Raw genomic sequence first — 111,406 nt, forward strand, 5'->3', positions numbered from 1 at the left:
GAGACTTCTATAGAAAGACAGCTATACAGGTAAAGGCCTTTAGTCGGACACTACTTCTGGATAGTGTGACAGGAAGTCAGGTAAATCTGGGGGTGTTGTCCCAGACGGGAGATACATTTCTGCCTTGTTTAGAAAATTCACCAATTACTATCAGGTGTCGGCTGCAGAGGTAGCCAGAAAGGTTTAAGGACGTTGGATAGCTTCAGCTGTTCAGAATGAGAAAATTAAGGCCTCTATAATTTGTCCAGAGGATTACTACTGAATGCTGCATCCTGAGGCTTGTTGAGTTAAGGAGAGCAGTGAGCTGAGGAAGACTTCTGAAGGTGAAGTGGTTGTTGATATTTTTGCTGTGTGATAAGAAAATCAAAAAGACTATTGTTTTCTGCTGGAAAACCAGCAGTGTCTGCCCAGCAGTAGGCTGTGCCAGACTCCATAGGTAGGTTCCTGTGCTGTGAAGGTAGACGGCCCAAGTGGCCAGGGTTTATTTTATGTTTTGTTTTGTTTATGCTGTTTGGATGCTTGCACTTGTTTCCAGCAATATGGAAGAATAAACTATAACCCTTGTTTTTTCAACCACCCACGGCTGCCTCTCTGTATAAATCAGTGTGTAGTGAACCCACTCAGGAGGTCACACACCCCGCTATCGAGCTAACCCCTTACACGAGGTAGGACCGCTATCTCCTATGGCAAAAATCTTGTAGTAGTTACTAATGGCAATTATATTCAACTATCTGAAACACGAACAGTTCTCCACTTACTCCACAATCACTCACGGTGGGTCTACACTCAAAGAACTTCCAGGCCCAGATTCACGAAGCAGATACGACGGTGTATCTCGAGATACGCGGCGTAAGTGTAGATGTGCGCCGTCGTATCGATGCGCGGTACCCACAGAAGCACATACACGTGAACTTAGGCTTCACCCGTCCAACGCAACTGTCCTCCGCCGGCGAAACTTAGGCGCATATTTAGGCTAGGCGTATTCTTCGTTCCCATTGATTAGCTATTCAATTATGCAGATGAGGGCGAAATGCCGATTCACATGCGTACGATTGTCCGTCGTAGGCTACGCGCGGTGCGCGTAAGCTGCTAGCCCGATCTAAAGTTACCCTTCATAAAAGCAGGGGTAACTTTGCAACGGACTTGCACAGGTCAGCTGGAGAGCAGCAACAACAGCAGCAGCGTGACAGAGGAGCTGAGCAACAACACTTGCAGGACAACACATCTGTGTGCCAACATGTCAGGGGCAGCCGTGGTCATAGTACTACGGCGTCTACGAGCACGCAGGAGGAGGAGGAGGGCACAGGAGAGGGTACCCCGAGATCGCATGGACCTCTTTGGCATGGTGGAATCGGAGGTGTTTCGCTTGTTGAGATTTGACACTGAAGCCATCATGGAAATAGTACGATCCCTGCAGGATGACCTCACCAACCCAACACATCGATCACAAGCAGTGCCGCCACTGCTCAAGGTCATGGCAACCCTGCATTTTTTTGCCAGTGGATCATTTCAAAGAACCAGTGGAAATTTGGCTGGGATGTCCCAATCCACAATGAGTAGGTGCGTGCACCAAGTTGTACCCGCCATCCTGAGACGGATGTCCCACCACATTGTGAGACCCACCCAGGAGGTCCAGCAGATGAAGGCAAGAACCGATTTCTATAAAATAGCCAGATTTCCACGCACTGTGGGGGCCATTGATTGTTCTCACGTGGCACTCCAGGCCCCCCGTGACGCTGAGCATATGTACCGTAACAGGAAGAATTGGCATTCCATTAATGTACAAGTAATAACCGATGCTCAAGGCCTCATATGGCACGTATGTGCTAAACACCCTGGAGCCACCCATGACAGCTTTATCTACCGGCAAAGCGACATCCCAAGACAATTTGAAGAGAACGTGTATGGGGACAGCTGGCTGGTTGGTGAGTGACATGGGTGTCAGGCATTACTGTCCCCCCCCCATGATGCTGACATCACGAGGGGCACATGCATGACTAACATCCTCCTGTCTTTTCCCTTACAGGTGACTCTGGATATGCCCTGGGACCCCATCTCATGACTCCATTCCGGAACCCACAAACACCAGGAGAAAGAAGCTACAATGAGGCTCATATACGTACCCGGGGAGTGGTGGAGCGCACGTTTGGCCTCCTGAAGTCACGGTTCCGATGCCTAGATAGGTCTGGGGGTACACTGTTGTATGCCCCAGACTTTGTGTGCCAGATAATCGGGGCATGTTGCATTTTGCACAATTTCGCAATGAGAAGGGGCCTGCAGATTGAAGTCCGTCATGACCTGACCCCCGAACCAGACATTCCCCCCCCACCCGAGGGTCCCCCGTCTGCAGAGGGAAGAGCAGTCAGGAGATGCCTCGTGGAAGGCTTATTTTCACGTGCAACACGCACATGAAACATGTCACAATGCTAATGCACGCATGCACCCCACTGTGGTCCCTAACACACCCCCCCCAAACACCAATAAATTGGATTAGACCGAAGTACACCGTGCGGTACTTGGGAGCAGCAACGCCACGTCAAGGCTCCAATTATGTTGCTGTATGTTTTTCAGAAAATATTTGTCAATATATATATCCCAAATAAAAATAAAATAAATACAACTCCAATCGAGTATCATAATAAAAAAATATCACTCATATCATGAGTATCAATTAATAACCAAAAATCAAATAGAATATAAAAATAAAATAATATAAATGGCACTCATCTGGCCCGACGTGTACTACGCCTAGTGCCAAGGCTCCGTGCCCTCTGTTGCCTGGGGGCAGCCGCGGGTGGGGGGGGTGGGTCATTGGGAGGAGGAACATCCCCCGGTCTCTCCCTGGCTGCCTGGATACCCTCTAAAGCCAGGGCTATGCGGGTGAGGACCGCAGTGGTCTGATTCCCCACCGCCTCAATGGCTGCTGTATTGGCCTGTATGGCCACTCCCAGGCTCCTCACCTCTGCCACAAGGCCTGAATTAGTGTCATCCAGGTCCCTAACGCAGGTCACCAACGCAGTGCTGTTGGCACTGACCTCCTGCACATTTTCACTAATGGTGGCAGTGAAAGCAGCCTGGGTCTGCTGCATGGAGGCCAGGCTGGCTGCCACCCGGCGCATATCACATGCAACAGAACCCACATGTTGGGTCTGCCTGGCCAGGTCCATAGCCAAAGTGGCTTCTAAGGCATCAGGATCACCCCTCGTCTTCCTAATTGCCTTCCTGGGTGCAGGTGAGGCTTGGGGACGAATGTATGGGGAGGACCCTGAGGGAACTTCCCTTAGGGAGGATGGGCTTCCCAAAAGGTCGGAGGCCCTTAGGGGGCTTCCCAAAAGGGTGGAGGCCCTTGGGGGGGTTACAATAAAGTTGGAGTCCCTTGGGGGGGTATCCCCTATGGAGGTATGGGAGGGTCCAGCGACGGTGGTCTCATCCCCCAGATATATGCCATCATCCAGGTGCCCGTGCTCCTCCTCCACTTCCTCTAATGGAGAGGTGTGGACACTGGTATCCTGGGATGGGCTTGGTTGGCCAGCAGCCGAGGATGGGCCCGCTTCATCCTGCACATCTGTGGATGACACAAAACAGTAACATGTTGGTGGACCCACACACTTGTCACATATTCACTCCCCCCCCCCCCCCCACATGCTATACACCAGATAAAAGAAAAAACACACTCACCTGTCCTCAAGGGCTGATCAACTGACTCGAAGCCCTCCAGGCCCTCCACCTGCTCCTTCTCCAGGCACCTGGCAATGACCTCCTCATCAGGTGTCAGTCTTAGTTTCAGGGCTGGTCCACCTCCGGTGCCCCTACTGTGTTTTTTGATCTTGGCCACCTTCTCCTTCACAAGACGCCGCAGGTCGTTGATCTTCTTGGCGATCTTGTCTGGGGTCCGGTTGGCATAGCCAAGGGCACTCACCTCCGCAGCAATCTGTGCCAAGATTTGATCCTTACGGACCTTGCTGGTCGAGCCACTTTCCTTGCCGTGGAGGAACTTGTTATACTTCCTCATGGCATCTATAATCACCGCCTTCTCCTCAATAAGAAAGTTTTTTTCCCTCCTATCTTTCGTGCCAGCCTCAGACATCTTTTTAGATCTGAACAAAGCAAAAGTAGCCACACCAAACGACCAAAACCAGCAGGTGTACTTTTGCACTTGACTGGCGCATGTCCGGGCGGATTTATGCCCTGGGCGGAAACGGTGGGCTGGGTTATCGTGGGGGGGAATACGATCGGCGAATTGGGGCGCATGCGCAGTGGGACGCGGGGGATGCGATCACGTGACGGCGCATGCGCCGTTCGTTCGGACCTTAATTTGCATGGGGTCACGATTCATTTAAATGGATCACGCCCACCTCCTTCCCAATTTGAATTACGTCGGGTTACGCCATCAAAATTACATTACGATGGCGCATCGCAGCGCGCATTTGCTTGCTGAATAGGCTGCTTGCCTCTCTAAGTTTCGACGGTCTAGTGTATCTGCATTGCGATACGCCCGCCTATTGATGCGCTGAGCTTCGTGAATCTGGGCCCCAGTCTTTCACTAGACTTCGGATCCGATAGCCACGGGATCCCCTGAGCTCTTTCACTGTTAGCACTCAGTATCTTCCTCAATCATCACTCCTGCTTCCCTGCTGGGTCCCTGGCTTGGCATTTACAGATATTCTTCAAGCGTCACCCATGCTGACACGCTAGGTACCTGGATTGGCACTCTCTGAAACTTCACAAGCGTCACCTTGAAACTTCACAAGGCACTTGCTGAGGTTTTCCCACTTCTTCACAGTCCCTGGCTGATGAGAAGTCTGCTCTGGTACTGTCCTCAGCTTACTCACAGTGGCCTCCGGTAACAAGGTAGATGGTCCCTTAGTGACGACAGCTTCCCCTTTCACCTCTGACCACAGTTGGTTCCCCCGGCCAGTGGAACCGCTACTTCTGGTTGGACTGCAGGCCAGCAGTCCCAACCCTACGCTGCTTTTCTGCTTCTGGATAGGCCTCAGACGGATAGGCCTCAGACAGCCTAGCAGCCAGATGCCCTGGGATAGCCCGGGGCAGTACAAAACACGTCCACCCAGACAGCCGCCCTGGTGGCACAGAACCCTGATCACCTGACCCAAATAAATAGGCTCTCCCAGCAGGCCAAGGGGCTTAAAGAAACACCTGTCAATTGGCTGGGAAACCCCATTCAGTCATAATCTGTCCTTGCTATGTCCCTCTTTTATCCAATGTCACCAGCTATAATGCCACCTAGTGACAGAGGAGAGAAGTGCAGCAATTACAGAATTAGGGTTAAATCAATTGATCTCCTAACAATTGGCCAAGGCAACTAACCCTGCCTAAACTTCAGGGTGCTACATCCTCCCCCTGCCTAGGAAAACTATGTCTCAGAGTTTGCAGAAAAATAATTTGAACTCTCAAGCCTGAGAGTGAATGTCCTGGCAAAAACTGGGATGGGTGGGGAAACAGGAAAGGAATAATAATATCAATAACAATACATGTGGCGTACCACATGACGTAAATATACATAACAAACATTTATACCTGAGCAAGTGGCATTTCAAACAAGGGTAGAAAAATAACAGACAGTGTATACAATTTATGTGTGGCTTCACTTCCGGGTTTCTCTTACTAGAAATGGCGGCGGCTGCACCCGACAGCAGATCCGAAGATTGACTAGGGTGCCGTCTCTCGGAAGTTTAGCCCTCCTCCTCCTTCTTTTGCCGCTTGGCCAGTTAGAAAGCGCAGGACGTTTCGCTCATGTGCAGTAGGAAACCAGCTGTGAAGCCGAAAGGCTTCACTTCTGGTTTCCCATTTGACGACTGGTGGAGGCAGCATCCGACAGCCAATCCGAAAATCAGCTCAGGTGCTGACATTGTGATTTCCAGCTGCACTTACATCAACAAAACTCTCCACCGCATCAGTTCGCTGTCACAGCATTCAGTTCCCTTCTTCTGCTAACGGCGGCAGTAATGGCTTTCAGGTGGGTGTTCCCCGTGTCATGCACAGTGGGTGTACTCCCTCCCGAGATACTAGATAGTGTCCCTGCTGCCATGGCTACACTGAGCACAGCGATCAGTGGTGGCAGACAGCATCCACTCTCCACCAACCACCACCATTAATTGCCAGTCAGTACTAGTGGTTGGTTGCTTGGACCACAGTCATCCAAGCAACCAATCACGTGCTTACCCTACCCCCAGGCTCTGACATTTAACCATTTGCTTACTGAGCACATATACTCCCTTCCTGCCCAGGCGAAATTTCAGCTTTCCGCACTGTCACGCTTTGAATGACAATTGCGCGGTCGTGCGACGTGGCTTCCAAACAAAATGATGTCCTTTTTTTACCACAAATAGAGCTTTCTTTTGGTGGTATTTGATCACCTGTGCGGTTTTTATTTTTTGCGCTATAAACAAAAATAGAGCGACAATTTTGAAAAAAACACAATATTTTTTTTGCTCCGCTCTCCCCTATGGGGAATCGGATGAACACGGACCGTATGTCCGTGTTCATCCGATCCGATCCGGCAGATGGAAGAAAAATAGGGTTTTCTTCCGTCCGAAAATGCAGATCTTTGCGGAGGCGGACAAATTACAGGTGTCAGCGGATGGTCATCCGCTGACACCCGTAATCCCGTTTTCATCCGCAACAGATGGATGAAAATGCGGACATACGGGGCCAGATTCAGATCCACGTAACCTATCTGATTTACATTACGCCGCCGTAACCGCCGTAACTCAGAGATACGACGGCGTATCTCTATCTGAATCTGCCCCACGGTCCGTACGTGTGAAAGGGCCCTTAGGCTGCATTTTCTGGCTGGCCGCTAGGTGGTGCTTCCGTTTGTTTACGCGAGGAATATGCATATGACTATTTACGTCGATTCAGAAACAAATGACCGCCCGACGCTTTTTTTTACGTCGTTTGCGTTTGGCTTTTTCCGGCGTAAAGTTACCCCTGCTATATGAGGGGTATGTGCGGCGTATGCTATGTTAAGTATGGCCTTCGTTCCCGCACCGAGTTTTCAAATTTTGACGTTGTTTGCGTAAGTCATTCGCGAATACGGCTGGACGTAATTTACGTTCACGTCGAAAGCAATGACGTTTTGCGGCGGATTTTCGAGCATGCGCACTGGGATGTTTTCACGAACGGCGCATGCGCCGTTAAAAAAAACGTAAAATACTCGGGGTCAAGCAAAATTTTAATAAAACACGCCCCCCCACATCCCCATTTGAATTAGGCCGGCTTACGCCGGCCCACATACGTTACGCCGTCGTAACTTAGGGCGCAAGTTCTTTCTGAATCCGGAACTTGCGCCCAAAGTTACAGCGGTGTAACGTATCTAGGATACGTTACGCCGGCCGGAGAGATACACTCAGGTATCTGAATCCGGCCCTCTGTGTTTACACACAAAGATCCACGTCCCTGGCTCTGTGACTGCCGATCGCGGGTGCCAGGCGGACATCGCGGCCGCCAGGCATGCACATCGGCACCTGAGTGACGCTGCGGCACGTGCCCCCCAGCGGCAGGAGGCCAGAGGCCGTGTATTGACGGTCTCCCGGCATTTTAGAGCCACCTTGTGGCCATAAATAGTCGGCGGCTGGATGGCAAGTGGGAAGGGCAAAGGAGGAGTTCCCATTGCCCTGGTTTCCATCTGTCTGTCTGGGGACCATGATATAAAGGGAGGGGGACTTTTGGGACTCTGATGTGATTGGGGAATCTGGGAACCCTGGTGAAAGGAGTGGGACACTGAGAACCCTGACATCTGAGATGTAAGGAAGCACTCCGCTGGCTGGGGACAGTGACATCAGAGCTCCCACTGATTCTGATTCTGCATTATGGTGAGTTGAACTATTTAATTTTATATTTCAATGTTATGTAGCGCCTGTGTATATTCGTACAGGTGCTATAATTAAATTTAGTGGGGGAGTGAGAGAGTTATGTTGCTCTCATTCTTCGATTTGTCAAATTTGGCTGTCGCCAAATCTGGATTGTCCTGTGGGTCAGTCTGTGCCCCAGAGATGCAGTCTCATCTCTGGGTGGCAGGTGGCGCCAGAGGGGGTCCAGGCGGAGCCGCTTCTTCCCAGCAGCCAATTAGAGGGGTTTTTCCCTCGCGGGGCATGCTGGGGAGGGGTATTTCTGTGGCGGAGGCCGTTGTTCGGGGTTCTTCGCGGGTTCCTGGTGCGGCACCCACCTTTAGGGTGTGCGCACATCACGGGCCCCACCACTATGGCCTACCAGGCCGGGGTCGCGTGCTACGCGGAGTTCCTGACTCTGGGCTCTCATAGCCCGGAGCAACCGATGCTACAAAGGGGCCCCAGTGGCTTACTGGGTCCCCACTTCTATTGAGAAGATCCCAAGCTGGGTGCTGTTCGGTGGGGGATCGGTCTGAGGAGAACCTGAAGGCAGGTGATCCAACAGGGCTTGAACGAACCATCGGGGATCTGGGTGACCGGACACTGACAGGGTACATTTAGACTCTCAGTCAGTAACCCCAAAAAGGACATACTGGGAGGATTCGCCCAATTGTTTCACAATTTCAGCACTCGGCCTGTGGCAGAGGCCTCATCTAACATCTCAATTTAATTAGAGCCAAGTCGGTGGCAGAGATTTGTTCCTCCCAGAAGCTTTAAGTGGCGCTCTGGCTGCCAGGCCTGTGAGAGAGGACTGTCCAGGGGCACTTTACCCACTCTGGCTGGAGTGGCGACGTAGACGAATACAATTACAAAGGGCAGGACTGCCTTGACTATCCATAGCCTGATTCTGTGAAGTTGCTCTTCCTTCACCAACCTATCCTGTCCACCTCAAGTTTGTATGTTGGTCGTGTTTGACCAGAGAATAAAGCATTGAAAACGTCAACTAACAATCCTGGACATTCTATTATTACTCTCAGCACTGCCATCACCCCTAGACACAGTAAAGAGGTAACATAAATACGCCGATCCCAAATCTAATCAGCGGCTCTTCCGGGGGTAGCGCTACAGTGATAATAGAAATAATGCGCTTCAATCACCCTGACACCATAACAATCATGGTGCCGGGATGATTGAGGCGCTAACACCAGATGTTTGAAGTATCTTTATCTGCCGATTGTTAAACCTTCTGGAATACACATATTTCTATTGTGATGTAGGATCTGGGCCTGCTGTCCCTCCATCCCTCTTTTTTTCCTTCCTCTCTCTCTTTGTTTCCCCCTCCATCCCTCGTTCATCTCAGACTCTAACCACACCCCTTTGAGTCATGCCCCTTTAAGCCACGCCCAACATTACACTTACACCACGCCCATTATTTGCCGCGGCACACGTTTTTCTTTCCTCACTTGACTTTACTTACACCATAATGTACTGAATGTAATCTGTAGATTTTGTTAAAGGGGTGTTCCAGCCTTTTTTTAAGTTTATTAAAAGTCAGCAGCTACAAAAAGTGTAGCTGCTGGCTTTTAATAAACAGACACTTACCTGCTCCACGGTTCCAGCGACGCGCCGGCTGGGGCTCCGCTCCTCGCCCCCCCCTCGCCGGCCGCCGTCTTTATTCCTAGTGTGGGCACCCGGCAGTGACAGCTTTCGGCTTCACGGCCGGGCACCCACCGCGAATGCGGGAGTGGCGCGGCGCCGTCCGATTGGACAGGCGCTCGCCTACAGGGAGGGGCTGCAATAAGGCGATTAAGCAATTCGCCTTACCAGCCCCTCGGCGGAAGGAGGAAGTGGGACAGGAAGTCCCACTTCTCCTGAAGCCCACACTCCCCCCCCCCCAAAAAAAATTACATGCATGGCATGTAAGGGGGCAAGGAGTGGGTTAAGCGGAAGTTCTATTTTTAGGTGGAACTCCGCTTTAAGCTGTTGCCTGGGTACTGTGCCACATGAGTGTGGTAATTAGTTGTTCAATGCCATTAGTTCTTTTTTTGTGGAGGGGGGGCTGTTTGGGGGGCGGGCCCCATACAACATTTTGCTATGGGGCCCTGTGATTTCTAGTTACGCCAGTGGCTGCGTGCATCGTTATTGACCACCCCTCCTGCTGCTCCACCTAGGGCGGGTGACTGTTTGGCATCTTAGCCCTGGGCATTGGATGACCTTGTCCTAGCACTGAGCTACAGTATTTGTTTTCATTATTTAAGGTAGGCTCGGATCAGATATAATATTAGTAGTATTGGGGGACAGTTGTCACCTTATGACAGGAAGTAGCTGAACAACACAAGATCACCATGCATTTTTAATGAAAACTAAAACTTTATACAGATTGAAAGTAACTTTTGAAGTAACATTGATTTGTTACAGAGGAGATTTCAGTGATTGGCTTTAGATGTCGTTTATTGGTGGTCTGGGGTGACATTTCTCCTATGTTATGTATCCCATCCACTGTGCAGAGCTTTCTCGCAGAACGTCACGTATGACAAGTGATGTCATTATATGGAACCTACAGCTGAGCAGTGGGCGGCCCCCCTGTGCTGGCTCACTCCTTGGGGCGTGGCTTCCATCTGTGTGACGTTCATCCCGACGGCTTCCCCGTAGTGGGCGGGACTTACTGTCACTCACGGCTCCGTGTTGTACTCCTGGCGCTCCGCCCACCGGGGATGGCCGTGTTGTGAGTCTCCGCAGGAAATTCCGGGCTGACGCTCCGCTGCTGCAGCCGGTTTGCCGGGAGGGGGAGATTCGTGACATGGAGCTGAGATTCTGGGGCGGAGACTGGGGCCTGCCCTCCGTGCACCCGGAGAGCCTGGTGGTCCTGGTAAGAGATGTGCACGGATGTGTGATCGGTGTCCCGGTGTGTGCACTGCCAGCCCTGTGCCCCATTATAGGGGATCACATCAACCGGGATATCCCGAGAGCACAAAGTGATCCAATCAAGGTCATAGATAGTGAGAGCTGTGCACACCATTGTCCCTGGACAAATCTGTATAATACATTCTCCCTTTACCTATATAGTATTCTTGTATACATAATATCCCATCCATTGCTGCCAGTGTGCCCATCAAATGCAGCCAGTGTGCCCATCAAATGCAGCCAGTGTGCCCATCAAATGCAGCCAGTGTGCCCATCAAATGCAGCCAGTGTGCCCATCAAATGCAGCCAGTGTGCCCATCAATTGCTGCCAGTGTGCCCATCAAATGCAGCTACTGTACCCATCAAACGCAGCTATTGTACCCATCAATTACCGCCAGTGTGCCCATCAATTGCAGACACTGTGCCCATCAATTGCAGACACTGTGCCCATCAATTGCTGACACTGTGCCCATCAAATGCTGCCAGTGCGCATCCCCCGCCCGTCCGGCACTTACCTGTCTCGGTGGGGCAGCGGGTCACTGCAGCGGTGTCCACGCTCCTCAATGTCTTTTCGATGGCTCCTCTGCTCTGATTGGACGCCTGATAGGCGTCCAATAACAGCGCCTGTCGTTTCAGCCAATCAGGTGACAGGTAAAAGATCTGAGCACTGATTGGCTGAGAGGCAGTTCAGTGTTAGGCCCCTTTCAGACGTACCGTATGTCCGCTTTTTTATTCATCCGTTTGCGGATGAAAAAGGGACAAACATTGGTCCCTATTGGATTGCGGGTGTCAGCGGATAAACATCCGCTGACACCAGTAATCACCCGCCTTCGCAAACATCCGATTTTGCAGACAGAAGAATGTCCTATTTTTCTTCCGTCTGCGGATCGGGTGAACACGGACACACGGTCCGTGTTCATCCGATCCCCCATAGGGGAGAGCGGAGAAAAGACAGGGCAGTCCCTGCACAGTGTGCCGGGACCGCCCTGTCAGCCGACGGCTCAGCGAGGATTTACGGAGCGATCCCTGCTGAGCTGACGGACACACGGAGGCGGATCATTACTGATCCGCCCCGTGTGAAAGAGCCCTTAGGAAAGCGAATATTCATTTGCTTTCCTAACACAACGCTGAGTGAACTGCGACCGTCCAGCATGGCACCCGCTGTTCACCTTTTGGCAGGGTTGGTGTCACCTGGTGCGGTAAAATATGGTGTCACCCCCCCCCCCCCCCCCAATAACATTTTTCAAATATTTTTTACCCTACTGTTTGCTCTCTGTTCTCCTTTCTTCCCCTTTTCTCTCTCTCCCTATCCATCTTTCTTGTTCGTTCTATCCCTTCTTCTTTCTCTCCATTTTTCTTTGTCCCCTCCCCCCCACCTCTCTTTCTCCAGGACCGGAATTCACATCTCAGGAGCCTATAGGCCAGGGGCGTACCTAGAGCATTTGGCACCCGGGGCAAATCCAATATCTGGCACCCCCCCACTTAAAATGTAAAAACACCCCACTGTGCCCCCTGCATCCTTCAATATGTTTTTGTTACTACTGTGTACCCCCTCTCCACAACTGCACCTCTGGACCACTTTACATTACACAGCCCCCTGCATCACTGCACCCCTTTACATTACACAGCACCCTGCACCTCTGGACCACTTTACATTGCCCAGCACCCTGCACCTCTGGACCCTTTTACATTGCACAGCCCCCTGCACCACTGGACCCCCTTTACATTGCACAGCCCCCTGCATCACTGGACCCCTTTACATTACACAGCCCCCTGCATCACTGGACCCCTTTACATTACACAGCCCCCTGCATCACTGGACCCCTTTACATTACACAGCCCCCTGCATCACTGGACCCCTTTACATTACACAGCACCCTGCATCACTGGACCCCTTTACATTACACAGCCCCCTGCATCACTGGACCCCTTTAAAATTACACAGCCCCCTGCATCACTGGACCCCTTTAAAATTACACAGTACCCTGCATCACTGGACTCCTTTAAAATTACACAGCACCCTGTATCACTGGACCCCTTTACATCTCACAGCCCCCTTCACCTCTGGATCCTTTTACATTACACAGCACCCTGCACCTCTGGGCCCCTTTACATTACACAGCACTCTGGACCTCTTTACATCACACAGCCCCCTGCACCACTGGACCTCTTTACATCACATAGCCCCCTGCACCTCCTGGACCCCTTTACATTACACATCACCCTGCACCTCTGGACCTCTTTACATTACACAGCACCCTGCATCACTGGACCCCTTTAAAATTACACAGTACCCTGCATCACTGGACCCCTTTAAAATTACACAGCACCCTGCACCTCTGGGCCCCTTTACATTACATAGCACCCTGCACCTCTTTACATTACACAGCCCCTGCACCACTGGACCCCTTTACATCACATAGCCCCCTGCACCTCTGGACCCCTTTACACAGCACCCTGCACCTCTGGACCCCTTTACATTACACAGCACCCTGCATCACTGGACCCCTTTACATCTCATAGCAGCCTGCATCTCTGGACCCTTTTACATTACACAGCACCCTGCATCACTGCACCCCTTTTACATTACACAGCCGCCTGCACCCCTTTACATCACATAGCCCCCTGCACCTCTGGACCCCTTTACATTACACAGCACTCTGCACCTCTGGACCTCTTTACATTACACAGCCCCCTGCATCACTGGACCCCTTTACATTACACAGCACCCTGCATCACTGGACCCCTTTACATCTAATAGCACCCTGCATCTCTGGACCCTTTTACATTACACAGCCGCCTGCACCTCTGCACCCCTTTACATCACATAGCCCCCTGCACCTCTGGACCCCTTTACACTACACAGCACTCTGGACCTCTTTACATTACACAGCCCCCTGCATCACTGGACCCCTTTACATCTCATAGCACCCTGCATCTCTGGACCCTTTTACATTACACAGCACCCTGCATCACTGCGCCCCTTTTACATTACACAGCCGCCTGCACCTCTGCACCCCTTTACATCACATAGCCCCCTGCACCTCTGGACCCTTTTACATTACACAGCACCCTGCATCACTGCACCCCTTTTACATTACACAGCCACCTGCACCTCTGGACCCCTGCATGTTACACACCCCCCCTCAGTGCAGACACCCCCCCTCAGTGCAGACACCCCCCCTCAGTGCAGACACCCCCCCTCAGTGCAGACACCCCCCCTTAGTGCAACCCCCCCCCTTAGTGCAAATCCCCCCCTCAGTGCAAACCCCCTCGGTGCAACCCCCTAGTGCAAACACCCCCAGTGCAAACACCCCTCCTTAGTACAAACCCCCCCTCAGTGCAACTGCAAACCCCCCTTAGTGAAAACCCCCTCAGTGCAAACACCCCCTTAGTACAACACCCCCCCTCCCCATTCAGTACCTCAGATCATCGCAGGCAGCGCCAGGCACATGGACAGAAGGTCCCCTCAGCCCCTCCCCCTCTGTACACACAAACAGAGAGGAGGGGGCTGTGCCTGTGTGCCGTCTGCCGAGCACCGCGCTAACAGCCCGTGGCTGTGAGAGGAGGGGATGGATGGTGCTGCGGTGTCACCCCGCAACCCCCCCTTCTCTTGTACCACGGCGCTCCGATTCCGCGGCGCTCATCGCTGCAGTCGCAGGGGGGGGGGGGAGAGCCGGCCCCCCACATGTCAGCTAAAAAAATAATTTTTTTTTTTTTTTTTTAAATCGGGATGGTGTCACCCCTCTAGCACGTGTCACCCGGGTGCGGACCACACCCCCCACACCCCCCTAGCAACGCCTCTGCCTTTTGGATACCTATTAGAGCCTATGGGCTAGATTCAGGTAGCTGCGCGCATTATTACGGCGGCGCAGCATATCGTATTTACGCTGCGCCGCCGTAAGTTAAAGGGGCAAGTGCTGTATTCACAAACTACTTGCCTCCTAACTTACGGCGGCGTAGCGTAAATGGGAGAAAGGAATCACCGCTCCAGGTGGGTCGACTATGCAATCACAGGCTGACTCAGGATACCATGGGTGCTGGCAGTGCACTAAACATGCATAAGAATTGAAGAGAAAATGCGTCGGCAGACCCGTGATGGATCTTTGGACCACAAATAAAGCCAAGATTTGCATAAAACCTACTGTCTATTTCTGGACCTACTTTGTCATTTTGATACATGTTTATAGCCTTTGCTTCTACCATTTTTTTCATCCCATGCTCAGTGTGAATGGGTCAGTGCTGCTTAACCACTCAAGGACCCCTTCACGCCGATATACGTCGGCAGAAGGGCACAGCTGGGCACAAGCGCGTACTTGTAAGTCCTCTTTAAGAGCCCAGCCGTGGGGTCGCGATTGCGCCGCCGGTGGCGCTTTTGCGACACGGTCCGAAGCTCCGCGCCCGCGGACCCGATCACTGCCAGTGTACCGCGATCGATCACAGGAGCCGGATTACGGGGAGAGGTGTGTGTAAACGCACCTTCTTCGTTCTTCATTGTGGCAATGTCAGTGATCGTTTTGTTCCCTGATATAGTGAAAGACGATCACTGATGTCACACGTCCAGTCCCGCCCCCCTACAGTTAGAAACACATATGAGGTCACACTTAACCCATACAGCGCCCCCTAGTGGTTAACTCCTAAACTGCAATTGTAATTTTCACAGTAATCAGTGCATTTTTATAGCACTTTTCCCCAGTGAAAATTACAATGGTCCCAAAAATTGGTCAAAATTGTCCGATGTGTCCACCATAATGTCGCAGTCACGAAAAAAAATGCTGATCGCCGCCATTAGTAGTAAAAAAAAAAAATATTAATAAAATGCCATAAAACTATCCCCTATTTAGTAAACGCTATAAATTTTGCGCAAACCAATCGATAAACGTTTATTGCGATTTTTATTTTTTACCAAAAATAGGTAGAAGAATACGTATCGGCCTAAACTGAGGGAAAAAACATTATTTTTTTATATCTTTTTGGGGATATTTATTATAGCAAAAAGTAAAAAATATTGATTTTTTTTCAAAATTGTCGCTCTATTTTTGTTTATAGCGCAAAAAAAAAGAAAACGCAGAGGTGATCAAATACCACTAAAAGAAAGCTCTATTTGTGGGAAAAAAAGGACGCCAATTTTGTTTGGGAGCCACGTCACACGACCAATTGTCAGTTGAAGCGACGCAGTGCCGAATCACAAAAAGGGGCAAAGTCCTTAACCTGCATAATGGTCCGGGTCTTAAGTGGTTAAATATAAGACAGAACCAGTCTTCAGTGCCAGGTAGCCAGTTCAAATTTTTTAGTGAGGGGGTCAATGGATTTGTATGTGTTCAAAATCATAATTTACAGCTTTGATTAAAATGTCTTCATAGTTTTGCTGTAAATATTTTTGTGATTTTTATATATTTTTTTATTCGATTTTATGAACTAGACTAAAGAAAGATGGTCAATGTAAAGCTCATGTGGGCAAAGTAAAATCAGTTGCATATTTAGTATTCTGAAATAAAAAAATCCCATTACCACATAGGTAAAATAGCAATGTAATTACATTGGACCATATCCATGTAACGTTGTATAGACCTGTTCTGTAATGTCTTGCATAGGATACATACAATTTTATATATGCAGAAGTAATTGGTAGTATGGTTTGAGGAAAGGACCTGGCAAACATGTTTACCTTTTGCTGTGGTTACTAGCATTTGCCTATGTAAGTGAAGGGTGACGCAAGGATTTTTTTTATACTACCTATACGTAGAGAGCTGAGTGGACAGTGAACAGTGCCTTCTCATAAAAGCTTACATCCTTTATAAAGTGCACTTTTCACCATGCAAAGTAGAAGCAGCAACTCTTTGCATCAAATTAATAGCTATGAACGACTGCTATGCATACTAGCTCATTATGCCTTTTGTCTTGCAGGGTGTTTTTTTTTTTTTTTATTAGAGAGGGTTTACTTCCTCTTGAAATGAACCACAGTAATGCACCTGCACATTTTTCCCAATTTAGAGTATGACCTCCTAATAGAGCCCTCTGATTCCTCCTGTATTGAGTTGTATTGAACTGCGCTCGGGAGCTTGATCACTTAGTGAACAAGTCTTCAGTGGGAATAGGGAATGACCAGGGATCTTGCTGCCCTCCTCAGAATATTTGGTATTCTTGAGACTAAAATGTAAAATGAAAAGAAGGGCGCACTGACCTAGTGCATTACCAATGGCTAGGTTTAATTAAAATTGTTTAAAAGATCATAAATACTCACAAAACAAGTACAAAATAAGCATAAAACATCACTCCGTCAAAGGGATAGATGCCTCCGGAAGGTCTCCTACTGGAACCAAACAGCCGGAGAGTCCAGACAACATATATTACAGCTACGGCTTACACGTTGCGAGGGCGGACCCTCTTCCTCAGAGCCAGTGGGGGGAGATGGGGATGAGACCAGTGGTGGGGGAGATGGGGATGAGACCAGTGGTGGGGGAGATGGGGATGAGACCAGTGGTGGGGGAGATGGGGATGAGACCAGTGGTGGGGGAGATGGGGATGAGACCAGTGGTGGGGGAGATGGGGATGAGACCAGTGGTGGGGGAGATGGGGATGAGACCAGTGGTGGGGGAGATGGGGATGAGACCAGTGGTGGTGGGGGGGGGAAATGGGGATGAGACCAGTGGTGGTGGGGGGGGGGGAGATGGGGATGAGACCAGTGGTGGTGGGGGGGTAGGGATGAGACCGTTGGTGGTGGTGGGAGGGTAGGGATGAGACCGGTGGTGGGGGGGGGTAGGGATGATATCAGTGGCAGAGCCTGTGCCACTGATCTCATCCCTATTCCCTCCCCCAATCACCATTGCTCTCATCCCTATCAGTAAGCGGTGGTGGTTGGGAGGATGGGATCAGTGGCACTAGTAATTGCTCGCTCGCTCGCTCACTGTATTAGTTGATTCCTTCCTTTACGTGCCCCCGGGATGCTTCTGCTAACTTGGGGTCTCCTCGAAGAGCGGAAAGCTCCTCCCCCTGCACTCTATTGGCTGTTAGCTGGTCAGCTGACTTTCTGCTTTTAGTTTCCTCCTCCCCACATAGCTTCTCTCTCTGAAGATATGGGCAGAGAGGATAGGCGGGGCGGTCCCAAGTGACAGTGCTCAGCTGAAGCCTCTCCTTAGCCGCAGTAAGTGTACTTCCATCTCTTTCTGGCTCTTAAGTAGAATAGGCGGCGAGCAGGCTTCATCCCACAGTGGCGGAACTCCAGGGCCCTGTCGCAAGTGCAACTGCTGCGACCCTGGTTCCGCTACTGCTGAGATAAATATGTTGGCCTAGTACTCCATAATCCCATCGCACACGTTCCTGGACATAACTCTAGAGTTTTGGGTGCTGCAGCAACCACTAGCTGGAGATTGGATCAGAAAGCCGCAAAGAGGGTATATTTGCCAGCGTAAACCGCGGATCATTAGGATAGAGGCCAAACGTTTTTTTATTGAAGCATGATCACATCACAAAAAGTTAGTGCAACGTGATGATGACATGCCTGACGAAGGGGTCTTGTGTGACTCCGAAACGTTCATGCTTCAATAAAATATGTAGGCCAGCCTCTCCTGAAAATAGTAGTTGCCCGGCTTTTATGTTGTACAAATGGCTTGTATTAGGGCTGAAACAACTCGGCATAAACTTTTTTTTTTTTTTTTAGGTTTTTATCCAATTAATTGAAACAATGATCGGCCAATTAATTGATTATGAAAATAGTCGTTCGTTGCAGCCCTAGCTTCATTGCTCTCTGAAACCGTTTGAGAGCACATAAGCCATAGACAACAAGGTAACTTGCATTCTCAGAGGTCTGTAACAGAAATGGAAAGAAACCTTTTTGTTGCATCTGCCTTCACTGTCTAGCTAGGTAATTACAAATATGCATCCCTCAATCCATGGAAAAGTTATTTTGGTGCTTTCCCAGATTTTCTTTCTTCTTTTTGTGCCTTTCCATGATGGCATACGAACCTGCTCTCTGTCTGAATTTGTTTACCTAAATAGGAGGTTAAAGGTTTCTAGAAGATATCAGTGGTTCCTTGGGGGTGGAGTTTCATGATGGGTGTGCTGCCATTGGAAGGAAAGAAAACTAAAGATGGGGAGCAAGAGCAAAGCAGAGGGTTTGTTTTGGGCAGAGGTAGCTGTTGGCAGTCACAGCTGGTCATTAGAGGGTTTAAAGCGGAGGTCCACACAAAAATGGAACCTCCGCTTTTCAGAACCCCCCCTCCCCTTTCCGGTGTCACATTTGGCACCTTTCGGGGGGGGGGGGAGGGGTGCAGATACCTCTCTAAGACAGGTATTTGCACCCACTTCCGGGAATAGACTCCCGTGGGGGTCACGTCACTTCCCCCTGCCCCCCGCTGTCTTCTGGGAAACACACAGGTCCCAGAAGACAGCTGGGACCAGTGAGCACACGCAGCGTGACTCATGCATGCGCAATACAGAACCGGGAAGTGAGCCCGCAACGCTTCACTTCCTGATTCCCTCACCGAATATGGCGGCGGGAGCAGCCGAGAGCCGAGTGATTGATCGGCTTTGGCTGCCGACATCGCGGGCACCCTGGACAAGTAAGTGTCCATTTATTAAAAGTCAACAGCTGCAGTATTTGTAGATGCTGGCTTTTAATATTATTATTATTTTTTTTTTTTTTTAAGCGGACCTCCGCTTTAAGGCAAAAGCTCCCTCCCCCCATGCTAATTGATTACTAAGTTTAAGATAACCAATGGAAAAAACCTCTGTAAGGTGGTTAATCACAGATATCCTTGTTCTGTATATCCAAAAGGTGTGAAGCAGCTCCCAATGGCCCGGGGTATGTTGTTTAGCTGAGAAAAGCAATAATCACATTTTCAGATCTGTATTTTAGTTCTGTGTGACCGTGTTCTTTGTCTCTTTACCTGATTAAACAGTGTGGTTCCAGCCTACAGTAATAGTAATAACATGTGTATTGCTGCCCCCACTTCTCCGTGGTTTGTTGTTGGCTTGTGAGCACAACATTCGTTTTTGTACTCTTAGATCTCTATTACATTTTTATTTCTCTGTACTTTGCAGGCTTATGCGAGATTTGTTGGTGCCCCCCTGAAGCTAAACCCCGTGGATTACACCTGGGCAAGTCTTCAAGGTAATCTGTTTACTTGTAATGTTTGTACATATCGTTCAGTTGAAGTCACACTGATTGTGTGTTGTGTTGTGTTGGCACCCCTTTGTGGTCCTGTTTTGACAAGTGCTAGATCCAATTCAAACAACTATTACAATAATCAGGCATTGTTAAAAAAGAATGCTAGGCACACACACATAGATTTCATGGAGAAATCTCCTCTGCTGGCTATTGTATTCCGAGAACCACAGTGCCCATCACTGTCTTAGTACCCAAGCAGTGACTGTATGTAGTCACTGTTCATCTAAAGCCTCGTACACACGATCGGATTATCCAATGGGAATTGTGTGATGACAGGCTGTTGTCAGAAAATCCAACCGTTTGTATGCTCCATTGGGCAAATGTTGTCGGATTTTCCGCAGGCAAATGTGGGATAGCATGCTTTAACCACTTAAGGACCCCTTCACACGTCGGCAGAATGGCACAGCTGGGCACATCCACGTACCTGGACGTGGCCCTTTAAGCCCAGCCGTGGGGTTGCGCGCGTGCACGCGACCCGGTCCGAAGCTTCGTGACCGCGGGACCCGCGGACCCGATCGCCGCCGGTGTCCCGCGATTGGTCCTCAGGAGCTGAAGAACGGGGAGAGGTGTGTGTAAACACCTTCCCTGTTCTTCGTTGTGGCAGTGTCATTGATCGTGTGTTCCCTGTTATAGGGAACACACGATCAATGACGTCACACGTCCAGCCCCGCCCCCCTACAGTTAGAAACACATATGAGGTCACACTTAACCCCTTCAGCGCCCCCTAGTGGTTAACTCCCAAACTGCAATTGTCATTTTCACAGTAAACAATGCATTTTTTGCTGTGAAAATGACAATGATCCCAAAAATTGTGCGGTGTGTCCGCCATAATGTCGCGGTCACGGAAAAAAATCGCTGATCGCCGCCATTGGTAGTAAAAAAAAAATATTAATAAAAATGCAATAAAACTATCTCCTATTTTGTAAACGCTATAAATTTTGCGCAAACCAATCGGTAAACGCTTATTGCTAATTTTTTTTTACCAAAAATAGGTAGAATACGTATCGGCCTAAACTGAGAAAAAAATATGTTATATCTTTTTTGGGGATATTTATTATAGTAAAAATTTTTTTTTTTTTTTCAAAATTGTCGCTCTATTTTTGTTTATAGCGCAAAAAAATAAAAAACACAGAGGTGATCAAATACCACCAAAAGAAAGCTTTATTTGTGGGTAAAAAAAAGGACGCCAAATTTATTTGGAAAACAAAGCACGACCGCGCAACTGTCAGTTAAAGCGACGCAGTGCCGAATCGCAAAAACTGGCCAGGTCCTTTACCTGCATAAAGGGCCGGGTCTTAAGTGGTTAAAATTGTGTGTTGTCGGATTATCTGATCGTGTGTACACAAGTCCGTCGGACAAAACTCTAAAGTACAAACACGCATGCTCCGAAGCAATGCTCACCATAACACAACATTAGCAGAAGTTGCACAAAGGGTGGCGCTAAAGCGCTGAAAAAACACGTAGTTTTGTGTTTGTTGGCCGGCAATTCTTTGCCGTTTGTATGTAATACAATTTCCTGGCCAACGCCCTTCGGACAAAAGTCCTATGCTTTGTCCGCAGAAAATCTGATTGTGTGTATGAGGCCTAGCAGTTTTCCACCCGGCTTCTTTGATTTTTTTTTTTTTATTATTATAATTTTGGCTCAACATGGATGAGCCAAAATGCAGCTTAAGCAGGTGTGCAGGAGTTCCTAAAAAATAAAAAGTGCCCACTGAGTGCCAATTTGAATCACAAAGCCAGAAATTCAAACTACCGTATGTATGGCCCCATAAAAAAGGAAAAACATTGCATTTGTGTATGATACATAATGCTTTACCAAACTACTTGTCATCCAGTTTGGGTTTAACATTCATTTAAGATATATAGGAAGCGGTGACGTCTTATGCCGCGTACACGCGATCGATCAAACCGATGAGAACGGTCTGATGTACCGTTTTTATCGGACCAAACCGATCGTGTGTGGGCCCCATTGGTTATTTATCCATAGGTTAAAAAAAGCAATCTTGTTTTAAATTTAACCGATGGATTCCTAACCGATAGAACAAAAACGATCATTAGTAGGCAAAACCGTCGGTTAAAAATCCACGCATGCTCAGAATCAAGTCGACGCATGCTCGGAAGCATTGAACTTCATTTTTTTCAGCACGTCATTGTGTTTTACGTCACAGCGTTCTGACACGATCGTTTTTTTAACTGATGGTGTGTAGACGTGACGGACCATCAGTCGGCTTCATCGGTTAACCGATGAAAACGGTCCATCAGACCGTTCTCATCGGATGGACCGATCGTGTGTACAGGGCTTTAGCCTTCGTTTTGGATGGACTGTCATTCTAAACCAGGGGTCTCCAAATTTTCGAAACAACGGGCCAAATTACTGTCCTTCAGGGGGGCAGACTGTGGCGATTGGGAGTAGAGAATGCTCTGGTTTACAGGCTTGGTTGTCAATGAGAATATGAATATTACATAGTACCCTGTGGTCAGTGGGAGGAGGAATAATACCCCATCATTGGTGGGTGGAATATTTTTTTCACTAATTCTTTATCAAGAAGGTGGCATCCAAAATTTAGATATAACAATATAAAAATAGAAATTCACTATTGGACAGAGGGAAACCATAGACAATCAATAGGTAGGCATTCAGTACAACATAGCAGTATGAAATCCAAAACATATCTAGGTTTGGCAGACCGTCTGCAATAGTATGGATCCAAATGAAAACCGGAGACTGCTTCCATTCAATAAAGGCAATATAAAGCATTGTGACGCTATGCGAGGTGCGATACATGATCATAGGTACATTTCACCTCGCATACGTTCCATTATGAGAGACTGAACCGGAATCCATTCCGGGTTTTACAGCCTCTGGGCCTGGCTAGGATTCCGGTCCGGATGTTTGGGTCCACTGGAGTCCACAATCAGCTGGACTTTAAATGTCCAGGAAGAGAGCACAACAGGGCTCTGGCTTGAAACTCAGGAAGGGACCTGAGTGAGGGGAGCGCTGAGTGCTGGACTAAAAGGTTTGCTTTACTACATGTTTTGTGGGTGTCAGGGACTAGCCCCACACTGTATAGAGAGGAGATCCTGTTTGTTTAGTTTAGCGCCGGACGGCAAGGATTTAATTTACTGTTTTGTTTATTTTAATCTGCAAACCGTTTATAAATAAAATCTGGCATCCGCCAGACTTAAAAGAAAGTGCCTGCTTACAGACTGTGATTTCAGAAAAGGTGATCCCCACGAGCTAATCCCTCACAGCATATACAGTAAAACCTTGGTTTGCGAGCATAATTTATTCCAGAAACATGCTTGTAATCCAAAGCACTTGTATATCAAAGCAAATTTCCCCATAAGAAATGATAGAAACTCAGATGATTCGTTCCGCAACCATTTATTAATAAGTCTTTCAGTTTATAGTCCATATAAAAAGATTATAGCAATGTGATAAGTTGTGTAACCATAAAATGTCCATCCACAAGGGGATTATAAGCAAAATCCAGCAGGAGCTACAGAGTATAAAAGAGAAGAGAGGCGCCTCTAAGTGTAGCAATATGTTGCTAAATGTTGTACCTTTTGTTAAATGTAACGATATTGCTACACTTGAAGGCGCCTCTCTTCTCTTTTATACTCAGTTGTGACGTGACGCTATATAAAACAAAAGATTTGAGCATGTGCCCACCCACTACCTCTAATGATATCCCATATGTTCACAGTTAGTCACTTCCACAGTTTAAGGAGTCACTGCCGTAGCCAATACAATGCATATAAAACAAAAGGGTGTTATCCCACAGAGGGATCAAGAACGGTACCTCTGGGGACAACAAAAGGGGCTACTATGGCAAAGACGGACAATGTTATTAGTATAAAAATTGTTTAATTGATAAATAGAAACAGTGTACAAAATATAAATAGGCTGGGATATCAAAAGGACATAAATACCAACAGAGCTAATAAGCTCTGTTTACTAACCTACCAGAAAGGCCAGTCAGTGCTACACCAAAGAACCTAGTTTGTAGAGGTGTGACACAGATACCACATATACGCACAAACAATAGACAAACATAAAAACAACAATGAAGGCGATCCGGACGCCTAGTGGAGCATTTCTGCTGAGGATTCTGGCCTATATCGACCATATGTGTTACCAAAGGATTTAAATGTTGGGAATGATCAGCAGAAATGGCCCTGCAAGGAGGAACTGAATAAACCAGGTAATGGCTGCACCGTGTAATAAGGGGGCTAGCAAAGAAATATGATAATATGTTACAAAAGGTCCTGTCATTAAAAAAAGACCAAAAATTGGTCAAAAAAGGGACCAAATTCATTTATCCAGCAGCGGGTAAGATCGTTCCTCTTCGCTTACATTGCACTCTTAATAGGAACTCGGGGGGCCCTACATGTCCTGCTTCTGAAAAATCACCTTGATGCTATTTAGCATATAATTACAGGAATGATTTAAAGTACCTCACTCAAAGTTTTCTCCTCCTTTTTCCCCTTGTTGGAAACCACAGGAAATAATAAAGGGATTGCATTGGCTCTCTTTTTTTCTTTTTTTCTGTTTTTCCTTTTTGCTTCCAGGTTGTCATACTTACAAGGAACTGTCACCTTCAGTGGATGTCCCTTTTTTGACCAATTTTTGGTCTTTTTTTAATGACAGGACCTTTTGTAACATATTATCATATTTCTTTGCTAGCCCCCTTATTACACGGTGCAGCCATTACCTGGTTTATTCAGTTCCTCCTTGCAGGGCCATTTCTGCTGATCATTCCCAACATTTAAATCCTTTGGTAACACATATGGTCGATATAGGCCAGAATCCTCAGCAGAAATGCTCCACTAGGCGTCCGGATCGCCTTCATTGTTGTTTTTATGTTTGTCTATTGTTTGTGCGTATATGTGGTATCTGTGTCACACCTCTACAAACTAGGTTCTTTGGTGTAGCACTGACTGGCCTTTCTGGTAGGTTAGTAAACAGAGCTTATTAGCTCTGTTGGTATTTATGTCCTTTTGATATCCCAGCCTATTTATATTTTGTACACTGTTTCTATTTATCAATTAAACAATTTTTATACTAATAACATCGTCCGTCTTTGCCATAGATGCCCCTTTTGTTGTCCCCAGAGGTACCGTTCTTGATCCCTCTGTGGGATAACACCCTTTTGTTTTATGTGACGTGACGCTACTTGTATATCAAGACATCGCTTGTATATTAAGTCAAATTGTATTAACATTTTTTGCTTGTCTTGCAAAACACTCTCAAACCAAGGTTTTACTGTAATAGCAAAACAGGTGAGAGGATCACTACCTGAGTTTAAAGGGGTTGTAAACAACATGTTTTTTATTTTTTAAAAATAACAAACATGTTATACTTGCCTCCACTGTGCAGTTCGTTTTGCACAGAGTGGCCCCGATCCACGTCTTTTGGGTTCCCTCGGCGACTGTCTCTGGTCCTCCCCGCAAGAACTACACACATTCATGCGAGAGAGCTTGCATTGTGTGTAGTCCTTGCAGGCGCACTCCCGTGACACAGCGAGCGGCCATAGCCGCTCACTGTATTACTCGGCCCCGCCCCTCGGTGCGCCGCATCACTGAATGTGATTGACAGCAGGGACAGCCAATGGCTGTGCTGCTTTCAATCCATCCGCTCTAGCCAATCAGCGGCCAGGCTGAGCGGCAAAGAGGATATCGGGACCGAGCGTGGGACTTTCAAGGGGTCAGGTAAGTATAACGGGGGGGGGGGGGGGGGGCGGTATACTCTGAAGTTTTTTCACCTTAATGCATAGAATGCATTAAGGTGAAAAAACGTTTTCCTTTACAACTTTAAGAGTGTGAATAGTAAAACGATGGGGAAAATGAGAAAGGGTGGATATAGAAAAGGAACAAGTGGCTGGAGAACAAAAAAATAAAAAGAGTATTTTCACAGTGGGTGTCAGTGGCAGGAATAGTGCCCCAGGGGCTGGTTAAGGGCAAACAAGGGGCTGCATCTGGCCCACTGGCTGCAATTTGGAGGCCAATGTTTTAAATCAACTGGCTGCTTTTTCTGCCATGCATGAGAGCTTGGGTTGCTTTAGCAGATTTTTGACCACATTAGCTAATTGGCCTTCATGTTTCCAGGGACAGATGTTGAAGATTTATACCTCCCATCAGTACTGAACAATCTCTAAGCAGCGTTTCCCGATTGGCTACTTCTGATAATGTGACAAAGAAATAGTTTATATACAATAATGAAAAACACATGGATCAGTGTGAACCCTGGAATCTTGTTCTGAGGAAGTGACTTATTGGAGAAACATGTCCCATGCTTATTGATGTTCTGGTTAACATTAGAGTGATTATACAGTGAGATAATACCAAATCCCTATGCATAGTCCCATAGACATTACTTGTTCAGGCAAGAACGCTCAGCAGTGGTTTTCTTAGGTGATAGGGGCTTTGGGAGGATTTTGTAAACTCTTTGAGATACAAGGGGGGGTCTGGTGCTCAAACAAAGAACATCCAGTTTTGGATTTTGAAGCAAATGCCATTTGCATTATCTAGACTGTGTACCATATGCCCTGATTAAACACTTGAGTATTCTAGTGCAGTTTCACTTAATTATCTTTCCTCTGTTTGCATTTCTCTGATATTTCTTGCATAAAGAGTTCTTTTATTCGGCCAGTTGTATGAGTATATGCCAGTAAAGTGGTTTTCTGATCTCACATGAGGCCTACAAGGTTGGGCTACTCTAGGGAGTCAAGTAGAAATGACCAAAACAAATTCCAGCTGGCTCCTAGTTTGTTGAGGCCTACTTTAGTTCAAATGCTTACCCTGCTGCCATGGGTGTTCGCTGATTTTTTTTTTTAGGGGGGGGGGGGGCGCTTCCGCAGCGGTGATACACATTTAACCCTTTCTTAAAACACTAGCAGGGGTTAAAAGCGCTCTGCTAGCGGCCTAATAGTGCAGCTAAGATGTTGGTAAAGTGGCACTTTTTAGCAGCGTTTTACCGATAACGCGGCCAGTTAGTTGGCAGTGTGAAATAGCTCTTGAGATAATTCGGCTTCACTCCATGCCCATATAAATATAGCCTAGAGAATGTACAGACCCCCCCTTCAGCACAGACCCCTCCATTCAGAACAGATGGACCCCCATTCAGCACAAACCCCCCCCTTCAGCGCAGACAGACCTCCCCTCCCCCATCCCATTCACTACCTCAGATCAGCCATCAGCACGGCCGAGTCACAGCAGGTTCCCTCCCCCTGTGTACACATAAACACTGGAGGGGGAGGCGGCTTCACTCTGCTCCCTGTGTCTGTGTGACATCGGGACCGCTCAGACAGCCCGCGGCCGCGAGACTCTTCAACACCTTCTCGATTTTCCAGGGGGGGTCAATTGCCCCCCCTTGCCCTATGGAGCGGACGCCCATGCCTGCTGCTAATAGAAAAGACAGACTGGTCCTAACGGCAACAATTGGGATTCAGATTTGTGTGGGATAAAGTCAGAGAATAAAAGCTTTGAGTCTGATTAGTTTCTGAAATATTCGCTAAATGAAGGCCCAGTGTTATTTATAAAGTGTCTAGGCTTTTAAACGTAGGTAACTTAAAATCTATCATTGGAGAAATGTGTAGGCTGCTGTTGCGGATCTTTTTGACAATGCTACTGGCTGTTTAGTTGATGCTCATGCTACAATATTTGTTAAAGTGTATGTCATTTATGCCATTTATCTCTGCAGTACATCCCCTCAGAGACCATGCAAGTTCAGAGAGATGCCCATTGATTTTTTCAGAATTGAAATCCGCTCTGAATTTCCTCCTGTGAAATGACACTGCATAATTTGCAAGACTTTGTGTCTTCGTCAATTTTTTTCCATCACTCAGCTAATGTGACCCCAACGCTGATGGAGAGGGTCAAACGAGGATGCTATGCAGGGGACTGACCTTATCAACTGATGATGCCGTTGGTCATTATGACGCTGACAGATAGAAGGTTGTAATGGTTCACAATGAAATCCTGCGCCTAAATATCGCCTGAAAATCTCCTGCCCAGCCTTCTCAATGTGAAAGCCCGAGGGCTTTCACACTGAGGCGATGCGCTGGCAGGAGAGAAAAAAATCTCCTGCAAGCAGCATCTTTGGAGCGGTGAGAGGAGCGGTATGTATACCGCTCCTTCACCGCTCCTTCCCATTTAAAACAATGGTAAACCGCGGTAATACCTCCCGCAATGCGCCTCTGCAGAGGCACATTGCGGGCGGTATTAACCCTTTATCGGCCGCTAGCTGGGGGTTAATACCGCACCGCTAGCGGCCGAATCCTGCGGCAATTCCGACGGTATAGCACCACTATTTTTAGCGCTGCTATACCGCCACCGCGCCTCCCGCCCCAGTGTGAAAGGGGCCTTGGTGTAACTAAAAAGGCAACCTTCATCCACATGCTGGCTTATATACAATTTATGGGCAATTATTAGGCATTTTTCCAAGGCACCCCTTGTAAAAACCTCAAGGCACCCTGGTTTAAAAAGGATGCCCTCCATTGAAAACATTCTATCAGTGGAATGTTAAGTCTAAACATTGTATCAATTTGACTTTTACATCAAAGGAATAGACTTCTGTATGTAAATTAAGAATGTTTAACCACTTAAAGGGGTTGTAAAGGTAAAAAAAAATAAAAATCTTCCTTTACCTTAGTGTAGTCCTCTTTCACTTACCTCATCCTTCGATTTTGCTTTTAAATGTCCTTATTCTTCTGAGAAATCCTCACTTCCTGTTCTTGTGTCTGTAACTACACACAGTAATGTGAGGCTTTCTCCCTGGTGTGGAGAAAGCCCCTTGAGGGGGGAGGGGGCGAGCAGGCAAGTCAGGACACTCTCTATTTTGCAGATAGAGAAAGGATCTGTGTGTTAGTGGGTGTCCTGACTCTCCTGCTCGCCCCCTCAAGAGACTTTCTCCACACCAGGGAGAAAGCCTCGTATTACTGTGTGTAGTTACAGACACAAGAACAGGAAGTGAGCATTTCTCAGAAGAAATAAGGACATTTAAAAGCAAAATGGAAGGATGAGATAAGTGAAGGAGGACTGCACTAAGGTAAAGGAAGCTATTTAGGGATTTTTTTTTTACCTTTTACAGCCCCTTTAAACACCAAACCTTTTTCTGACAGCTCTTATCAAGTTATAATATTTTTTTTTTTTTTTTGCTAGAAAATTACTTAGAACCCCTCAACATTATATATATATATTGGCCCGGATTCAGGTAGATTTGCCCCTTAGTTACGGAGGCGCAGGGCAGCGTTTTTGCCCTGTGCCCCCGCAAATTTCCTGCGCTACCCGCGATTCACGGAGCAGTAGCTCCGTAAATTGCGTGTGCGCTGTGTAAACTTGCCCTGTTTAAGGGCGCCTAATGTAAATGATCCCGTATGGGGCGGGATTCATTTAAATTAGGCGCGCTCCCGCACCGAGCGTAGAGCGCATGCTCCGTCGGGAAACTTTCCAGACGTGCATTGCGGCAAATGATGTCGCAAGGACGTCATTTGCTTCAAAGTGAACGTGAATGGCATCCAGCGCCATTCACGAATCACTTACGCAAATTACGTAAAATTCGAACGTCGCGACGCGGGAACGACGGGTATACTTTAGCATTGGCTGCCCCCGCTATTAGAAGGGGCAGCCTTACGCTAAACACGCCGTACGGAAACGACGTAAATTGCGTACGCAGGGCTCGCGCAACATTGTGAATCGGTGTTAGTATGCAATTTGCATACTATGCACTGAGCACAATGGGAGCGCCCCCTAGCGGCCATCGCAAGAATGCAGCCTAAGATATGCGTGGCATAAGAGCCTTATGCCACACAGATTTTAGGCTGCAGTCGGCATTACGATGTTCCTGAATCAGGAGCATTCGTAACGCCGGAGCAAGTAAGCAATTGCGCTGTGTAACCTATGGTTACACAGGCGCAATTGCTTCTTGAATCCGGGCCATTGTGTGTGTGTGTGTGTGTATGTGTGTGTATATATGTGTGTGTGTGTGTGTGTGTGTGTGTGTGTGTGTGTGTGTATGTGTGTGTGTATATATATATATATATATATATATATATATATATATATATATATATATATATATATATATATATATATATATATATATATATATATATAATTTTAGTAGAGACCCTAGAGAATAAAATGGCGGTTGTTTCAATATTTTATGTCGCACTGTATTTGCGCAGCGGTCTTTCAAATGAAATTTTTTGGGAAAAAATGACTTTAATGAATTAAAAAAAAAAACCTAACCAGTAAAGTTAGCCCAATTTCTTTTGTATAAATGTAAAAGATTTTACGCCGTGAGAATCGTGAGAGAACCATGATCTTTATTCTAAGCAAAAAAAAAAATCCTGATTCTCATTTTGGCCAGAATCGTGCAGCTCTACTATTGGGGTTAGGTGGATAGAATTGATCACAACAGTCTACAGTACACCATGTTCTCTGCATTGGCAGAGTAACGCCTTCCAAACCTCTGCTGGGTTAATCTAGGCTCCTGTGGATGTACAGAATGTACCTTTTTCTTCTTGAACATCATTGTTATCTGTCAGAAGCCAAAGACTCACTTGTGCTATTTCCATTTCACAGGTTTTGGGCCAATCTTAATATCCAAAGATGAAGTTACTACACAAGCAGCCAACATTTTGAATTTTCTTAGGAAACAGGTGGGATTCCTTGCACCTTGCTCATCCTATTGTCATGTGGTGTAGCTGAATGTCTTGGAGTCAGGAAATGTGTCCAACGCCTTCTCTTTAGAATCATTTCAGTGCTTTTTCCATTCTTTTGGATTATCCAGTTATCGTATGTATTTGCGTATAACGGTCTAATTTTCAGGCTCATTGGCAGAAGTGATGTTATCTTAAGGAAGCAATTGTATAATTTAATGCTGCCTAAGCTTGCAGAAGATTAATGTGCCCTAATAAATCTTTCTCTTGGCTGAAATATTTGAGCAGCTGGAACAGTTATTGAAACATATGCAGGAAACCTTCTCAGGAATGCCAGTCAGACTTCTGACTTAACTGGAAAATTAAAGTGGTATTAAAGGTTCTGCTTTTAAAAAAAAAAAAACATGTTATGCGTACCTGCTCTGTGCAGTGGTTTTGCACAGAGCAGCCCCGATCCTCCTCTTCTCAGGTCCCCTGCCGGCACTCCTGGCTCCTCCCCCTTGACCAGAGCACCCAATAACAAGCTGCTTGCTATGGAGGCATTGGTGCGTGCTGGATCCTGAGCTCTGCTCTATGCATCCAGAAGACACATAGTCACCCCCATCGCTGTTCTCATTGGCTGTGATTGACAGCAGTGGGAGCCAGTGGCTCCCACTGCTGTCTCAGCCAATAAGGAGAGGGAGTCCCAGGACAGCTGAGGCTCTTATGCACATTGCTGTATCGAGAGGGGACTCGGGTAAGTATAAGGTGGGGCTAGAGAAAGGGAGTTACCGCTCAGGCAGAAGATGTGAATGATGAACCTCTTTACTGGATCTGAAGCCACAGGTGCTGGCAATGCATATAGCAATGCAATTAACCACTTCAGCCCCGGACCATATTGCTGGTCAATGACCGGGCCACTTTTTTGCGATTTGTCACTGCGTTGCTTTAACTGACAATTGCGCGGTCCTGCGACATGGCTCCCAAACAAAATTGGCGTCCTTTTTTCCCCACAAATAGAGCTTTCTTTTGGTGGTATTTGATCACCTCTGCGGTTTTTATTTTTTGCGCTATAAACCAAAAAAGAGCGTAAATTTTTAAAAAAAAATGAATATTTTTTATTTTTTGCTGTAATAAATATCCCCAAAAATATCTAAAAAAAACATTTTTTTTCCTCAGTTTAGGCCGATACTACATATTTTCGTAAAAAAAAATCGCAATAAGCATTTATTGATTGGTTTGCGCAAAAGTTATAGCGTCTACAAAATAGGGCATAGTTTTATGGCATTTTTATAAAAAAAAAAATGTTTTTACTAGTAATGGCAGTGATTTTTATCGGTACTGCGACCTTATGGCGGACACTTCGGGACACTTTTGACACATTTTTGAGACCATTGGCATTTTTATAGCGATCAGTGCTATGAAAATGCCACTGGCAGGGAAAGGGTTAACACTAGGGGGCGAGGAAGGGGTTAAGTATGTTCCCTGTGTGTGTTCTAACTGAAGGGGGGGTGGGACTGACTTGGGGAAATGACAGATCGCTGTTCATACATTGTATGAACAGCGAACAGTCATTTCTCCCCCTGACAGGACCGGGAGCTGTGTGTTTACACACACAGCTCCCGATTCTCGCACTGTAACGAGCGATCGCGGGTGCCCGGCGGTAATCGCGACCACCGGGCACGCACGTCGGGATCAGGGGCGAGCGGGGGGCGCGCGCGCGCCCCTATTGGCTGCATAGCGAGATGACGTATAGCTACGTGATCTCGCACAGCAGTGCCGACCTGCCGCCGTATAACTGCGGCGGCTGGTCGGCAAGTAGTTAAGAGGAAAATTCTGGACAGCTGCACTCCGAAAATGTTGCCTTTATTAATAAAACAGGATCATATAAAACAGGATCACAACGCGCTTCACACTAATACTTAGTGCTTAATCATAGCTTCTATGATTAAGCACTAAGTATTGGTGTGAAATGCGTCAGCTGGTATCCTGTCTGCCGCTGCATGTCCTTTGTGATCCTGTTTTATTAATAAAGGCAACATTTTCGGAGTGCGGCTGTCCAGACTTTTCCTCTTAATTGCATTATTAGGTGGAGCTTTTACAACCACTTTAAGTAATTCAGTAGGATAATAATAACCTAGGGTGTTCATGTGCACCGTTAAAGTTAGTAAATTCAATTTTTAGCTGTTAAAAGATTTGTAAATCTGTTTAACCACTTACGCCCTGGACCATTTTGTAGGCAAAGGACCAGGCCACTTTTTGCGATTCGGCACTGCGTCGCTTTAACTGACAATTGCGCGGTCATGTGACGTGGCTCCCAAACAAAATTAGCGTGCTTTTTTCCCCACAAATAGAGCTTTGGTGGTATTTGATCACCTCTGCGATTTTTTTTTTTTTTTTGCACTATAAACAAAAATGGAGCGACAATTTTGAAAAAAATTCAAAATTTTGTACTTTTTGCTATAATAAATATCCCCCAAAAATATATAAAAAAAAATTTTTTCTCAATTTAGGTCGATACGTATTCTTTTACATATTTTTGGAGCAAAAGTTATAGCGTCTACAAAATAGGGGATAGTTTTATTAATATATATTTTTTACTAGTAATGGCGGCGATCAGTGATTTTTATCGTGACTGCGACATTATGGCGGACACATCGGACACTTTTGACACATTTTTGGGACCATTGTCATTTTTACAGCGATCAGTGCTATAAAAATCCACCGATTACTGTGAAAATGACACTGGCAGTGAAGGGGTTAACCACTAGGTGGCACTTTAGGGCTTAAGTGTGCCCTAGTGTGTGATTCTTACTGTAGGAGGGCGTGGCCTGGCGTGACATGTCACTGATCGTCGTTCCCTATGACGGGGAACAGATGATCAGTGACACTCTCACTAGGAAGCACGGGGAAAGGTTTGCTTACACTTACCTCTCCCTGTTCTTCACACTCTGTGACCCGATCGCGGGACCGGCGGCGATCACGTAGCTCAGGACCAGGACCCACGGGTGGGATCTTAAAGGGGAAGTACCTGTACGCCCTTGTGCCCAGCCGTGCCATTCTGCTTACGTACATCGGCGTGCGGCAGTCCTTAAGTGGTTAACCGGTCTTGTGATCCAGATATATCTACTAGACTACATGCAAAATCTTTGACCTCCCTGCCTTATATGTCCGTGGTTCTCAAGGAGCCTGATAGGAGAGAGCAGAGTGACAGAGGCTTGAGCTCATGGAGACAAGGCCTGTAAGTGCTATTGAACTGCAGCAGAGAAAAATCAGGTCTCCTCCTGCCCTGCTATAAAAGGCTGCGTTGTGGCGACAAAGCCGTGTGAATCACGGGACTGGATGGACAAAAATACAAATCTCTTGGCAATTAAAACCGCTTTTATATGTGTATTTCATCTGTGTGTTTAGTGGTTTGAATGGAGTTCAGCTTTAACGGCCATTCCACGCGGTGTCACCTCTTTGGTGACTTCATTGTACATAATGGGCCAGATTCTCAAAGAGATATGACGGTGTATCTCCTGATACACCGTCGTATCTCTGAGTTCGGCCGTCGTGTCTATGCGACTGATTCATAGAATCAGTTACGCATAGATATGCCTAAGATCCAACAGGTGTAAGTGACTTACACCGTCGGATCCTAACTGCAATTTTAAAATGGCCGCTGGGGGCGTTCTCGCTGATTTACGCCGAGAATATGTAAATCAGCGAGATACGCCAATTCACGAACGTACGCGGGCCCGAAGCAGTCACTTTACGCCGTTTATGTAAGGGTTTTCCCGGCATATAGTTACACCTGCTTCTATGAGGCGCAGCCAATGTTAAGTATGGCCGTCGTTCCCGCGTCGAATTTTGAAATTTTACGTCGTTTGCGTACGTCGATTCACAAAACGTACGCTCACGCCGAAACCAATGACGTCCTAGCGACGTCATTGGGAGCAATGCAAGCCGGGAAAATTCACGGACGGCGCATGCGCAGTTAAATCGGCACGGGGACGCGCCTGATTTAAATAATACACTCCCCCTAGCCGCGGAATTTGAATTCCGCCGGAGGATTAACGATAAACCGCCGCAAGTTTTGAGGTAAATGTTTTGTGAATTACCCACTTGCCTCTAAAACTTGCGGCGGCGGATCTTAAATCACATGGGTTACGCGGATCTAAAGATCCGCTAACCTATGTGAATCTGGCCCCGTGTTGTCTTATAAAAAAAGGTTTTATTTCATGTATTCCTTTGGAATGCTTTTATTTTACTTTAAACTGGATTTAGACGTGAAATACAATGAAATCAATCTGCTCCTTAGGCTGGATCTGCGCTGTTAGACTGACGGTTTCTTGGAGCCGATCCCTCCAGCATTGGTGGTCCGATTCTAATCATGCTGGATGGAAGCGGCAGGTATTTTTTCAAAGTAGCTGGTGATGAAACGGAAACGGATGTTCAGCTGTGGCTGACATCTGTAATAAACACCAAAAATGTTGCTGTCACGAGCATTCCAATTCTTAAAGGGGCAGATCCACAAAGCGAGTACGCCGGTGTATCTACTGATACGCCGGCGAACTTTCAAATTTCCTGCGTCGTATCTTTGTTTTGAATCCTCAAAACAAGATCCAACGGCATCTGGGTTAGATCCGACAGGCGTACGTCTTCGTACGCCTTCGGATCTAAGATGCAATTCTTCGGCGTCCGCTGGGTGGCGTTCCCGTAGTTTTCCGCGTTGAGTATGCAAATTAGCTATTTCCGACGATCCACGAACGTACGAGTGGCCGTCGCATTCTTTTACGTCGTCTCTAGTCGGATTTTTTCGGCGTATAGTTAAAGCTGCTATTTGGTGGCGTACTCAAAGTTAAGTATGGCCGTCGTTCCCGCGTATAAATTTTAATTTTTTTTTTCCGTTTTAGTAAGTCGTCCGTGAATCGGGCTGGACGTAATTTACGTCCACGTCAAAACAATGACGTCCTTGCGACGTCATTTAGCGCAATGCACGGCGGGAAATTTAGGGACAGCCGCATGCGCAGTTCGTTCGGCGCGGGGACGCGCTTCATTTAAATGAAACACGCCCCCCTACTCACCGATTTGAATTGGGCGCCGTTACGCCGCGAGAGATACACTACACCGCCGTAACTTACGGCGCAAATTCTTCCAGGATTCAAACCAAAAAAAGTAAGTTACGGCGGCGTAGCGTATCTCAGATACGCTGCACCGGGGCAGATCTTTGTGGATCTGCCCCAAAGTGTGTACAACAGCAATTTCAAGTTTTTTTTTTTTTTTTTTTTGTCCATTTTCTTTAGTATATTCAAGAAAAGTATTTTTTTGTGACTGTTTTATTAAATCCAGGATTGTATGAAATATTTAATATTTACCACTTACAGGCTGAACATAGGTGTGCACCCCAAAGCTCAAAAACGTGTGTGTGTGTGTGTGTGTGTGTGTGTGTGTGTCTAAACAGTTGCGGCTTCTTCATCAGACCCTGAGACATGATTGGTCCAAGTGTCTTATATAGAATTACTGCCCATGATCTGACATTCGCGGTGATACCCCAGATGTGTCGATGTTTGTATGTTTGTGCGGAACCGACGCATGCGTTCGCCTTAGCGAGGACAAGGACACTTTCGGAGGTTCCGCCGAAAAAAAAAAAAATTTAAGTCAGCAGCTACAAATGCTGCAGCTGCTGACTTTTAATATATGGACACTTACCTGTCCTGGGCGCCCGCGATGTCGGCACCCGAAGCTGATCTGTCCCTCCGCTGTCGGGTGGAGGCGCCGCCATCTTCGGTAAGGGGATCAGGAAGTGAAGCCTTGCATATTTACTTCCTGGTTCCCTACTGCGCATGCACTAGTCGCGCTGCGCTTCCTCACTGGTCCCTGCTGTCTTCTGGGACCTGTGTGTCTCCCAGAAGACAGCAGGGGGGGGGTGGAGGAGACGCCGGACGTGGCTTAGGTCGCCGCAGCGACCTATGCCCAGAAGTGGGAGCAAATACCTGGATTACACAGATATCTGCTCCCACCTCCCCCTGAAAGGTGGCAAATGTGACACCGGAGGGGGGGGGATTCCATAAAACGAAAGTTGAATTTTTGGGTGGAACTCCACTTTTTTAACAGTTTTTTTTTTTAATTTTATTTCTTATTTACACTGCTGCTTTTATTTTTTTAACACTTTTATTGCCGTTGCAGGGAATGAGAACATCCTGACAGCAATAGGGGTGTGACAGGTCCTGTTTATGGAGAAATCTCTCCTCTGCACCTAAAAGCTTTCAAAGCGCCAAGATCTGTTTTTTTTTTATTTTTTTTAATGCTTTCGATTTTTCAAACCTGACACCGATGGTTTAAACCAGAAGTGATGTCCTGTCATCGCTTGCAGTTTACTGTTATGAACAGCCAATCAAAGCCATTCCTGACTTTGCTTACCTGTCCAGGCAGCCGGCAGACACGCACGGGTCTCTCGGTGGGATGGGAGACAGAAGGGGGAGGAGAGAGATGGGGAAGTAGGAGATGGAGGAAGAGAGGGGCAAAGAGGTGGGGGAGGGGTAAGAGAGTTGGTGAGGGAGAAAGGGGGGTGTTCATTATGTCTGCTACTCACAATCGTGGCCCCAAGGTGGTCTTCCCTAGGCAGCCATGATGTACAGCTGCTGTATATTTAAATCTTCTGCTTTCACAGCATACCCTTTCACAGCAGCGTGTGCAAGTCAGGGGGTGGAGTGTGGGGCGGGGCAGACATGGCGGGGATAGGAAAGGAGGTGAAGCAGAATCAGCCTCCTCTGTCCTGTTTCTCACGGACAATCAGACTGGCATTACACAGTGCACCCGCTATTCGCTCACAGGCACACTCGCCATCCTTCCTCTTCCCGGCTGGCAAGGGAGGTGATGCAGAGGATTTTAGCACTGCTGTTAAAACACAATGGATTTCCTGAGGTTACACATTGGTTGATCCACTGGATGCTACTGGCGCAGGGGCTGATTAGGATGTGCCCAGGCACACCCAGCACACCCAGTGCACAAGCCATTGAGGCTGAAGGTGATATGCTAAAGCTTGTTCTCTGGTCCTGCTATGTTGTGAATAGCCTGTGAAATTTAATCTCCTGATATTCAGGTCGCTGCAAGTGTGAAAGCCTCAGAAGAGGAACTAACCCTCTCCCTCTATTAGTACATACAATGTCATAAGATTTCTAAATTAAAGCGGTTGTAAACCTAAAACATTTTTTATCCTGTTCCTTTTAAAGTCATTTATTGTGACTTAAATGCTATGTTCTTACTTTTGACAGAAATACAATGCTGATTATGTGTTATCAGCGAGAGAGGGGTCGGATACGCTGGCATACATCGCTCTGCTTGAGGAGAAACTACTTCCTGCGATGGTGAGCATACTTGCAAGTACATTTTTTGAAATTCTTTGTCAGACAGGTAATGTCCATCCATGTGAAGATGACAGACATTAAGGCCCGGATTCTCGTACGAGTTACGCCGGCGTATCTCCTGATATGCCGTCGTAACTCTGAGTCCGAGCTGTCGTATCTATGCGCCTGATTCTTAGAATCAGTTACGCATAGATTTCTATTAGATCCGACCGGCGTAAGTCTGTTACGCTGTCGGATCTTAACTGCATATTTACGCTGGCCGCTAGGGGCGTGTACGCTGATTTCCGCCTAGAAATATGTAAATCAGCTAGATAAGCGAATTCACGATTGTACGCCCGGCCAACGCAGTACAGATACGCCGTTTACGTTAGGCTTTTCCCGGCGTAAAGTTACCCCTGCTATATGGTGGCGTACATGCGGCGTACCAATGTTAAGTATGGACGTCGTTCCCGTGTCGAATTTTGAATATTTTACGTCGTTTGCGTAAGTCGTCCGTGAATGGGTTTGTACGTCATTTACTTTCACGTCGAAACCAATGACGTCCTTGCGGCGTACTTTGGAGCAATGCACACTGGGATATTCCACGGACGGCGCATTCGCCGTTCGTGAAAAACGTCAATCACGTCGGGTCACAAGTTATTAACATAAAACACGCCCCCCTGTTCCAAATTTGAATTAGGCGGGCTTACGCTGGCCTATTTATGATACCCCGCCGCAACTTACGGAGCAAGTGCTTTGAGAATACAGCACTTGCCCGTCTAAGTTGCGGAGGCGTAACGTAAATAGGATACGTTGCGCCCGCACAAAAATACGCCGATCTACGAGAATCTGGCCCTAAAGGCTTTAACAGATGACGTAATAAAAATGTAGGCTTAAATACAATCGCAGATATAAAGAAACTCCATCTGATTTATAGCAAGACAAGCCTAGGATAAGCAATGCCTATTTAAACTAACAGGACATGAGATGTCTTAAGTTTTGCAAATAACAATAATAAGTAAATCAATCAATTCATAAATAAGAATTAAAAGCCAGAAAATCGGCATGTATATCAACACTTATTTAGGAGGTAGAAAGATAGATTACAGAAAACTGGGAACAAACTGGAAAATAATGGGTAAGAAAATAAGTTTAAGAGGGAAAATAGGAGGTGCCCACACCTGGGCTGTGGTGGCAGAGGGGTGGGGGGGTGGGGGGGGGTAACTCCTGCAGGTAACTCCTGCAAAGGAGGCAAAGTTAAATGCTGGATTAGTACACTGATCTGGAAGACATACAAAAAGATTCCATAAATAATACAATGGCTCATGTATTTAGACAATGTACGCTTATCCCGGAGTTCAACTTTAAGAAAATTGTACACAGTAAGACCTGATGCCAAACATACCAAAAATTTGATTTTGGGCTTACCTGCACCTTAAGGCCGCGTACACACGATCGGGTAAACCGATGAGAACAGTCTGATGGACCGTTTTCATCGGTCCAAACCGATCGTGTGTGGGTGCCATTGGTTATTTATCCATCGGTTAAAAAAAGCCAATTTGTTTTAAATTGAACCGATGGATTCCTAACCGATAGAAAAAAAAATGATCGTTTGTAGGCCCGTCCATCGGTTAAAAATCCACGCATGCTCAGAATCAAGTCGATGCATGCTTGGAAGCATTGAACTTCGTTTTTTTCAGCACGTCGTTGTGTTTTACGTCACCGCGTTCTGACACAATCGTTTTTTTAACTGATGGTGTGTAGGCACGACTGACCATCGGTCAGTTTCATCGGTTAACCAATGAAAACGGTCCATCAGACCATTCTCATCGGATGGACCGATCGTGTGTACAGGGCATTAGTCTAACATTTTGCTTGCTCTATATGGACAAAACACAAGTTCACTTTTTAATTATAGCCTTCTTTTAAAACGAAACCTACGCATGCTCAGTATCACGTCGAATTTTCAAATTAAATTACGCCCGCTCAATGCCCAGACGATGTGAACGTAACTTACGCAAAGCCCTATTCGCAAACGTTTTACGCAGACGACGTAAACGATGGAAAATTCGACGATGTCCCGACGTCCATACTTAACATTGCGTACGCCTCACTATAGCAGGGGTAACTTTACGCTGGTCCGACGCCTTACACAAACGACGCATATAGATACGCCGGGCACATGTACGTTCGTGAATCGGCGTATCTACCTAATTTGCATATTCTACGCGTAAATCTACAGAAGCGCCACCTAGCGGCCAGCGTAAATATGCAACTAAGGTACGTCAGTCGTATCTAAGCAAAAATCCGGCGTATCTTGCTTTCTGGATACAGAAAAAAGATATGCCGGCGCATCCTAGAAGTTACGCGGCGTATCAATAGATACGCCAACGTAACTTCTTTGTGGATCTGGCCCCTTGTGTGTAATCCTATGTGTCCATGCACACTACTAGCCCATTAGCATTTTTTAAGCTTCAGCGTCTAGGAGAAGAAAATATTTGTTTTTGTACAGTTCAGTTGCTCCTAAATGCTACTAAAATGCTATCACTAACAAGAGAAGGTGGTCAGAATGACAGCATCTGTAAGGCGCTGGAGGTTTCTCTTAAAGGAAAGCACCTATAGACCTTTGTATGGCCAGGATGTAGTTAAATCGTAGGGGGGGATTTGCTGACGGAATCCAAATACCTGGCACTTAAGCTGTCAGCAAATATGGATGGGGATTACTTTATGAATCATGTAATCTTGCCTACACTGATTTATAGCTGAATTAAGATTCTGTACTGGTTATTTAATTTTTCTTTCTAATTCTTCATCTGTATTTTCACAGCTGCACACGTTTTGGGTTGATGCTGAGAATTATTCCAGTTTAACAAGACCCTGGTACTCGTCACACACTCCTTTCCCTCTGCGATATTACCTGCCGGGGAAGATGTCCAGAGAGGCTTCAAATAGGATCCTGGTGACCAAGGGGCAGCCTCCGCTGTACAGTCTGAATGAAGTGGAAGCTCAGGTAGCAATGGAACCGATGTGTATATAAAAGATCAGCTTAAGGCAACACATAACTGTAAATTCGGTCCAGAGATATTGCTGATGTGCTAAAGTCAGAGCAGCCACTCTAAATTTCAAATACAAAACTTCACAAGACTAGTTCTACCTCTTCGTCAGTAGAAAAAGAGAATGCCCTCAAATAGGAAGGCACTATTGTGGGCACACTAGACAAAAGATCTCCAAAGACACAAATATAAAAACTATGTATTGTATTATACATCAGGATAAAAATATATAATATAAATGGTTAAAAGAATGGCTTATACACATATATTGGGGCAGCACAAGATAAGCTTACCAAAGACCTTGGACCTAGGCTAAATGATGAGGCATCCAAAAATGTGTATAAGCCATTCCTTTAACCATTTATACTATAGAGCCGCGATTCAGATACATTGGCGTATCTTTGAGCGGGCGTAGCGCATCTCATATGCGCTACGCCAAAGTAACATAGAGAGGCAAGTACTCTATTCACTAAGCACTTGCTCCCATATGTACGCCGGCGTAACGTAAATGGGCCGGCGTAAGCCCGCGTAATTTAAAGTAGCAAGGCAGTGGGCGTGTTGTATTTTAATGAAGCGTGACCCCCATGTAAATGAATGGCCGATCGAACGGCGCATGAACGCGCATGCTCAGAATCACGTCGCAAATAAGATACGATAAGATACGTCGGCTCAATGCTTTAGACGTGAACGTAACTTACGCCCAGCCCCATTCACGTACGACTTGCGCATACGACGTAAAATACGACGCTGTTTCCGACGTCCATACCTTAACATGACTTACCCCTGCTTTATGAGGGGTAAACTTACGCCGGACATAAGCCTTACGTAAACGGCGTAGCTAAATCCGACGGGCGCAAGTACGTTCGTGAATCGGCGTATCTAGGTCTTTTGCATATTCGATGCGTAAATCTACGGAATCGCCCCTTGCGGCCAGCGTAAATATGCACCCAAGATACGACGGCGTAAGTGACTTACGTCGGTCGTATCTTGGCCAAATTCAGGCGTAACTGCCTTTCTGAATAAGCGCATAGATGCGCTTATTTGGACTTACGACGGCGTATCTGGAGATACACCATCGTAAGTCCTTTCTGAATCCCGGCCAAGATTTTTATCTTGATGTATAATACAATTAATCGTTTTTATATTTATTTTTTGTCTTTGGAGGTCTTTTGTCTGATGTGCCCACAATATTTATTCCCTTCCCATTGGATGGTATTCTTTTGTTCTGCTTATACTGGGATGATGGCACTTTCACAACTCTCTACCATATACTTTTCTACCTCCTACATCAGTATTCATTCCAGGGTTTCCACTCAGTTGAGTACATTTTTCTCATCTCAGGGGTAGGGGGATACATTGGGCTCTTTGCCAAGTAATAGACCAACTGAGGCCGTAATGTTAAAAAAAAATCTTTACGGTCCTAGCCTTGGTGCTCTTGTCCCATTTTAGTAGGCAGATGATTACATCATCTAATAAGACTTTTTTTGTGTGTGTCAAGGGAGTTTTTTCAGTTATCCCTTTTTAGGGCCCCTAGTTCCTACCTGTGTGGTTAAACCTCTAATTGAAGGGATTGCTTAGCATTGAGGTTGCTGGGCCATCAGACATCTAGCGGGTAAAAGGCACTGTATAGGTCACCCTTCCTGAAAGTTACTGCTATAGAGGGTACTTTCTTTTTGGAGATTTGGTTTGCCAGAGTCAAGGTTTTTCTTTCTCGTACATCACGGGACACAGAGCAGCATATTCATTACTATGTGGGTTATATGGAGTACCTTCAGGTGATGGACACTGGCAATCTCAAACAGGAAGTGCCCCTCCCTATATAACCCCCTCCCATAGGAGGAGTACCTCAGTTTTTACGCCAGTGTCTTAGGTGTTGGTCATGGTTTAGCTTGCCTCCACATCCTTGGGATTAAGGTGGGCTAACCGGTTCTGTCCAAAGGCCTCAGTGCTAAAGTGGTCAGCAACCGGACCCCAAACCATTGGGGTATAGCCCATAATGCTTTCTGTCACAGAGAGCTGGACTCTGGGCCCAGAACTTAGAAACCTTTGGGGGCCTAATGTTTCTGTTGCCAGGGTGCTATATGGGCCCAGGACAGTGGATCCTTCATAGGAACCCAGGGCCTGAAGGTCTAGACGCCCCACGGAGATGGGGGAAGATTGGACCTCTTGCTGTGCAAAGTCCTGCGGCATGGAGCAGGTAAGTGAAGGGGGGCCTGCGGGACTTGGTTCGTCGGCAGGCTCTCTAGGGGGATCTTTGGGGGATGTGCCTGAGTATGCTCTTGCATTGGCAGTTTTGGGCCACTATGTCTATCAAAGAGACAGGATGGTCTATGTATGGGCTCCCATGTGTGATCTTCCTAAAATATGTGTTGCATTGTAATTGTCTGCTGGGCGCTGGGTTGGGAAAGGAGCTGTGTGTTGGCTATGCTTTCCCAGGACTGGGGGGTGAGTGACTCACCTGAGGCCTTACCTGTCTGGGTGCCGTGCGGTGCTCGTCCTCCAGCATGTCAGTAACGCTTCCGGCGTGGCCCCCATCCTCCGCAACACGGGCGCGCGCGCGGGCCCTGTAATATAGGCGCAGGGTGATGATTCGCGCCGTTGTGGAGAAAGGGGGGCGGGACATCTAGTCTCATAAAAGGAAGGGGCGGCCCTTCCTCTATGCTGTGTAGCTCAGTTGCTTTCTGAGCTTGAAGGAGAAGGACGCAGAGCGGCTGCAGGGCGGCTGAGGGCACCCAGTGGCGCAAGGAAGTATTGCAGTTCTGGTGAACAGAACTAGCTGTGTGGTTACTAGCCTAAAAAATTCCTTATACAGCAGATGGATACTTGCAATTTTTTGAGGGAAGACAGCATGTTTTCAAAAAAAAAAAAAAAAAAAAGTTATTGAAAAAAAAAAAAAAAAAAAAAAAGATTGGAAACATACTGGTCTTCCCGTTTTGGGTTTTGGACGTTAGTTGTTACTACCGTTCCCTAAACCGTACTATTCTTTCTCCTAGCTACAACAATCAAAGGTTGTAAGCAGGGGTACCTCGGTATTGTACCATGGCTTCCAAAGGTTCAGGATCAGGGGGTACAAAAGAAAGGGGCTCCCCCTCAGATTCTGACGGTTCAGGTCGGCCTATGCCGGTACTCTCCCCACAGGTTAATACACCATTGGGCACCTTGGTTGAGCCATTAGGGAGATCTGGTGCTGAGGCTACATCAGATCCACCCAACCCTGTGTTTATCACAGAGAGTATGCTAGCCACCTCCTTGGAGGGGCTAGAGAAAAGATTGGCGGCTATGATAGCCAAATCTACACCGGGTAAAAAGCGGACTAGGTCTCCGTCGCCTGAGTGTGGACCCTCAGATGCTGAGGTTCTCTCCCCGGGGGGATTTGAGTTGCAGGAGGATCATTTGGACCGGGGCCAAATTGGTTCAGAGGTTGAGGGTTCGGCTAATGAAGAGCCTTGCTCGGCCTCCCAAGCGGAAAGCTTCTGGGTTCATTCCCTGACAGACATGGTCCACTTGGCGTTTAATTTGCCTTTGCCGGAACCTCATGGTCCGGCCGTATCATCTTTAGGCTCTTTGAAAACGCCTCGGAGTAGCGCTGTTTTTCCAGTCCATCCTCTTTTAGAGGAAGTAATCTTCCAGGATTGGGCACGACCAGACAGAATCTTTTTACCACCTAAAAGATTTTCCGTCGTCTATCCTATGGAAGAAAAATTTGCCAAAAAGTGGGCACTCCCAGTGGTGGATGCCGCCATCTCCTGTGTAAATAAGTCCTTGACTTGCCCGGTAGAAAACATACAGGGGTTTAAAGAACCGGTTGATAAGCGTTTGGAGACACTTTTAAAAGCATCCTTTACTACGGCAGGTGCAGTAATACAGCCAGCTGTGGCTGCTATTGGAGTTTGTCAGGCACTAACAGACCAGACAAGACAAATGCTTAAGGTTATTCCGGCCCAGCAGGCGGAAGAATTATCTGATATTCCTAGAGCCATGTGCTTCGCGGTGGATGCTATAAAGGATTCCATCCAGCAAGCGTCTCGTCTGTCACTATTTTTAGTACATATGAGAAGGCTCTTATGGTTAAAGAACTGGGAGGCTGAGCCCCCATGCAAAAAGCTTCTGGCAGGGTTTCCCTTCCATGGAGAACGACTCTTCGGAGAAGATCTGGATAAATACATTCAGACTATTTCAAGTGGCAAAAGTACCCTTCTACCAGTCAAAAAGAAGGTCCGGGGACCTGCGTTCAAACGGCAGCTTCCCCCTGCTCAGGGGCCCGCCAATTCCAGGCAGTATCAACGGCCTCCTGCGAGATCATACTTTAACAATAAGCCACAGGGACAAGCTTTTGGGGGCAAGAAGCAGTGGTATCGTAAGCCAGCAAAGACAGCCCCTAAGTCTGCCTCATGAAGGGACGCCCCCACCCACGAAGGTGGGGGGAAGGCTGCGCCTTTTTTCGGAAATTTGGGAGACCGACATTCCCGACAAGTGGGTCCGGTCTTCCGTGGCCACAGGCTACAAATTAGAATTTCTAAGAATCCCTCCACCTCATTATCAGGAGTCGAGAGTGCCAGTCGAGCCGACAAAGAAGGCCGCCTTAATGGCGGCATTAAATCATTTGCTTTACCAAGGCGTGATAGTAGAAGTACCAGCCCAGGAACAGGGGCTAGGGTTCTACTCCAATCTGTTCATCATCCCAAAGCCCAACGGCGATGTCAGGCCAATCTTGGACTTAAAGGGATTAAATGCGTACTTAAAAGTACGCTCATTCCGGATGGAATCCGTACGATCGGCAGCTGCCGCACTCCAGAAAAACAACTTTCTGGCATCCATAGACATAAAGGATGCGTACCTTCATGTGCCAATTTTTCAGCCACATCAAAGGTTTCTACGCTTCACGGTGGTTCGGCGTCATTTTCAATTTGTGGCACTCCCTTTCGGGTTGGCTACGGCTCCTCGAGTATTCACCAAGGTCCTAGCTCCAATTCTAGCCAACCTAAGAATCCAGGGGATCACTGTCCTAGCATACCTGGACGACCTTCTAATCATAGATCACTCGTCTCCTGGCCTGGAACGAGCAGTGGCTCTCACGGTTCGATACCTAGAGAGGTTCGGCTGGGTCCTAAACCGAGAAAAATCAGCTTTCCAACCCACAAAGAGGTTGGAATATCTCGGCATGTCATTAGACACGGAACAGCAAAGGGTGTTCCTGCCTCGAATAAAGGTCGAGGCTATCAAAGAATTGATACATTTGGTTCTAAGCAAGAGAGAACCAACGATTCGCCTATGCATGCGATTACTAGGCAAGCTAGTGGCCACCTTCGAAGCGGTACCATACGCTCAAAGCCACACTCGCGTCCTGCAGGCAGCCATTCTGTCAGCATGGAACAAAAGGCCACAGGCCTTGGAATTTCCTTTGCCACTCTCATCAAGAGTCCGGCAGAGTCTGTGTTGGTGGTTAGACCCTCAGAATCTACTGAAGGGAAAAACTTTCAGCCCCGTGACCTGGAAGATAGTGACCACAGATGCCAGCCTGAAGGGCTGGGGAGCGATCTTGGATGGTTGCACCCGCCAAGGTACTTGGGCACAGGAGGAGAGTCAATTGCCCATCAATATCTTGGAGCTCAGAGCTGCTCGGCTAGTCCTCAAGGCTTGGACCTCCAAATTACAGGGGTTCCCGGTGAGGATACAATCAGACAATGCCACGGCTGTGGCATATATAAATCACCAAGGGGGAACCAAGAGTCAAGCAGCTCAGAGAGAAGTGAGCTTAATTTTCCTATGGGCAGAGAATCATGTGCCCTGCATATCGGCAATATTCATTCCCGGGGTGGACAACCTGCAGGCGGACTTTTTGAGTCGTCAGACTCTGTCGCCAGGGGAATGGTCTCTGCATCCGCAAATATTTCAGATAATTTGCCAGAGGTGGGGAATGCCGGACGTGGATATCATGGCATCAAGGCTCAACAAGAAGCTAGACAGGTTCATGTCCCGGACTCGGGACCCTATGGCCTGCGGGACCGATGCGTTAGTTTGCCCTTGGCATCAGTTCAATCTTCTATATGCCTTCCCCCCGCTTCAGTTACTACCCCGCCTGTTGCGCAGGATCAGGGTGGAGCACAAGCCAGTCATTCTGATAGCTCCAGCATGGCCCAGAAGGGCATGGTACTCACTAATCCTAAAGATGTCAGTGGGAGACCCTTGGACGCTTCCTCTACGACCAGACCTACTCTCACAGGGCCCGATCCTCCACCCTGCATTACGGCGTCTAAATTTGACGGCCTGGCGGCTGAATCCCTGATTCTTAGGGGTAGAGGTCTATCTAGACAAGTAATCTCTACCCTGATTAAGGCTAGAAAGCCAGTCTCCAGAGTAATTTATTACAGGGTTTGGAGGGCCTATGTAGGCTGGTGCGAGTCCAAGAAATGGCTTTCCCGCAAATATACCATTGATAGAGTATTACGTTTTCTCCAGCTAGGAGTGGATAAAGGCCTGGCATTAAGCACAATCAAGGGACAGATTTCAGCTTTGTCAGTGTGGTTTCAGAGGCCGCTGGCCACCCACTCGCTGGTTAAGACCTTCATTCAGGGGGTCTTGCGCATTAATCCTCCGGTTAAGTCACCACTTTGTCCGTGGGACTTGAATCTTGTTCTGTCAACTCTACAGAAACAACCTTTTGAGCCGTTGGCTGAAGTTCCTTTGGTTTTACTAACAAGGAAGTTGGTATTTCTGGTCGCCATAGTTTCCGCCAGAAGAGTGTCAGAATTGGCAGCCTTATCTTGTAAGGAGCCATATCTTATTCTGCATAAGGACAGGGTGGTTCTCCGTCCTCATCCTTCCTTTTTACCAAAGGTTATATCCAGTTATTGTCCGGGCCATGAAGGCCTTCTAGATCATTGTGATGTTTTTAAGTGCACACAAATGTAGACTTATTTTAATTAAATATGTGGACTTCAGAGATAAATTTAGTTGTTGCAGAATTTAAGCTTAAGAGCCGGTTCACACAGGGGCGACCTGGGATCCGACTTCAGGTCACCCCAGGTCACCTCAAGTCGCGCTGCATGAAGAAATGAATGTAAGTGAATGGAGCCGTCTTAATGTACACTACTGCAGTGGCTCCGACTTGAAAAAAGGTTCTTGTACTACTTCAATTCGACTTGTAGACGACTTGTACCCATTGATTTCAATGGAAGTCGCCTCTAAGTCAGATCCCCGTTCACAGTGAGGCAACTTTACAGGAAGTCGCCCCAGTGTGAACCTGTTCTAAGGCAAGCCACTCCCTCGCACAGGAGAACTCCACGCCAAATTTTAAATAAAAAAACGGTGTGGGTTCCCCCTCCAAGAGCATACCAGGCCCTTATGTCTGGTATGGATTTCAAAGGGAACGCCCTACGCCGAAAAAACGGCGTGGGGGTCCCCCCAAAATCTATACCAGACCCTTATTTGAGCACGCAGACCGGCCAGCCAGGAAAGGGGTGGGACGAGCGAGCGCCCCCCCTCTCCTGAGCCTACCCATTCACCTGGTGGAAGAAAAATGTCAATAAAAAAACACTGCACAGGTTTTTAAAGTAGTTTATTAGGCAGCTCCGTGGGTCTTCTTCCGACTTCAGGGGTCTTTTGACTTCTCCCTTCTGCCAGGCACCACCCCGCGGTCTTCTTTCAGCTCTTTTACCAGCAGGGGCCCGGTCTTCTCCCTTCTTCCGACTTCGAAGGGAGAAGTCGGAAGACCCCCGGAGCTGCCTAATAAACTACTTTAAAAACCTGTGTAGTGTTTTTTTATTGACATTTTTCTTCCACCAGGTGAATGGGTAGGGATACATTGTACCCTATACTCATTCACATAGGGTGGGGGGCCGGGATCTGGGTGCCCCCTTATTAAAGCGGGCTCCCAGATTGCGGTAAGCCCCCCTCACGCAGACCCCGACAACCAATGGCCAGGGTTGTCGGGAAGAGGCCCTTGTCCCCATCAACATGGGGACAAGGTGCTTTGGGGTGGGGGGGGCCGCAGGGCGCCCCAAAGCACCCCCCCCCATTTTGAGGGCATGCCGCCTGGTACGGCTCAGGAGGGGGGGTGCTCGCCCGTCCCCACCCCTTTCCTGACCGGCCGGTCTGCGTGCTCGGATAAGGGTGTGGTATGGATTTGGGGAGGACCCCCACGCCATTTTTTCGGCGTAGGGGGTTCCCCTTGAAATCCATACCAGACCTAAGGACCTGGTATGCTCTTGGAGGGGGGAACCCATGCCAGTTTTTTTATTTAAAATTTGGCATCAAGTTCCCCTTCCTGGAGGCGACTTCAAGTCATGTTGTAAGTCGCATTGTAATTCATACTCAAGTCGTGTTCAAGTTGCCTCCCAAAGTTGCGCTGAAAGTTGTGTTGCCTCTGTGTGAACCGGTTCTAAGTGTACACAAAGTAAGTTGGTTAATACTTTTGAAATTAGGATTTTTTCATTTGGTGGTTTGGAAAACTCAGATTTTCCCCCCCACTTTGACAGGAGATTCTCTTATGTAGATTAGTGTTTTATAAAATCCAGTTTAAAGGTGTTGTAAAGGTTCGTTTTTTATTTTCTAAATGGGTTCCTTTAAACTAGTGCATTGTTGGTTCACTTACCTTTTCCTTCGATTTCCCTTCTAAATGTTTTCTTTCTTAGTCTGAATTTCTCACATCCTATTCCTCCTCGGTAAGCTTGCCCCCATCATCCAAGCCTTTCTGGCTTGGGTTTAGTCAGCGTGCTCTCCCCCTCCCTTGGGACTACATCCCTGCGGGGAGACGTTGCGTTCACATTTAGAAGGGAAATCGAAAGGAAAAGGTAAGTGAACCAACAATGCACTAGCTTAAAGGAACCTATTTAGAAATTAAAAAACGAACCTTTACAACCCCTTTAATCATTTTTAATTCTTGGTGGTAATATTACGAAATATCAAAGTCCAAGAGAGGCTATTACTTGCATAAAGAGCCGTATATCCGGTTAATGTCATAATGTGACCAGTTGATGCAGTTTTAAATTTTCCCTTTATTATTTTTTTCTTTTAACTGGGTTTCCTGGAAGAACAGGCAGCAACAAAATGTCCTCAAAAAAGATATTACCGTTTTTGCAGTAGTCATATCTTGGGATTTTCTGCTCATAACATTTTCTGTTTTATAGGTTTATAAAGATGCCAAGGAATGTCTAAATCTCCTCTCCAACAGACTGGCAGCCTCACACTACTTTTTTGGAGAAATGTAAGTTACAGAAAGAACATAGAGAACCCTCGAGTTGTAGCTGATGGGTTCAGTGTTAAACATTGATCATTATTGCTTAGATGTCAGATTGATTTGGATAAAAATACTGATCACAAATTGGGTAAATTGGGTGTCAAAACTGGTACGCGGCTTTCTCTGATTTACTTATTGTGGCTTTATTCATTATGTGTTTTCAAATCGACTACTAGTTGCATTATATGGGCGACTTATTATTATTATTATTATTATTATTATTATTATTATTATTATTAATAAACAATGCTTACAAACGCAGTCTTACCCGTGGGCCTCGATGCCTATGACCATAGTGTGCAGGGAAATTCTGATGTTCTTAACCACTTAACCACCAGCCGCCGTCTACAAACGGCGGCAAGGTGGTTGCTTAACTGGGGGTCGCCGTTCTGAAACGGCGCCCACCAGAAGCAGTAATGCGCGCCGCCTCGGGCGCGCACACAGAAAATTCTGTGCGCGCCGGGTCTATGAGACCCGGCGCTACACAGATCACGGTAACTGACCGGCAACGCCGGTCTTTTACCATGTGATCGCGCCGTCCAATGACGGCGCGACCACAGGTAAACAAACCGGCGTCATCTGATGACGCCGGTTCCTCCCTCCTCTCGCTGTACCGATCGGTACAGTGTGAGAGGAGAGCGCGGATGGCAGCAGCAGTGTGGGATGGATCTGTGACTATTGCAGTCACAGATCCATCCATCCCTGCTCAGCCATCCCTGCATTAACCCCTGCAATACTCTGCCTTCCCTGCGCAATACTCTGCAATGCTCTGCCTTCCCTGCAATACCCCCGCGCAATACTCTGCAAAACACCCGCGCAATACTCTGCAAAACACCCGCGCAATACTCTGCAAAACACCCGCGCAATACTCTGCAAAACACCCGCGCAATACTCTGCAAAACACCCGCGCAATACTCTGCAAAACACCCGCGCAATACTCTGCAAAACACCCGCGCAATACTCTGCAATACCCCCGCGCAATACTCTGCAAAACACCCGCGCAATACTCTGCAAAACACCCGCGCATTACTCTGCAATACCCCCGCGCAATACTCTGCAAAACACCCGCGCAATACTCTGCAAAACACCCGCGCAATACTCTGCAAAACACCCGCGCAATACTCTGCAAAACACCCGCGCAATACTCTGCAAAACACCCGCGCAATACTCTGCAAAACACCCGCGCAATACTCTGCAATACCCCCGCGCAATACTCTGCAATACCCCCGCGCAATACTCTGCAGTACCCCTTGCGCAATACTCTGCAATACCTCCGCGCAATACGCTGCAATACCCCCGCGCAATACTCTGCAATACCCCCGCGCAATACTCTGCAGTACCCCCTGCCAGTACTCTGCAGTACCCCTTGCGCAATACTCTGCAATACCCCCCACGCAATACTCTGCAATACCCCCGCGCAATACTCTGCAATACCCCCCGCGCAATACTCTGCAATACCCCACTCGCAATACTCTGCAATACCCCACTCGCAATACTCTGCAATACCCCACGCACAATACTCTGCAATACCCCACGCACAATACTCTGCAATACCCCACGCACAATACTCTGCAATACCCCACGCACAATACTCTGCAATACCCCCGCACCAATACTCTGCAATACCCCCGCACCAATACTCTGCAATACCCCCGCACCAATACTCTGCAATACCCCCGCACCAATACTCTGCAATACCCCCGCACCAATACTCTGCAATACCCCCCACACAATACTCTGCAATACCCCCCACACAATACTCTGCAATACCCCACGCACAATACTCTGCAATACCCCACGCACAATACTCTGCAATACCCCACGCACAATACTCTGCAATACCCCCGCACCATACTCTGCAATACCCCCCACACAATACTCTGCAATACCCCCGCACCAATACTCTGCAATACCCCCGCACCAATACTCTGCAATACCCCCGCACCATACTCTGCAATACCCCCGCACCAATACTCTGCAATACCCCCGCACCATACTCTGCAATACCCCCACACCAATACTTTGCAATACCCCGGCCAATACTTTGCAATACCCAGAAAATACTCTGGGGAAAAAAATGTGTTTTAACCACTTCCCGCCCACGTCATATGAGGTCCTTGACTTTGTGCAGGGATATCTAAATGATGCCTGCAGCTACAGGCATCATTCAGATATCATTTTTTTCAGCCGGCGATTCTCTACACCATAAGAACGATCATGGCGGCTGTTCCGCCTCTTGATCGTTCTTACGGGAGGCAAAAAGGGACGTCCCCACTCCCTTCGCCCTCCGGTGCTTCTTCTGACTCACCGCTGCGATCGAAGCCAGGATCGTTTTTTTTCTTGTTTTTTTTCTTGTTTTTTTCCAAGCTTCCCAGCCTAGAGGTGAGATGTGGGGTCTTATTGACCCCATATCTCACTGTAAAGAGGACCTGTCATGCTATATTCCTATTACAAGGGATGTTTACATTCCTTGTAATTGGAATAAAAGTGATCAAAACATTTATTTTTGGGGAAAAACGTGTCAAACTAAAATAAATTAAGTAAAATGAACAATAAAAATAAAAAATAAATATTTAAAGCGCCCCTGTTCCCGCGTGCTCGTATACAGAAGCGAATGTGTACGTAAGTCCCGCCCACATATGAAAACTGAGTTCAAACCACACATGTGGGGTATCGCTGCGAACGTTAGAGCGAGAGCAATCATTTTGGCCCCAGACCTCCTCTGTAACTAAAAACATGTAACCAGTAAAAACATTTAAAACGTCACCTATGGGGATTTTTAAGTAGCGAAGTTTGGCGCCATTCCACAAGCGTGTGCAATATTGAAGGGTGACATGTTGGGTATCTATTTACTCGGCGTAACTTCGTCTTTCATATTATGCAAAAACATTGGGCTAACTTTAATGTTTTTTTTTTTTTAAAAAGCACAAAACTGTTTTATTTCCCAAAAAAATGCGTTCGAAAAATTGCTGTGCAAATACCATGCGCGATAAAAAGTTGCAACGACCGCCATTGTATTCTCTAGGGTCTTTGCTAAAAAAGCATATATAATGTTTTGGGGTTCTATGTAATTTTCTAGCAAATAAATGATGATTTTTACATGTAGGAGAGGAATGTCAGAATTGGTCTGGGTGTTCCAGAACGCCTGATGGTGCTCCCTGCATGTCGGGCCTCTGTATGTGGCCACGCTGTGTAAAAGTCTCACACATGTGGTATCGCCATACTCGGGAGGAATAGCAGAATGTGTTTTGGGGTGTAATTTGTGGTATGCATATGCTGTGTGTGAGAAATAACCTGCTAATATGAAACTTTTGTGGAAAAAAAACCAAAAAAAAAAAAACCTTGATTTTGCAAAGAATTGTGGGAAAAAATGACAACTTCAAAAAACTCACCATGCCTCTTTCTAAATACCTTGGAATGTCTTCTTTCCAAAAAGGGGTCATTTAGGGGGTATTTGTACTTTTCTGGCATGTTAGGGTCTCAAGAAATGAGATAGGCCTTCAGTACTTCAGATGTGATCAAATTGATCAATTTTCAGTAATTGGTACCATAGCTTGTAGACCCTATAACTTTCACCCAGACTAAATAATATCCAAATTTTTTTTTTTTTTTTTACCAAAGATATGTAGCAGTATACATTTTAGGCCAAATTTATGAAGAAAAATTCATTTTTTGCAAAATCTTATAATAGAAATGAAGAAAAATTCATTTTTTTACAAAATTTTCGTTCTTTTTTCATTTATAGCGAAAAAAATAAAAACCGCAGAGGTGATCAAATACCACCAAAAGAAAGCTCTATTTGTGGGAAAAAAAGGACAAAAATTTCATTTGGTTACAGTGTTGTATGACTGAGTTATTGTCATTCAAAATGTGAGAGCACCGAAAGCTGAAAATTGGTCTGGTTATTAAGGGTGTTTAAGTGCCCAGTTGTCAAGTGGTTAATCTAGCTCCTTTTACTGGCCAGGATGCAGTGAATGACTTGCATAGCGCTACAGATACGAACTGAATCACATTAAGGTGCTTTTTGCAGCCAGTGTCTTGCTGGCTGGTGCAGTCATTGGGCCAATTTGGACAAATCCAATTAACCTAGCAGCATATCTTTGGACCTACATATGCATATAAGGCAAAATAAAGAAAAATCATATGCAGTAAACATCTTGCAATACATTCACATTTCTTATGTTTTATTGCTTGAAAGGCCCTACAAGCACGGAAAAATATCTATCGATCTGCCAGAAATAAACTCAGTTCACTATTTGCAAAGCCGGCAATAGATGATTTGATTTTCTTTCCTGCAACCCGTGGAATTTGCTCGATTTACCCCATCAACACAGTCAGAGGGATCCCTACCGCGGAGCTATTGTGTTCTCCCAGCGGGGAGAGCCACCCTGGCTGGGAGAACATACAGTAATTATTGGTAGTGGCTATAGCCGCTGGCAGTAATCGCATGAAAAATACAACAGGCTGGTTGTACCCAAGTTGATCGCTCCTCTTGGGTACAATCAGCCTGGCCATATATATGGTTCCAGTCCCTGCTGAACCGGGCGAGTTTCAAACCATCTATGGCTGGCTTAAGCTAACCACACACTAAATGGTATGGACTGAGTGGTGTTGTCTTTTTGCTAAACTACTCAAACCCCTTCCACTAGCCTATCCTTCACAACATAAGGACTGATTGTTTTGTAATTCCAAGATAAGTACTGGAAGGGCTAATTGGGCTCCTTGAGATAATGCAGGAATTGTGTACAGGATGGTTCTGATTTTTTTTTTTTTTACAACTGACACTGGGCCACCCTCTGCTCCTTACTACCTGTAGGTGCCCGTTTTAAAATGCAAGGTTACAATTTTTTTTGTTGTGAAAGTCAAAACTGAATTTAAAGCAAGCGTTACAGTGATTTAAAATGTGTAAGCTGGAAGTTTTTTCTAATTGCAGACCTACGTCTCTGGATGCTTTTGTCTTTGGTTTCCTGGCTCCTCTTTATAAAGCTCACCTTCCCAAAATCCATCTGCAAGAACATTTAAAGCAACTTCCCAACTTGTGTGAATTTTGTGACCGTATTCTTGGTGCCTATTTCACAGAGAATGCTGAAGGTATGTGCATATCATTTGTAGAATGGCTGCTAAAGCTTTACAGTGGTTATTAGTGCCTGGTAGCCACACCAGTAACAATACATGTATTTATTTTATATAGGACAGGGCAAAGAGCAGTGCCAAGTCAGCCAGCAGTCTACACAATTTGCACATGTATCTAAGCCCTAAAACAAAAATGTAATTTATTATAGCTTACTGAGCCTTAGATAAGGTTGATGCGTTCAATTTCATTATTCTTTCATTTTAACCTGGTAATTCTGCAAATAACAAATTTCCTGGCACTTCATATCTGTGTGGTAGTCATGGTTGTCACACAGGCTAGACTTCAAACATGTCTGCCATTTTTGTTCTCTTTATTATATGGTAGATTGATGGGATGGGTAGTTTACACAAGAATGATAAGGGTGTTTGTGCTTTTTTTTTAAGCTGCATGATATGACAGGTGCACTGCATTCCTTGCATGTGGAACAGATATTTCTGCACTTGCTGAAAATGTTCTTGGCCTGAAAATTAAAAGCGAATGCAGCCAACACATCTAAGGACTTGTAAGCTGCAAGTGTAACGTTTGTTGTAATTTCTAAATGGCTAATACACTATATTTGTTAAAGCCCTTGTTATATATACTGTGTGTATATATATATATATATATATATATATATATATATATATATAAACATTATATGAATTTTTATTTATTTTATAAACCAGAATACAATTTTTATTAACATCTTTTAACTGTACAATAAATCATGCTCATTACGAAGTATTACATTTATACAATGCCTTTACAGAATACAAAGTAGAGTAATGTTCCTGTACATAGCCAAAGCAGGTTTATAAAGCAGATTGAACCCGAGATGTCATTAATCGTTATATCTCATCCCTTTTTTTTATTTTTTATCTAAAAGCGCAAATCGTCTTTTACTAACACGGAATCAGCTAAAGCAGCCCAAATGGTGGCGTCATCCGCATGGAACTTCACCCTTTATAGTGCCGTTGTACGTCACCGCGCTTTGCTAGAGCATTTTAAAAAAACAATGGTGTGTGGGCAACGTCCTTTTTAATGATGAAGTTGGAAAAACGTTGTTTTTTCTACATGCCGAAAAACTAAGTTTTGTTTTTTTTCATGCCGAAAAATGATCGTGCGTACGCGGCATTACATGTGTACTTCAAATAAAGATTAACCCTCACTTCTCTGTACTAATCCTGTTATTTCTGCTCTTACCTTTTCTTCTTTGGCTCTATAGGCTCATCTCCTGCTGGCCAGGAAGCAATAGATGCGAATTTACAGAAACTTACACAGCTTGTAAATCAGGAATCCAACCTCATAGAAAAGGTTTCTACTCTTCCTCATTTCCTTTCTACTAAGCAGAACTATGTTTATAAGAAAAAAAGAAAGGGAGGGCGCACCGACCTAGTGCATTACCATAAGAGGTTTTATTGAATAAATTAAAGCAAAAAGTTGTACTCACAAAGAGAGCTTGAATACAGCTTAACAGACAATCAGACCGGTCTCTTGGTTCCTACCAACAAGACCTAATGATGCCGAGGATCCAATGGTCCCATCATTGGGTCGTGTTGGTAGCAACCAAGAGACCGGTCTGATTGTCTGATGAGCTGTATTCAAGCTCTCTTTGTGAGTAGGACTTTTTACTTTTATTTATTCAATAAAACCTCTTATGGTAATGCACTAGGTCGGTGCGCCCTCCCTTTCTTTTTTTCTTTTTCCCTTTTAGTAATATGAACGCCCATGGTTCTGAGGAGGGCTGCAAGACTTTAGACCTGGCCTTAGAATTGGACTGCATCACCCTATAGCGAAAACACCAGAGCACAGGAGATTTTTGTACTGTTTCTATGTTTATAAGAAACATTTCTCTTCTTGTTTCATCTCTTTCTCCAGATCTCTGTGTTTTTAGTAATGCTAAAACCGCGCAATAGCTAGCAAAATAGGTGTATTGCCCTTGGAAGGCTGAAATTGATGAATGCTGCTGAGAAGGATAAATGCATTCCAATGGGATTGAAGATGTTCTATCTTAAAGCAGTATTATTATAAAATATATATATATATATATACCGTGTATATATACTATATATATATATATATATATATATATATATATATATATATATATATATATATATATATATACATCATTTTTTTTTTTTTTTTTTAATATGGGCTCCCAAGTGGGTTATGCCATAATATGATGGCATACACCACATATTTGCACATTATGACAGATTTCCCTGTTGTCGTGTGATCCCCATCGCTGCACTGCAACCAATCCCATGGGTCCCAGCGCTTCCATCTTCACTCAGTTTTCCTTCCGGGTTCCATCTTTTTAGCTGCTGTTTGAATGGTCGGTCCATAATGATGTCACTTCAATGCATGCACACGGGAGTCACATCACCATAGCACAGATCAGGTCCTGTAAATGTACGCTGAGCTGAAAATGCGCGGCTCGGTGTACATGACGGGCAGGGGTAAACATTTATTACTTATTTTCTGTCATAAAAGCCCTACCTGGCAGCAAGTGTTGTTGTTTTTTTTTTTTTTGTATGTTTTTTTAATTAAAAGGACTTTGTGCTGTATTATACCATGCATTCATGCATATGTAATGTGTGTTTCTTCTAAAGAAAGAAGTGTAGATCCCTACACTATGCATTGCTGGATCTGTATACCAAATCCATTTTGGGGTAGACTAGGGAAGGGTTAAAACTCATCAGTTTAAAAAAAAAAATTAAATTTGCTGTCTGGAAAGGTTTTCCTTTTAGCTTGCTTTCCTAGACGCAATAGGAAGTGAGGGGAAATCTCTGCAAAGTGAGGGTAATTTCCCCTTAGACAGCTGTCCGTTCCAGTTGCATTTGAAAATGTACACCTCGCCTTTGGTTTTGGTGACGACTGTACAATTTTTGTTTTTTTCATCATTTTCTGTTTTGGTGACAGGTACTTAGAACAAATACTGAGGGGGAAAGTACCCAACAAGAACATAGACCACAATAAAGCTTGACAGATGTTTTAACCCTTCTCTACTCTAACAAAATGAAAGGATTTGGCCGTACAAAACTTTTATACAACCATATGTCCACAATCTATATGCAAAATGTATGAATTTCCCTTATGTGTTGCAAAGGATTTGCAACATTTCTTATTATTGCATAAAAAAAACATAGCACCTGGCATTATTTTTTTTTTTTACACCTCCTGAACACAGCTGCATATTGGCTAATGTGCCCATTCTGCACTGCAGTTGTGATCCGCAGCAGGTGTCAATGTTAAGTTAACAACACCCCAAACATAGGTCGCAGATGCAGTGCGTTTGCCTGCAGCAGATTGCATGGTACAGAAGTATGGATACAATAAGTGTAGCGCTGAAAAGATGAATCTTATGTTGCCAAGTGATTCCAAATGTAATATATTCCTGTGATTCTTCAGTGATAATAAGTGGGTGAAATCCAATCCATGAAGAAGCCCACCACCAATAGAAGAAATGGAGGCTTACCGACTAGCCTGTGACCGCCCTTCTCAGGGGGGTCAGAACAGGCTCAGCAGAAATGCAGATGGTCCTCAATAGCACCTTTAGGAAACCCTCCAGAAAAGACCATTCACAATTGCCACTGCAGCAGTTACCAGCTGGGTGAACCGGCTGTTCTTAACTAATGGCAGCGATCAGCGATTTTTTTCGTGACTGCGACATTTTGACAGGCACATCGGACAATTTTGACACATTTTTGGGACCATTGTCATTTTCACAGCAAAAAGTGCTATAAAATGCACTGTTTACTGTGAAAATGACAATTGCAGTTTAGGAGTTAACCACTAGGGGGCACTGTAGGGGTCAAGTGTGACCTCCATATGTGTTTCTAAGTGTAGACATGTGATGTCATTAATCGTCTTTCTCTGTATCAGGGAACAGACGATCAATGACACTGCCACAGTTAAGAACAGCCGGTTCACCCAGCTGGTAACTGCTGCAGTGGCAATTGTGAATGGTCTTTTCTGGAGGGTTTCCTAAAGGTGCTATTGAGGACCATCTGCATTTCTGCTGAGCCTGTTCTGACCCCCCTGAGAAGGGCGGTCACAGGCTAGTCGGTAAGCCTCCATTTCTTCTATTGGTGGTGGGCTTCTTCATGGATTGGATTTCTGAGTGCCATGGTGCAGACTCTTCAAAATACATACAGTTTCAAGTGGGCTCCTTGCCCCCTTCTATATTTAGGGGTCCAGCTAACTTCCTCCATAGACACTATCTATAGGGAAAATTACCCCCCATTATTTAAAAGACTTAAGGAGGACCTTCGTTGTTGGGCAGATTATTCCCTTTCATTGTTTGGCAAAATCAACTCAATACAAATTACGTTTCTACCTAGGCTCCTTTTATTATTTTAGAACTCTACCAGTGGCAGTCCCGAGGGGAGACATACTTTTGCAAGCTGAGGTCCTGCGTTTCATGTGGGGTAACAAGAGACCTCGGATACAAAAGCAAACACTTTATACACCTAAACCTATGGGGGGCTTGGTCTTCCCAATTTACAGGCATATCTCCAAGCTGCCCAGATTGCCCAGTTAGCCTACACCACAGCCAAAGGATCAGTCCCCCTTTGGGTCTCCATTGAAGCACTTTCCTGCCATCCGTTTGCCATAGGATCCTTAATGTGGCTTCCTACTCGTTTAAGTCCACCCATTTTATGCCCCACTCTATCACATTCTTTAGCAATATAGGATAGGACACGTCGCCGCAGTTCTTTATCATCCCCTTATACACCACTAGCTCCCATTCTCTGTAACCCAGAGTTTCCACCTGGTTTGACTCCACAATTGTTCCAGTGGTGGCTTAATAAGGGGCTACTGAGAATCTGTGATTTCCTTAATGGAGATCAGATATATACTATACAACATTTTAAAGACGCGTTTCTTATGCCTCCTAATGAATTGTTTCGATGCAACCAAATTGCATCATTTGTCAGATCCAAAGTTAACCTAACGGTGAGACCCCTTACACTTACAACATTTGAATTGACCTGCCAGGCTAGCGGCTCTCAGAGGGGGCGTATATCTGCGATATACACTTCTCTTGCTGAAACTGATTCGAAACTTGCATATATGGTCCAGTGGCAAAGGGACTTGAACCTTACCTTTGATTTGATCGAATGGCAAGATATCGCTTACCAGCTAGCCAAAATTTCCATCAATACTACTCTTATAGAGGCCAACTATAAAACACTCCTGCGTTGGTACCTGGTGGCAACTAGGGTAGCTAAGATGCATCCTTCTACTTCACCAAACTGCTTCTGACGATGTGGACAGCTGGGAACGATGCACCATATTTGGTGGCAATGCCCCCTCGTACTTAGATTTTGGATCAGGATATTCAATTTTATCAATTCAGTAACAGGGGTCACAAACTACCTGATGACACACCCAAAAAATCGATAAAATGTATTAATTATATATTGCTGGCGGCGAGAATCACGATCACTAGGCACTGGAAGCAGTCGGCAATTCCTCTTGACCAGGTTAAAAGTAAACTTAACTGGATTATGATTGATAAACTCTCCCATATACTTTGTAACAATACAAAGAAATTTAACAAGATATGGGACCCGTGGATCGACTGAATCTCGACTCTGTATAGAATTCCAGAATGACCCTCTCTCCTCATTTCCCCACTTTTTTTCCTCTTCTTTTTCTCTCCTCTTCTCTTTCCCCATCTCTCCATTACTTCTTTCTTCTAGAATTTTAATATGCGATACAAATGACTGCACTTGGGGCCTTATACAGCCTTGAGTTATGAGATTATCTCGGGATTCCTTGTGACTCCTGGTTTGAGGTTGCTGGCCACATCAGAGGGCTGTGACCCACCCCTGCTTTAAGACATGCTCGGGGTACAATGCATTTTTTATATCTCCCAGTTACTGTGGACAGCATTGTCCCTTTTTTGTTTTGGGTTTCATAGATCATGTCTACCTTGTCCCAGTGTTGGTGACATTTTGCCCTCATTGTGTATTGCATTGGATATAAAAGACAACATTTACTAGAGAACTGAACAATACACATCTGGTAATGCCATTGCTGCTGAACCACAATTCCCTATAGGTGTCCATCTGGAAAATCGTTTCATATTTCTGGGAATTAAGTAGGTGTGAATGGATAGTACAATCTATTGGCACAGCAAATGGCCCATTACAGCCTAGATCACACTCCTATGTCTAACCCAGGGAGCAATGACTACGCATCTAGAAACGCACACCGTTTGTGTACGTAGCTAGCAATATGAATTATTTGCTCTTGAATTACTTAAACAAAGCTTCCTTTATACCCGGCTGGCATGCCACATTGATTATATTTTGCTTTGAGCCCAGTCATATTTTCCAGTAGTTCATAAGAAACCCGTATTTTCTCAATTATCCTGATTTCAGAAATTCTGTGTCCTTTACGTGGAAGTGTGCTGATGTCATCGCAGGGGAAGTATCTATAAACAGAATACCTTTGCGTCTACACACTCATTACTGACCTAAATGGGCTGTGTTGTCGTTAGGAAGCCATTTGGACTTTTTCCCAGCAGTAATTTAACACAACTTCACTTTTCCATAAAATAAATCTTTAAAGAACTACTCTGGTCCCATTGAAAAGGGGACATTGATTTCAAATAAGTAGCTGTTGAAATTGCATAATGGCATCGCTCAACACGCACAGGTCCTGATTTTTATGTTAATTTCGCAAGCAGTTGTCTGTTGGAGGCATTGCTACATCATCATCCTTCCTTTTGTTTGTTTATTTAAAAAAAAGGAAAATACATACTTCTCTCCATGTTTCGGCATTGGTCTGATGCTGCAGATTTCCCCTTTTTTTTTCTTAAAGTGTATTTTTGTGCGTGTACTCGAGAGAGGAGCCGGAATGCAGGAGTTGGGAGTAGGCAGGCCTCCCCCAGAGGCAATCTGCCACCTTTCTCCATGCCCCGGGTGGCAATGGCGGGTGTGTGAGGGAGTCCTCCCACACAACCCACCCTACCTGCTCCGCTTTGAAGCCCAACGGGGCAGAGGGACTCCCTATAAGGGAGTGAGAGGATCTAGCCCGCTCAACCAGCCCCGTTAGTCCTTCGCCTCTCTTTTTAGAGACCGCGTGGTCAAAGTGCATGCATGTTAACCCAATTTCGAGTGCGTGTAAGTGTGGTGGTTTTTATGGGAGGGGGGTGGGCGTACTAAGCGCAGGCTTACCTCGCATAGCACACCCACCGGGAGCCGGGCTGAGACCACCAAACTCAATTCACATGTAGCCGAGACCGGGATCCGAACCCCTAGCTGCAGAGGTGAATGGCTTGTCAGCGCAGTGCCAATCACGTTGAGCCACCGCAGCTCTGTTCTTGCTCCTTTCTGAACAGAGAGTGGTGATTGTGCACCTGGAGCGCCATGCTGGGGAGGGGGCAGGAGCGGCTGACTCTGGCTGTCTGGGAAGCCGAGACAGTAGTCAATCAGGCATCTGAGTGGATCCCAACAATATGGTCCAGATTCTTCTAGAGCCTGGAGTGACTCTGTGACGTCAGTCGTCATTGGCTGATTTTGGGTCACAAGAGAGAACAAATAAGCGCACTCCAATAAACTTTGGCCATACTTCTTGTTTAGTGCCGGTTCACACTTGTGCGATGTCAGACATCGCATGTGATTCTCACCACATTGCTGTGCACACATGTGATGTATGTGATGGGCCACAGTTCATTGAGAGAACCATGAATGCCAAAATGTACTGTGACATACTGAAGCAGAGCATGATCCCTTCCCTTTGGAGACTGGGCCGCAGGGCAGTATTCCAACATTACGACCCCAAACACACCTCCAAGACAACTACTGCCTTGCTAAAGAAGCTGAGGGTAAAGGTGATGGACTGGCTAAACATGTCTCCAGACCTAAACCCTATTGAGCATCTGTGGGGCATCCGCAAACGGTAGGTGGAGGAGCGCAAGGTCTCCAACATCCACCAGCTCTGTGATGTCGTCATGGAGTGGAAGAGGACTCCAGTGGCAACCTGTGAAGCTCTGGTGAACTCCATGCCCAAGAGGGTTAAGGCAGTGTTGGAAAATAATGGTGGCCACACAAAATATTGACACTTTGGGCCCAATTTGGACATTTTCACTTAGGGGTGTACTGACATTTGTTGGCAGCAGTTTAGACATTAATGGGTGTGTGTTGAGTTATTTTGAGGGAACAGCAATTGTACACTGTTATACAAGCTGTACACACACTACTTTACATTGTAGCAAAGTGTAATTTCTTCAGTGTTGTCACATTAAAATATATAATAAAATATTTACATATTGCATGTATGTGTGTGTATGTCTGTCTATCTATCTATCTACACATATATATATATATATATATATATGTATGTGTGTGTGTGTGTGTGTGTGTGTGTGTGTGTGTGTTTTATCTTTTTTTTTTATCCTTTGAACTGGCAACAAACAAAAACCTGTGCCCATGGACGTCTGTACTTGTGCTTCAGAAGCTTTGCAACCCTGGGCATGCAGTCTGAAAAGGCCATCCGGCAGTAAAAATGTGCCCAGTGCTTACCCCTAAGAACAATCTATTGTAGTCCTATCAGATAAAGCTACATTGTGATTACATGTTATGGATTGCTGCACTTTGTGAATTACCCTTGGAAGAAGTCCATGTGCGTTGCATTTGTCTATCAATGAATCACAGTTTGCCAACATTTCCTTTTGCTTTCTGCAGATGGATGATAATCTCCGGAGGAGCCCTCAGAATCGTCCCCGGACACTGACAACACTACATCCTCCTGCTTCCAGTGCAGACAGAGATTCATCCCAGTTCCTTAAACCATGACCATGCCTGGTGCCCCCAGTTACCGCTATCCAGGTCCAGCCAGCAATTGTTTAACCTGTTCTGCCTTATGGCTGCCTGTTGTCAAACATCATCCTTAAGGGGATTCTATCCTCAACTTTCATGTTAGATGTTCAAGTATACGTATGTTTTTAGGTTTTTATGCTTTTTATTTATTTCCATCCCTCATGTGGGGTTCTTTTTGTCGTTTGTTTCCTAGAAGCCATCTGTGGATTCTACAGCCTATTTATTGTTGGCTGTAGTAATTTTCACCAACTATTTTTGTACCAACTTATTTACTAAGAAAAGGTTATCTTGTTGCAGAAGGGAGCAGTCAAATGAAAATGTAGGTAGGAAGGTAGTAAAGAATTTTATTTACCGTATTTATCGGCATAGAACACGCACCCCAACTTTAAGAGGGAAGTTTCAGGGAAAAAAACTTTCCACAGCCCTCTGCGTGTAACACGCAGGCACAGTTTACCCTCTATTTTCAGGGTAAAAAAGTGAGTGTTATACGCCAATAAGTACAGAGTAGTTGTATTATTTTCAATTGTCAGTTCGCTCAAAGCTGATATTTAATTTATTTTTTTATAGCACATTTGTCACCCAGAGCATATCCTCTTTTTAAACACCCCTGCTCTGTTTTAAAACTATTTTCAGTAATAATGTTGGCACTAAATAAGAACAATTGGCAGAAACGAAACTGACACTGAAAATTTACATTGGTGATCTGTTGAAATGTACCCTCTTTCAATGTTGGTCAGTGGGGAAAGGAATCCTTCCATTTGTTATCCATGCACTGCCCTGTTAGTTAGGTGGTCAGTGGGAGAAGGACCCCTTTATGTTGATGATCAGTGGAAGGAAGAGCCCTCTCACAGACCACTAAAAAATGATCATTGGTGTCAGTGGTTCCTCAACTGAGCGATGCAAACCAAAGCACAGCTGGTTCTGCTGGATAATGTAGTTGCTAGAACTATGCAAGCACTATTAGAAGGAAGGTCAAGCCCCCACTGCTCAATGAGCCTCTAGCAACCTCCAGAGGAACCTTGAGCCCTGGTTCATATTGATGCTACTTTGAAATCGCAAGTAGCGCGATTTCAAGTGTTACTTGATAGACATCTGTGTGGCTTCATACACAGATGTCTATTTAAGTCGCACCTGAAATTGGCAAAAGTAGTGCAGGAACTACTTTTGCAAACCGGTGCGGCGACACAAAATCTGTGTCGCACCGTTTGGAACAGTGCCATTGCCGCCAATAGGCTGCGACTTGTCATGGGATTTGATCTCTCAAGTTACCGTATTTATCGGGGTATACCGCGTGCCGGCGTATAACGCGCACCCCAAGCTTAGAAGGGAAGTTTAGGAAAAAACGTACATTTTGGATGCTCAGCCTTGTCGGCGTCCGTCTGCGGCCTTGCGCGGGGTCTGTCCAGCCTTGTCATTGTCCGTCGCGTCCGCCTGCCGGTCCGTCCAGCCTTGTCGGTGTCCGTCGCATCCGTCTGCCGGGGGTTGCAGCGTTGTGTGTTTGAGTTTGGTGCCTCGGTTGAGCTGTGCAGAGCCGAATTTCAAGTGTGTTCGGCTCCTCTCGGCCCCTCTTGCGTGGCTGCGGGCGGAGCCGAGCCTAGCCGAGTGCGCAGTACACTCGGCTCAGTCTTTGTCGGCGGCGCTCAGAGACAGCGGGGATCGGCGTATAACACGCACCCACGATTTCCCCCTGATTTTAATGGGGGGGAAAAGTGCGCGTTATATAATACGGTACATGACAAATCGCTCCAATGTGAACCTTGGCTAAAGCTGAAGTTTTGTGTATTATTTATTATTATTTTTTTTTTATTAGCAGCACAAGAAACAATGCACATCCCTTGTGCTGATGGCTGCTATGTTTGTTGAAATCTTCAGTTCTTTGCGCCCAGGATACCCGTGCAGCTGTGACCTCCAAGAGCTGTGGAGGATAATGTGAGCCACTGGACTTGTGACTATGCCCACCCTTTCCACCCCCTACTCCATTCATAAGAGCTATACTATCGCTTCCTGCAATTAAAACACTCTAGAAATGGAGGAGAGAAACTTTTCTTGTTCAATTATTTTTATTGTAGGTTTATCAAAAATGTACAACAATTCAAACGCACCTAGTCCGCCCACACAGGGGCAACGACTGGCAACATTGAGAACATAATTGTACATACACAGCATAAGCAAAGGAGGAAGGGCCTCCTTCTCAAACAGGCATATCCAACTTATATGTATTTTGGGGGAAAACCCCATCATTTCCAAGGTGGTCAGGACCTTTATGTCAACACCTCCTTAGTAGACAGTCTTGACACCAATAGGCAGCCAAAGAGGACTGAAAACCCCATCAAAAGAAGAAAACCAGAGCAGAGAGCAAGAGAGAGGGAAAAGTAAAGTAAAAAAGAGAGAGAAGGGGTATGGACCCGGGATCGCCCGAGACATTAATTAGAGCCGACTCACACTTGTCCGGGGGAGATCAGGGAGGGTATATACGCCAACCATTGTTCCCAGACCTTGAGAAACTTGGCTTACTTGTCATGGAGAATACTAGACATTTGTTCATTTGGACACCGACTTTTCATTAATATACCCTTCCTACATTTATAGAGGGCTTTTCATTGCAGAAAGCGATATCAGCCATTATGAATGGCGGAGGATGCGGAACGGGCAGGCATAGTTGGTACTTTCGACCATTTCCCTTTGACCGGTCCAGCCACTTGTATTAACCCCCACAACCCTGGAAGATCAGTTTCAGGGGTCTCCAGGAGGGGGGGAGGATCAGAGTAATGAAGATTTTAAGGACCATGACAGTGACAAGAGACACTTCTTATTCACTGTAAATAACCCTTTGGTGTGTGTTTAAAACTAAACTTCAGCCTCAAAGTGTTATTAAACCCCCACAAACTTAAAATAAGCCTGTATATGCCGTAAAGCATGCTTTTTATATTCACTGTGGAACCTAAGGGATTAATCCTCTGCATTGTGTAAAAAGGCTGTTTGATCCTGTCATCTCTGATCCTCCCCATATTTTGCAGTTCCCAATCCATCTTCTGATCGAACAGAGCCTTGTGTGCACTCTGCGCATGCTCAGTTTGGTGTGTATTGCTAGAGAATTGTCTTTTCTTGGGTGAGTGCATGTGATCAGCAAAGGGCCAATCAGCACTGTCCAGACAGAGGGTCAGGGGTCATGCAGCCTCATAGGGACAGTCACAGGATAATGAAAACTCCTCCTACAAGCTTTAATCAGACACTGATAGAAGTCACAAGATTACTCTAACTGCTGATGAGAAAAGGTATTTAGCAGTTTATATTTACTAAATAAATTAAGAAAGTTGAGATAAAGTACAATCAACTACTGGTTTCTTAAGTCAGGGGCTCCTGCTTGCATTACAGGATCGGTTACCTGTAGTAATGCAAGCAGGTTTGTAATGTAGCCAAAACTATAAAGAGAAGAGCCCAATAATTACCAGTGACTGCCTTTTACCTTTTTTTTTTTTTTTTTTACTGAAATACCACTTGACTGACAAATCAAGGTCTCTCTGATTAATCACCGATCATAAGATTAAAGGAACACTAAAGGTTCGTTTTTTATTAGATCAATTGATTGCTGTAAGCTAGAGCATTTAAATATCACTTACCTCGTTTTTCCTTTTGACCTCCAAAATACAGTAATCCAGGTTTGAAAATGCCATTTCCTGTCACTCCTCTTCTTGCTTTCCACCAGCATCAGAGCTGTTTTGCATGGTGGAAAGCAGAATGTGCTCACCCCCTCCCTATGACTACAGCCCTGCGTGAAGATGCTCTCTTATCCCTCACAGGCATGGAGGCCAAGCCTAATGGGAACTGCAGTTCCCATTAGGCCGTGATGTAGCAAGAATGAATGCGCACCGCAAACCAGGAAGTCAGTGAGAATAATGATTCAGGAGTGACGGAGGTGAATAAAACAGCTCGATTTCAACAGGTATCAAACTAGTTATAATGCAAAACGTAACTTTTTACTTTATCAGCTACTGTCAGACTTTAATTTAAGAGGAAAATATTTTTGTCTTTACAACCCCTTTAATCATTGATCACTGAAGATACAAACCAAGATACCACCTGCAAGTCAGGATCTCTAGGGATGGTGGATGCAGAGTTTTCAAAACATCAGAATGTTCTCCTGATGAGGGTGAGCTCAACATTCAGGTCAGCATAAAACAATGGGGATTATTTACGAAAGGAAAATCCACTTTGCACTACAAGTGCAAACTGCACTTGAAATTGACCTGAAAGTGCACTTGGAAGTGCAGTCACCATAAATCTGAGGGGTAGATCTGAAATGAGGGGAAGCTCTGCTGATCCACTCATGTACAAGCTAAAATGCTGTTTTTTATTTTCCTTGCATGTCCCCCTCGGATCTACAGCGACTGAAATTTCAAGAGCACTTTGCACTGTTATGCCGCGTACACACGATCGGTCCATCCGATGAGAACGGACCGATGGACCGTTTTCATCGGTTAACCGATGAAGCTGACTGATGGTCCGTCGCGGCCACACACCATTGGTTAAAAAACCGATCGTGTCAGAACCACACCATTGGTTAAAAAACCGATCGTGTCAGAACGCGGTGACGTAAAACACAACGACGTGCTGAAAAAAATGAAGTTCAATACTTCCAAGCTTGCGTGGACTTGATTCTGAGCATGTGTGGATTTTTAACCGATGGTCGTGCCTACTAACGATCGGTTTTGACCTATCGGTTAGGAATCCATCAGTTAAATTTAAAACAAGTTGGCTTTTTTTTAACCGATGGTTAAATAACCTATGGGGCCCACACACGATCGGTTTTGACCGATGAAAATGGTCCATCAGACCGTTGTCCTCTGTTTAACCTATCGTGTGTACGAGGCCTAAGTTTGCACTTGTAGTGCAAAGTGGATTTGCCTTTCATAAATAACCCCCATTGTGAAGCTTGACAAACACAGAAGTATATACAGAGATGTTCTGCTCAGTGAAAGCCGTCAGACCTGGAGGTTGGGGAGGCCTTGGCTTGGGTCGGAAGCGCCCCTTTTTTGCCTAATACTATCTAAATATTACAGGGTGTTATTTTTCTTTGTGATAGTGTCTCTTTAACATTTTATTGATGAATACATAAATCAATGAACCCTGAATGTGCTGCAAGAACGTAAAGGGTTACAGAGCCAATGAACAACGACCACCATTGATCAGATAGGCGATTCTCACTGCTCTGAGAATTTTGAAATGTAGAGTGCTTTTTAAAAAGTTTTATATTTTCAGTTTGTGCACTTTTTATTTTATGTTTTTGTATTGATGTTAGACATTATTATTTCATTTAATATGGGGAAAGTAAAGTTGGGAAAGGTGTAGGTTTTGCCGGTAACAGGAAATGATATACTTGCGTTTAATTTTTCTACCATTAAAAATGCAACACCTTCACTTTTTGTTGACTTAAAGAGAAACTCCAATCACAACTATACTATTTGTAACTTTTTTCGACCATGGGGCCCTTAACTGACTGATCTTTATGTGATCTGAATTGAGTACCGGGTGAAGCCCCTTTTCCTGGATTTAGATAATCGGTAGCCAGTTGGGGTTAAATATATATTTAAATACTTTCCTGGGTTCACTGTAATTGTAAAAGACTACTTGTGATCAGAGTTCTTCTTTGACTATAGCGAAATACTCCTCCTGTTAGTATATCTTGTAGACTTTGAAATAATGTACATAGGTTTATTTCATTTGCCAGTTAGGTATTTTATATGTTGCTCACAATAAGTGGAAGCAGGTTTGCATTTTGCCTTGATATTTGTGGAAATAACACTAATCTGCTGATGTGATGAAAAGAATATTCCGATACACTGATGGACATCCTTTAGCACATCGCTTCTCGGCCTTTTGGCTAAGATCAAGTGTAGTATCTGTTCTTATCAGTTGCCAATAGGTGGTGCTAAGCTGACTGTCCCCGGTACCCTGTGGCAGGGGGAAAGGGATGGCAGTCGGCGGACGCTAAGCCTGTTGGTGTGGAGGTGGAAGCCTTCTGATTTGGACAGAGAGGCATGAGGTCGAAGCCAAGAGGCCGGGTCCCTGGCCGTTGGCCTGGATTTGGTGGTAACTGCCCCAGTCAGTTGTTCTGGAGGGAACCCTTGCTTCTCCTTTAACCGGGATGGAGCGGGTAGTACTTCCAGAATGTGATTAGGTGGGAGAGATAGGGGTTGTGGGTGGAGTCTGCGTCAGTAGGCTCTCCCCAACCTCTTCTCCCACCTTCCTGGCTGGGAAGGGTGCTGCCGGTCCGGACCGGGGGCTAGGGACCGTTGAAAAGCCCGTGGAGATTGTGCCCCTGGAGTGGCAGTCCAGGGGTGCCATACATTGCACGAGTGTTTGAGGGGCACTCATCGTGTGGCACCTTCAGGTCACTGATCTCCACAACACACTTTTCACACCTGCCGCTTGGGCCGGGCCTTTTGGCTAGGACCAGTGGAATTTTTATCCTGGCCGGAGGGCCGGCCAATGTATTTCACATTGGTCACTTTCCTCACCTTCCCATCTTCCTTTTCCCCACTTTCTTTTATTATTTTTCCCCGTGTGTTGTTTTGTTTGTCACTCTTTTTGTTGGTGCTTGCACTTTATGTGTGGCGAGTAGGGTGCTGGTCCTCGGGCCGGTCTCTGAAAGTCTTGGGAGTTGGTGGACTTGGCCTTCTGGTTAGGTTCACCGGCTCTCATGGGGTCTCCCTTCGGGGGAGCCTCACCGAGGAGGGTTCTGTTTCGGCAGTCCCTCCGAGGATGTTGGGTCCTTGTGGCTTCGGCTGCTTGGACCAAGATGGGTCCATATGGCTTCGGCTGTATGGACCACAGTTTACTCTTTTCCCTGCCAGGAGCCTAACGCCCCGGGGGATCAGAGACGGGTCCTTTTCGGAGGACCACTGACGTATGCACCCGTCGCAGTTTTTTGTGATGTCACTCTTTATGTGTGTGCACATTTTTCCCTGCACCGGGTGGAGTTTTTGGGTTGTGTTTTGCACGCCACAGGCTTTTCAACAGAAAAAAAATCCTTTAGCACATGTAATGGTGGCAATCTAATGGTCTGCTCGAGGTCACATTTACTGGACCATAAATAATTCAGAAATGGCAACGCACAGAAGTTATTCATTACTTTTGTATGCTTAAAGGGTTTTTTCATCCTAAAGCAGGAAAGACAACCATTTTTTTTTTTTTTCAGTGGGGGAGTAGTGTCAATATACACTCTCCTTAGAGAATACGTTGACTTCACATGCCGAAGTTGGAAGAGCATTTAAAGGGAATTAACCTCTAGTCTACTTCTAGTACTACTAATACTGAACACTAAATTATTGCAGCATTTCAAAACTTTTAATAAAGGAGTATTGCACCGCGCTAAATCCCGTGATGTAGTATTACTAATAACAAACGTGCTTCTACTTAATAACTTGATATACAACTTTTGCCAGTCATACGGGTAGTTTTCCACCCACTTCAGATTCAGAATATTTACTTAAAGCGGTTGTATACCCTTTTTTTTTTTTATTTATTTATTTACTTTTTTACCTACAGGTAAGCCTAAAATAAGGATTACCTGTAGGCAAAAAAAATACCTGTACGGTTTAGGAGATGTTCCCTTTGCATGCAGCCTTTGCATACCTGACTGAAGGTCCGGCAGATGCTGCCGGAACTTGCCGGAAAGAAGTCTCCCACGCGCATCTTTTCAAACGCTTCATCTGGGTTCAAAATCTTCAGCCATCTTTATAGGACGAGCATAATAGTTGTAACGTAACATATTCAAGAACTATATACAGCACAGTATTGGTGGCCTAGACTGGAAATGTGTTGCATCCCTGAATTGTTAATTTATTGGTAACTGAATATTGAGGTTATGGTGTAGAATGCAGAGCTTCCCAAGCTTCAGGGTCCACAGGAAAGCCAGGGTGAGGTCCACCACATGTACAGGACAATTTGCAGCTAAAGTCTCATTATTATTGAGGGCTTTAGTTTCCTCCAAGTTTTGGTAGCTGCTGCCCAAACTGCACTAAGCAGCGTGTTAACTTATCTGCTTCCCAAGGTATTTCTCTCTGGAGTTAGCGGCTCCAGCATCTGTCACCTTTTGTATCTGGGGGATTTAATCAGTACAATACAAATATGGATCCCCCATAGATAACCAAGAGCTGGGATGCAAATGTAGTAGATCAGACCAGACACTGATGAGCTCAACCTGTACTGTAGTTTTTCATAGGGTATTTCCCACAAAGTGATCAAATTATTTTCTATAATACAGTTTTATATACATTTTGGTATGGGATTACTGAGTAGTAATTAGAATGACTAAAAATGCTTATTATATACAGTTATCTTTGTGCAGTATTTTGTTCCTAGTTGTGTATGTACTGTATGGTTAATGCTTAATATTTTACTACTGAGAGCTGTTATAACCATCAATATTCTAATCTACATATTTTTAGTATTGCCTATGGTACAGTATGTACTTTCCAACAAAGTATATGAAGTTCCTTGGCTTTGTCTGCCTGCATGTACAAATCATATGTTGCTCCACTGCCACAGCTTTGCTGCTTTACTGTGCCAATGACGAGGTTAACACATACATGTTATATCCAATAAGTTGCCTTTTTTTATTTTATGTAAAGCCAAGTTTATAGAATTTTAAACCTTGTTGAGGTTAAAATGTTTTAGTATATTTAAAGCTGCTGTAATTGTGCCCCTGCACTATTGGCATTGTGTTCCATTTCTTTTAAAGTGAATGGAACTTAAGGTTCCATCTCCTTCACCAGTACAGGGAAGCAAATCTCTTGGGTAATCTCCAAACATAAGGCAATAAAGTGCGTTCTGTTACAATTCTTCCAGTTGTGATTTTATATACACATTGACATGCTCTCTCTGTAGAGATCAATGTCTCCTAAATTTACTGCCAGCCTAATTATTTCCATGCTGTAGTGCAGGGGTGCCCAACCCTTTTAAGAGAGAGGGCCACTTAAGCAACTTGGTAACCAGCCGAAGGCCACAATGAGCGGAGCGGGCAGATGACAGGTCACGGCTACTTTATAGGCCCTCTGATCCGCCAGACGAAAGGGGACGAACTCCCTTCTGTTTTTCCGATTGGAGGTAGGCAGGTGTAAACGGACATCTGTCGCTCTATAGAGGTGAATTGAGGGTCCCTTTTGGTTGGGCTGATCGTGTGAAAAGGGCCTAAGACTGCTTTCACACTGATCTTTTGTGGTTGCAGTGTAGTGCACCTGTGTCTATCCTGCGGGTTAGCTGAACTTTGTACTCTGACATTCACAGACATGACTAGGCATGATGGGAATTGAAGTTCCTGAACAACTGGAGGGCCGTAGTTTGAAGACCCATGCCATAGACTCTGCCTGTGGCAAAAGCCGGCGCTGTAGAGGAAGCATCGGATTATGGGGCTCTGCTCCGCAGCTGCTTTCTTCCTCTACCACCAGCTTCATTCACAATACTGATGCTGTGGTATGGCGGGTGGGCAACCTGCGATCTAGGCTTGCCAACCCACCATTCCAGAGCAGAAGGTCGCGGGCCACTGGTTGGCCACCCCTGCTGTAATGTATAAGATGGAATGTGTCACTATGTCCACAGCTGTCTAAATGCCCATACACACGATCTGACTTTTTGACAACAAATGTCCGACGGACCTGTGTGTACGCTCTATCGTACAAACGTTTTCGCTTTTTTTTATCGAACAAATGTTCGCTGTGAGAACGGACAAACTTTCCGGCAACAAATGTCCTACGTCGGCTAATCGAATTGTGTGTACACAAATCCGTCAGACTAAAGTTCAAAGTACAAACACGCATGCTCAGAACCAATGCAAAAGATCCGACAACAATAGCAGTAGTTGCCCCAAAGGGTGGCAGTAAAGAGCAGAAAAAACACGTAGTTAGTCTATTACGTCATTACGTTCGTGTTTATTGGCTGAAAAAGTCCTGCCGTGTGTATGCAAGTTCACGGCCAACGGCCATTTGGAGCAAAATCCACGGAAAAGTCAGTTGGAAGTCCGATTGTGTGTATGAGGCTTTAGACCTCTTCACCAGTAAGAACAGGCAGTTCATTGGCGCTTTTACCACCCACACACAATTTACCTTGCAGCCGCAGCCAAATGCGGCGGCCACAGCAAATATATTATATTATCCCTTGTTGCGTTCAGCCAGTAGTACCGCCAACAAACGCAACCCATTCAAGTAAATGGGACTGCACTATGAGCCAAATTCTGGGCTCCAAGTTGTGCCATTGTATTATCGTATTTACTTACAAAATCCCCTAAAAAAAACTTCTAAAACCGATATAACAGCGCGCTTATAATTGGTATATTTGACCAAAAGGGACAAAATAGGAGAGACTCATTGTCAGTGGGTTACATACACTTTATACTCTTGCCCATCAGAGCTCCAGTACCTTTTGATCACCTCTTGTACATATGAGTGGTCCATATTAAATAGCTCGATATGTTTATATATACTATTATAGACCATCTCCATTAAGCCCTATGAATTCAGCCACCCAAAGAAATTAAGAGTGCATGTCAGTGTAAAATGAAACAAAATATTTAGTATATCTGTTTTTTTTCCTCCAGTCTTCTCCCTTTAAAAGCTCTGCAAGTACAGAGTATTTACCTGTTGATTGACCAGAAATCCAGTGTGCCCCTGACCTCCTGTTTGGGCCGACAATACAGCACCTTTTCTGCACTTAAATACCAAGCAGCATTGTTGGCACTGCCTTCTGGGTTACAGAACTCTGCCTATCCTTGCCCCTCTGTCCCTCTTCATAAGCATACATTGATTTCTTTATAATGGTAAAGGCTGTTTCTTGCTATGGTAACACAGTAAAAGAAAAAAGAAATAAAGCTGAGACATGGGTGGGTTATTTACGAAAGGAAAATCCACTTTTCAAGTGCAGTCGCTGTAGATCTGAGGGGGACATGCAAGGAAAATAAAAAAAAGCATTTTTGCTTGCACGTGATTGGATGATAAAATCAGCAGCGCTTCCCCTCAGATCTACAGCGATCTACAGTGACTGCACTTACAAGTGGACTTTCAAGTGCACTTGTGGTGCAGAGTGGATTTGCCTTTAGTAAATCAACCCCATGGTCTAGAACAGGGGTGTCAAACTCTATTTCAACAAGGGCAGTATGTCACCCTTGAAGGGCTGCTTGTATCTGTAAGGCCGGGTACTAACGAGCAAACATGTACGATGAAATCGGTCCGTCGGACCGTTTTCACCGTACATGTCTGCCAGAGGGCTTCTGTACGATGGCTGTACTAACCATCGTACAGAAGTCCGCGCGTAAACAATACGCGGGGCGTGTCTCCGCGCCGATGACGCGGCGACGTGGGCGGGCCTGCCATTTAAAGGCTTCCACGCATGCGTCTAAGTCATTCGACGCATGCGAGGGACGGCGGGCGCTCGGACATGTACGGTAGGTCTGTACTGTACATGTCCGAGCGGGCAGGATTCCAGCGGACGGTTTTAAAACACGTCCAGGAATATTTGTCTGCTGGGAAAAGGCCCGGCGGGCAAATGTTTGCTGGAATTCGGCCCGCTCGCGCCTACACACGACCGAACATGTATGCTGAAACTGGTCCGCGGACCAGTTTCAGCATACATGTTTGGTCGTGTGTACGGGGCCAAAAACTAGATGTCCAGCCCCCCTCCTTACACAAGATGTTAAGAGCCCCCCACTATCAGTCAAGAGTCCCCCACCCTCCTTTGCATCACAGTGCACCCCCTTTACTATATGCTGTTGCTGGGATCATGCTGGGGGCAGAGCTGGGAAGCAGAAAGTGTAGGCTCTGGAGGAGGACTGGAGTCTTCTGAATGCTGAGACCAGGGGAGTCAAGAGATCGGGGGGTGCTGCTGCACAGAGAGGTGCAAGATCTGTAAAAGGAACTCTGTCCTCCTCTTTGCTGCCAACTGCTGAGACGGGGGTGGCAAAGACAAGCTGCACAGAGAAGCACAGGATCTGGCAGGGGAGTTCTGTCCTCTCTGCTGCTGACTGCTGAGACAAGGTGGGGACAGAGACGAGGGGGGTTGTGCAACAGCTGCAAAAGAGATGCAGGGGCCACATTAAATGGCCTGGCAGTCTGAATTCAGCCCTGTTTGACACGTGCTCTAGAACTGGGAGGTTTGGTGTTAAATTTGGGTAATACCTAGACATATACTTTTAATGTTTTAGACAGTCATAAGTAATGAGCAGCTGCATATAAGCTTTTCTTCGCCACACCAAAGTTAGGTAAGGGACACATTTCTCTGGCGTTTGTCATATGGCTGCAAACCCAGGCTTTGTAGTTGTATAAGTTTCTTATTAATGGCAGTCCAGTATCTTCCTATTCCTTCCGTCCAAAGGTGCTCAACTCCTGTATCGCTGATCCAGAACAAACGCTAAGTTCCGTACAGGTTGTACAATGAAGCACTTCTGTAAATGACACTTGCCGTGTCCTTAGAGTCGTTGTTGCTTATCAGCCTGTATTAGACAGTAATGAGCGCTAAACTTGCACAACAGCTTGCGAGATGCAATGATAGATGTACATATTCCTGCCAGCCGCTGTATAAGAAAGCTGACCAAATAAAGTGACGCGTTTTTTTATTATTTATGGAAAATATATTTATATGTGTGCATTCTATACCTCAATTATTGTACTGCAGAACTATAAAATTGTATATTTACTGTATTCATAATTCTGGAATGTATTTTGGAAACAAAGACTGCTTATATTCCAAGCTTTTTACTGAAATGCAAAGCAATGTATTTACCAGGATGTGATCTTACAAGTTTGTTATTTTTTAAATAAAAAACTACCAGTTTAGATGGTGTGTTGGCTTTTTCTGTATTGCAGGCTTGGATAATGAAGATTGAGTTCAAAGGCTATGTTCACCTTGGGTAAAAAAAAAAAAAATATTGAAACATGTACATGATTTTGCAGGTAAACCAAATGTGCATTTATAATTTTTTTTCTACACAGAAGCCTGAAAAGCATTCCATCTATGATCAGTGGCTCACAGGTACAATGTCAGGGTCCTGCAGACACACGGCCTACAGCTCTCTGCTTATACCGTTTGTACAGGGTGTCCCTTAGACCCCTTTCACACTGGGGCAGTTTGCAAGTGCTATTGCACTAAAAATAGCGCCTGCAAACCGTCCTGAAACAGCGGCTGCTGTTCCTCCAGTGTGAAAGCCCCACACGCTGGAGTGATGCGCTAGCAGGACCGCTCCAAAAGTCCTGCTAGCTGCATCTTTGGAGCGGTGTGTTTACCGCTCCTCCACCGATCCTTCCCATTGAAAGCAATGGGAAACCGCGGCTATTAACCCTTTTTTGTCCGCTAGCGGGGGGTAAAACCGCACCGTTAGCGGCCAAATACCGCTGCAATTCCAATAGTAAAGCACCGCTAAAAATAGCGGTGCTTTACCACCACCGTTCCAGTGTGAAAGGGGCCTTACTGAGCTGCAGGAAGTGTATGTGGACTACAAGGGCAATAACAAGCATATTCGGGGGTGTCAGTCTAGGCACCTGGCGGATCCAGACCCCCATTGTTGGGAGTGCCTGAACTGATATCCATGACGTCAGCAGACAGCGGACTGAAGTCAAAACAAATTGCACTCCTGTAGGCTGAGCTTTGGCTGGACTTCTCCTTTAAAGAAGACCTCTGCACCATTTCAATGTTTATTTGGAGACTTTATGTAGAATTATCCTTGTGGATTTCCTTCACGAAAAGGTTGAGCTCTCCACCATTGGCAGACTATTTGATTTTTCCACTGACCAGTAGTTAGTCAGGGCTAGAACATTATCACTAGGCCGGGCCCCATTATTTCACCTTTCATACCATACACCTGTGTATTAAAGCGGGAGTTCACCCAAATTTTTTTTTTTAACATTAGATGGATGCTCATTTTGTCAAGGGGAATCGGGTAGTTTTTTTAAAATCGAAGCGGTACTTACTGTTTTAGAGAGCGATCTTCTCCGCCGCTTCCGGGTATGGGCTGCGGGACTGGGCGTTCCTATTTGATTGACAGGCTTCCGACGGTCGCATATATCGCGTCACGAGTAGCCGAAAGAAGCCGAACGTCGGTGCTGCTCTATACGGCGCCTGCGCACCGACGTTCGGCTACTTTCGGAAAATCGTGATGCGATGTATGCGACCGTCGGAAGCCTGTCAATCAAGTAGGAACGCCCAGTCCCGCAGCCCATACCCGGAAGCGGCGGAGAAGATCTATCTCTAAAACGGTAAGTACAGCTTCGATTGTAAAAAACCCGATTCCTCTTGACAAAACGAGCCTCAATCTAATATTAAAAAAAAAAGGTTTTTTGGGTGAACCTCCACTTTAAGTGCTGTTTTATTGCTGTTTATGGTGTCAGTCTCTGTCTAGTATATTGAGGCAGAGCCTGTCACAGTTGCAAAGAGAATGAACCCCCATTGTGCTCAGTTCATCTTGTAGATATATTGTATTGCTATCATAGGGGTTTATTTACTAAAGCTGGAGAGTGCAAAATCAGGCTCACGTCTGCATAGAAACCAATCAGCTTCCAGGCTTTGTCAAAGCTTAAAGGGGTTGTAAAGGTACAATTTTTCTCCTAAATAGCTTCCTTTACCTTAGTGCAGTCCTCCTTCACTTACCTCATCCTTCCATTTTGCTTTTAAATGTCCTTATTTCTTCTGAGAAATCCTCACTTCCTGTTCTTCTGTCTGTAACTCTACACAGTAATGCAAGGCTTTCTCCCTGGTGTGGAGTGTCATGCTCACCCCCTCCCTTGGACTACAGGAGAGTCAGGACGCCCACTAACACACAGCTCCTTTCTCTATTTGCAACGCAGAGAGCATCCTGACTCTCCTGTATTCCAAGGGAGGGGGCGAGCATGACACTCCACACCAGGGATAAAAGCCTTCCATTGCTGTGTGGAGTTACAGACAGAAGAACAGGAAGTGAGGATTTCTCAGAAGAAATAAGGACATTTAAAAGCAAAAGGATGAGGTAAGTGAAGGAGGACTGCACTAAGGTAAAGAAAGCTATTTAGTAAAAAAAAATGGTACATTTACAACCCCTTTAATTGTCAAAGCTGAGTTTAAAAGCTGATTGGCTACCATGCACAGTTGCACCAGATTTTGAGTGCGCCTGTTTTAGTACCGTATTTGCCGGCATATAAGACGACCCCCTAATATTCTGCTGAAACCGCTGGTTTTGTGGGCTACTCACCATATTGGATGACCCCCTTGTGCGGTAGTAATGCATTTTAATTAAACAAAGAGGCCGCAGCCCGCCGGGTTGTAGCCTGCTCGGATTGGCAGAGGTTATTACTAGGGTTGTCCCGATACCGAGTATTTGCGCTAGTACTTGTACTCGCGCAAATACTCCCGATGCCTGAATAGAATACTTTTTTTTTTTTTTCCCGAGTGCGGGTGGAGAGGGGGCGGAGAGCGGAGCAGAGCAGTCCTTGTATGGGGGAGAGGAGAGCTGCTGCTGCTGCCGCCTTAGACAAAGCCAAGTCAATCCCCCTCCCCCCGCCGCTGCCGACATCTAGTTACTATGCGCTGGGGGAACACAACAGCTGTCATTTGCATTTGAATAGCTGGGTGTTCCCCCGCCGCGCCGTCATTTATAGCCCCTCCCCCTTGCCCGGGCACTTTGATACGACGGGTGACCTGTCTATCAAAGTTTCTGGGCAAGGGGGAGGGGCTATACATAATGGCGCGGTGGGGGAACACCCAGCTATTCAAATGCAAATGACAGCTGTTGTGTTCCCCTAGCGCAGTGGTTCTCAACCTGGGGGTCGGGACCCCCTCGGGGGTCAAATGATGATTTGCCAGGGGTCACCAGATCCTGGGCTGTTCCTGAAGCCCGCACTGTTCTCCCAGGAAGGGAGATGATAAGAGGGGGAGGAACAAAGAAAAAGGGAGAGAAAGGAAAAAAATAGAGAGCAAGAAAGACAGTTAGAGGGAAAGATGGGGAAAAAAACAAGGAATTAGGATAAAGAGAGATGAAAGGGAAAGAAAGGAGAACAAAGAAGAAGAGTGGTATATCCTAAAATGTACCATAAGGGGTTTTAAAACTTTACGAGTGGCAGGCACTCCGGGAGGGCTAAATGTCCGTGGGTTAGGGGCGCAAATTACTTGTCTTGTCTTGGGTGCTTTTAACTCATGCTATGAAAATAATTTTACTGTTAGGGGTTCCCACAACTTGGAAAATTTTATCAAGGGGTCACGGCACTAGAAGGTTGAGAACCACTGCCCTAGCGCATAGTAACTAGATGTCGGCAGCAGCGGGGGGAGGGGGGGGATTGACTTGGCTTTGTCTTAGGGGACACAAGGCTGCATTTAGGGACATGGCTGCATTTAGGGACATGGCTGCATTTGGGGACACGTGGCTGCATTTGGGGACACGTGGCTGCATTTAAAAAAAAGTATCGGTATTCGGTATCGGCGAGTACATGAAAAAAAGTATCGGTACTTGTACTCGGTCCTAAAAAAGTGGTATCGGGACAACCCTAGTTATTACTCCAATCCGAGCAGGCTTAGCAGACTCTAGTCATCAACAGAGTGCATCGGGATTGGCTGAGCGGCGCATATACAGAATACATACAGCCTTACAGAGCACTCGGCGGGCTGATATCGATCACGCCGGGGGGGCGTATAAGACGGCCCCCGGTTTTTGGCTGTGTAATTCTGGTGTAAAAGGTCGTCTTATACGCCGGAAAATACGGTAAATCTATCCCATAGTTTTGCTGTAAGTATTTCTCCTTTGCTTTGGAACAATTGCTAGAGGTAAATGATAGCAATGTTAAAAAAAAAATCAAAAAAGATCCAGTCCAATGAACCTTCAGCAGCTTCTTCGTGGGTCATTGCTACACACTTAGCATACTTCAGGTGCTACATAATCAAATTATTTTGTTGTTGAACAATGTCGTGTCCGTAACAGTCAATTAGGTTGTTCCTTTCATTCTCCCATACTGCGTGGAAAATGTGAAATGAAGGATCGTTCTTCCCTGGCTCAGACTATGTTATGTGCGTGGCCCATTGCAACAGTCTCAAAGCATATCTGATGAGGGCATGCCAAAGTTCAGGTGCCCATTTTATAATGTTAATCTTAATTTAATTTACTGTCGAGACTAGACTATTGCCCAGAAATCAAAACAATGTTTGCAATCATTGTTTTGCTCGTGTTGCTAAGATCTGCTGTGTGGATTTCAGATCATATGTTTTTTAAAGCGATGGACGGGAAATCTAAAGTTTCCAGGATCACATCGGAGCTAATTAGTTTACCATTGTGACTGTGCTAATGCATGCCAGAACTGTAACTTCAGAACAAAGAAAGGTGAAGAGGGTCTGGTCTTCTTTGGCTAGGCTCAGTCTATAAATTTTGTAGCAGGTTTTTTTCTCAGCAAACTTGAAAGAAATAAACTGTTGTGTTAGCTTTAAATAGACAAACACGCCATCAACTGCTAAGTAATTGCATGAACAGGTGTCAAGGCTTCAGAAGATTCTTTGGAATGGACTCTAAACTGTCTGGTTATGTCATCAAGGTTCATGAACAAGAGAAATCGTGTGATCTCCTTATTAGTGTGTTCAGTGAAAATCAAGGCAACCTAATATACCCAGTTGACATTTAAACTGAGGAATATAATGACCATATGAATTGTGATGGTAATGGAGAACTTTGTGAGAAATTTATGGGACTACCACAGCTGGGGACTCTTTCTGGAAATAAAATTCTCCTGGCTTCTTTTTGATATGTTGGCTTCAATACTTTCTGAGTCATTGCCCTGCAACAAGAATGCAGATAAAGAATGCCTACTTTTTTCTTTCATTTGCAGATCCCTTTTTTTCTGTCTTTCAATGCACTTCCTATGAGCCCAGGCTGTCAAAAACACTCCACTGATAGCATGTCATCAGCTTGCCAAGTGTTTGGTTCCTTCCTACTGCTTAACTACTTGCGTACTGGGCATTTTTACCCCCTTCCTGCCCTGGTAAATTCTCAGCTCTGTTGCACTTTGAATGACAATTGCGCCGTCCAAATTTTGCAAACAGGTAATTTTTCTATTTCACTGATGAGGCTGCATTGATGGGCACTAATAGGCTGCACTGGTAAGCGGTATTAATGGGTGACACTGATAGGAGGCATTAATGAGGAGGCACTGATTGGCAGCACTGGTGGGCATAGATTGGCAGCACTGGTGGGACTGCACTGATAATCAGTGCCATGATTATTGTAGCTAGATTCAGGTAGGCAGGCGTATCGTTGCGGCAGCGTAGTGTATCGTGTTTACACTACGACGCCGTAAGTTAGCGAGGCAAGTACATGATTCACAAAGTACTTGCCTGCTAAGTTACGGCGGCGTAGCGTAAATCGGGCGGGTGTAATGGCGCCTAATTCAAATTTAGCTGAGGGGGCGTGTTTTATGGTAATGGGGGGTGACCTTACGTGATTGACTTATTTTACGAGCGGCGCATGCGCCGTCCGTGTACATATCCCAGTGTGCATTGCGGCAAAGTATGCCGCACGGTCTTATTGGTTTCGACGTGGACGTAAATGACGTAAATCCCTATTCACGGACGACTTACGCAAACAACGTAAAATTTTCGAACTTCGACGCGGGAACGACGGCCATACTTAACATTACTATGCCAGCTATTTGATGGAATAACTTAAGGCCTGATAATGCGTTACGTAAACGGCGTATCTGTACTGCGTCGGTCAGGCGTACGTTCGTGAATAGGCGTATCTAGTGATTTACATATTCTACGCCGACCGCAATCGAAGCGCCACCTAGCGTTCAGCCTAAAAATTACACTTTAGGATACGACGGTGTAAGACACTTACGCCGCTCGTATCTGAGCCTAATTTAAGCGTATCTGGTTTCCAGAATACGCTTAAATAAGCGCCGGTGCAAATTCAGACTTAGGCCGGCATATCTACTGATACGCCGGCCTAAGTCTTTCTGAATCCACCTACTGGTGTAGATTTCCCTTTAAAAGAAAGCCAGATATCGGCTCCCTTCTACTCTCCTCTGCTCATGCTGTCTTCATGGAGTAAGGAGTGCCGATAACCAACTTACTTCCATGATCAGCTGTGATTGGCTCTTTACCTCAATCTGTGATCAGCAGTGTCCAGAGGACACTACAATCACAGAGCGCGCTGCCCGGACCAGCAGCGGGTGCGTGGCAGGCATGATCACAGGAAGCCGTCATATGACGACATCCCAGTACTAGACGTCGGCAAGTGATTAAGGCTGCATTCACACCTAAGCGACAGCCGCGTTCGCGTGTAGCGGCAGATTTGCCGCGAGTACAAATGTTTCAATTTTTTTTTTTTTTCCTAAAAGTATTCCCATTGCTGTCTATGGGAAAACGCGCCTGTCGCGTGAAAAAAAGGGTCCGGGACTTTTTTCAGGCGACAGGCGTTGCGCGTCTATGAGATGTGAACCATCTCCATAGACAGCAATGGGAATTCTCCCCTCTAGCGGCAGAAGCGTCCCGCATCGGGCGTTTTGTCGCTTAGGTGTGAATGCAGCCTAAGGTCTCTTTCATATGGGGCGGACTGGTTAGGAGTTTGCCTGCACAGCGGGGAATCTGTCCGCTGATCTCCGCTAAATGAGTGTATGGCTTGTCTGTTTTCACTCCCCTTATGCAGAGCAGACACGGCTCGCTTTCCTCTATGGGCAGTCGGATGTAAATGGGCTGCCTGTCCGTTTTAGTCCTGACGGCCATCGGTTACAATCCAATAGACAGATGGGGGAACGGATCCCGCCTGTTTTTAGTGTATCGGATGTCGACAGGTGTCAATGGACTTGTCCGTTGACACCCGCCACTCCATAGAGGGCAAAGGGTGGTAAAAAGCTGGTGTAAAAAGATATATTGTGCTAAACTACAAAACGTTTGAGATAAATAAAAAGTGAAACTACAAAATGTAAGGCAGCCAACACAACAATGGAAAATTGTGAAAAGAATGAGAAAGAAAAGTGCAGCGCCAAATGAAACCGGTCTGCCCTGCTGAGCAATACCATCAGGGCTCTAGTCCTGCGGGAACGCGTAGGAACGGAGTTCCTGCACTTTTTTCACAGCAGGAACGCAGTTCCCTTTGCAGGACTAGAGCAGCCGAGCCGCCCAAGCCAATCCTTCACTAAACGGCGATGCCCAGCTCAAGTCACTGTCAGGGGTAGGCGAACCTTAGTAATCCTTTATGTTACTGGCCGCTTCCTGTATATGGATTCATCGGGTAGTGTGCAGGTATTCCGTCACTTCCTCGATGCCACAATGTCTCCTGGGAGCTTTTGTCATTGTTCCCAGGAGACATTCCGGAGGTCTGCCGCGAGTTATCGCGGGATTTAGAAAGAACTTGCTTAAAAAAACATGTGGTTTAGTAATTATGCATATGAGCGTATAATTTTTTTTTTTTTTGGTGGGGGAGTGGATCTTGGGTGGGAGTTCCCACACTTTTTTCCCCAGGACTTGACCCCTGAATACCATGTATTGTATCCGTGGTGAATCTAGAAATCACACCTAATCCACAGTGTATACAAAATATATAAGTATTAAGTGAATCAAAACAACAGTGAATCACATAGAATGGACCTGAATAGACCTTAACGGTCCAACAAAGTGTACAAATATAGTAACCAGTGTTAGAAGAACAATGTGATTATTCCGTGAGAAATAAAAAACAAATAAGTGATTCTATATTTGGATAAAGTACATAGTCCCATTAAATACACAAGGGTATTCTTATATTCTCATAGATGGAAAAAACGCTCTCCTCTCTGATACATGGTGTCCCATCTTCAGATAGGTGATCCTTACAGTAAGAGTAGATTAAATACGCTTACCAGCTGATGTAGACCCACAGCTCACCGTACGGTGGGGGGTCCTCAAGGCTTGTGTGGGCCGATTGCCTTACCTGGTTACCCTCCCGGACAATCCAGATGATGTTCCAAACAAGATCCTTTACAGCAGCCGAACAAAGAATCTCCAATGGTGATTATCTTGTTGATGAATGGAATCCTCAGAGGATCCAACACAGATGAAAAGAAAAGGAGAGAGGACACCTTCTCATAGTGTAAAAAAGTATTTAATTTAAAAATCAAAAAAACATGCTCATAAAATTCAATTGAATCTGAAAAGATCACACATATGAATTGTCCATATAGATAAAGCGCCAATTCACAGCAATCACAGCAATCACAGCAAAAGTCCTCAAAAGGGTGGTGAAAAAGTCAAATGCGCAGTAAAGGTAGATATATTCAGTAAAACCCGACCGGTTTCGTCTTAATAGACATCAACAGGGTTGCATATCTGAACACACCACCCTCCCTGCGCCTTAAATAACCCCCCTAATCATCCCCATGAGACCTCATTCCCTTGCACTGTCCGTAACTCGGCGTGCGTTCTAAATTCACTCACTTCCGCTCTCCATGCGCTCCAGGCGCCCGGAAGTGACACCAGGATCGAATCCGACTGGCCCCCGCAACTTCCGCTATCCATGCGCTCCAGCCGCCAGGAAGTGACAAGCCAAGATCCAATTGCCCGCCCACAGCATAGATCTCCCCCAATCCATAGCCTCCTCCAAATGAATGGCAGGAGGCCGGAATAGACCTCACCACCCCCCACACAGACGGTGCATCACTAGAACGGAGCGCTTCACCATTACGCACAAACTCCGACCACAGCAAACACAGCTGCACGGCAAGGGGAGACAGACGCCGCAGACATGCACATAACTGGCACATGCCACCCAGCGTAACCAGAATGCGTCATGATGCAATGCGTTCCAATGGGTGGGTCCAATGGGTCCAATGGGCTCATGGTAAAAAGCTGACAGGCAGACCTGATCGGTCTGCCCTGGTGAAAGGGGCCTAAAGCGTTAATAAGCCCAAAACAAAAAATGTAATGTATTGCATGGCCGGATTATTTTATTTTTTTATACATGATAATCAATATTTGGCAATATATCTAAGACTAATTTGCTTTAAATAATTTTATTTGGTAAAGTACTTTAATAAATACTTGTACTTGTTTTTTTTGCTATGAGATGACAAATTTGTGGAAAGAAAATGCATTTCTGATGATTTTAGAAAAATTGTGCGCTCCTTTTTCACAGCTGCAACATAGATTAACATTCTCATGACACAGCAAGCTGAGAGTGTTAATCTACACATTGCGGTCAAGTAGTTAAAACAACAAAGTTGGTGTGCCACTATTTCTAGTGCCAACTTTATTGGCAGAATGATGGTGGGATGTAGGAAAGACCTTCTCTAAAGTCATCATAACAAGTGATGGCATGTTCCTGCTATGACTATATTGCAAGTGACCTTCAATGTGTCATCAAGAAGGGTATTAAAGGCAGCCTATCACAATGGAATATGGTGGTGACCATTGCTGACTTGATTTAAAATGACAACAAATTCCCCACTAAGATCCCAGAACACTATAAGATCCGGTTCACACTGGGGCGGCACGACTTTGGGGGCGACTCGGCAATGCGAACTGAAGACAACTTCAGAGGCAACTTGCAAAATGACTTTTGTATAGAAGTCAATGCAAGTCGCCCCGAGTCGCCCCCAAAGTCGTACAAGAGCCTTTTTCTAAGTCGGAGCGACTTGCGTCGCTCCTTATAGAATGGGACGCGACTTGTCAGGAGGCTGAGTCGTCTGAGGAGTCGCCCCAGTGTGAACCGGCTTTTAAGAACTTGCAGATAAGCAATTATTGCTCTAAGGCTGGGTTCACACTATGTGCGGAGCAGATTCCAGCAGGGGGTCCAGTGCATCCCTGTTCTTTGCTTCAGGGGCGAATCAAGTCAGAATTTTTGCCTGAATTCGGACCTGAAACGGAGCCAAAGACACACGGGTCCCTTCGGCTGTGCGCTCCGCGGCTGCCACGGAGCTGTGTGAATCAACTCTATTGCGGTCCCAGTCTCCTGTCATGCAAGTTCAGGCAAAAAAATCGGACCTGATTCGCTCCTGAAACAGAGGACAGGGATGCACTGGACCCACTGCTGGAATCTGCTCTGCACATATAGCTGGATTCAGGATGGCGAGCGCAGAGTTGCGACGGCGTAGCGTATGGCATTTACACTACGCCGCCGTAAGTTAGCGAGGCAAGTACATGAATCACAAAGTACTTGCCTGCTAAGTTACGGTGGCGTGGCGTAAATCGGGCGGGCATAAGGGCGCCTAATTCAAATTCGGCTAAGGGGGCGTGTTTTATGTTAATGGGGGTTGACCTGACGTGATTGACGTATTTTACGAACGGCGCATGCGCCGTCCGTGTACATATCCCAGTGTGCATTGCGGCAAAGTACGCACGGTCTTATTTGTTTCGACGTGGACGTAAATCACGTAAATCCCTATTCATGGACGACTTACGCAAACAACGTAAAATTTTCGAATTTCGACGCGGAAACGGCGGCCATACTTAACATTACTATTCCAGCTATTTGATGGAATAACTTTAGGCCTGATAATGCGTTACGTAAACGGCGTATCTGTACTGCGTCGGCCGGGCGTACGTTCGTGAATAGGCGTATCTAGTGATTTACATATTCTACGCCGACCGCAATGGAAGCGCCACCTAGCGGTCAGCCTAAAAATTACACTTTAGGATACGACGGTGTAAGACACTTACGCCACTCGTAACTGAGCCTAATTTAAGCGTATCTGGTTACCAAAATGCGCTTAAATTAGCGAATTCAGACTTAGGCTGGCGTATCTACTGATACGCCAGCCTAAGTCTTTCTGAATCCACCTAATAGTGTGAACCCAGCCTAAAACAAAATAATCAATTTTAGATGGACCTAGAATCTTGACAAAGTAAAAGCAGATGGCATTCTGATAAACTACATGCAACTTCCAAATAAAGAACGCAGCATTTGGTATATATTAGTGATGGCAAAATACAGCTTTACAATTACAATATGTAATGTGTACATTACTTTGTACCATATGGAAAGTACTACTGCCATCCTATTAGGATTGGCTTTGCTGGAAAGAATTCATATTGTAAAATACAATCCTTGTGTAAACTTGTGAATCAATTAAATGTAACATTCTAGGATTTGCCATCCCATCTTCAAAGGAACATACTGCGTGTAGCATACAGATTACATTACACAGGAAACATGAGATAGAAGCGAGAACATGAATGAACCATTGCCAAGTCATTCACTGTTTGGTATTCAGTATGTATGCTGTATGTGTAAATCAAGTTGATTTAATTACCACTATTGGATTTTTTTTTATTATTATAATAGCTGCATGTGTCTAAAATATGCAATGTTAATATTTAGTATGTTATTTTTTTTTATTTTTTTTTTCACGTTTATATTTTTTCCCACATTTTCATGTAGGCCAAGTCACCCAGCAAAAGTGACAATGGCATAGGTTGGGATACACTAAACCATAGCCAAATGTACCTAAAATGATCATCTTAGATTCATATAATATAAATGTAGAAATGTGTTCCCTAACAGCTGTGCATATGAGTTTTGCCTCTCTCAGAATGTGTTTTGCCTCTCTCAGGGGGCTGTGCTCAGTAGTTCCCTGTGTTTCATTATCCAGCAAGAAACTGTTAAATAGTCTTCAGGGTGCTGGGTCAGAGGTGTGACATTGAGAGCTTTGCCTGTCTGCTGGCTAGTCGATCTTTGGTGAGTTGGTCATCAATGTGCTGAACCAAGCTATAGCAAACTGGCTGACCAAAGTTCTTGGCTTGTGGGCTGTGGGTCTGATTGGAAGCCACTGGGCTAAAGCCTAGGCCTAAAGAGCTTGGCCATCTTGTAGACTGTGGGGTAGATTCAGAGAGAATTTACGCCGGCGTATCCATAGATACGCGCGTAAATTCAAATCTGCGCCGGCATATCTACTTTCTGTATTCAGAAAGCTAGATACGCCGACATTAGCCTAAGATACGACTGGCATAAGTCTCTTACACCGTCGTATCTTAGGGTGCATTCTCACGCTGGCCGCTAGGTGGCGCTCCCGTAGTTTTCAGCGTAGAGTATGCAAATGACCTACTTACGCCGATTGACAAACGTACGTGTGCCCGGCGGTAATTTTTTTACGTTGTTTGCGTGAGTCGTTTTCGTCGTAACGTTGCTCCTGCTATTAGGAGGAGCAGCCAATGTTAAGTATGGACGTCGTTCCAGCGCCGAGTTTTGAATTTTTACGCCGTTTGCGTAAGTCGGTCGCGAATACGGATGGACGTAATTTACGTTCACGCCGAAACCAATGACGTCCTAGCGACGTCATTTGGAGCAATGCACGATGGGAAATTTAGCCGGCGGCGCATGCGCATTTAAATCGGCGCAGGGACGCGCCTGATTTAAATACTACACTCCCCCTAGCCGCGGAATTTAAATTCCACCAGGGGATTTCCAATTCGCCGACGCAAGTTTCGAGGTAAGTGCTTTCTGAATACTGCACTAGCCTCTCAAATTTGCGCTGGCGGATCGTAAATCAGATAGATTACGCGGATCTAAAGATCCGCTAATCTATCTGAATCTACCCCTGTGTACCTAGAGGAAGAGTTGCCCCTGAAGCCTGGAACTGAGTTTCTTCAGTTTTCCATGTGCTAAAGTTGAACCCCACAGGAGATTGTCAGCCCTGAGAAGTTTTTGGGTATCACTGCAAGAAAAACTAAAAGTGTAGCTGCCTGGGGACAGAGTGTTCTCAGAACAGTATCCCACTTGCAAGCCAATGCCTTTCTGAGTGAGGTTCTGTGCTAGAGAAGAATTGGGAAAGACCCCAATCTCCTACGTATGCAGAGGCTCAGTTTTCTAGTTTACTAATTTCCTCAATCAAGTGATTTTACTGTGTAGCCCTATTGGGCAACTTGCTTCCGAAAAAGGTCCTCACCAAGCTCTTCTTCAATCTATAATTGAGCATTATTGCCCTATTAGTTTCTATGAAGAGAGACGTACTTTGCAGTCCTGCAGACTTACTCTGCAGGACTGCGCCATAAGTATGGCTCCCCATAGGAATAAATAGGTCTGTGGCTTGCATATAATAGCTAAAGAGGACCCTATGAGGATGTTGTTTTATGAAGCAAGGCTCGATAGCTCCTAACATATTGGCACATTGAAGATCATTGGATTGAGCACCAAGGTGAGGTGACCAGGTAGGGAGGCTGTATTCATTAAAGGAAAGGTACAGACAAAGCTTGTTTCAGGAGTGCAATTTGTTCTGTACTCCTGTAATCAGTTTTCAACAGACAGCAGGCTGAAATCTGCTAATATGACAGAGCGGTCCAGGCTTGGCAGGATTGCGACAATGGAGTCAGGATCCACCCACATGCCTGGACCAACATCCGTCACAGCCTCTCAGCAAGCCACTGAGAGCCTGAACCAGCTGCTCCCACCTACGCCTAGTGCTCCAGTGAGTGGGGGGTGGGGGCGCTGAGATCTGCTGACTGACAGGCACCAGCTCTCTGCTTGGGGAGCTGTGAGAATCAAGTGGTGTTGGATCGCTCGGTTCTCAGTATTAGGCTCCATTCACATCTATGCGACAAAACGCCCGACGCCGGACGCTTCTGCCGCTAGAGGGGAGAATTCCCATTGCTGTCTATGGAGATGGTTCACATCTCATAGACGCCGAACGCCTGTCGCCTGAAAAAAAGTCCCGGACCCTTTTTTTCAGGTGACATTGGCGTTCGCCCATTGACAGCAATGGGAATGCTTTGTCAAAAAAAAACATCGATCCATAGTCATGGGCATAACATCGATCCATAGTCATGGGCATGACTATGGAATTGGTACACTTCTTACCCACTATTCTGGGAAGGCTTTTCACAAGATTTTAGAAGGTGTCTTTGGGAAATTGTGCCAAATTTGTGAGGTCGGTACTTTGGCATTGCAAGGTGTTCAGTAGGGTTGAGGTTGGGGCTCTATGCAAGCTACTCAAGTTCTCCCCCCCCCCCCTAAACTTATCAGACTCAATAAACTTTATCTTTTGGAGATGGCTTTGCACATGGGCACAGTCATGATGGAATAGAAAAGGGTTTTGTCACCTTTTGAATGCGGCCAAGGCGTGCATCCCCCTCCGTTGGAAGCAGCAGTGCCCACCGACTGTTGGGTGCTGGCTGCGGAAGGTGGAGGAAACAAAAAAGATAGAGGATTTGATCCTTACTGCGCAGCACAAACATGAGACCTTCACTGAGGTCTGGGGTATCAGGAATATTTTTATTTTCTCAGATGAGGGAGTTTCCCTACTTGGGTCTTAACGTCGCTCTGGACAGGAGTGGTGTTGTCCGCTCCCCGCCCTCACCCTGTCTATGCCCCCCCCCCCCATCCTCCCTTCCTGTCTCCCCCCCCTCCCTCTTTTCTTTTTCTCTCTGCTTCACTTGGTATCACTTTAATCCCTGCCTAAAATAAAATTAAGCACGGAGAGGTTCTTGCTCATTGATGTTATCCATACTTGAATAGAATGCAATGTGTCGTTTTGACTCCTTTCCACGTGTGACTCTGTACAGTGACATATTACGGTAATGGCTGAAATGTCTATAAACCCTTCTGTACTTGTTTAGTGACGACATGTATATTTCTGTAGTAATGTTGGAATTTATCCACATGTGCTTTCTCAATAAAATATATATTAAAAAAAAAAAAGAAAAGAAAAGGGTTTTGTTCCTCAAACTCCTGCCACAAATTTGGAAGTGCACAATTGTCTAAAATGATTTTATATGCTGTAGCATTACCAAATGCAAACAACTGAATTCAATCATTTGGAGTGTCCACAGTGTACATACCCCTGCAACAATCATACAATCAAACACAGAGTTATCAGCACCATTATCAGTGCTGATCCTAATGCCGCGTACAGATGGTCGTTTTTTGTGATGAAAAAAAACAACGTTTTAAAAAACGTCATTTAAAATGATCGTGTGTGGGCAAAACGTTGTTTTATGCCTTCAAAAAAACGACAACATTTTTTTTCGAACATGCTTGAATTTTTTCTGTCGTTTTTCAAAACGTCATTTTTTGTTTCACAGAAATTGACCGTTTAAAACAACGTTTTTATACCCGCGCATGCACAGAAGCTAGTTATGAAGCGAGCTTCAATGGAAAAAAAGTGGTGAACGTAACCTCGCTTTGCTAGAACATTGTGAAAAAACGATGGTGTGTAGGCAACGTCGTTTTTGAAAATGAAGTTTCAAAAACGTCGTTTTATTTCATGATTTAAAACGTCGTTTTTTTTCATCACAAAAAACGACCGTCTGTACGCGGCATAAGCATTTGCACTCTTGCAAATGCTTCAATACTAAAACCGGTACATCGGTTCACATATGTGCAGGCCGGTTTTCAGTCTGATTTCAAAGCCCGCTCTGGTGCGATTTAGTTCAGTGATTTAGGTGCAGCTACAATGCGAGATATGAGATTAGAAATCGCACCTGAACCAGACTAAAATTGCACAGGACTCTTTTTCAATTTGCACTGTGGCCAGCCCGCACTTACAGTATGTAAGCGGGCTCTGCAGAAAACCCTTTTGGTTTACATGTCATGTGAATCGGTACAGTGAGATCCCTTCATTGGTTGCTGGCAGGGCTCAAGTCCTGCGGGAACGCTTGGGAACAGAGTCCCTGCACTTTTTTCACAGCAGGAACGCAGTTCCCTTTGCAGGACTAGAGCAGCCGAGAGCAGCCGAGCCACCCAAGCCAATCCTTCACTAAGTGGCGATGCCCAGCTCGAGTCTCTGTCAGGGGCAGGCGAACCTTAGTTATCCTATATATTACTGGCCGCTTCCTGTATATAGATTCATCGGGTACTTGCTTAAAGTTCTTTCTAAATCCCGCGATAACTCGCGGCAGACCTCCGCAATGTCTCCTGGGAACAATGAAAAAAGCTCCTAGGAGACATTGCGGCATCGAGGAAGTGACGGAATACCCGCACACTACCCGATGAATCCATATACAGGAAGCGGCCAGTAACATAAAGGATTACTAAGGTACAGTGGATCGAAAAAAAACATGCGGTTTAGTAATTTTGCATATGCACGTATAATTTATTTATTTTTGGTGGGGGAGTGGATCTTGGGTGGGAGTTCCCACACTTTTTTCCCCAGGACTTGACCCCTGGTTGCCGGTAAAAGACAGAATCTCCTTCAAGGCACTCTGCCTAATGCATAAGTGTATTCAAGGAAACGCCCCCCAATATTTATGCGAAAAAATAAAAGCTCATGACCCCAATCGTATTCTGCGATCCACCAATCAAAACCTTGTCCAGATACCCAAAGCCAGATACAAGTCCAAAGGAGATTGAAGGTTTGCAGTCCAGGGACCCCGACTGTGGAACGCTCTACCAACCACCATCCGATTGGAGTTGGACCACTTGGCCTTCAGGAGAAGGATTAAAACCCATCTCTTCTGAGGTCAAAGGGTTTCACTCACAAAATGGATACAACGTCCAGAGGCGATTCAGTTCGCATGTGTTGCGCATTATAAGTTTTTCGCTCACTCACAGTTAAAAAGGCATCCAAATTTGCATATATTAGACTGTAGACTGTAACCGCTGCCTTAACCTCTTCCCATCCTGCGTAAAGTCAAATGACGGCCGCAAGGTGGCTCTGCCATTCTTGGCGGCCATCATATGACGTCCTCAGCTTCCCGGCCGCTAAGGGGTGTGCATGCGTGCGTGCCCGCAACGTCATTCGGGAGCCGATGTGCGTGCCTGGGGGCCGCGATGTCGGTCACAGAGCAGGGACGTGGATCTGTGTGTGTGTAAACACACAGATCCACGTCCTGTCAGGGGAGAGGAGACCGATCGTGTCTTTCTTGTACATAGGGACACTGATCGGTCACTTCCCCCAGTCAGTCCCCTCCACCCACAGTTATAATCACTCCCTAGGTAACACATTTAACCCCTTGATCGCCCCCTAGTGTTAACCCCTTCCCTGCCAATGACATTTATACAGTAAACAGTGCATATTTATAGCACTGTTTGCTGTAAAATTGTCACTGGTCCCAAATAGTGTGAAAACTGTCTGATCTGTCCACCGCAATATCGCAGTCCTGACAAAAATCGCAGATAACCGCCATTGCTAGTAAAAAATAAATGATGGTGATCAGTGTGTAAAAAGCTGTAAAAAACAGCTCATACTCACTGATCACAGGACGGCTGGAACGATCCGCTCTCCTCTCTTCGCTGTCAATTTCCATGTGAGGAGAGGAGAGCCGATCGCCCTCTATTTACATCACATGATGGCTGTGATTGGACACACAGCCATCATGTGATCAGGAGGGCCAATCACAGAGCCCTCCTGCCGATCTGAGATGCGCTGTGTCTGCAGTGACACAAACACATCAGGATCGAGCTGCTGCTTGGGCACGCGGCCACGCGATCCTGCTCCTTCTGAGGGATGTTCCTGAACGTCCCTCAGAAGGAGGAAGCGCCCACCCGGTCATTTATATGCAGTGGCTGGGTGGGAAGTGGTTAAAAAAGGGAAAAAGGGTATTTATAATGTTTTTTTTTATATCTATACAAAAATGTTTTGCCTTTGATTTCTATTTTAAACTGAATGGGTTATTTTACAAGGTGATCATGTACAATCACAAATGACATTTCTATATTGCCAATCAGTGTCCACTACATTAAAAAGCCCAAAACGTCTTCAGTACTTTGACTGTAAAAAAAGTATACAAATTAGAAACTCAGAATAAAGTCAGAACTCCTGATCTGTAGCCGTCTTTCAGGTTTATGCCTCAGAAAGCACTGAAGCCATTGGATCTTCATAACGGCCAGGCAATAAGCATTTCAGAAGGGGAGGTCAGAATTGACAGCCTTCATATTTCCTCATTGCAGTTTTCCTTTAATAGCTCATCATAAAGCATTAGAGCATTAGAGTGTTAATAAGAACCTTTATCCTTCCCTCATTTCCCCTATATTTGCTTTGAATGAAGGTCATTCTGCCACCTTCCACATGGCTAGAATGGCTGTGCTTTCCCAAGTCACTGCCTACTGACTCACTGTGCTGCCAGCTGCTCGATTAAACACACGCTAATAAAATGTCTGCATTTCCTAAGCATTTCAGTAACACTCCAAGATGGACCATGGCCATGTGTAATATAGGCAGTTCTCTATCCAGATGGAAAGCCTGTAATTTGTAAATGAAATTTACTTGTCACACAATTTCCAGTTAATGGCAGGCTGTTCATGTGTGTCAGATTCAATTTAGGAATAAATGAATGCTGTACAGTTATTTTGCACTTTATTGGGTACCATTTTAATGTGCAAACTAAAGGCTTGGTGAATGAGATCCAAAACGGGTATACAATGCTGCTTTGTTCATAGTTTAGCGGGAACAAGGCCATTAGAGATTAAAGAGCAGATCTAGGAAATAATGCACCACCACAGTTATATAAACAATCTGAGGGAGCTAATATACTTACAATTACACAGTTATAGCTAGATTCACAGAGCGTTACGGTGGCGTATCAGTAGATACGCCGTCGTAACTCTGAATCTACGCCGTCGTAACTCTGAATTTACGCCGTCGTAACTCTGAATCTACGCCGTCGTAAATTTAAGCGTATTCTGGAAACCAGATACGCTTAAATTAGGCTAAGATACGAGCGGCGTAAGTCTTCTACGCCGTCGTATCTTTTTTTTTTTCTCAATCAAAGGTTTTTATTAGAGAGAATAAACATAGCATATAAAGGGACAATTCCATTACATGGATTATGCAGGGTACAAAACAAGTACAGATAAACAATATATGTCTGCGAACAATAGAATTTAGCCAGTATTGGTAAGTTACATTCAGATAATTCAAAACATATAATAATAGTTCGTGAGTGGGAGGGGGGGTAGGGGGGAAAGGGGTGAGGGGAAGAAAAGGGGGGGGTGGGGGGGTGGCTTGTGGGGAGAGGTGTGGGTAGGGGTTGCAAGAGTGAAGGCAATGGTAAGTCTATCGAAGAGTGGGTAGAGGGTATTGTCATGGCAGGGCGGGTGATACTTAATTCAGATTCTTAGTACAGGATTAGGTATGTGTTCATTGGAGAGAACATGTCAGTCAAAACATACAAGTAAGGAAAGTAAAAATAATCAATTGCATAGAGACTGGTATTCAGCAGAGTAAGTAAACAAGAACCATGGTTGCCAAAGATTATTGAAGTTTGCGCTATTTTCAGTTTTCATGGCCAAAATTTCCTCCATTTTGTAAATGTAAGTGATTCTATCCAACCATTCTCTGATCTTAGGTGTTTGGGTTGACTTCCAATATACGGGGATGAGGGTTTTAGCGGCATTCAGTAGGTGTCTGGTAAGGGACCTTTTATATTTGCTAATCGTCGTATCTTAGGGTGTATTTTTACGCTGGCCGCTAGGTGGCGCTTCCGTTGTTTGCAGCGTCGAATAGCTGATAGCGGCGGTTTACCACGTGATCGCTCCGTAAAATTACAGAGCGATCACATGTAAACAAACCGGCGTCATGTGATGACGCCGGTTCCTCCCTCCCCTCTCTGTACCGAAGGGTACAGTGTGAGAGGAGAGGGGAGAGAGCGGAGGCAGCAGCAGTGCTGTGGGCTGGATCTGTGACAAATGCAGTCACAGATCCAGCCATCTATCCCTGCTCAGCCATCCCTGCCCCATACTAACAATACTCTGCCCCATACCCATACTGTGCAATACTCTGCAATACCCCACAATACTCTGCAATACCCCACAATACTCTGCAATACCCCACAATACTCTGCAATACCCCACAATACCCCGCAATACCCTGCAATACTCTGCAATACTCTGCAATACCCCGCAATACCCTGCAATACCCTGCAATTCCCCGCAATACCCCGCAATACTCTACAATACCCCACTATACTCTGCAATACCCCGCAATACTCTGCAATACCCCACAATACTCTGCTTCCCAGCCTAGAGGTGAGATATGGGGTCTTATTGACCCCATATCTCACTGTAAAGAGGACCTGTCATGCAGGGGTCAAGTCCTGGGGAAAAAAGTGTGGGAACTCCCACCCAAGATCTACTCCCCCACCAAAAAAAAAAAAATGATACGCTCATATTTACTAAACCGCATGTTTTTTTTTTTCCGATCTACTGTACCTTAGTAATCCTTTATGTTACTGGCCGCAAGTTCTTTCTAAATCCCACGATAACTCACGGCAGACCTCCGCAATGTCTCCTGGGAACAATGACAAAAGCTCCCAGGAGACATTGCGGCATCGAGGAAGTGACGGAATACCTGCACATTCCCTGATGAATCCATATACAGGAAGCGGCCAGTAACAAAGGATTACTAAGGTTCGCCTGCCCCTGACAGTGACTCAGGCTGGGCATCGCTGCTTAGTGAAGAATTGGCTCGGGCGGCTCGGCTGCTCTCGTCCTGCAAAGGGAACTGCGTTCCTACTGTGAAAAAAGTGCAGGAACTTCGTTCCCACGCGTTCCCGCAGGACTTGAGCCCTGCTGTCATGCCATATTCCTATTACAAGGGATGTTTACATTCCCTGTAATAGGAATAAAAGTGATCAACATTTTTTATTTTTTTGCGGAAAAACGCGTCAAACTAAAATAAAGTAAAGTAAAGTGAACAATAAAATATATATATATTTTAAAGTGCCCCTGTCCCCGTGTGCTCGCATGCAGAAGCGAACGCACACGTAAGTCCCGCCCACATATGAAAACAGTGTTCAAGCCACACATGTGAGGTATCTCTGTGAACGTTACAGACCTCCTCTGTAACTAAAAACACATAACCAGTAAAAATATTTAAAACGTCGCCTATGGGGATTTTTAAGTTTGGCGCCATTCCACAAGCGTGTGCAATTTTGAAGGGTGACATGTTGTTACTCGGCGTAACTTCATCTTTCACATTATGCAAAAGAATGAAGAAAAAATACTAAGTTGCTAAATTTTATAACAGAAAGAAAGAAAATTTCATTTTTTTTACAGAATTATAGCGCAAAAAATAAAAAACCTAACAGTGATTAAATACCACCAAAAGAAAGCTCTATTTGTGTGAAAAAAAGGACGGAAATTTCATTTGGGTACAATGTTGTATGACTGAGTAATTGTCATTTGAATTGCGAGAGAACCGAAAGCTGAAAATTGGTCTGGTTATTAAGGGGGTTTAAGTGCCCAGTGGTCAAGTGGTTAATGTGTGTCCTGGATTTAAGGGATGATGTGGCAACCCTACAGCCATGTGGGCTGGTGAGTGTTGCAATCAGAGGACTGAGAGGCATAACTGAAAGGACTGGGTGCAAGCAGTCTTGAATGTATGCAGAGTCAATCTGGGGGGACTGTGGAGAAGTAGCCCGGAGGGCTAGTAAAAGGGGTAGTTGCAGCCAACCGGGCTGGCAGTTCCTGACGAGGTGGTACTGGGAGCAGTAGCCACCGAAATGGGACAGCTAACACCAAAGACCTCTATTTATGCTACACTTAAAGGGGCCAGCGGTCTCTGCCTGCAAAGGGCATTTGCTTTGGATCTGATTGAGTCAGTGTCAGACCATCCCATCAGTGCTAGCTGGTTCTGGTAGTTGTAGTTCAACAAGCAAGTCTGTGCTGGAGGTAGAAGAGGAGAAGTATATATACTGGATGTATATTATTGAGTCCCTGAAGAATTTCTACTGATCAAGTGGGCATCCCATATTAACCCTTCCCTATCCAAGTTCAAATCCCCTAAATAAAAAAACAAAGCTATAAGGACTGCTTCTTCTCTCAGGAGTGATTGAGAAATTCATGTGCCTGGCTGTGCAGGTTGGGAGATAACCAACATTCACCAGCGGATCCTGCGGGGGTAGTGCTACACTATCTTGCAGAAATCTTATTTTAGCTGCTACAACTTAATGTAGAAATACGGTCAAATCCTGTGTAAAAGTAAACCTGCTTTCATCCCCATTCTAAGCCCTATACTCACTAACCTGTAGAGGAAAGATGTGTATACTTACCTATTCCCTGAGCGCACCAATCCGGTAACATGAGCTCCTCAGCAACCGGCTTCAGTGAACAACAACGGCTGCAATGCCTATGCAGTGACGTCACCCATAGACTTACTATTGAGTCCAGATAAAAGGGTGGTACCCCAAAATCAGTCCCAGAAGTAACCTCTCTCTCTTCTGATTCCCCGTACACACGACTGCGAGGAGAGCTTTTGGCCCCGGGAATCCTTGCCATGTGTATGCTCCCTCGCAGTTTTTCCGACTGGGAAAACTGGAAAACCCGCCGGACAAAATAAAGAGAACCAGCTCTTTTTTTTCCCGCCACGATTCCCGACTGACTTTTTCCAGTCAGAAAACCCGGCCGTGTGCAGCAGAAAACAGCAATTTTTGTCCGTTTTCCTGTGGGAAATGCATAGATGGAGCATAAACACGGTCGGGATTCCTGAGGAAAAGCTCTCATCAGAGATTTCAAGTAATAAAGAAGCCACTTGTTATCACCAAGTGTTCGCTACTTACTTTTACTGTCCATCAAACTCAATGACAGATACATAGTGACATATTCACAACTACTACATAATAATTGAGGACCATAAATTCATCATCATCAACACTCAGGACAGCTTGCTAATACATTATGAAATCATCTGTCACTAGGTATTAGCAAACATAATAAATGCAATGCTCATCCATTAAAAGTTAATACAGTGCTTAAGCAATAAGGCAGCCATGCAGGTTTACTGATTGTTATGGCTGTTCTTCAAACTGCTCCAATTTGGACCAGGTGCTTTGACATCAGGATGATTCTAAAAAATTATAGATGTGGAATTCTATTCTATGTGTACAGGCAGTGCTGGGACAAGGCCATTTGGTGCCCAGGGTGAAGATGGCAAACTGCTCCCCCCCCCCACGTTTTTAAGAAATAATCAATGTCCCCATCAGAGTGTCCCTTTACATCAGGGGTCTTCATTACAGTGTCCCTTTACATCAGGTGTCCCCATCAGAGTGCCCCTTTACCTCAGGGTTCCCCATCAGAGTGCCCCTTTACATTAGGTATTCCTGTTAGAGTGCCCCCTTACATTAGGTGTCCCCATCACTTCAGGTGTCCCCGTCAGAGTGCCCCCTTAACATAATATGTGCCCATCAGCGTACCCCCACTAACATAATATGTGTCCATCAGTGTGTCCCCTTAAAATAAAATGTGCCCATCAGCATGACCCTTATTTTATGTTAGGGGGCAAATTTTGGTGTGCCCATCACTGTGCCACTTAAAGGATCACTAAAGGAATTTTTTTTAAGCTAAATAGCTTCCTTTACCTTACTGCAGTACTGGTTTCATGTCCTTATTGTTCATTTTTGCTTTGAAGTTGCTGTAATTCTGCTCTGATCTCCACACTTCATGGTTGTCTGTTTCCTTATAACCACAGTACTGGGAGCTTTTCACGGTGGTCTAAGCTGTCATTACTGTGTGTCTAAAACTTAACAGAACCAATCAGATTCATTTTAAAAACAAAACACTGCCCTGGATTTGTTTGTTTTTGTTCTCTGTGTCTCTCTAGTTCACAGGAACATGAAACCAGTTTAAAAGTGATACTAACCTGCAGGCACATTATATGATTGATTTTTATCTATTTGTAATCATTTTTAAAAGGAATCAGTTAACTTGTATGTCTCTATACCCTGTAAACAGTAATTTCAGCAAAAACAATTTGTTTCCTTTAGTGACCCTTTAAAATAAAATGTGCCCCAATGTTTTCATAATAAGCATCCTTTACCTGCAGACATTTCTCTTTTCACTTCCTCATTGTTAGTTTTTGCTCAGAAGTTGCTCTATTTATTCTCTGTTCTGTTCACTTCCTGCTTGTCTGATTTTACTGACCACCGTGAAGGGAGGCTTTACTGCGGTGGTCAGTAACGTGCTCGCCCCCTCCTGGGAACTACATCTGTGCGGCAGGACGCGCTCTACATGTTAGACACTTCAAGGAGGTGTGAATTACTGGGCGTGCCGCAGTTCATACTGGGAAATGTAGTTCTTACATGAACGAGCGATGCAAACCAGGAAGTGAATGGGAGAACAGAAACTAGAACGCCAGAGTTGATATAGATGAAGGAATTTAATAGGTATTTACTCGTTTTTTAACAGAATCATTACACTATTCTGTCTGTCTACCTTGCAGACATTAATTTTAGGCAAAAATGTTTTTTCCTTTACAACTGCTTTAACATAAAATGTGCCCATCAGAGTGACCCTTAACATAAAATGTGCCTATCAGCATGTCCCTTAACATAAAATGAGGGGCATGTTGATGGGCACATTTTATGATAAGGGGCACGATTTATGTTAAGGGGCACTCTGAAGAGCACAACAAAACCATCTGCGTGCCCCTTAACACAAAATTTGCCCATCAGAGTGGCTCTTAACATAAAATATGCCCATCAGAGTGCCCCTTCACTGCACCCCCCCACCCCTAATAAATGGTACCGCCCAGGGCATCTGTCCCTTCCGCCCACCCCTTGTACCGGCTCTGGGCCAGATTCTCAAAAGAATTACGCCGGTGTATCTACAGATACACCGGCGTAATTCGAAAATCCCGCCGGCGTATCATTGTTTTGTATTCTCAAAACAAGATAGGCCGGAATTAGGCTAGGATCCGACTGGTGTAAGTCACTTACACCGTCGGATCCCAAATGCAATACTACGCTGGCCGCTAGGTGGCGTTTACGTCCATTTCAGCGTCGGATATGCAAATAAGCCGATACGCCGATTCCCGAACGTTTTTGCGCCGCTTCGCCGTAGTTTACGTTGTTTCCGTAAGCGTAAGGTTACCCCTGCTATATGAGGGGTAACCTTACGTCGGTCCGCCGTATGCCATGTTAAGTATGGCCGTCGGGACAGCGTCGGGTTTTTCTGTCGTTTACGTAACTCGTTGCGAAAAGGGCTGTGCGTTAATTACGTTCACGTCGCAACCAATGTATTTGCGGCGTACTACGGAGCATGCGCAGTGGCCTACGTTTAAGGCCGGCGCATGCGCAAAACGTTCGGCACGGGGGCGCGCTTAATTTAAATACAAGCCGCCCCCTTTGATTTACGCGGGGATACGCCGGGCCATTTAGACTACCCCGCCGCAAATTACGGAGCAAGTGCTTTGAGAATACGGCACCTGCTCCAGTAAGTTGCGGCGGCGTAGTGTTAATGGCATACGCTACGCCCCGCTCGTAGATACGCGGATCTACGAGAATCTGGCCCTCTGTGTACAGGTGAGCATATGGCAGTTATTTTTACAAGGTAGATTTCAACTATATACACAGTATGCTGTATTTTTGTGTCCGTTCTCCCCCCGAGAAAGTCATCATCATCCTTGACAATCTCTGTAATTGCTGCTACTATTTTATAATTACATTGCCCATTCTAACCCATATTTGAACACATTACTCCGATTATTGCTTATAATAGTTTTCTAAGTTACTATAGGCAGTCAAATTTGATGTCTTGGGTTGCCTGAATTAAGCTTGTCAGTAAGGAAATATGGAGGTGACAGTTACTTCTGAAAATGCAGGTTGCTCAGCTATCAAGTGGAGGGGGAAGGGGTTCCAACCTCTGATCCTGATATTTATTCTGAGGCCCCGTACACACGAGAGGATCCATCCGCTGGAATTGATCCGCGGACCGGCTCCAGCGGATAGATCCCTTGGTGTGTATAATCCAGCGGATCTGTTTCCGCGGATTTTTATCCCCTGGGATGGATTTCAAGCGGATAAAAATTTGAAGACATGCTTTCAAATCTATCTGCTTGAATCCATCCCAACGGATTGATCCGCTGGTCTGTACAGACTCACCGGATCAATCCGTCCGAATGAATCCCCCGCATGCGTCGTAATGATTCGACGCATGCGTGGAATTCCTTATATGACAGCGTCGCGCACGTCGCCGCGTCATCATCGCGGCGAGGGCGCGACAGGTCATCGCGATGGGATTTCGGCGCGGATTTCGATCTGATGGTGAGTACACTCCATCGGATCAAAATCCTCGCAAATCCTCGAGAGGATTTATCCGCGGAAACGGTCCCGTGGACCGTATCCGCGGATAAATCCTCTCGTGTGTACTAGGCCTTAGTCAGTTTTGCAGAAAGTATGGAAGCCATCAACTTTTAACAGAACTTCATTAAAATATTTGATGGCTACTTAGCAACCAGCAGTTGTTGAGGAATACTTTGGTTAGGAGTACTTCACATAAAACATACAGTAGCATATAAACTGATAGGGGTCAGGACTATGTAACGTGCAACATGGCGCATGAACTGTCAGCTCTATGTAGCGTCCAACAAAGTGCATAGAGGATGTGCACTCTCCGGCCACTTTATTAGGTACACTGCTTCAAGGTTCGATGTGTTGTGCGTTCAACGATGATATTCTGCGTACCTTGGTTGTAATGAGTGGTTATTTGAGTTACTGTTGCCTTTCTATCATCTCAAACCAGTCTGTCCATCCTCCTCTGACATCAACAAAGCATTTTCGTCAACACAACAGCCGCTCACTGGATATTTTCTCTTCTTTGGACCATTCTCTCTAAACCCTAGAGACGGTTGTGCATAAAAATCCCAGTAATTTAGCAGTTTTTGAAATATTCATACCAACCAGTCTGGCACCAACAACCATGCCACGTTTAAAGTCAATTAAATCCCCTTTCTTCCACATTCTGATGCTCGGTTTAACTTTAGCAAATGCATTGAGTTGCTGCCCTGTGATTGGCTGATTAGCCATTTGTATTACCAAGCAATTGAACAGGTGTTCAAAGTGGCAAGTGAGTTTAAAGCCCCATACACACTATTAGATTTTCTGCAGATTGTAATCTTCAGATTTACCAAAACCATATAATATAAGGTCAAACCTTAAAGCCCTGTACACACGGGCGGGAATCCCGTCGGGAAAAAAAACTTTGGTTTTCCCGACTGGATTCCCGTCAAGCTAGCCTTGCCATGCCCTGTGTACACACGGCCATTCAAAAGAACCGCCGTTCTTGCTACACCCTACACTGCCCTTGTATGCTACCGTGCATGCGTCAAAGTCTTTTCGAGCATGCGCGGTGCAGGTAAGCATACAGATGACCGGTTTTCTCTGCAAGAAACACTCTGCCGGGAAACCCGACGAGAAAATAGAGAGCCAGGTTCTCTATTTTCCGTCGGGTTTCCGATTGTTTTCCTAATGGGAAAACTGCTAGGGAGCACACACATGGCCAGGATTCCTGGCCAAATGCTCTCCTGGCAGTTTTCCTGCTGGGAAAACCGGTCATGTGTATGAGGCTTGAGACGAGTTTCAATTTGTATGCAATCAGGCGGGCCCTTGCACTACATAGTTTTGGTAAATCTGAAGACAAAAATCTGCAGAAAATCTAACAGTGTGTATGGGGCTTTAGTCTGGACTATGTAACATACAACATAGCCCATAGAGTACAATGTTCAGAACTATGTAATGTACAACACTGTGTATAGAGTGCAGCAGTCAGTACTGCGTAATGTACAGCACAGCACAGCACATTGGGCCAGATTCACGTAGAGCGGGCGCAATTTTACGTAACCGGTTTACGTTACACCATCGCAATTTTTCCGATTTAGTGCCCGATCCACAAAGCACTTACCTGGAAATTTGCGGCGGTGTATCGTAAACAGGTCCGGCGCAAGGCGGCCCAATTCAAATGGGGCGGGTACCATTTAAATTAGGCGCGCTCCCGCGCCGGACGTACTGCGCATGCTCCCGTCGAAAATTTCCCGACGTGCTTTGCGCGAAATGACGACGTGCCGACGTTTTGTGAATCGCGACGTGAAAAAAGAGTTACGCCGGGAAAATTAAACAATTAAAAAATAATTCAAAAGCGACGCGGGAAAGACAGGCATACTTTAACATGGTGGAGTACTTTTACACCATGTTAAAGGTGCACTATCTTTGCAACGGAAATCTAACACTCGCGACGACGTAGCGACGGGAAAAAACTTTGTGGATCGCCATAACTCCTAATTTGCATACCCGACGCTGGTTTACGACGCAAACTCCCCCCAGCGGCAGCCGCGGTACTGCATCCTAAGATCCGACAGTGTAAGGCCTCGTACACACGACAGAGTTTCTCGGCAGAATTCAGCGAGAAACTCGGTCAGAGCCGGATTCTGCCGAGAAACTCTGTCGTGTGTACACTTTCGGCCCGATGGAGCCGCCGAGGAACTCGTCGAGAAAATAGAGAACATGTTCTCTATTTTCTCGTTGTTCTATGGGAGAACTCGGCCCGCCGAGCTCCTCGGCGGCTTCAGGGCTGAACTCGCCGAGGAACTCGACGTGTTTGGCACGTCGAGTTCCTCGGCCGTGTGTACGAGGCCTTAGTCCATTACACCTGTCGGATCTTCTGCCTATCTATGCGTAACTGATTCTATGAATCAGTCGCATAGTTAGAAATAGAGATACGACGGCTTATCAGGAGATACGCCGTCGTATCTCTTTTGTGAATCTGGCCCATAGAGACCAGGGGTTAGTAGTAAGTGCCCCCTTACAATGGTGGCGAGTGGTAGTCAGTGATAAGTGCCCCCTTAAATGTTGGGGGTCTGTGGTAAGGGCTCTATAACACTGATGTTCAGTGACGAGTGCCCCTTTTTTGTCGGTTTTCAGAGGTGATCGCCCTATTAAATGGTTGCAGTCAATGGTGATTCGTAGTCATTGTCCCCTTTTGTTGGCGGTCAGTGGGAGTTTGCGCTTACTTAGTATCTGAGATAAGCTGCACAGATCCCACGCTGCTGCCTTTCGGATCTCTGCAGAGGGATGATGCGCCAGAACTATGTAGGCAATGTTGGGAGGGATATGACTGCTTAGCACTGGCATACAGCAGAGCGTATCATTGACAGTCAGAATGGCATGCTCTGCCAGAGGTCTATTTAGACCCGGAATATTGGGCAGAAGATCTGGGGCATATGTCCTAGACGCACCGGTCCAGTAATGCCAATGGACAGAATAAAGGTAGAAATGCTTCTTACTGGATCCGCCACTGGAACAGCTTGACAGCCAAAATATCATTTTTGACAGGATGGTAAATATGTTTTTCTCATGACAGATTTCTCTAAAGTTTCCTATAAAACAACTGATCTTGGTAACTAGTGACAAGCTTAAAGATGGACTGTGCGTGTCTCAGTAGGATACTTCCTGTGTAACTTTAGAAAGCACCATGCCTAACTGACATCAAATGCTCACCTAAAATACCAACAAAACAGCATGACAACTGCTAAAGAGGCCAATTCTCTTCTTTCATGAGCAGCTGAAATTTCATTATTTTCAGCAAGTATGCAGGTCTTGTAAACATTAAATTGTCTTTCATGTTATTGCCAATGTTATTCATTAGGGGTGACCTGGCAGAAGTTGTCACCTACAGTGAGATTATCTGTTAAAACGTTTACCAAGCAATGACTTGAATATCATGTAAGAATGGCCATACTTGGTAAAATTTAGCAAAACACCCCAAATTTTTGTCTGCATGAGCTTTGCTTTTTCCTTTTAAAGTGTCTGCAAGCCCTAATAATAAACTTCTCTTTGTTTCTTTAAAATAGAGCTAAAGGCACACTTTCTTTTCATTTTGCATACGTCAAGGGAGGGTTATTGCCATCTAAATTCTATCAAGGAAATTTCCTTTCACTTCCTGCATCATGCCACGTACACACGATCATTTTTCGGCATGAAAAAAACGTTGTTTAAAAAAAATGTCATTTAAAATGATCGTGTGTGGGATTCACATCATTTTTCGGCTTCTGAAAAACGACCAAAATTTTTTCGAACATGCTGCATTTTTTAACAACGTTTTAAACAATGTCGTTTTTCGGGTTGTAAAAAATGATCGTGTGTGGGCTAAAACGACGTTAAAAACCCACGCATGCTCAGAAGCAAGTTATGAGATGGGAGCGCTCGTTCTGGTAAAACTACCGTTCATAATGGAGTAAGTACATTCATCACGCTGTAACAGACAAAAAGACGCAAATCGTCTTTTACTAACACGGAATCAGCTAAAGCAGCCCCAAGGGTGGCGTCATCCGCATGGAACCTCCCCTTTATAGTGCTGTTGTACGTGTTGTACGTCACCGTGCTTTGCTAGAGCATTTTTTTTCAACGATGGTGTGTGGGCAACGTCGTTTTAATGATGAAGTTGGAAAAACTTCGTTTTTTTTTCTACATTCCTGAAAAACTTTGTTTTCTTTCATGCCGAAAAATGATCATCATAGTCTAAACATAAACAAGAAGTAAGAAAAAAATCCTTCAAAAGTGAGGGAATCCCTGGCTGCCACCAGTGTCACCAGTGTCCCACTGGAAGATTTCCGCTTCATTATGGTTCTGGAGATATTTTATCACAGTTATGTGATAGTTTACATTTTTGGGGTTGTATTCAAGATGTGCAAAGAGAGATCAAACAGATACTTATAAGTATTACATTTAATTAAGTAATAACAGATACCAAATGTATTAATATTAGAAAATATAGCAAGAATACTTAACTAAAGATTCCTTTTTGCCACAGAGTCCTGCTGCGTGGCACAGATTTTCAGACTAGATGCAATCATGATACAGCTCTGGAGACAAGAGTGAATACTCCAAGTTATAGCTGTAGTATATTATGTGTAAGGAAATAGTCAACCCCCACTGCAAGCAATATGACCTTTTAAGGACTTGGTCAGTTTGTAATGACATCCCTTTAGTATGAACTCAGCTATGGTAACTAGACTTTGGAGCAACAATTCAGAATCATGTCTCCCATAGAAGCCGCAGGAAGTGGGTGGAAGACATTGGGGAGATAGACGGAGATCAGTGGGAGAGGGCAGGGCTGTCTTTTCCATTGGGCACGCTGGGAAGTTGCCCGGGGCCCCACTTGCCTGGGGGGCCCCCATCGGCTGCCCAGCAACCCCAGTAAAAAATGGTGGAGAGCAGCGGGTCAGAACTGTAGAACTGTATCGCGTCTACAGTCTCTGAAGAAGAGTCTGAAGAGGAGTCAAGAGTGGGAGCGCCTCCGGGATGGGGGTCACGGGAGAAGTCAGACATGAGGAGACAGTAGGATAAAACCAGAGCAGCCAAGCTGGAGCCATCTGACTGAGCCGTGCATGTTGCACCTGAGAGGAGGTCAGTAATAGCGCCGCCAGGCCAGTCTAAGGGGCAGGTGGTTGCTGATGTAAGGGGGGAGTGAATACAAAAATATTAGTGACCCCCACTTACCTTAATGTATTTACTCTACAGAAGGTGGTCTCTGGTCACCAGAGTGCCCCACACATCAGAGTTCCTGAAGTTTCCCTTTACATCAGAGTCTGCAGGATTCCCCCTTACAGTGCAAGGACCCTGATGTAAGTGGGAACTCTGGTGTAAAGAGAAAGCAGTGAACTCTGATATAGGGTAGTCTCTGGTCACCAGAGTTCCCCCTTACATCATGATCTGCAGCGTTCCCCTTTACATAAGAGTTCCCTTTTCCCAGGGGGAATCCTGCAGACTCTGATGTAAGAGGAAACCCTGAGATGGCTGGGTTATAGTAACCTAACCTTCATGTCAATGAAGAAATTTGTAAAACTGTAATTTTAGGTACTTTTTTTTGCAGTGCCAGTAAAATAAATGTGGTTCTGCCAGTAAATTTCATGATTTTTGTCAGTAAATTCTCGTGCACGATCGTGTAGACAGGGCCCCAGTGCACTGTATTGCCCGGGGGCCTATAATGTTCTTAAGATGCCACTGGGAGAGGGCGCTTGAATCTGTCCCGGTGGTATCTGTCTCTGCGTCGCACAAATTGTCGCAACTCTTCATCCTACACAGGGCTTACAGAACAGCGCCACAACTACATAGATGGGGAAGAAGGGATACCCCTATGTGCCCAAAGTGTAAAGTTCAGCAGGGGGATTTTATACACTTGATTTGGAGATGCCCAAAGCTTCACAGGTACTGGGAGGAAGTATCACAGTGTATCACTAGAATGGCACAGGTACCAGTCCCATTGGATCCCCTAGTATACTTGTTAGGGGCCATTGACCCTAGAGTATAGTATACAAAAGGAAAGTACTATATGGTAACAAGACTGTTGTATTTGGCAAGAAAACTCATTGCACGTTATTGGATGGCCCCATGGGTCCCCACAGGGAAGCAATGGATTGCATATGTCAACTCCCTGTTGAGCAGAGAACACCTGGCCTACAAACGAAGGAAAGCAGAGGGTAAATTTGAGGAGATTTGGTACTCCTGGTTGAGAGATGCGAGTGTCGCACCATTAAAACTGGTGATGGATAGATTCTCTATGTAGAGTGCAGAGGACAGGGGGTGGGATATAAAAATATAGAGACCTACATTGGAATATTATAGGAATGTAAAAATGTTGTATAATGTATGTCAATTGAAATGTAACGGATGCCGAATAGGCATATTTATGTATGAAAAAAGAAAAAGAATAAAAATAAAGTGGATTAAAAAAAAACCAACTAGACTTTGGAGGCTTTATTGGATATTGTGAGACAACTGTAATAAGGAAATATGAAATTTCCCTATCAGAGGATAACCCAAAATTGAGATTTTCTTTCACTTTTAGTGATAAAAAAGAAACATGACAAATAAAGAGGGTGAACCTCCCTTGTAATAGAAAAAAGTCATGACAGGACCTCTTTAATATGAGATCTGGGGTCAAAAAGACCTCAGATCTCATAGTTACACTAAATCGCAATAAAAAATAAAAATAAATTGTTATTTGAAAAAAAAAAAAACGCCCCTTTAAGAGCGTTTGACCAAAGGGACGTTTTGACGCCGTGTCCGCCCTGCAATGGTATGGAGACGGGTGGGGGCCATCTTCCCCTCACTCGTCTCCATACCCAGCCAGCAGAAGGATTTCAATCACCTCCGCCGATGCCGACCGCTCCGGAGCCCCTCTCCCACCGCCGATAAAAGTGATCTTGCGCCGCAGAGACCACTATTATCGGAAACCGGACAGCTCATTGAAGAAGAGGATACTGGGGTTATGGTAGCTATCTGCTGCCATAACAAAGATATCCCTCGTCAAAATGCCGACGTATATCGGCGTGAGCTGGTCCGGAGGTGGTTAATTGGACAAGCTAGAGTTAGAAGCGAATTGGTTTCTATGTCGGCTATTATATTTGCAGTGACTGCCTGCAGTTGTGCCTCGTACACACGACAGGTTTTGCCGATGAGAAAACTGCCATTTTTTAGATTGGTTGGGAAAACCAGTCGTGTGTATGCTCCATAGCAGTTATCCCAACGCAAATTAGAACCTTTTTTTTCCCGTCAGTATTTTTCTCGTGTGTATGCTTTTCCGAGGGGGAAAAAACATGCATGCTCAGAATCAAGTATGAGACGGGAGCGCTCGTTCTGGTAAAACTAGCGTTTGGAATGGAGATAGCACATTTGTCACGCTGTAACGGACTGAAAAGCACAAGGCTGAAATCGTCTCTCACCAAACTTTTACTAACACGAGGATCAGCAAAAGTAGCCGAAAGGCAGCGCCATTTGAATGGTACTTCCCCTTTATAGTGCAGTTGTATGTGTTGGACGTCACCGCGCTTTGGTCGAGCATTTTTTTTGCCTGAACGTGTGTATGCAAGGCAGGCTTCAGAGGAATCACGTCGGGAGAAACGTCGGTTTTTGGCATGTCAGGAAAACCAGTCGTGTGTACAAGGCATTACTGTTCAGCCAACTTTTTTCTGACTCCTTTCATTTCTCAGTTAAAGTTTGTAAAGCCAGGTGGTGTTGACAGGGTCACATGTGGCACAAATTTGAACCGTGCTTGGCCAACTTTAGTTTTCAATCACCATGTCTCAACAATAGTGATAAGAGATATCAGTCACATGGGGAGTGCATTGATTGCAATTAATTGGCTGACTAATATACTTGCAGTATGTGAGAAAGAGCAGTAAAGTACAACCAGGGCTGTTTTATTGTGGGTAAGTGTGGGCTAGGTAAATATCTTCTAGTTGGGCATCATTTCTCAAAATGGCAGACCTTCACCTAACAAGAATTAAGCTTGACGGACTTTAAATGAGGTGAGCACAAAAAGGTCAATGAGAATATACTAAGTAAACATGGTTAATACAAAATATATATGTATGTGGCCGTATGGTTTGGCCACCTTTGTTCATGCATGTTATATACCACCTGGGTTCAATATATACAAAAGAAAATGGTCTGGTGTTGCCAGTGACACACCTCCATTCCCGAATAAAATGCAACAAAGAAGAATTATAACCGTGAAACTTTAACCCCTTAAGGACCGCAGCACGACTATTTACGTCGGCAGAATGGCACGGCTGGGCATATGGACGTACAGGTACGTCCCCTTTAAGAAGCCAGCCGTGGGTCACGAGCGTGCCGCCAGCGGCACGCTTGCGACCCGGTCCT

At 45.5% G+C, this 111,406-nt stretch overlaps 1 protein-coding gene and 1 pseudogene across 2 annotated transcripts; both read left to right on the forward strand.

Annotated features, from left to right (window-relative positions):
- The first annotated feature begins 10,465 nt into the window (after positions 1-10,465).
- MTX3 (metaxin 3) lies at positions 10,466-64,557 on the forward strand. 2 transcript variants are annotated; one of them, XM_040340560.1, is made up of 9 exons: positions 10,466-10,719; positions 19,797-19,866; positions 30,511-30,587; positions 37,826-37,918; positions 40,725-40,907; positions 50,079-50,155; positions 55,122-55,279; positions 56,527-56,615; positions 64,004-64,557. In XM_040340560.1, exons 1-9 carry the CDS (start codon positions 10,651-10,653, stop codon positions 64,112-64,114), a joined length of 927 nt encoding a protein of 308 aa, XP_040196494.1. In that variant the 5' UTR covers positions 10,466-10,650; the 3' UTR covers positions 64,115-64,557. The 2 variants fall into 2 exon arrangements, with proteins under 2 accessions (XP_040196494.1, XP_040196501.1); XM_040340567.1 differs by lacking the exon at positions 56,527-56,615 and having other exon boundaries at positions 10,468-10,719; positions 64,004-64,097.
- Positions 64,558-69,999: 5,442 nt separating this feature from the next.
- Positions 70,000-70,130, forward strand: LOC120925153 (annotated as a pseudogene).
- Positions 70,131-111,406: the final 41,276 nt, after the last annotated feature.

Source organism: Rana temporaria, chromosome 1 (genome assembly GCF_905171775.1).
Source record: "Rana temporaria chromosome 1, aRanTem1.1, whole genome shotgun sequence".
NCBI classification, from domain to species: domain Eukaryota; kingdom Metazoa; phylum Chordata; class Amphibia; order Anura; family Ranidae; genus Rana; species Rana temporaria.

What these genes read in the sequence shown, in the direction of transcription:
- MTX3 (XM_040340560.1), top strand. Translation starts at nt 10,651, where the DNA reads ATGGAGCTGAGATTCTGGGGCGGAGACTGGGGCCTGCCCTCCGTGCAC. An exon ending in TGAATTTTCTTAGGAAACAG is followed by an intron (nt 30,588 to 37,825) that starts GTGGGATTCCTT and finishes TACTTTTGACAG; the next exon opens with AAATACAATGCTGATTATGT. An exon ending in AGAAACTACTTCCTGCGATG is followed by an intron (nt 37,919 to 40,724) that starts GTGAGCATACTT and finishes GTATTTTCACAG; the next exon opens with CTGCACACGTTTTGGGTTGA.